The 124,807-nt window shown below is 36.7% G+C and overlaps 16 protein-coding genes and 1 non-coding gene across 28 annotated transcripts; 14 read left to right on the top strand and 3 right to left on the bottom strand.

The window, feature by feature from the left end:
* Window positions 1–8,879: 8,879 nt before the first annotated feature.
* LOC113763058 (DNA replication complex GINS protein PSF2-like) lies at window positions 8,880–12,056 on the bottom strand. The gene is made up of 8 exons (XM_027306746.1): window positions 11,801–12,056; window positions 11,620–11,694; window positions 11,395–11,509; window positions 10,961–11,057; window positions 10,824–10,854; window positions 10,647–10,742; window positions 9,562–9,714; window positions 8,880–9,366 (listed from the first exon to the last, which is right to left on the bottom strand). Exons 1-8 carry the CDS (start codon window positions 11,846–11,848, stop codon window positions 9,346–9,348), a joined length of 636 nt encoding a protein of 211 aa, XP_027162547.1. The 5' UTR covers window positions 11,849–12,056; the 3' UTR covers window positions 8,880–9,345.
* Window positions 12,057–13,862: 1,806 nt separating this feature from the next.
* LOC113761983 (triosephosphate isomerase, cytosolic-like) lies at window positions 13,863–18,938 on the top strand. Its single transcript, XM_027305202.1, has 9 exons — window positions 13,863–14,029; window positions 14,655–14,730; window positions 14,834–14,957; window positions 15,281–15,365; window positions 15,489–15,621; window positions 16,346–16,440; window positions 17,450–17,528; window positions 18,419–18,501; window positions 18,678–18,938. The coding sequence occupies exons 1-9, from the start codon at window positions 13,991–13,993 to the stop codon at window positions 18,726–18,728; spliced, it is 765 nt and encodes a 254-aa protein (XP_027161003.1). The 5' UTR covers window positions 13,863–13,990; the 3' UTR covers window positions 18,729–18,938.
* Window positions 18,939–25,597: 6,659 nt separating this feature from the next.
* On the top strand, window positions 25,598–29,671 carry LOC113763123 (receptor-like cytoplasmic kinase 176). 2 transcript variants are annotated; one of them, XM_027306853.1, is made up of 7 exons: window positions 25,598–25,794; window positions 25,894–26,078; window positions 26,918–27,234; window positions 27,394–27,529; window positions 27,626–27,768; window positions 27,881–28,004; window positions 28,825–29,671. In XM_027306853.1, exons 2-7 carry the CDS (start codon window positions 26,027–26,029, stop codon window positions 29,247–29,249), a joined length of 1,197 nt encoding a protein of 398 aa, XP_027162654.1. In that variant the 5' UTR covers window positions 25,598–25,794; window positions 25,894–26,026; the 3' UTR covers window positions 29,250–29,671. The 2 variants fall into 2 exon arrangements, with proteins under 2 accessions (XP_027162654.1, XP_027162653.1); XM_027306852.1 differs by having other exon boundaries at window positions 25,598–26,078.
* Window positions 29,672–30,347: 676 nt separating this feature from the next.
* Window positions 30,348–35,136, top strand: LOC113763603 (probable dual-specificity RNA methyltransferase RlmN). 5 transcript variants are annotated; one of them, XR_003467372.1, is made up of 11 exons: window positions 30,348–30,635; window positions 30,754–30,829; window positions 30,915–31,012; window positions 32,105–32,206; window positions 32,333–32,419; window positions 32,839–32,955; window positions 33,085–33,188; window positions 33,962–34,101; window positions 34,207–34,343; window positions 34,476–34,710; window positions 34,863–35,136. XR_003467372.1 is itself a non-coding variant. In XM_027307455.1 (10 exons), exons 1-10 carry the CDS (start codon window positions 30,429–30,431, stop codon window positions 34,650–34,652), a joined length of 1,245 nt encoding a protein of 414 aa, XP_027163256.1. In that variant the 5' UTR covers window positions 30,348–30,428; the 3' UTR covers window positions 34,653–35,136. The 5 variants fall into 5 exon arrangements, 1 of the variants encoding a protein (XP_027163256.1); XR_003467370.1 differs by having other exon boundaries at window positions 34,847–35,136; XR_003467371.1 differs by having other exon boundaries at window positions 34,476–34,725.
* Window positions 35,137–36,025: 889 nt separating this feature from the next.
* LOC113763604 (serine/arginine-rich SC35-like splicing factor SCL30) lies at window positions 36,026–44,302 on the top strand. 4 transcript variants are annotated; one of them, XM_027307456.1, is made up of 12 exons: window positions 36,026–36,208; window positions 36,403–36,440; window positions 36,721–36,763; window positions 37,762–37,794; window positions 37,974–38,098; window positions 40,665–40,832; window positions 40,934–41,011; window positions 42,127–42,291; window positions 42,377–42,417; window positions 42,989–43,061; window positions 43,137–43,316; window positions 43,917–44,302. In XM_027307456.1, the coding sequence occupies exons 6-12, from the start codon at window positions 40,675–40,677 to the stop codon at window positions 44,038–44,040; spliced, it is 819 nt and encodes a 272-aa protein (XP_027163257.1). In that variant the 5' UTR covers window positions 36,026–36,208; window positions 36,403–36,440; window positions 36,721–36,763; window positions 37,762–37,794; window positions 37,974–38,098; window positions 40,665–40,674; the 3' UTR covers window positions 44,041–44,302. The 4 variants fall into 4 exon arrangements, with proteins under 4 accessions (XP_027163257.1, XP_027163259.1, XP_027163258.1 ...); XM_027307458.1 differs by having other exon boundaries at window positions 37,762–37,811; XM_027307457.1 differs by lacking the exon at window positions 37,762–37,794.
* A 780-nt stretch (window positions 44,303–45,082) lies between these two features.
* LOC113762102 lies at window positions 45,083–47,607 on the top strand. Of its 2 annotated transcripts, none has more exons than XM_027305376.1 (4): window positions 45,083–45,262; window positions 45,431–45,568; window positions 46,767–46,954; window positions 47,194–47,607. In XM_027305376.1, the coding sequence occupies exons 1-4, from the start codon at window positions 45,183–45,185 to the stop codon at window positions 47,397–47,399; spliced, it is 612 nt and encodes a 203-aa protein (XP_027161177.1). In that variant the 5' UTR covers window positions 45,083–45,182; the 3' UTR covers window positions 47,400–47,607. The 2 variants fall into 2 exon arrangements, with proteins under 2 accessions (XP_027161177.1, XP_027161176.1); XM_027305375.1 differs by having other exon boundaries at window positions 45,425–45,568.
* Window positions 47,608–48,739: 1,132 nt separating this feature from the next.
* LOC113762005 (elicitor-responsive protein 1) lies at window positions 48,740–51,694 on the top strand. The gene is made up of 5 exons (XM_027305234.1): window positions 48,740–48,893; window positions 49,612–49,677; window positions 50,472–50,610; window positions 51,122–51,257; window positions 51,384–51,694. The coding sequence occupies exons 1-5, from the start codon at window positions 48,827–48,829 to the stop codon at window positions 51,435–51,437; spliced, it is 462 nt and encodes a 153-aa protein (XP_027161035.1). The 5' UTR covers window positions 48,740–48,826; the 3' UTR covers window positions 51,438–51,694.
* A 377-nt stretch (window positions 51,695–52,071) lies between these two features.
* Window positions 52,072–52,144, top strand: TRNAK-UUU. The gene has a single exon. It is a non-coding gene; the product is annotated as a tRNA-Lys (tRNA).
* A 674-nt stretch (window positions 52,145–52,818) lies between these two features.
* LOC113760957 lies at window positions 52,819–55,626 on the top strand. Its single transcript, XM_027303724.1, has 9 exons — window positions 52,819–52,965; window positions 53,055–53,171; window positions 53,372–53,672; window positions 53,799–54,228; window positions 54,317–54,416; window positions 54,491–54,550; window positions 54,751–54,834; window positions 55,030–55,137; window positions 55,242–55,626. Exons 1-9 carry the CDS (start codon window positions 52,897–52,899, stop codon window positions 55,554–55,556), a joined length of 1,584 nt encoding a protein of 527 aa, XP_027159525.1. The 5' UTR covers window positions 52,819–52,896; the 3' UTR covers window positions 55,557–55,626.
* Window positions 55,627–55,993: 367 nt separating this feature from the next.
* Window positions 55,994–64,185, bottom strand: LOC113760956 (AP3-complex subunit beta-A). 3 transcript variants are annotated; one of them, XM_027303721.1, is made up of 11 exons: window positions 63,802–64,185; window positions 63,581–63,657; window positions 63,199–63,448; window positions 62,221–62,880; window positions 61,184–61,357; window positions 60,895–61,021; window positions 60,706–60,815; window positions 60,130–60,330; window positions 58,447–59,462; window positions 57,069–57,332; window positions 55,994–56,455 (listed from the first exon to the last, which is right to left on the bottom strand). In XM_027303721.1, the coding sequence occupies exons 1-11, from the start codon at window positions 64,015–64,017 to the stop codon at window positions 56,098–56,100; spliced, it is 3,453 nt and encodes a 1,150-aa protein (XP_027159522.1). In that variant the 5' UTR covers window positions 64,018–64,185; the 3' UTR covers window positions 55,994–56,097. The 3 variants fall into 3 exon arrangements, with proteins under 3 accessions (XP_027159522.1, XP_027159523.1, XP_027159524.1); XM_027303722.1 differs by having other exon boundaries at window positions 60,706–60,791; XM_027303723.1 differs by lacking the exon at window positions 63,802–64,185 and having other exon boundaries at window positions 63,199–63,408; window positions 63,581–63,599.
* Window positions 64,186–68,609: 4,424 nt separating this feature from the next.
* On the top strand, window positions 68,610–69,605 carry LOC113755602 (monodehydroascorbate reductase 4, peroxisomal-like). Its single transcript, XM_027299573.1, has 2 exons — window positions 68,610–68,627; window positions 68,898–69,605. Exons 1-2 carry the CDS (start codon window positions 68,610–68,612, stop codon window positions 69,603–69,605), a joined length of 726 nt encoding a protein of 241 aa, XP_027155374.1.
* Window positions 69,606–70,825: 1,220 nt separating this feature from the next.
* LOC113755591 (protein INVOLVED IN DE NOVO 2-like) lies at window positions 70,826–82,399 on the top strand. Its single transcript, XM_027299564.1, has 14 exons — window positions 70,826–71,235; window positions 72,276–73,219; window positions 73,298–73,479; window positions 74,777–74,866; window positions 74,979–75,266; window positions 75,867–76,079; window positions 76,750–76,973; window positions 77,490–77,564; window positions 77,703–77,761; window positions 78,033–78,290; window positions 79,630–79,838; window positions 80,653–80,802; window positions 80,945–81,154; window positions 81,918–82,399. Exons 2-14 carry the CDS (start codon window positions 72,301–72,303, stop codon window positions 82,164–82,166), a joined length of 3,126 nt encoding a protein of 1,041 aa, XP_027155365.1. The 5' UTR covers window positions 70,826–71,235; window positions 72,276–72,300; the 3' UTR covers window positions 82,167–82,399.
* Window positions 82,400–83,840: 1,441 nt separating this feature from the next.
* LOC113762520 (factor of DNA methylation 1-like) lies at window positions 83,841–88,503 on the top strand. The gene is made up of 7 exons (XM_027306006.1): window positions 83,841–84,213; window positions 84,334–84,962; window positions 85,294–85,395; window positions 86,504–86,718; window positions 87,447–87,593; window positions 87,729–87,938; window positions 88,209–88,503. The coding sequence occupies exons 2-7, from the start codon at window positions 84,335–84,337 to the stop codon at window positions 88,443–88,445; spliced, it is 1,539 nt and encodes a 512-aa protein (XP_027161807.1). The 5' UTR covers window positions 83,841–84,213; window position 84,334; the 3' UTR covers window positions 88,446–88,503.
* Window positions 88,504–89,826: 1,323 nt separating this feature from the next.
* On the top strand, window positions 89,827–90,970 carry LOC113755585. The gene is made up of 4 exons (XM_027299557.1): window positions 89,827–89,965; window positions 90,331–90,438; window positions 90,625–90,788; window positions 90,857–90,970. Exons 1-4 carry the CDS (start codon window positions 89,827–89,829, stop codon window positions 90,968–90,970), a joined length of 525 nt encoding a protein of 174 aa, XP_027155358.1.
* A 258-nt stretch (window positions 90,971–91,228) lies between these two features.
* Window positions 91,229–92,334, top strand: LOC113759501 (factor of DNA methylation 2-like). The gene is made up of 3 exons (XM_027302077.1): window positions 91,229–91,305; window positions 91,420–91,635; window positions 91,968–92,334. Exons 1-3 carry the CDS (start codon window positions 91,261–91,263, stop codon window positions 92,202–92,204), a joined length of 498 nt encoding a protein of 165 aa, XP_027157878.1. The 5' UTR covers window positions 91,229–91,260; the 3' UTR covers window positions 92,205–92,334.
* A 5,669-nt stretch (window positions 92,335–98,003) lies between these two features.
* On the bottom strand, window positions 98,004–100,991 carry LOC113762307 (expansin-A6). The gene is made up of 3 exons (XM_027305696.1): window positions 100,665–100,991; window positions 100,094–100,412; window positions 98,004–98,788 (listed from the first exon to the last, which is right to left on the bottom strand). The coding sequence occupies exons 1-3, from the start codon at window positions 100,810–100,812 to the stop codon at window positions 98,479–98,481; spliced, it is 777 nt and encodes a 258-aa protein (XP_027161497.1). The 5' UTR covers window positions 100,813–100,991; the 3' UTR covers window positions 98,004–98,478.
* A 13,014-nt stretch (window positions 100,992–114,005) lies between these two features.
* On the top strand, window positions 114,006–119,470 carry LOC113761682 (telomere repeat-binding protein 2). The gene is made up of 10 exons (XM_027304769.1): window positions 114,006–114,319; window positions 115,263–115,402; window positions 115,493–116,321; window positions 116,447–116,647; window positions 116,727–116,780; window positions 116,893–116,972; window positions 117,531–117,766; window positions 117,880–118,212; window positions 118,336–118,399; window positions 118,991–119,470. Exons 2-10 carry the CDS (start codon window positions 115,322–115,324, stop codon window positions 119,186–119,188), a joined length of 2,076 nt encoding a protein of 691 aa, XP_027160570.1. The 5' UTR covers window positions 114,006–114,319; window positions 115,263–115,321; the 3' UTR covers window positions 119,189–119,470.
* Window positions 119,471–124,807: the final 5,337 nt, after the last annotated feature.

Raw genomic sequence — 124,807 nt, 5'->3', positions numbered from 1 at the left:
TTATAGTAAGCTGGTAAAGTTTTACACAAACACTTAAAAACGACACTATTTTAATGGACCCTAAGATGTATCATTCATAACAGGCAAAGGAAATTGAGTGAATGATTATTATTAGCTGAATGGTGATAAATACCACTAATCACAACCATTCAAATAAGTCCATTTGAGGCTTTATATGGCATTAAACCAACTCAGCTAGCTCTGGGGCCACAGTTGCAGAGGCCATATTTGCAAGCCAATACGGCCACTGTTTAGGAGTATTCACAAGAGAGGAGCAAGCTAGACACATTGTTGAGGCAAAACTAGGAGCAGGCTCAACAAAGAATGAAAATGTATGTTGATAGAAGGTGGAGTGAGAGAGAGTTTGTAGAGGGGGACTGAATGTATTTGAGATTGCAACCCTACATACAGAATTCAGTAGCAATAAGAGATACTCATAAACTTTCTACTAAGTATTATGGCCCATATCAGAATATGAGCATAGTAGACAATGAGGCTTCATAGACTGAAACTACTAGCTCAATCATTGATTTTTCGAGTTTTCCATGTTTCATTGTTGAAGAAAAAGGTAAGCAGACATGCTGTTCCCATTACTCAACTTATAGAGACTGATGAGAGGGTAGAGTTTGTGTAGAGCCTGTTGCAATGCTGAATAGGAGGATAGCCAATAGAAACAATGTAGTAGTAGTGAACATGGTTGGCAATAGTCGTAACTGGAATAGTCGAGACCAGTACGATATCGATTCCGAATCGTGGATATTATCATATCTGTAGAGACTCGCTCTGACTTGGCCAATATTGGCTAATTCGAAACTGTGATGCATAATATTAGCCGATATATATTTAAGTCAACTCGAAGTCAAGTCAGATATTTTTTCAGATTATACCTTGTTTAGTATTTTCTAATTTTAGTAATTTTTCACAATTTTTGAAAATTTTTATATGTATGCGTATCACTCAATATTCAACCGATATGCCATGACAGATATGGAATAACTGAGACCGTGACGTGACCACAAATAATGGTAGTGAAGGGATGGAATTCTCCAGTAGATGGTGCAACCTAGGAGGATGCTACATTGAAGTTGTTTTCCTAATTTCCAACATTGAGGACAAGATTGACCCACAGGCCCTCCCAGGGGGGAAGCTTCATGGCGCTATTGATGTTTTTCCGTGAGTTCTATAAATGGAGTAATGTCGAGTTGTAAAGGTGCGAAAATACTTTCAAAAGGCATGGGAATAAACTGAAGTAGCGAGATCACGCCTTCACTTTTGCAGATGAGAAGATATATCAGAAGCAGAAGATTAGTTGGCTTTTGTCTTTGGTCCATATATACTTTTATTCTTAGCAACAGATTAGTTAGTTACTAGCTTATTTTTTGAGTTTATTAGTGATTTTAAATTATTAGAGAATTGGTTTATCTCAAGTTGCATTGCCATCTTTAAATGCATCAATTGCTTCTCCTTAGACCTACTGTCACCAGGCATGACACTGTTGTACCTTCTTGAATAAATTTTCTAATATAGGCTTTTCTTTCTCTTATTCATTTTTTTTCTACAAACATGACCAACACTTTTGGTGCTTAGTTGTTGGAAAAAGAAATTATTCCATTTGTGGAAGTTGTACAAGAGTGCTGCTTTTCTTTAATAGAAATTGGAATTTCTAAAAAATTTCTCTCCTCAAAGTGTCGCAGACAATACCAATAAAACTGAATTAATAATTTTCTTACCATCTTCTTACATTTGAGTAACTGATCAATATGTCTCACATGTCTCCTAGTAACTACTTGAATATTTTTTATCTCTAGTTTTGGCTCTTCTTCTTTAATACTATTGTGAGATCAGAGTGAGACATTCAAAATTGGGATGGAGGTGATATAGGTTGTAAATCCTATTTTAGGTTGTTTGACATTGTTATATTCTTAGTCCAGCTCAATTGTGTTGAGATAGAAATGATTTGAATTTTTTATAAAAAAAATGCTATAATAATATTTTGTGAGGGGGTGCATTTGAGATGCAAAGATGAATAGAAAATGTGCAGTGGTACTAAGGACAAAAATGTACTTAAAATGGCAATATTACGTTAAGTTTATGAACATTTTTCTCACCCCTCCCCCTTGATTTACTTAAAAATGGAAGTGCTAAAGACAAAAATATCATAAACATTCAAAATTTTAGAAAAATAGAATTGTAAAACAAAAAATATGTGTGGCAAAACGGTAAAAAAAAACACACACACACACACACGAAAACATAGATAAGCCAAAATAGAATTAAATTTTTTGTACAGTTAGCAATAAAAATTACCTAAAACCCAGCCAAACCTAAAAAAGAGAGAAACTAAGAAATAGAAAAATAAAATAAAAAGCTGCTGAGTACTAAAATTCTGAAAGCTTCCAGCCTCCAGGTAATTACCCGATTGTGATCATTGAACATTGGCCCATAAACCATAATTGGCATTGGCATCAACTTGTCCTCTCTGCACTGGACTATTTAAATTCCTCTCCAGGTGGTTTTCTTCTTGCTGAGTTAGCAAGTGAAAGAACACTGTAGTTGACTTCTAACAGAAAAGTTTCTCAATCACCTCCCGCCCTACCTAGGCGCTGGGCCAGGACAGAGAGAATTTGAGGTAAAGAAAAGTCGAACTTTCAAAACCAATTTAGGTTTCTATGTCTAAAATGTGGAGTTTCTGAGCTTTTCCTTGTCCTAATAATGTTGGTTTCCTTTATCTTTTGTTTGTAGAAGGAAAAAAAGACTTATCGTTTGGTGGATTCAAGAAGAAAGTGGCATTTCTCAAAATAATGGGTAATTCTTCTTATTCCTGATTCATCCACATATTTCGACTTATTTGATTTGTTCATCTGTTCCAAATTGGCCCGGCTGCTGAATATTTTTTGGGGTTAGTCCAATCTTCAGATGGTATTAATGCTGATTTCTTGCTCTATTGGCTGTTCTGTTATGGGAAGATATGCTTGCAACATATGTGATGTGGATAATGCAGAAAAACCTTAATAGATGTTTGGAAACTTAGTGTTACTAGTTCTGCAAGGTTGCTTTTTGTGGTTTTACTGTTGGCAGAATCGAACCTATCACTAAACATTGCCATCACTGAGTAAAAAAAAAAAAAACTACTGGAATTGTGAATTTTTACACTGGCCTTACTAAATTTCTGTTTCTCTCAAGTATAGCCTTTTCTATTATAAGTTCTTCTGGTGGTCAACTTTTTTTCACCTAGTTACTTTGTTTAATTCAACCATGAGTGTACTTCCAGCCTACTGTTAGAGACCCATGATTTAACTCTAATGACTCTTAATTAGCAAGAAATTAACACGTAACAGACTAAGAATATCAAAGTCAAATTTGTCCCTTGATGTAAGAACTTAAATTAATCCAGTTGGTGTAACCTGCTGAAAAGAAATTGTCTTGAGGCACGGATGATTGCTGGGATTGGATAGCAATCATCAGTCCCAATGCTAATTTGGTCCCTTTTGAAAGTGTGAACATAAGTTTGAGGCCATTTTGAATATGTATCTCAAGAACATTAGCTAAAAATGTTTTCAGAGTCTTTGTAGGCTCCACACGCAAAATGTTAAAAGATCTCAAGTAATATTCAGAGTTTTATGAGAAACAGGACACTGGCACTCCAAAATTGCTTCATACCAAGGCACTACTCAGGTTGGACAAAATTTTTTCTTCTGGCATTTTGTTTTCTATACATTATTTATCTTCTCTAGATTGATTAACTTGTTTGTTTATAAAAAGTGTATTCTAGTCAATAATCCATTAAAATCTAGAGATGAGGCAAGATATGGTCAAGGTTTGTCATGTTGCATTTCTTACAAAATCTGATGTGCAGTCAAGTTGTTGTTTTAGTCATCAATTTTGTTCGCGTACACTGGCTCTTGATAGTGATGCAGCAAGTTGTATGATTGTATGCCAAAATTAGTAAGAAGTACATCAATGCTGTACCTGCCCCCAGCCCCCAGCCCCCAAATTCCATGGAAGAACTCTCTAGTTTATCATTCTAAATAGTACCAATGGTTAATAATAGCTTGCTGAACTCTAATAGTTCTTATGCTTTACAACTAGATATCTACATTGCCAGTGGAACGGTTTTAGAGTTGTGAAATTTTCAGCCGATTTATAAATTTTAGATGCTCTAAGCTCATTTAGTCCAAATGTGAATTTATTATAGCGTGTTTGATACTTCGAAAGCTTGATGCATTTAATTTTCTCAACTTTAGCTCTAGCTCATTTTTATCTTTTATGCATTTGACTCAGTTTCTAGGACAATGCTGCCATCCCATTGATGACTGAAATTGAAGATCCAAAAAAATACGGATGGAGATTGTGTACTCGGACAAAAGTAGAGAAGACAAAAATCATCCTTCTCGTGATTCCAATTTGGATCACCTTGGTCATTTGTCGTGTCATTAGTTCTATAGGAAACACTTACTTTCTATGGCAAGCAAACCACATGAATTACAAGATTGGAAAACTACAGTGGCCTGATTCAGTCATTCTGGTGTTTTATGAAATGTCAAAGCCACGGATTAAGTTAATCTGTGCCGCCATTGGAAGCTACTTAAGGGGAGCACGCAAAGAGAAGCATGCTCTGTCAATTGGCATTGCACTTGCTACAATCTTCTCAATGTTATGCTACATAACTGCTACCAGAATCAAAACTCGAAGAATACGTGTGATCAGAAGTCATGGATTGCTAGATAAACCAGATGATAAGATCCCTTTAAGTGTGCTTGTGCTTCTTCCACGGTATTTCCTTCTAGCAGGTCTAGACTCGTTCTATGAAAACAATGTTACCCCTTTCTTGCTGATCAGAGTCCTTTGTTGATAAAACACCTTGTCTACCTCAATCCTGGATTATCCAGGCTAGGAACCATTTGTTGGTTCTAGACCAAAATAAATCATATAAGTAACAATAATTTCTCTAATAAAATTTAACAAATAAATTGACAAAAATTCATACCTCAATATTGCATTAAAAATGCAAATAATTGTACCATAAAAATGTTAATTTGGCATGGGTTGAGGGGCGGACCAAGTCGCTCTCTTTAAGACGATTCACGCCCCTACAGAGTATCCTCCGGTGTAGTAGGTCTCAGCACGTCGCCTCCAGAATACAACAACCCAACCTTTTGCACACTGTAGTCTACTCCAATCTACACCATTGGAGTAAGATTGAAACCTCACACTAACACTGTTCTTTACCCTATAAACTCTTATAGTAGTGGAAGAAAAATAGAAGGTAGTATAGAGATAGCAAAAGTATGTATTAAGTTTGGTTGATAGATGCCTTATTTATAGGCTAAGAAATTAGGAATATTAAAATACCAACATTAATAGGAATTAACACCTCATATTTCAGTTACAAATTGAAAAGTCTAGATTCATTGTATAACGGTAAAAAATTACTAAAAGAATTCATAAAACCTAATCATTACTTAAGTTACAAATGCAAGACATAAATCTCATAAGTTACACATTTAAATGTTTCAATTTGTAACTAAAAATTTATTTAAAGAATTTGTAATTTATTTAATTTGAATTCAAAATAAATATGTGATATTTTTATTAAAATATCCAACAATCCCCCACTTATTTTAATAAAAAATATAATATTCAAAACTTAACACTTAATAGGGCAAAGATTAAAATTCATGCATAATGAAGGTGACAATGCCTTTAAACCTTCACTTAGTGCTCAACAATTCCCATGCTAGAGTCAAAGTGGGCTTAGCCTTTAAACGATGACTACTTGAGGGCACGTGAAATCGTATCACACGCATGAACCTTTTAGTGTTCTAAAATAGGTTTCATCAACCAGCACATTGATGGCCCTGTGCTTTATCCTGGTTTTCATGAGTGCTCTAGAGAACCAGCCCAAATTCTCATAGGAAGCGGCCCTACTTCCACACTCATATAGGTGAGTCTATCAAGGATGCTCCTATGACTTAGACATCCCACCCATAAGGGCTATAGAACTCATTAAGGGAATAAAAATCTCAACCTCACTTTTTGTCATAGGATCACAAATGCACTTACATCATAGGGATAAGCAATATAATCAAAGTAGTGCATATTAAACAACCAAATCACTCTATGATTCGTTTGTCTCCAACCTAGTTCTTGGGATCTCGAGTCCCTAGGTGATTGTATCCTCATAGGTGATTTTTAACATATATTGGACTTTGTCTTATCCCCCTCGATGTGTATCATATCCTTGACTCAGGCTTGAGATTTATTTTTTCAACACAAATAAAATAACAAAGATATGATATTCTCGAATTTTTTCAAATAATCTCTTAGTGGTCCAAATACATGGAACCAATCTTCGATGAGAAAATTTCTCATCCATATATTTTTCCCAAATAGTGTAGGCGTATATTTACTCCTATGTAATTTTTAAATTTTTTTCCATGTCCAATAGTCTAGTGGTGCACTAGAAGCCATTCTCAAAAAACTCCATGGTTATTTTTGCTTTTGCAAAAATATCAAAAAATATTTCAAGTACCTTCACATTAGGTCATACTTTTCAGTGAATGCTAGTATCAAGCAAAGCCACATTAATTTCCATCATTTCTGTAATCTTCTCAGTGGCTGGTAATCTAGTAACCCGCCACTCTCATAATCCTCAATGAATTTTCTTTTGCAAGAAACTTCATAAGTAATTCAACTTTATCCAAATCATGCCTCACTTTTTAATCTACACAACTCAAATTAGAGATTAAGAAAATTCAAAAAATATAATAGTCAATGCACTAGCATGCTTTAATTTCAAAATTCAACCTACAAGTAATGCAAGCCTTATAATGAAAAATCTCAAGGGTTTCAAAATTCATAGCTACCAGCTTAGTCAACATCCACTGTCCGCGTTTCGATCCAAGCATAGTCTCACTATAGTCATGCTTGGAAAGGAAATTAAGTATTCCAATTTGCATTAAACAAAGACAACCACATGGCAGACAACATGAAATAATTTAATATAAATCCAAAAGTTGTTGGTTGCCTGCAAATTGATGGCCTTTGACTCGAATACATATTTTTCAATGTACAACATCACATTTTCAACTCAAAAGTTCATATTCACAATTTTAACACAATACAAGTCAAGAGAATAGAGTTGTTGAGAATTATATGGCTAATAACTTTATATTTCACAACTTCAAGCCACCAAAGCTATTATCCATGTATATAATTTTTCCTTGGTGACAATGTAATCTTTTCTTCATGTCTTATCAATACCGTTTATTGCTTGTGAAAATGCATACCTCAAGCTTGACTAAGATCATATGAATTCAAGACAAAACTAGAGAATTTTAAACCCCCACTATTTAAATATAACTTAAACCCTCATAATTGAAATTTTTTTTTTATATACATCTTGATACCACTATTCTTCAACGTGTCATAATCATGCACTCAATTGAAGAATGCAATCATATAATTACATACCCCCACTATTTCTAACAATTATTCATTCAAGACAACTCATGGAGTTCATATGTTAAGATAGTGCAAAAATAGTGTTCTAGGTACTCAAAATGATATACACTCAAAGTAGTACATAAGCATAAGAGCCATCTTATTGGGTACAAATCACACATTAACATCAACAAGAAACTTGACTTTTTTAAAATCACACACATTCAACAACTAAATAGTTGCAAAGTCATTCATATATTTTGAGATCACCATTGTTTAAAATGAAGCTGTCTACAGACTTGGAAATTGAACTTGACTCCAAGTTATACATGCATTGTGTTTAGTGTATCTCGACTGCAGTTGAATTCAAGTTGATGGCCTACTGGTTACCATTGTTTGAACTATAATGTCATAAGACTTGTACTTTTGCACAACAATTTTTTTTTTAATCACGTTGAAAACTGAAACCAAGAAAATACTCATATACAAGTCTTTTAGGCATACTTCAAAACTATGAGATCGTACACATTAAAGTAATAAACTTTTAAATAGGAGCAATATCGTCTTAAAATTGTTGGTTCTAGACCAAAATAAATCATATAAGTAACAATAATTTCTCTAATAAAATTTAACAAATAAATTAACAAAAATTCATACCCAATATTGCATTAAAAATGCAAATAATTGTACCATAAAAATGTTAATTTGGCATGGGTTGAGGCACGGACCAAATCGCTCTCTTTAAGACGATTCGTGCCTCTACGGAGTATCCTCTGGTGTAATAGGTCTCAGCACGTCGCCTCCAGGATACACCAGTCCAGCCTTTTGCACATTGTAGTCTACTCCAATCTACACTATTGGAATAAAAGACAGAAACCTCTCACTAACACTGATCTTTGCCCTATAAACTCTTATAGTAGTGGAAGAAAAATAGAAGGTAGTATAGAGATAACAAAGTATATATTTGGTTTGGTTGATAGATGCCTTATATATAGGCTAAGAAATTAGGAATATTAGAATTCCAACATTAATAGGAATGAACACCTCATATTTCAGTTACAAAATTGAAAAGTCTAGATTCATTGTATAACGGTAAAAAATTACTAAATGAATTTATAAAACCTAATCATTACATAAGTTACAAAAACAAGACATAAATCTCATAAGTTACACATTTAAATGTTTCAATTTGTAACTGAAAATTTATTTAATGAATTTGTAATTTATTTAATTTGAATTCAAAATAAATATGTGATATTTTTTATTAAAATATCCAACATGTTGTACGTCATTCACATTAGTTCATAACTACGACAGTATTTAAGGGCTATGATCGAAATATACCAGCTTCTTCGATCTCCACATTTCATAGACAGTCTCGGCGAAGACTAGCCTTTGAAACACAGGCTTACTAAAGAAAAGAAAAAAAATTCCCATTCATAGAGTGTGCTGCAGCATCATAAGAAACAAGTACACTCCATCTCCTTATCATTTAAAACATAACACGTAAACTAAGTTATTTTTATTCAGGCTAATGGCCTTCAGCTGCTTACAATATGACCAACAAAACATCTGATCCATGCCATTCCTCATGTCGCAATAAACTAACAGCCATAAAAAGCAATGATGACCGCTAGTTAATTGAAAAAGAGAGAGCAGAAGCTTCAACGCTGAGTTTATCTATGTGTTCAGTTTTTATAGATAAGAAACCCAAACAAATGCCACATTCCTTTCAGTGAACTTCTCAATGCTTTTTCAACATGAAAAGGGATCGACAACAGCAACATTGGGTAGTTTACTCAACCACAGCAGTACCTCCAGCTAGCATTCTGAATGTAGTTACTTCAGCAACAAATGTTGAGGTGGTTGCTAAGCCAATTGAAAATACCACTGGGGGTACGATCATCTATCTTTCAATTGACGCTGAGTCAAAAAACACAAAAAGTTAGCATCACAACCTCATCATGAAGATTAACTATATTATTCGCTCACTCACAATTTGTCAAGTACTTTCAAGTGCTATAGCTATGTGTTGGCAAGTTCCATGCCATGCTGCATGCCTTAACGAAAATATTCTAAGGGCCAAAAGATACAGATATACGGGAATGGGAAGCTCACCCTTGGCCCACGGTTGGCCGTTTGAGGCTGTCTGTTTGACACGCTGTCTGAATCCTGAATCATATCAGGACTACTGAGCTTATAAAATGTCTGAAGAGCCCTTGTCACAAATGGCCGCACTATATTTGCTTCCATTGCTGACAGATTTTTCAGCTAAAAAATTGAAGGGTGATAATCAGGACTTACTACAAATGAAGTTCTCTTGCTGTTACAGAGCATCTATATGCATGAAATGGTTGTGGATCAACATTAACAAGCTAACAAATAATTTCCATAATACTGAATCAAATTCAAGTAGCAACACACTTGCCCACTTGAATTTTTGCTCCTTACCTTCCCTTTTAATCCAATAAAATATCAATTCTGAGATTGAAGAACATAACGATTATAATAAGCCCACTACCACCCTACCTTTAGACTGTAACAGGAAATATCATAACTCCGTTGTCTACATTTGCTTTCTATTAGATCTAGAAATCAAATAGAAAGATTGACACATAGAACAAACATAGACATTCTAATTCTAAAGCAGTTCAGGTACCAGAAAAGGACATTATATCCTTGGAGGAGGGATAAACCAATTCTGAGACAAAGAAGTGCATTTGGTTAAGGATGTAAAAGGATAACTTTAGTAAGAGACCAGGGGTTACTCTTCCATTAAGCCAAGTATGTTCAGAAAAGCACTGAGAAGAAAATCATTGCAGGAAGCACCAGTCAAACAGCAATCAAATCACAAACAGTCGCACTCATGTTAGAAGCAAATACTAGTAAGTTACTGATGGCATACGGTCCTAAGCCAATTTTGCAGTAGTCAGACACTGGAGCAAAATAAACAGTGGTTCTACACCTACATTTTCAACGTGACAACAATGATAATCTCATGTCTAACATAGACAGGAAATAAGACAAAAGATATGCAGGCACATAATCTCTTGTCATCTTCTCAGCTTTCTTTAACGTTTCACTTTTTGAGAAGAATCAAGAAAGGACATCTCCAAGCTCAAATGTCATAACCTCAAGATATAAATTGAAAGGTAAAACCTATCATTTCAACAATGAATTCACAAAAATAAGAATAAGTGTACCCTCAATGCATATGTTCGCTCCCTTGATATTATCTCTAAGCCAGTTCCAATTTTGTGAAACCGCACATCTTTGATGTCCTCAATCAATGACCTTACCTAAAAGCATTAAAATTGGCATTCTGTAAGCAAATATTACTTAAGTGTAACTAGAGAACATCAAGGGACCATTTAACTAACCATGTATATGTCAGGAATGTCATCACGTGCACTACACAACAAATGCCACCATCAACACAGGAAAACAACAAAACAAGCACTCATCATGAGAAAAAACCATAACTTTCGAATACAAAATAACATACAGAGCAACTTACTGATCAAAAAGAAGCCTTGAGATTTCTACATAATGGAATGGTAATGGCTGAAACTTTTCAGCATCTCTCTCTGCTTCCAAAACTTGTGTCAACTTTTCTAGTTGGCAAAGATGAATTGAAGACAATTAACAATCCGGTACGATCTCTTCTGTTACTCATTTCTCTTTCAAGTAACATTTAGTATCCTCTCTGAAAATCTACTCACAAACCCAAATAATTTCAAGCAATTTATGTTGCACCATTCGCATTTTCCTTCAAGTTTTCATTTTCAAAATTTCTTGCTAACCGTAGAACGAATTTAATGTAAAGCACTTCAATTTTTTCACCAAACGGGCCCGCCCCAAGTTGAATTCATATCCAGTTGTGCAGAACACGAACTGGGCATCAAAATACGAAAAGTGATTAGAGAAAATTCTTTAAAAAGCAAAACTCACCAACAGACATCCAGTCAGGAGGTCTAATTGTGCATTTCCCTCTCCTCTTCAAAGCCACAGCTAACCAAACAGGCACCTGAGTAGCTATTTGTGGTCTAAATGGGCCAAAATCTCCCTGGCAAGTTCAAAAAGCAAGAAAAAGAAAACGGTACTTTTCACATAAGCAGATTGCAAAAATTTTCTTCTGGGCATATATAAAGCTAAGTTGAAAGACTAGAATAGTACGCAGATGAGGTTGAGAGGATCCATCCTCATATTTGGTACAATCTCAATCAGCTCATCTTCCGCTAGAAACTCCAACTGCAAAACTCAAACAGATACAATATTTTTTTAAACAGACAAAAGGAAGCAAAATCCTACTTAATTAATCCTATAAAAATGAATTAACAATTTAACTTATTAGAACCTCGGCAGCAGAGAATGTGGCTGCATGAGCATCGGCTTGGCTGGCCATTTCAATAAGATAAAAGAAGATTTTGGGGTGAATTGTTTTCCAGTATAGAGTAGGGAAGGAAAATTTGACGATTTCTAAGAGAATGGCAGGTGAGGGTTGAGGACGATAATAAAATCAGCGTAGTGAAAGTGAGCCCTAATTTGGAGATGGCGGGAAACTGATTTAGGGACTAAAAGGGAATTTTCCTTTAGTGAAGTCGGTTTTTGCAATCCACTTTAAGGGCAAAAGCGTGATGTTGAGCGATTGACTTCATTGGGCACAGGCGAGCAGGCGAGATTCCTTCATGGGGAATTATTGATGCTTTATGTGCTTAAGTGCCAACGATTTAGTATTTACCAGCACAAATGACTTTATTTGGATTAGCTGGTTTTAAAAGTATTTTTGAAATATTTTATTGTAACAGTGTATATAAAAAATTTTACTATAGATATATTTTTTGTGATCTTTTTGGAGGGATTTTTTATATATATTTTGAGATAACTTTTTAAAATTAAAAAATTTTTTATGATACTTTTTAAAAATTAATACTACCATTACCACCATTGCCACTATCCCCACCATAGTTATAAAACCCGGCCCGTTATAAAACCCGGCCCGGCCCGGCGGTCGAACCGGTCAAACCGGCCATTGGGCCGGGCCGAGTCTTAAATTAGATCGTTTGGGCTACGGAACCGTTGACTAGTCAACGGCCCGGCGATCGGACCGGGCTAACCGGGAAACCCGGCCGGGTTTGTCCACGGACCGTTCCCGGCCCGTTTTTGGTGAAAAAATTTTATTGCCTTTGTCAAGGATCGAACCTTGGACCTCCACCAATCAATAATGCATGCTTACCACTAAGCTACTCCGAAATTTGTTAATAAAAGGTCTTTATTATAATATATATATGTTTTTTCAATTCTATCTTTCTTTCTCTAAAATAAATTTATTTGAAATCTTTTAATAAAAATTAGTACCCTCCAAACTCTATAATTTATAAAATTAATTTCAAAAATAACACATTACATAATTCATTTCAAAGATAAATATTAATTTAATAATTTTTTACACTTAAAATTCATAAATAAGCTACATTATTACACTAAATATAGATAAAATTTTACACTTGAAGTTTGGTGTATTACTAAATAACTTTATATTTAATTGATTCTTATATGAATTAATTATTTTATAGCAAATTAAATTAAATGAGCTTTTACTATGGCATTATTTATTACAATTTATATCATATATCTTATATAAAAAATTATGAAATATAATATTTAAATATATTTAGTGACCCACCGGTTCAACCACTCACCCACCGGTCGAACCAGTAACCCGTTGACCCACCCCCTTCGCCGGGTTCCTTCCCGGGTTGGGTTTAATAACTATGATCCCCACCCTCCATCCCTTCCCTCTCCTTCCCTCTTTCTCCTCCTCTCCCCTTCCAACCATCCCTTGATCGAGGCCTCTGGTCGCAACCAGAAGATCCCTTCTGGTTTTTGGTAGAAGCCAGAATAAGATATATGTAGATGTTGCTCAAAAAAGAAAGGAGGAGGGGGGAAAAAGAATAAGAAGAATAAAAACCCTTCACATCCCCCAGTGAACCAGCCTCTTCCCTGACATTGGAATTGGGATGGATTGAGTTGGGTCTAAGCCCATAACCTGTATACCCAAACTAAAGTTGGAGTACATTGGTCCTGAAATAAAGTTGGTCCCTAGGGCCTAAGCTTCCTGGGTATTAGAGCGGTCCACTCCATGGAAAACGAAGCCCAAAACTGTTAATTAGGCTGACGTCGATAATCACGGGGATGGAGGAGCAGTTACGAAGTTAGTGTGGCCTCTCAGACCATGCATTTAGATAGCAAGCAAGTTGACCAGATTACCCTTGCGAAGCTCCGAAGCTTAACGAGGAACAATTAACGAGGACCAGCAATACAACAACTGTGGATATTCCGTGAAAGGTCAAGCTAGTCATTTCAGACAGCAGTGATATACAATCCACTTAGATCCGCACATTTTCACAATTTCCTAAAATAAAAAATCAAAGCCCCGCAATATAATCCTCGATCACCCCTGAAAAACCCCAAAAAGCATTAGAGCGCCCGCAGTTTTCTTCCTTACACCACAATCCAGTTGAAATCCTTGCAATCGTCGTCCATCATGGGTAGAAAGTTCTTCGTCGGAGGCAACTGGAAATGCGTAAGTCTTTTTGTTCGTCAGTTGTTCGTAATTGGCTATTTCTACATATCTACTGTTTCTTTTTGTGTGCTTTGCGAATCGATTTTTTTTTTTTGTTTTGTTTGGAGATCGTTCTACATTTACATGGTGGTATTTTCAGCTGATCTAGCAAAGTGGATACGGTCCAGATCCTGATTCTGAATTTTTGACAACTGTGATTGGAAAATTCTGCTTTATTAGTAACTGGACAATTTTGGTAATCTAGTGACTTGAGCATCGATTTTATAACAGCGACTGGACTTCAAAGCTTGTTGCTCGTTGTTGTTTCGGACATTATTAATTGCTTGAAATAAAGCAAAAGGAGAAAATATTTACCTCAGATTTAAGCTCTCGTACATTTGATCTGGCAGAAAATTGATGTGGTTTCATTAATTAGAGTTGAGTGACTTTATTTCACTAAATAGCTAGTGTGGCTAGAATCATTGTTGATTCACGGAGCCAATGCTATGGACTTCAGTTCAAATTTAAGCAGTTAGAAGAAATTTTGTATGGTTTACCTAATCAGAGTTAACGATTTTTGTTGGTACTAATTAGCGAGTGTGGCTATAAAAGTTGATAATGAGAGGAAATTCTATTATTCGTGCAGAATGGGACCAATGAGGAGGTGAAGAAAATAATCTCAACACTTAATGCTGGTGATGTTCCGTCTCAGGATGTGGTGGGTGAGTAATCATGGTACTACCTTCGTTTGGGTAGCATTTTAGTTTGCATTTACTTTTTGTCTTCAAGTTTCCTGATGTTCCTGAGAGCTTGTTATTGCTGCAGAGGTTGTTGTGAGCCCTCCATTTGTGTTTCTTCCATTGACCAAGGGCACATTGCGATCGGATTTCCATGTTGCCGCCCAAAATTGTTGGGTTAAGAAAGGGGGTGCCTACACTGGTGAGATTAGGTACGTCTGGCAGATAATCTTTCTATTGTCTTAGGATGTTGGCTGCAGGGTATAATCTATTGGTCTTTTTAAAACTTGTTACTTTCTGCCATGGGAGACTCCGATGTGGAAATATTGGCTCTATAAGTTTGCAGTGCTCCTTTTGGCATGTGTTTAGTGACAACTAGTTTTGCATGAATACCAATTTGGTTTTATTTCTTGAAATATAAATTATCTGCCATTCTGTGATATCGCTAACATATTGTTAAAAAGTTATATCCAGTTTCAACCTTAGGTTATAACAGATGATGAAAACTTTTTTTTCTCACATAATTGTAATTTAGTGCTGAGATGCTTGTCAATTTGGACATTCCATGGGTCGTTCTTGGTCACTCAGAGAGGAGATTGATATTGGGTGAATCAAATGAGGTAACCTTTCTCTACTTCTGTAGCAAGTTTATGGACTTCAATTTTGTTCACTATTCATTTCAAGCAAACTCTTTATGCTTTTGCTGATTAACCTATCTTGACCGCTGTCTGTTTTCTTTCAAGTTTGTTGGAGATAAAGTTGCATATGCCCTTTCTCAAGGTTTGAAGGTAATTGCCTGTGTTGGAGAGACTCTTGAGCAGAGAGAATCAGGTTCAACTCTGGAAGTTGTTGCTGCACAAACTAAGGCAATTGCAGGTACTGATATCAGTAGTCTCTTTGGAGACACGGGTATGAAATGTGCGGCTGCTATTGCAGTCTGCTTCATGTCCCACACTTACCTTCGCTTCTGCAGAGTGTTTGTGTCTTAATGAAACTTGTTGCTCTGGAACATGATAAGCTTGGCCCCAAATACTTTGGGAAGTTAAAGCACCTCTTGGCCAACAACTAGTCCGGATGTCTTGACCATATGATTACTAGTCCTTGTGATGTTATGTTTAACTTAATTTGAAAATTCCCTCCTTAATGGGCTCAGTTTTCTGTCACCTGAGTGTTTTGACTTATGTGAGATCTGAGTTCAATGAATAAATCTCTGATGAATTTCTAGTTAAGGACTATGGCAGTTACTTGATCGTACGTTTCTGGTTGTTTTGGTTTCATCTCTATGTTTTACTGGGAAATGACTTTCCATACTCTACTAGAGTATAGCAGACACTCGGACATGCCCCACAACACTATCATACAAAGGTGAGAGGCGAGAGATAAAAAGCACTAGTTTTCTAAAGAGCTCTTTTGTTTCTTAATGTACTCAAGTATCAGAATAATATTTGTCCAGAACCTAATTGGTAGTATGTCCAGTTGCTTTTTCATTGGTCACTTTTAACTTGTATATGTTATGCGTATGTCATTATCAGGTTTTAGATTGGCCTCAACAGTCATTAGTTTTTTAGCTGACTGCTTTGGAATTCCATCCACATTGCAGACCGCGTATCAGATTGGACTAATGTGGTTGTAGCTTACGAGCCTGTTTGGGCTATTGGAACTGGGAAGGTTGCAACTCCTGCTCAGGCCCAAGAAGTAAGTCCTTAGCTAATTTTATACATACTCTACTCATTGTCTAAGTTCTGTATTGCTGATTATCAACCAAAAATATGGCTGATAACATGTGAATGTTCAAGGTGTAAGAACTGTATATACAGAACTTTGGTAATTGATTTCTTGTGGCGCTTGGAATTGTCTAGAATTACTTGGTCACTTGGTGGTAGAAGACAACACCAAAAATTTTGCTTAACGAATATAATGTTCTTGATGAAGTTTTTGCTAATGTGAAAATGTTGGTGAGTATGCAAGGTTGATAATGTCTTGAAAGATGAACTAAAATGACCTAGTTGCTTGCTTTCTGCACTATAAATTGCTTACTTGAGAGGAAAACATTACTTTAGCCTAGCTCTTATTCTTGGTCAGAATTGGAATTTCATTCGATGAATTTGTTGGTTTTTATTTTCCTGGGAGGGCCTGTGCTTTTATCGGGATAGCTTTGTTTGCCTCCCACAGACAAACTGTATAACACAAGTGACTACAGATAGGCTGTCTCTATCTATTTTGGGCAGCTTAGATGGGTTTGGAGAACATTTTTCAAAAGTAGAACTTTGGGTTTCCTGTGTGCTTATTTCATCGTGGGAAACTAAAGAGATCATGGATTTAGAATTTAGGGATCAGATATCCAAATTTTTGGATAATATTTGAACAATTGGTTAAGGTCCTTTTTTTGTGGGGGGGGGGGTTGGTTGTGTGGATCTATTGTTAGTCGTGTACTACAGTAATTTTCGTGGCAAAATAGTTGCCTAGAATCCAGGTCTATGAACCAAACTGGTTCTTCAGTAAACCCATTACTGGCGTCTTTTTATACTTTTTTCCTTCTTTGCATTATTCACTGATTACCAAAAAACAAATCTGCTAAGGGGTTAATTTTGCATGTTAAAATTTATCTTATTTTGGTATGTCCAGTTCTTATAGGAATGTGAAAGTTGGCTTAACTTTTTCAGTTTTTTACAATGTGTGTTTTTGTCATCATGGTGAATAATAGGTACATGCTGAACTGAGGAAATGGCTTCACGCTAATATAAGCCCTCAAGTGGCTGCCTCAACTAGAATTATCTATGGAGGTAATCCTGTCATTTACCAACTCCATGTTCAAAAAATTTCCCAGTGTTTGTTTTTAACATTTCTTCCCAATCCTTGTGTTAATTTCTAGGTTCAGATTTGGAACTGTAAGATGAGCAATTGATTAAAGTGTCATGTACTGATGCTTTGACCTGGCAACGAAAAAAATAATGTTAAACTTATTGTTCTGTTTGGCGTACTGTCAACTGGCAGTCTTACTCTGAAATAAAAGACATCTCAAGTTTTCAGCATCTACCAGACTTGGGTTCAAGTTTGAATTCTAAATAAATATTAACAAAAGAAGAATGGGTTTAAAATAGAAAATTCTGAACCATGCACTTGTCAGCTCTGATTTTAGAAATACATTATCTGCCATATTAGTTACTATTGATGTATGAAGGTATCCTTGAGAAGTGATGTTGTAGAATTTATTTCCTAACATCTCAATTACATTATGAAATTTAATGAACATAGATTACTGGATTTTGTTGATTATTGAATATACTAGAAGTGAAAAGTATGTCTTGGGAGGAAGTTTGGGAGGGTGGGATTATAACCGAAGGGTGAGCGTAGTTGTACATGGAAAGGAAGCTCCATTTCAATGTCATAATCAGATGTTTTATAACACCTTTATGGTGATAAGAACCTTGCGTATGCATACCTTCCATCAGGGGGAAGTCTGCTGCACTTTCTGCTATTGTTGCCTGGAAACATATAGACTTTGGTCGTTCGTTTTCTTTTGGGGTTTTAGTTTTGGTGGCATTAAACTTGGGTCCCACATATTTTAGCCCTCTTTGCTGGTGTCATATGGCCATACTACAACTATGTGAGATTAATAAATGGTGAGGCACTGTGTTCAAAATTGTCTATAATTATGCTTTGGACTCTGCAGGTTCGGTGAATGGTGCCAACTGCAAGGAATTAGCTGCACAAGCTGATGTTGATGGATTTCTTGTAGGTGGAGCTTCTCTCAAGGTAATGATCTCATTAGAGTTTTTGCTCCACTTCTTCTCTTAGACGGTTTATGACCTTGATGTTCTCAATTACTCAAAGAAGCAAGATTTGAAAGAAGAATAATAAAATGATAAATATGTAAAAATAAAGCAGAAGATGTATTTTCTGTCTTCTGATTCTCTTTTTTGTGTCGCTAGCCGGAGTTCATTGACATTATCAAGTCTGCAGAGGTGAAGAAGAGTGCTTAAGCTCTGTATCAGACATCAGTGGTGGTGAAAGTTTTGTTTATTCTACTTGAGATTTCGTACCTGGAGTAAATCATGCTTTTCACTTTTGCTACATGTACTTTTACAGCGTTTAATTTGATAACCAAGCTGAGCTCTTCATCCTATTTCAGCAAACATAACCACCCCGACTATTTACGAATAAAATTAGCTTGACATTGGTTAGTGTGCGCATATATTTGCTTCTTCTTTTTTTAATTTCTTTTCAGCAAGAGAAGGTGGGATTTAAGAAGCAGAAAGGTACGTGGCATTGGAGCATACATTTACTTCTAGTTGCTTGCGGCAGTGTTGGCTATTTAAGAAATAAGTTTGGTTGATAGTTTGGCTAACCGGCTAACTGCTAATAGAAAATGGTATTTGCATCTTGGTGTTTTGGCTGCACATTCGACGCATGAAAAATAAATTGTACATGGGAAACGAAGCAGGCAGTGGAAAGGGATACGAATCAAAGGCTAGGAAAACAGGGATAAGAGCATCAAATCATTCATAAGCAAAAAACAAAACAAGCATACGAATCTTTAAATCCCCACAATTTCTAACAAATTTTGAACTCATTTTTCTAATGCCCCTGTCTATGTAGTCTAACAGTAGAATCCATGAAACAGAAACCTAGAAACGTAACATGTGGCTCTGTTTCTTTTGGGAGAAATTCTGGCGAGTTGTTCACTCGACAGACACCACTATTTCAATTTTCAAGAAGGATGAATGGCACTTGCTTCCCTGAACCATGGTGTTAATTCCACTATACCCCCCTCCAACCAAAATAATACGCACTTTACTACACCCCCGCGGCGGGGGGCCAGGAGCGCACCCGTGTGTGTCAGACGAATTAAGAGTCTTGAAACATGCGAGTAATTTTCTTCCAGATTTCCCCCCTAAGCAGCTAACTAACGGCTAAAATTGGAGTTGCTGTAAAGCCAAACAACTATGAAGGTGTTAGTGTTGATAAATAATGGAAGCGCACAAAAAGAAATACAAAAATTTCAAAATATAAACGTCTAGCAAAATGCCTCGGGGTAACTAACTCAAACAACTCATCAATATGAAGATGCAACTACGAGTGTGGGAAATGACACCATTGTGCATCTTATTGGATGCTCCTACTACAAAAGTAAATGTGCATTTGGGTATCTTCCCGGATGGAGCCTGAAGCGTGCAAAAAATAAAAGGAGATTGCTGAGCGATATTCAAAAAAAAAAAAAAAAAAAAAAAATAGACGGAATGCAAGTGAGGCTGCTAGCGCTAGAAACAAAAAATGAAGGATCAAAAAACATGAAGAAAATATGTGGAGGACTAAGAGCATAGGTTTTTTAGGATATTTATTTGTGGACTTGCACACGCAAAAGTGGACAATTTAGTCACATTTCGTTAGCTTTTTCATTTTTGGCCCGCTGATTACGGCTGCCTCTTTGATCATCAGTGTGAACGAAGGCAAAATGTGTACTGTTTTGGTTCAGAGGGCAAAGTGCCATTCAACCTTTTAAGAACCATACGAATAAACAAATCTTACGTGCCCACACCCGCAACCGCAAATAGGAGTGGCAATTGGGCGGGATCCACTCCGCGGAGGGCTAATGGGACGGGAGTTGGGACGGAGAGGAATTTCCCCCCCCCCCCTCCCTTTAGATATGGGGCGGGGGGCGAGGTATACCTGTCCCACCATCCGTTAAAAAAATAATAAATAAATAAATGTATGTATATAATTATATATAATATTTAATTTAATTAGTTACAAATTTATAATAATGATATTATTAGTTATATGTATTATATAATGGATATTAGTATATGTAATACAATTGATATTATCAATTATATTAATAATTATACATGTCTACTAATAGAAATTATTAATTAGTTATATTAAATTAACTAATACATTTATACTAAATTCCTAATTATACATAACACAATAACACTTTTTCCCTCAGAAAAAAACATAATAATGATTTAATAATTATATTTGTGTCAAAAGTAAAAAATTGATCACTTTAGTTATATTTATTTAATGATGTTAGATTGTATTCAAACAACTTTCCCTCTCCCGGTTCAAACCCCGCCCCATTGCCATCCCACCACAAAGGCCCCCCAATAACGTCCTTAGTAGCAAAAACGACGCTGCTTTCAGGGAAAGGTGTCATCTGTTTTCTCGTTGCCTGCTTGCAAAATTCCATAAACGTGGTTAGTCCACCCCAGGAAAAAAGCAAAAAAATAAAAAGAAAAAAAGAAAATGCAAGCTACAACGGAGTTAAGTACATTTAGAAATATTAAGTTGGGTGAGACAAACACGTAAGATGCGTAGGAACGGCAATTATTCCATAGTCTTGAACTAAGTCGACAGCTCTCTCAAGGTCGACTTTCAATCTGCATATCCATTTTTATAACAATTCTGACGTACCTTGTCATCTTTATTTTAGGTTAACATTATGCTTATGATGCATACCTGCTTAGCTCACCAGAGATGCCGATGTTGACTTTCTTCTTCGAGTCATCTTTATTTTGAATTAGGGTAGCATCATGATTTGTTGCAAGTAACAATAATTGTTCCTGAAGGTTAAGCATCATGATTACATGATGTTCACAAAAAAATTATTTGAGGTGTACATTATATTTAAAGTGATTTATAAAACTGAACAAAAGATTTTCAAGAGTCGCCTGGATTGTTTTATACTATATAAGAATGAGTTTAGGTCAAAGATTTCAACCGCAAAGATGGGGCTATTTTGGGAATATGAGAGTATGTAAAGTGCAATTGGAGTATTGAATATGAATCATTATAGCTAATTTGGTGATTTAATAATTATTTAAATGTCCTCTTAGATATTTAAAGCTAGGGGTAAGTTTAACGTTTGACTGATATTTGATTGAACATTGGGTACAATTGAAATCAACTTGTGTTTTAGTAAAATTACATAAAAACCCTTCTAATCATTTAATTGTATTGATATCCAAGTCTCTTAATTTCTTAAAGCCTTTCTCATCAGTTATTTGCAAACTTATGATATATAGATGTTAAACACAATTAATGCTGATTAGTAGAGAAGTTTGGTTTCTTGGCCGTTGTCATAGTAATCCCCAACTATTCAAATTCATTTCATTTACTTATAACTTTGTTCCATTACAATCATATAGTCTATTGAATTCGGATGTTGCTATATTAGCTACCCCTCTTTCCCATTTTGCAGCATCTTTCTCAATAGGTATGTTTTCTTTAGCTAATCTACTTTTTTGGTTGTAAGAAATATGTGATCTTGCAAGTTGTATGTGCAATACTTCTTTTAGTGTTTTAATTCAATTGTCTATGTTAGATAGACTTGATAGGGAGGAGATCACATTTATTAATTGTTATTTTTGGTTTAAAATAATTTTATCATCATGAATTTTTTCATTTATAGATTGCATCTACTTCTTTTGTTGTTTTAACTATTAGTTACTTTAATTTTCAAATATTTTGCTACTTTATTGATGATTCCATTTAGGCATTTTTCACTTCATTTGATTTCCCAATATGTTTAACTATCTACTTAAAAGTATGTGCTTCATTACTTTTAATTCTTGAATTAAGTGGATTAAGATGTTTTTTGAGATAATTATTTGTCTAGATTAGTGTGTTAGTTATCGTATATTTTCGCAACTAGGTCAAAAATTGATGTTTTGTAATTGTAACCCCTATCGAGAAGGAGATGCTTTGCTATATGTCATAAATCATACAATAAATCATAAATGATTGATTCGTCAATGTGGAGGTTTCATGATGATATGTCATTGGAATCAATATAAATTCAAGAATTTGGCTTGCAAGAACTGAAATTCCACTGGCAATAATTTCTTCAAGTATGCTAACTGTTCAAATCTCACTTATATGACAAGATAATGTGGTGGATTGCCCTCATATCAAGATCAAATTCAAACTAAATAACAAATTTTAATATCCCTAAAGTGCATGAGCAGATACAAGTAGATCTTTTATTTTATCAAATTAAACGCAAAATGGTTGATCATATCTTATAATTATATTTCATTGCATATTATATTTTTTGACTCAATATGTAATTTATGATTTTTCTGTTTAATATCACGTAATAAAATTGTCATACTTCAATTCTTATACTACAAAATATCAAATAATAATTATTAACTATCTTTAATTACAGGTACTAAACTCCCGCGCGTGGCGCGGGCTTTTTCCCCTAGTATATATATATATATAAGGTAAAAAACGATTGAAAAATATGTAAAAAAAAAGTAAAAATTTTTCTACGAGGTTTAGAGATATGGAAGGATCAACAGATTTACAAGGTTAGGAGCTACTCTGGAGTTCGCACGCAGTTGCTGCAGCTAAATCAGACCAAGCAGGATGTGAATGCGTTTTGTCTTTTGTTTTGAGCAGTGAGAGGTGGTCAGCGTCAGTGGCCTTAATATATGGTGTGGAAGCTTTGTCACCAGTATATGTTGTTGCCAGGCCGTGGAAAGACAAAGTCAACCGTTGAATTTCAGTATCGAGAGAGTCAAGGAAAACCGAAGATAGAGGTGTTTCATTTTGTTTTCTATTGATTTGTACAAGAATCCGGTGACGACCAGTTACTAATTAAAGATATGTATGAACCATATAATCTTCTTATTTTTCAACTGTCCTTCCAGTCAAGTTCAATTTTGGATTAGAAAAGTCAGGTACTTCGAATTTGGATCTTCCTGTCCATTTATTTATTTTGTATATCCTTTTTTTTTTTCCCCTCTCGGATGGGTTGGTACTTTGTGTTTTCTGTTTCCTTTCTTCCCAACCCATGTGGGCACATCCCATAAACTAAAATAATTACCGCAATGGATGCTGATTGCTTTGACTTGTGCCATCATTTAAAAGATCTGTTCTTCATCTGCTTTTTTGAGTTAATTGGATTGCAACTAAAATTTTTGGGTCATTTTCTTTAAAAGATTGGTCGACAGAAATAACGACTGAAATAAACTGCAAGTGCAGGAATGCCAAACATTACATGATGGTCCATAAAGGGACTCCAAGTGGCTCAAATCTGGAAACTTTTGCTTTTAATGGTGTGAATTCCAAATTGGAGCACCGCAATGGACCCTTTTCTTTCTCCCTTTGGAGTACAAAATTGGTCCCCTACGATGCACATTGTCATGCTCTAGAACAGGCTGCCCAAATATCCCGTGGCGTGCTCTAGAAAAGAAAACACGTGCAAGAGGTAGAGTGAACTAATTAAGGAAACATTGGTCCAATTAACTCGTCGAGAGTAGAGGAGAAAGGAAACAAGTACCAAGAGGTAGAGTGAACTAATTAAGAAGATGACGATGATAATGGTGATAATAATAAAAATAACTGTAAAATAACATTGTTATGCTCGTCTGATTCGATAGTCATAAAAATTTTCTACCTTTTTAGAATTTTTTTACCACGCCATCATTGGATTTAGGATACGAATTTTGAATCTCGCCGTCTTAATTCATGATTCATAAGTGTCATTTCAAGCATAAATTGACTAAATTAATTTGCACAAATTTAATGCTAATTTAATGAATATAATGGTTTTTTTTTTTAAAAGGCCATGATGGCTCCAAAGAATCTAAGCCACGGTAACTAGAAGTGTAGGCACACTAACACAGAGCAACATGGTGGTGTTTGTCTTTGACTCTTGATCCGTTCGCATGAGCAATTCGGCATTCTTAGCAAGCTCTTACGTTATCTGCACATCATCAGCTGCCCTTTCCACTAAATAAAACCCAAGGCGCAAACGGACAAAAGCCACCCCCGCTTTATGCGTTAATAATAAATGTTGATTATTCCAGCAGTTTTAAAGACTTTTCAAATATTTGGATTAAAAGACATGCCACCTTCATTACCATCAGATTAGTGTTTAATCAACTTGGCGCAGCCAATTTCGAGGCCGGCGGTAGGAAAGGATACCGCATAAAATCCACTCCCATAATAAATTACGTACTTGTAATTAAGCTAATCTTTTACCAATCAACCCTTAATACGCAAAAATGAATCAGAACAGCACGACCGCAGTGTCATCCACCACTGGCTGTTATGCTGATCCAACGGCTGGTGCTCTTTGAATTAATGCACATTTGTCCTATTAATTGTACGAGAGACTAAAAGAATCCAACCGGCTGACCATCAACGGCAATTAAGAGATAGACACCGAAAGGCGCAAAAAGCTGGTGTTCTCGAAAGCTTTGCAGTTTTAGTCCCCTGAATTTTGAGGCAGTTTCGTCTTAGTCTCATATGTTTAAGCTTTAATCTTTGATCACCCCGTCCAAAATTGGCCAACAACTTCGCCCCTTTGAACCCTTTTGGTGCTATTACTCGTTATTGGAAACAATCTTAATTGTATTTAACCAGCGTTTAGTTAAGAGCTAAGGGACTAGAACAAATTTAAGAGGATGATTGAACTGTGATTAGGGTTGAGATTTCAAGAATTAAATGTTTTGGATTTAAATTCTCTTAATTCTTATCCCTCTTCTACTAAAAATAATTAAAATAAAATGGGATAGGGTACAAAATATTACGGGTGAAATATGTGAACGAATTTGTTACCTTAGATGAATTGATGATTTACTTAGCTCGTAATCAATTGATTCAAAGTTAAATCTCATTGAAATTTTAGCATTTTTTTTTCGTTGTTTAAATTTTTACATTTGTAATTGACATGCTTAGGCACCCATGCTATTAGTCTGCATCGGTGGTAACTTTGTAGCCGTGCAATGAGAAGGCTTCCTTATTATTATTAAAAAGAAAAATAAAAACCGTTACCAGTGAAACTTGAGTGGAATTAAATTGAGAACATTTATAGAGGGAGGACCAAAGGTGAAACTTTGCTGCTGGTCCTGTCTTCCACCGCGCTTCATCAGAGTTGAGTAGTCGAGTCCACTTCTCTTTAATGTGTGTACGTGTACAAGTTGCAGAGTAGTAGCTGACGATAACCCAAGGACTTGTAATACGAAAAGTCAACTATTTTGGCCTTCGGGAAGGTCTGGAAATAGCTTCTCGTGAAGCCAACCGAACAAAGATGTAAAATATTCAACAGTATTCTTCATCTGCTTTCATTGATAGTAGGAAAAATCTTTTGAGCATGTTCACACCTTTTTGTCTGATGAATTTCATTTTCAGTTTTCTGCGGTCACACCCATAAAGGGATTTTTGAAGATTCATCAGCGCAGAACTTTCTGCAAATTTTTCTGGGAGAAGAAGAAAAGGTTCGCAAGAAGGATCAGAGTTTTGGAAAGGTTGTTGTTAATAATTTATGGGCTCTTGCTTCAGTGCTCGGATTAAGGCCGAGAGTCCTCTGCATGCTGGTAATTCAATACATGCAACTGTTCTCATTTGTTATTTCAAGACTCAATTTTTGGAAATGTTTTCGGGAAATTTTAATTAGTTGTTCCACCTTGTTGCTTGGCCTTCTTTAGCAAACATATGCTGCTTGCTTTGGCACAGGTTGGAATATAATCTATGCATACTAGTTTCATAGGTCCTCCAAGTAGGATTGCTATACTGTCTTTGATCAATAGTTCTCTTTTTGGATAGACCCCTTTGGTTCCGTTCCTTTGCAAAGAAAAAGAGATAAACGTTCTAGAATGTCATGTTCTCTTTGTCTGGAAAACTTTACATGGAAACCACCATATGGGTGATAGGTAGTTTGATATCTCAACAATTCATTTGCAACTTATGATATTGTGGTCGTTCTGCTACTAAAATCAAAATCTGATAGACCAAATTGGATCGTCTCGGACCTTCCATAGTTATCTTTACAAATCACAGGTCTGAATCATGGCTTTGAAGTATGAAGATGATATAAGGCTGCTCAGTCAACACCCTTGGCTTATCACGAATAAACCAAACCAGATGAAAGAAGTGGCTAGACTACAACAGTAATGACCTGAAATTAAAGGGCACTTAATTAATGTTTCTGAGCATACATAGAAATCTTCAATTGTTTTATGAATGTTAACAGGAATCATATGCAAAGCAATATCAGGTCTTTTGCTTCAACGAAAAGCAAATCACCTAGACATGCATTTTTAATGCTGTTCCATCCTTTTTTTTTCCTTCGAGGATTAGACGCTCTTGATGTAAAGGAAATTAGGTAGTAGGATGTTCAGTTGAAGCCCAATAAATGAACTTAATTTGTTTGCAGGAGCAAACTCAAGATATGTCAGCAGTGATGGAAGAGACTCAAGCAGCAGGCTCTCATTTGCCTCAGTGCCACAGACCCCTCGCAGTGAGAGTGAAATTTTGGAATCATCAAATCTGAGGAGTTTTGGGTTTAATGATCTAAAAACAGCCACTAGGAACTTCCGCCCAGATAGCGTGTTGGGAGAAGGCGGATTTGGTTGTGTTTTTAAGGGGTGGGTTGATCAGCATAGCTGTAAGGCTGCTAAGCCAGGAACTGGATTGGTTATTGCTGTGAAGAGACTGAACCAAGAAGGTCTACAGGGCCACAAGGAATGGTTGGTGAGTATGACTTCACCTGTTATTTACAGAATTCATACCAGTGTTATTAAATAATGCAAAAAGTACTGACATATATCACACGTGGTCAAAACTTGTAATTGTCATATTCTGAAATCTCTTAGCTATGCTGATAATTTTGTTTCTTCACCTGAACCACAGACAGAAATCAATTATCTTGGACAGCTACATCATCCTAATCTTGTGAAATTGGTTGGATACTGCTTAGAAGACGAACACAGACTTTTGGTTTACGAATTCATGCCCAGGGGGAGCTTGGAAAATCATCTTTTCAGGAGTGAGTTCTTGAACTCTGTAGCAAGTCTACCATCTTCCGACACAATGCACTTCCGATTATCACAATGACATAATGTCTTGTGTATGTTTTGAACAGGGAGTTCTTACTTCCAACCACCATCTTGGAACCTTCGAATGAAGGTTGCTTATGGCGCTGCAAAGGGGCTAGCATATCTTCACAGCCCAGAAGCCAAAGTTATATACCGTGATTTTAAGTCCTCAAATATCTTGCTTGATTCGGTATGTATGTAACTCAAGTTTCCAATTGTTGAATGTCTTACTCTTTGGATTTCAGCTTTACTTGTGTCTCACTGTCACTTATGCATCTTGTTGATGAACTGAATCCTGACAGAATTATAATGCGAAGCTCTCTGATTTTGGGCTTGCAAAGGATGGGCCAATGGATGGTAAAAGCCATGTGTCTACGCGAGTCATGGGGACGTATGGTTATGCCGCTCCAGAGTATATGGTCACAGGTATTACATCTTGTTAAAGTGCTCATAATATTGGAAGCTTCTCTGGAATCTGCTGCCTGCTTTTCTTATTATATTATCTCTTTGGTGTCCGATGTTGTATACTGTTCAGCTTAGTCAGGTTGCACGTTTCTGATTGTTGCGATTTCTTACTCAGGCCAAGTTAAACTTAAAGTGACTGGAATGCTTCTTTTTCCATCACCCCCTCCTCCTCTTCTACTATTAAGAAAAGAACCCCTTAACTAAGAAATGGTCCCTTATTTTGTCCTGTAGTTTGCATCCCTTGGTGGAGGTGAGGTCAACTCTATTACTATTCCAAGTCCAAATGTAGTTTCCATTGGGTGGCTTTGCCTTAAAACATCTCCAGTGATGAAATTGTATAGCATTTCTTATTGTCTTGGGATTTGTTCAGGCTTCGTTATCACATATTTGTGATGGATTCACCATTTTGAGATGAGTGCAGGATGTTTGTGAATCAAAGCATCAAGTCTTGTGAAAAGCTCTGGTCTGTGTGTGGAACCGCCTAATATTTCCTTTAAATAATAAGTCCTTTTTGTATCCTAGTCTTGCTGAAAAGTCCCAAGCTTCATTCTTCTCCTGCTACTGCAACATTATCATCTCCCTTCTTCCAGTTTTCTCTCATTTTTCTATTTACTCGTGCCATTGCGTCTAGTTAGGAACGTCAACTGTCAAACTATATCACATTTTTCAGACTGTCAAATGTACACTCATTGAATCCTTGCTAAATTGACATGCAGCTTTTATAAGCTGTAAATCATTCTTCTATCTTTGTGCTAAGCCTGCATTTGTTCTGTTTCCGAAGGCCATCTGACTGCCAAGAGTGACGTGTATAGTTTTGGGGTTGTTCTCCTTGAAATGCTGACGGGCCGTAGGGTGATAGATAAGAACCGGCCTCCTGGAGAGCACAATCTTATCGAATGGGCCAAGCCTTACCTGGCCAGCAAACGCAGAATTTTCCAAGTTATAGATGCCAGAATAGAAGGGCAATATTCGTTAGGTGGAGCTATAAAAGCTGCAAACCTTGCAGTCAAATGCCTTGCAACAGAACCCAAGTACAGGCCAAACATGGACGAGGTGGTAAAAGCATTAGAGCAGCTTCAGGACTCGGACAGTGGCAGTGTTAAACATGAGGTGGTTCGCAAGCATCATAAAACATGTTCAAACGAGGCATCTAACAGAAAGGCTGCATCATGTCCAAGACGATCCCCTTCCCCCATGGTTGCTTGAATGTGGATTTTGTTTGTAAAATTTTCAATTTTACCAACTACTCTAAGCGAGAGATACGAAGAGCAGACGATGCAAGGAAGCCAGGCCTCCATGGAATCGGCCTTGTGCTGCCCCATCCCATCCTCTTGCATTGTACAGTTCATATCTCAATCTGCCCTGTGACTCTGCATCAATCCTATTCCGGCAAGATGCTAAATAGATTTTGTTGTATCTAGGCATGATTGTATGACAGCCAATGGGAAATGATTCCCATGTTTATATCATATTTATAGCCTTGTTATCCCATATGTTGTACGATGCATACTACTTTGATCTCATGCAAATTTTTCATTTTTGTGGTAGATTAGCATAAGAAGTTGGGTGTACAGCCATCGACATCATTAAAGGATTCATCTTCCTGACGTTCAGGATTTTTATTTTAATCTGCCTGAGCTTTTAGGATGTATTTGTAGGATTCTTGGTGTAGAACTTTTGAGGGTAAATACTAGAAAGCCAAGCAACGGAAGGAGAATCCTGGCCGCTGCTACTGTACTACCAGTCATATAGCCTACACGAAGCCACAAAACTTTTTTTGAGAGGAGGAACTTTAGTATGTATAAAACTTATGTGTATAACTTAAAATGCTAGTAATACTTTTTTTTTTTTTATGGAACAAAAGTTTATTTAAAAAAAATTATATATACATATTTTTTTAAATTTCAATATTTTTTTAAAGAAAAGACTAATTTTCTAGAATTTGAGGGACGGTAGCATTAGTGATTTGGCTATGTTGATATTACGGTGTCTGTCGACATAATCAAAAAATTATCATAATTTGGATGGATCTATTATTGATAAAAAAAAGTGCAAATCTTCCATACTGTTAAACTCCATGTTATTCTTTAAATATAAATGGGGAGATGCCAGAAGGGAAAAATAAATAAATAAAAAGGAGAAAGAGAAATAACCTTAAAAAAAATTCAAAATAAAAGTGTCCTCAAAATTCTCAAAATTCAACGGATAGTCAAACAGGGCTATTTTTGTCTTTTTAAAAAAACCGATGAGTCTTTTATTTCTTTTTGGTCTTTAATAAATCCAGAATGTGAGGCTTAAGGCGTAGCCTGGGTTTATAGTGTCATCTCGGCCCTGGTGTTCCTCCCTCGCAGCGTCTCTCGATCCATTCATCCAGTCTCTCGAAGCATGTCAATGGCGATATTTCAGCACGTGGTCACAGCACCCTTTGCACGCGCCGTAAGGTTCCGTACCCTGACTGTCGCCTGTAGCACCGTAACTTTACCTTCTCTCAAGAAGAAGGCCGAGGCATCATCAAAAGTGGACTTGCAGTCGCAGGTTCTCCTCGGCATGTCTGAGCAAGAACTTCAACAACTTGCCGTCGATTTCGGTCAGGTATAGTTTTAGTGGGTTTAGCCTAAAAGCATAAATGGACCAATCAATTTTCCATCTTCAGTTGCTTTTCTGGAAATATGAAATTCTTGTTGTAACTAGTAAGTACTTGTCATTTTAGGAACGCTACAGAGGTAAACAATTGCACCATTTACTGTATAAAAGAAAAGTTAAAGAAATTCAAGACTTTAGTCAAGGTGAGTAATTTTTTTTTTCAAATCTTGCCTAATTTTATTCAACTTTAATTGGTAATTTTTTTGGGGTAATTTTTTGGATGAAAAGTGCCATTGGCATTCAGGAATGAGTTGCAGGAAGCAGGATGGAGAGTTGGGAGGTCACCAGTATATAAGAATGTTACGGCATCTGATGGCACCATTAAGGTAGTTTCTTGACAAAACTGGCTTGGCTCTTGGTGTTGGTTGATCTAAACAAGATTCTAGTTTGAATGGACATATACATATACATATACGTATATATATATATATATAGATATATGTATATATGTATGTATGTATGTATATGTATATGTATATGTATGTCAGCATTGAGCATCCATGGAGGATTGTGTTAGATAAAGAGGAGGAAACCAAAGAGAAGATTATTTCTTATTTGGTAACAAACATGTATACATTGAGGACACTAGACTTCTAAAAGAACTAGTTAATTCACCTGAAACCTGAAGCTTTGGAGAGTTGGCGAATTAAAATTGAAGAATGATTTGAATGATTTCCTTTTACAATAGAAAGTCTGGAGCCGTAAAGTGAAGCAAGTTATTTCTTTTCTCAAGGAAATTTGGCAGGAAGCTTTTTTGGGATGTGGGAGCACTTATTGTCTAGATTCTATTTTGGTTTGTAAGTTTGCTTCGGGTGAAATTTGAATCACAGTTTGTAATTGGGATCGCTGTAGGGTAGTATCAATATGGAGAAAACGAGTAAGGTTCACTGAAATTGCCATCAAAAGTTTAATTATGTCTCAGAGCTTGTGCCTTCTCTCAGATGACCTAGAGATCTCTGGGTCTCAGGCTCTCGGCATTTGTGAATCCCGTTGGCAAAAGAAGCAATCAAGGAATATTTTTAATTGTTTTTAGACTCGCTTGAATTGGCACTAAGATTACATGATTCAGGAACTTGCTTTGCATAGAACTTGGGTTTCTATTATTCATAGTGCTAAGTTTGGTGATAAACATCATGGTTGTCCCATGCATAATAATGTCATGTCCTAAGACTACAGGAGTGCATGATAATGTCATGCATAAGTTGCCTTCGCCGTGACTATCTGTTGCTCATTATATGTATAAACATGAAGCAAGAACATGCGCATATCCAGATTTAGTCCATCTCAATTCTTTCCAAAGTGATAGATTTGGCTGTCTTTATATGTCTACTTTTTGATTATATCTTGTGATATCTTGTGACTTTATATGTCTACTGTCTCATTATATCTTGTGACTTTTTATTATTTCATCTTCCTAGTTACTGATAAAATTGGAGGACAACCGATTGGTTGAAACTGTTGGGATACCAGTGGAGGATGATAAAGGTTCAGTCAGGTTGACTGCATGTGTCTCATCCCAGGTTATATTCTACTGCAAAAATGTTTAAATGTGGTGGTTTATATATCCATTTTTGGGATATCTATTTTAACATTGAGTACACATTCCCTGTTGATTCCATTGTTAATCTTCTCCCTGTGTCAATTAGGTAGGCTGTCCATTGCGCTGTTCCTTTTGTGCCACTGGCAAGGGGGGATTTGCAAGAAACCTTAAGAGGCATGAAATTGTAGAGCAGGTATGTCTTACATCTGTTTGATGCTATTTTTGAAATTTACATCAGGTGACAGATGGGCTCTCTTTCACTTGGAGGTGCTGTGAGAAAAATTTCCCTGCCTCGTTACCTCCATCCTCAGGACTCATGGCATCTTTTTCTTATTAAATCAACCTAGGCTATTTATCCACTGCTTCGTCCCTTATTCCCTTAGTTAATCATCCTTAGGATTCTCGTGTACCCTTCTTTCCCAAAAAAGTCCAGTGAGTTTCCTTTGTCTACTTGCTTGCTGTTTGTTTGTGAACATAAGTTTATACACTTCTGAACTATTGAATATTGATGCTAAACTTTTGTCATTTTATTTAGTTGTGGATCCTGTTATGGTCTCTGGAAGCACTCAGTATGTGCTGCATTTAAGTAGTCCCATGATCATAAATGTGCAGGTGTTGGCAATAGAAGATGTTTTCAAGCACAGGGTTACAAATGTCGTGTTTATGGGAATGGGTGAGCCGATGTTGAACCTTAAAGAAGTTCTTGAAGCACACCGTTGCCTGAATAAGGTCCTCTATGCCTCTCCACTCTGAAAATTCAAATTGCTCCAAAATCTGACATAGGTGGTGTATTAAACTGTGTAGCTAGTTTTTTATTATGTGGATGTAAAGATTGTTCACATGCCATCCTTTGTTCAGGATATCCAAATTGGGCAGAGGATGATCACAATATCAACTGTTGGAGTTCCAAATACAATAAAAAAGCTGGCTTCTTACAAGCTTCAATCGACGTTGGCTATTAGGTAATGTCATTGCATATTCTGATTTCCGGACTGAAAAAGGATAGAAATGTTTCCTTGTGTGTTTGCACAATAGACCTTAAGACGTTGAACTGTTATATCACTGTTCAACACGTCCCTGATGGCTGTTCTATTCTGTTACAAGGAAAGGGGGAAAAAAAAGGGTGGAAGCCCTTTCTTTCTGCTTCTCTTAAAAGCAGTTTGACATAACTTCTAGATAAGTCCAACGAAGTTAGAAGATGTTGCTCTTTATGCTGTTCAATTCACTGGTCATCATGCTTAGGTATAAGGAAGTATATTTTGCTTCCTTGAGCTACAGTAGAAACCTGACATCAGATTGCACAAGTTTGTTTGAATTCATAGGTACAGGAATTATGGGCATTATTCCTGGTGGAGTTAATAATTCTGGTGATTGCCAAGCTTAGGCACGAACTCAAATAGTCTGAACTTTTGCTAATTTACCTTAATCTTCCCTGGTTTCCATCATTATCGTGGGCACGGGTCTAATATTTCACTAACTTCCTCTTCAATCTTTGTCTGATGAATGTCGGGAATTATCAGGGTGGTTAGTGTGATTTAAGAACTTAGTGGAGGTTCTCGTAGTTACCATAAAACTCAGGTAATATCATAATTTACCCGATGATTTTTCCAGATATCATTGCTGACCATCCTTAAAAACTAGTTGTTAAGCTGTGAAAGCCTAGAACATCTTTTCTTTAGCTAAGCTTACTTCAACTCTGATTCGTGACGTGTCATTTCCTTCACAATTTGTCCAGCTTACATGCTCCAAACCAGAAACTCCGCGAAAGTATAGTACCAAGTGCAAAGTCCTATCCTTTGGAAGCAATCATGAAGGATTGCAGGGACTATTTCCTTGAAACCAGTCGACGGGTGTCTTTTGAATACACACTTTTAGGTATTCCAGACTTCTGCGAGTAAAAGGTTTTCATGACTTCAATTGTTTGATAGGCATGCACAGAGGAAGTAACAATAGTTTTGGCTTTTATTTGTTCTTGTGAAGCTGGAGTCAATGACACCATTGAGCATGCGTTAGAGTTAGCAGAAATGCTTCAGGAATGGGGTCGTAGTTATCATGTCAACCTGATACCGTTTAATCCAGTTGAAGGATCTGATTACCAGCGTCCATATAAAAAATCAGTACGCATTTTATCTCCCTTCTTCTTTGGATGTTCAATTTGGACACTTTAGCTTTCCCAATTTAGTTCTTAATTAGTTTTTCCTAGCAAGAGCGGGGTCAACTGATATAGTATAATAAATTTGGTTATGCAGATTCTTGCATTTGCAGCCGCTCTGGAGTCCCGTAAAATAACAGTCAGTATCCGGCAGACTCGAGGTCTTGATGCTAGTGCTGCATGTGGACAGCTGAGAAATCAGTTCCAAAAGAGCCCTTTGCTTCCTGGTGCCGAGGACCAGCAATCAAACTCAGAGATTGCAGTTAGTTGTTGATCCAGGATTCACCTGTTGCTACCTTCTGCAAGTTAGGTGGAACAGCTGCTTCATGGGGGTAAAGTCCTACTAGGTTAGCATCACACTAAGCTCTCGTGGCAATCAATGGATAACATCCCACAGGAGCAGAAAAGATTTTCATCTTAACAAGAGGATTATTCAGTGAAATTGAAGAAAATTATGAAAAACTGCAGATTTTATCAAATGCAGGCGACAATACTCGAGAGCTGGGAGGAATTGCAAATGGGGATGGAGGTCTTAAAGTACAACATGGTGTATATTTTTTCTTCAGGAAATGGTGGTCTACGACGATTTTGTGAACTTGCTGAAGTTCATTTAAGCTACGGCTACAGTTTCAATATTGCTAGTAAGAGAGAGATCACTTTTGAGCTCTTTCTAAAATTCTCAGCCATATGTAAAAGGAAAAATGAAGAGACATTTTACACCGTATAGAGACTATATACATGTCTTCTAATTCGCCTAATACACTGACCGCAATATTCAGAGATGCCAAACTTCTGTGGCAAAAATTGAATTACATGAGACAGTCTCTCCACCCTGATTAAAGGCAGAAGGTAACTTCCGCAGTCCGCCAAAGGCTAGTCGCCTAAGAAAATCCCCCCGAGTCAAACTAATTGCCATGGAACAGGACTGAAAGTCTGAAACATCAGCCATATGCCTTTCTAGCAAATAAACTTCCATTCGTACTGTACAGCGGTCCTTCAAATAGGAGAGTACTTGAAGAGCAGAGGCATCGTCAGACTACTGCATTCTGCATGATGTAGAGGTGTCATTGTTTAGTATAATCGATTACTTCATCAGTAGTTAAATATTTCACAGACAAGCCCCTCGAAATGCAATCCCTGAAAGAAAGTCAACGAGTTATCTCTTTTCTTTGAAACCTTATTATAAGCGGTACCTACCATCTTAAACTTTTTACCTCAATCCTGTTGAACTGATTTTGTTTGGCACTACTTCGTCACCAATTTTGATGTAATTCTGTGCAAAATATAGGCAACTGATAAATTGAGAGTACATCAGTCAACAATGATTCTTCAGCTCACTACTACTACTAGTATTATTTGAAGGTTCAGTTTGCTAAACAAATGCTGAATTGATAAAGCAATGTTCAGGAAGAGAATAGCATCGTACACAAGAACAGGAACTAATCATTCAGGGGTGAGGCCAGAGACGGTGAGTGGTGACATAGGAAATGAAGAGAGAAGGAAGGATAGATAAAGAAAGCCAGAGCCGTCTGGAAGAGTCCAAGTGCGAACCTCATTTAACTCAATGTTCACGCGCATCTTTCCACTTCTTTGACGTTTTTACAACACTGCCCTTCAAATCCTTGCATTATGGGATTAGGTTTTCAGCACTAGTGACTGTTCAGTTTTCACGCGCCTCTTTCCACTTCTTTGACGTTTCCGAGCGCCCCCCCTCAGTACTAGTAGTAGAGTCCACACTCCACAGGTTTCCGGCGCTCTTGTCGAATTTCACTTTCCGTTCATCGTCGCTTCAAAGAATCGAAAATATCAAAGTCATTGCAATTATTCTTGGTACTTTCTCTCTCATTGAAATTCTCTCAAACCAAAACATCTTCCTTAACCTCTCTTCTTCTCATTTTTTTCCTTTTTTTTTTGGTTCATCTTTAATGTGTAAAAGTTTTGATCATTAACTCTGATGCTTTTAGTATGCTTTTAGTTAACTTATCTGATTTTCTTACTATGTGTTTGCCGCTGATTCTCTCCAGATTTTTTCTTCCACTTCGGTTCTCTGTAATTTCTTCAGGTAAGGCTTCTTTTTTCCTTTTTTTTAATCTTTGTATTTGTGTTGTTAACATGAATAGCCGAATATTTAATTTTGTTAGTATCAACACTTATTATTGTGCTCTGGAGAGTTTTTTTCCCGTTACTTATTGTAGTGTTTATGATTTTCCTGCTATTGTAGACATGTGTTCTTTCTTTTGGTGCTTTTCTTTTAGTTGTTTCTATTTTCACTTTCTTGTAAATGATTAATTGTCATTGCTTATATTTTCTTTGATCAAAGTTGTTTTTGCAATCTATTGTAGGGAGCATTTGAAGTCCTTATATCGTCAAAGAAGTTGTTGCCAGGTAAAGCTCGGTTCTTTGTGTCGTAAATTTTCACTTTTCCAAAGTTATTCTAATTCTTGGTAGATTTAGTTAAGATATGTGCTCTACTTTGGGTTCTTATCCAATCTATTCTTCTAGTTTTCACGATTTGAAGAAATTTTTATTTGTTATGCCTGATAAAATCTTTACTCCTCTGCTTCATGGTTGCAATTTTTTTGCTCCAAACAATGTGATTTTGTATCTTGATTAGAAGATTATGATACTATAACGGTTCTTTACATTTCAGCTGCTGTTGTTTCATCATGTTGCTTTTGCTTGCTTTTCTTTCCAACTTGCATGGGGTAGCAGAGGCTATAGTTGATCTCGCGAGCAGGGGAACCACTTTGAGAGAAGGAAAAATTAATGAAATTGAAGGTGGGGTTACTTTGGAAGTTAGTTTATCGTATACATGATGAAAGGTTCACAACTCAATAAAGCTGTAGAAATACATGGAGAGGAGCTTTTAAACATATTTGTTGTTAATATTTGATTTTAGGTTAATGCTTTAAGCTGTTCTTTTATCTAAGAAAGTCATTGGTTCAGACAAAAGGTGTGCTTGATATAACTCATGACATGCTTCAAAGATTGGAGGCAAACTTCGGGGTTCATAAATTCATGACAGTTTGTTGTTATTTGTATGTGCTTATGTGGTTTAGCACATACGAAACTGCCTGTATGATGTGAAGTGGTGCACAGGAAGTGGCTGGGTCTGATTTGCAGGTGAAACAAATTGGTCCTGTGCCAACAGACTCAACACAAAAGAAAGACAAAGAACTTACTCAAAATTATTTAAGAACTATGAAATCTTGTTTATCTTGTTTGCAAGAGGTTTGTTTTGAACTCTTTGTATGTTTATCATGCAGGGACCTAACACAAAAGAAAGACAAAGAACTTACTCAAAATTATTTAAGAACTATGAAATCTTGTTTATCTTGTTCGCAAGAGGTTTGTTTTGAACTCTTTGTATGTTTTTCATGCAGGGGCCTACTTTAACCCAGATTTTAGCAACAGTGGTACGGCTTGCTGAAGGGTAGTGCTTGATTGTTATGCCATGTTACAACACGTGTAGCAAATAAACCACTATACAAAAGAAAGACAAAGAACTTACTCAAAATTATTTAAGAACTATGAAATCTTGTTTATCTTGTTCACAGGAGGTTTGTTTTAAACTCTTTGTATGTTTGTCATGCAGGGACCTGCTGTAACTCAGATTTCAGCAACGGCGGTAGGGCTTGCTGAGGGGTAGTGCTTGATTATTGTGCCATGTTACAACACGTGTAGCAAAGAAACCACTATACAAGTTTTTCAATAGCTGAGGTATGTGATACTCAAGATTTTGAGTTTGTTACAATTCTAGCTAAATTTCCATGTAGTAATCTTGCCAAGTATGCTTTTCATTAGTGTTAGATTTTTAGCCTGAAACTTGTGAATAAGTTGTTTTCTCATTTCTCCCATGGAATAGTTAGAAATTTGAAAGATTGAAACTATTAATATATTGTTAATGATGAACTGTCATAGATGTTAAAATTGGTGGTTCAGACCATTGATGATAAAATACTTTACAGGTTTTCTTTCTTTTGAAAATTTAGATAGCATTGTGGCTACCTGAAAAGTCTCATTGATTACTTAAAATGTTTACAAGTCTTAGACTTTTGCATTTTTTTCCAATTAAAAAATAATCTGACAAAGATGGAGCTGACTTTGTTGGTAGCTGTTTAAAGCAACTTAGTTGAAGATTATGTTTTTGTAATAGTTAGTGTATGCACTACTAAGTCCTAATGGCTTTATGCTTAAATGATCAAATAAGTTTTCTATAGACTGTTTTATGTAAATTTAATAAAGTAGGAGAAGTGCAGCAACACTATCACTGTAATGGTACTAGATGGGAGGGGACAGGGATTTTAGAATAGGCAGATAAATAAAAATCTTACTCATTTCAAGTAAGATCATTATGCTTTAATTTCCATTTTATGCAGTTAAACTTTTTTGAACAGTTGAATTTTGGCAGGAGAAATAACTGAAATACAAGTTCATTGTAAAACTAGACCAAAAAATTTGATGCCCAGCAAATTTACTAGCTAAATTTCTCACAATTGTTACAGTGAACATCAATCTAATTTTCTATTAGAGAAACCTTTGTCACACCTAGTACTAAAACACAATCACTTTTAACAAAAACTGTTTACTGTTTTTGTTTGTAGAATTTTATGAACATAAACATAAAAAAGGAAACATAAACGTTACCAAGCGACCCCTCAGTGATTGGCAGCAGCGAAATGTTGCTACTTCTGGCTCCCACCTCCCTCTTCTTTTTGGTTTTAGTCCGCAATCTGCAGTGCAGTAATGAGCTCCAAGAGAAACCCCAGGATTGAGATTGAAGTTTAGAGGTCTAATTAAGGATCAATTTAGAGGGGAATCTGAGTTTCTTATTGGGACGGGACATTTGGAGGAGAGTTAGAGTTTCTTAAAACCACGGCTGCCTTCAATATCCGGTTCAAACATTATTAGACTTCTAAACCCGAGTGTTGCTCACTGGACCGAAGCGGCCTGACTTATAAGTCATAACATGCTCCCTCAGCAGTCAGCACTCACACTATAAAGTTTAGGGCTTGGTTTATCACAGCAGAAGCAGGCAGATTCCTTGCTCTAGTTTTCGTTCAATCATCTTTCAAGAATCGTCGTTTTAACAGGTCAATTTAATTGTTATTCTCATTCAATTGGTTTCTGAAATTCCGGATTTCTGTTTTACTTATTCTTTTTGCTCTTGTAAAACTCCTGGTTGAATAATGACTGAGAGGTTTCGGGTTTCTATCTGAGACCAAGACTTGTAAAGCTCAGATCTTCCTACTAATCACAAGTTTTTTTGCGCCACCTGCCCTTTTATGATGTTGAATTTAATTTTTCTAAACATAAATATCATAAATTTTCCTCATCTGTTTTTACTTTTTCTTTTTCTTGGTCATAAATTGGCCCCCCAAATTGATTTTTGGCTGGTTTACAATTTCTTAAAAAATCATTAGCTCTAAGAAAAGCAATATTAGTTGACAGTATATATCTCTTTCTCTCTTTTTTTTCCCCTTTTTGGGTTGTGAAGCATAAAAAAGGGACCCTTCTTTATAGGTGATATGACATAAAATTCATAATATTGATGCATTTTGATTCTCAATTACTTTTTTTCCCAAAAAAGATGAAAATTTTCTTCATCTTTAATACTGCCTTTCAGCCTTTGGTGTTGCAATGTGCTAAATGTGCATAATGTAATGTGTAAGTAATAAATTTTTTTTTTTTTTTAAAAAAAGAGTTCCTCTTACTAAGCTTTCGAGTTTTGGCTGTTCTAGCATGAGTTTCAGAGCCGTATACGCTATACAGATAGGTGTATTATGGGATGATGTGAAATTTTAGAACTTGTCTTTACCATCGCTTGTTTAAACTGTCTGTTATGCTATGATAAAACTTTACTGAATATTTGTCGCTGAAAAGAAAAGTTTTTTATATGCTATACATTTTCCCTTGTTGTCATACTGAAATTTCAAACAAGTGTTTTACTTCTGAAAGAAGTTGGCATGTTTTGGCTTTTTTTCAATTTATTTTGACACAATAAAGCTTGTTCTCCACCCATTTTGTACGTTGACTGGGTTTTGTCATTGTATTTGCATACCACAATTAGACTTTTTGCAATGAATGGTATTACACGCAATGGCATAAAGTGGATGCTGGCAATATCTCAGCAAATTGCATCCTACCCATTGCGGTATACCTATACAAGAAAGATTATTCTCTTATGTTTTCATCCTGCTTTGTTTGTTGGAATATGTGCCTCATATTTTTCGTTAAAAGTGATTCAACTGGTTCCGTGATGATGTTGGATTGGTAACTGCTTTAGGGCCCTAATCATGAGGAGGTATAGTTCACCATATTACAGTCCTCCAAGGAGAGGATATGGAGGTCGACCTAGAAGCCCTCTAAGAAGGGGCTATGGTGGAGAGCGTGGTAGGCGTAAAGAGCAAAATCATGGAAGTCTTTTGGTTCGAAACATTCCTTTGGATTGCAGGTACTCAGTAGTGATCCTTACAGTCATGACATTGTCTTCTATTCTGTAGGAACCTGGAAGCTGTTTTGTTCTTTTAACAAAATTTGCATAATTGCAAACAGGCCAGAAGAACTTCGAGTTCCCTTTGAAAGATTTGGATTAGTCAGGGATGTCTACCTTCCAAAGGACTATTATACAGGGTAAGCTATATTCCTAATTTAATACATTCTTCTTAGTATGCATATAAAGATTTGTATACACTTGAACACAATGTGATTTTACATTTGATTTCTTATACTCCCTTGCACTTGTGTCCCTATTCTGCACAGCTCGGTATAACATTTAGAAGAATGGAAGAAATGTCACACTAGTGTCATGATTATGCTACTTATCGAAGCATTACTATCAGTAATTCTAGTTAAGACAACTTTTTCTTTCTGAGTGATGACATGGATAAGTATTGAAGAAGTTAACAAATAAAATATGTGAGGTGGATGGCCTGCAAGGTTTTTCTTATTGATTTCTTTTGAATGTCTCTGTTGCTTCCATGTGTATCTGAAATCTTGATGTCAATAAGGAATCTCTCTGGTGTCAATTGCTTCTTTCTAGCTGCATTCTGGGTGCAAAAATCAGAAAAATGGCTGGTTTTCAGATTTTTAGTGGGCGAAACTTGCTAATAGATTTGCAGAATGTGATGGGCTGCATTTTGAAACTATTTGAAGGCTTGTCATTATCTTATTCTTTCTTTTCAAGGGGAGTTATGCTTTTAAATGGTTTGTACGGGGGCCTGTTTGTTTGAAGTTAAAAACAAGCCCAAGCCCCACAATTGTTGAAGCCCTGTTCTTTATCATAGCATATAATTATTTTCCTCCCAAGGCTGTTAATGTTCCAAATAAAGAGTGGTCCTTCATGAAGACAATCTATGAATTACACCGATCAATAGAAGTTTGATGACGAAGAAGAATGATAGTTGAGAAGTGAAGACAACATGAGAAGAGTTTAATCCTGGAAGAAAGCTGATTTCAAATGTGTTATATGTTTACGAGCATGTCAAGAAATTTCGAGTAATTTGCATCTTTTGAAGTTGCTTGCTTACTTGAATGTAAAGAAAAGGTGAGCCATTTGGATACTTTCTTCTTTCACATAATGAAGTTTTTGCTTTTAAGTGAAATGATAGGTATATTAAGCAGGATATTAATAACACTAAATTTGTTTGCTAACTTTGACTAGTAAGTATTAGTTTTGTTTTCTTAGTGACTTATTTTTGCATTGCCAGTTTCAAACTTCTGATGATGCTCTCTGCTTCTTCTGGCAGGGAACCTCGTGGCTTTGCTTTTGTGCAGTTCGTTGATCCCTATGAAGCTGCAGAGGCTCAATATCAAATGAATGGACAGATTTTTGCTGGTAGGGAGATATCTGTAGTTGTTGCTGCTGAGACTAGAAAAAGGCCTGAAGAGATGCGCAGAAAAGCTAGGACTGGGTAAAAATATGCCATTTTCTTCTTTCCTGGTGACTCCCCAAGTTACAGAGTTTTTGACATATTTTGCACGTTGGCCTTTTTGTAGTGGACCTGTAGGCTATGGGGGACGACGGTCATCTTACTATGGTAAGTTGTGGATCAAGATTGGATCAACATTGACGTATTTCTCTTCTACTAACAAGATTTTCTCCCTTTGATTATATATCTGTAGATTCTTGTAACGGGAGTAAGGCTAGAAATTTAAGAAATGCATAGTGCTTTTGTTTTTTAGGTGTACTTGTTCGATTTTGAGTTGAAATCTAGATTTCTGTAACTTTATTTGCATGTCTGCTGGATCTGCATTTGATTTCTTATGAAAGTAGTATGCTGCATTATAATTAATAAAAAAATTCTCAAAAGTTCAAATCCTGAAGTGATACAAGTTTGTCTTGCTTGCTTTGTTTGAGTGGAGACTTAAAAGGAGTGTCTAGATAGTATTTGTCTTCCTCACTGTTCAATGAGTCAGATTTCTGGTTAGTCTCTGAAGGGGTTGCTTATATATATATATATATAATTTTTTGTTTTGTAATTTTTTACTCAAGTTTGGTATATAGTCGCCAAACTTGAGCTAAACTTGGATTAAGCATGATCACTTTATCTTCTGATGATAATCTTCTATTATCTTTTCCTTTGTAAATTTATTGCATTCTATGCACAGGGCATTCTAGGTCTCGCTCTCGTTCACGCTCCCCTCGATATGCTTCAGGTTCTAGAGGTCGATATAGATCAAGGTGAGTTGTTAAGGTTGAACAGTTTCAGCATCTCCCTTCTCTTAATTGAATGTGTCTCATTGCAATAATTTTCAGGTCGTACTCTCCTGCAGCAAGGGGCCGTAATGATTATTCTATTTCTCCACCGAGAAGGTATGATGATCGCCCTAGATCTCCAAGAGATCATCTGCAAGACCGAGACCGCGTTCATATTCACAGGTCATATTCTCCTGGTTACCATGATGTGGCTGACCGAAATGGCAGCAGCTATGCCAAGTAAGTAGAAACACGCATTACGAAGGTCACATGACACATGCTGTTAAATACTAGTGTGGTGAAGTTATGCTCTAAGTAATAGTTGCTGATGTCGGATTAAAAGCAAGAAGTTGGAGTCTTTTCTAATTGTGCCATCGAGGGGTTTGGGAGCCGGGCATCATTTTCTTTGTTGCATCAAAAGGACAGGAAGAAGGTTCAAGGGGCTGGGGAAGGTCCTGATATATTATTGTGTTGGTTTGTGTATTTCCAGCATTATGATGAAGCTAATCGCTAATATTCTGAAAGACCTCTGCCTTTGATAGTATTCTGAGAAGTGAAATGTTTGCTTTTCAGCCTCCTCGTCTGAAACAACTTTGGGTCTTCCCGGTAGCCTGGTAGTGTTGTGGCCTAAATCATTTGGAAGTCATTTAGACTTGCTCAACGTTGTTTTTTGTATCTCAAGACGTGCGAATGTTCAGCAGTTTTCAAGCTGATATTCGGATGGCTATTTCCCCTGCCCCCCCCCCCCCCTCCTCCTTCCCCCCAAAAAACCTCCTTCCCTTTTCCTCTCAAGGCTTTTTCCATTTACAGTTGCATGTGCATTAATGTGGTGTGTTGCAGGAAAACTGAGCTTGAATCTGGGGAAGCAGTGGCTCACTGGAGACCATCCCCTGGTCAGGCATCAAGGTCACCCTCTGGATCCAGATCTAGGTCAGCTGATATTTCTCCCAGGCATGGCAGATAAAGACAAACACCACAAGGAGGAGAATTTGAAATGTTTTCCCTCATCATTTTGTACATCAGCGTGTTACCTTCTGTCTATCAACATTTGGAAGCTGCTCGTGGATACTAGATCTATGTTGAAGAACTTGTTACATCTTATCGTTGTTCACACAGTTTTTTTCCCCTTTTTCCTTGGATCAAAAGACAAAAGACTTGTATGGGATTTTCTAGGAGTTTGATAAAAAGTAATTTTTAGTAGCTGAATCAAGCACTGGGTTGCCATTTGGAGACTAGCTTTCCTTGAATCCTCCTTTGAGACTCGAAAAGTGCCAAAGTTCAGAAACCGCCGGACGCATGGTCCAGATGGCATACGATAATGCAATGCAGTTGCAACTGTGCGATATGGAGTCTTGCGAGTCTCTGTGAAGTCCAGCCCGGTTGCTAGATTTGGTACAAAATATTTATTCCTCAACAATTTCCATTTGGAAACTTTTCAAGTAATCATAATCGTCTCTCATGCGAGTCCAAATTTTTAGTCCTCAACAACTTCAATTTCGGAAAGTTGAAAACAATGATAACTTAATCCGACGGGGTCAGAAAAGAAAAAGATTTGATTCATTAAGAGGGGGTTTGGATATTGATTTTTTGTTTTAAAATTAAATTAAATTGAGAAAATACCTAAATCCTATTCGGTGAGAAGAGTTTCAGGTATTAATTTTTTTCGTAAAAATGATACATTAAAGTAAAATCCCAAATAAAATACAAAGAACTCAAATTGGCAGGCTGAGCCCTCTATTCGCCAAACTTGTTCAATAATGATCGAGTACTGAGACAAACGAGCCATTACTCCTACATTCAACAAGTAAAAGTTTTGGAAAGGGCCTATCCTTCAAAAAATGGGCCCAGGTTTGGATTTACTGTGTATGAAAGAAGTAGAGTCCTCAGATGTAGGCCTGATTTGCTTTTCTGCTCTGGTCTGTTTTTTAGGAGCTCGTTCGTTAGCCATGAAGGACCTAGTAGGTCCAGAAAATGCAAAACTGAAACCGACAAACAATTTACTTTGCAGCCCAATCTTCCATTTCGTCTTGAGCAGCCGATCAGCTGTCGGCTCTATTCATCTTCCACGGCGGCCGAAGCAGCAGCATAACAACTCGCAAAAGGGGAATGCTGGGACGAAGGCTCCTCTCTCTCCTGAAGACAAGGACCCCATCAACCTCATCTTCATCACAGGCCTCCGCCACTGCGTAAGCCTAATTTCCCACATACTACTAGTAGTCATTGTTTTTGTCAATTTGTTTCTGCTTTCTATCTTATCTTGCTTCCGATTCTCTATATTTGTTTGTCTTTTGGTCTATGGGATGTTGTTTGTATTTTTAATTAATATCAGTGGATGGGTATTCCCGAAGGAGCAGTTTGGTAGAGGAAGAGAGTGGAAGATCAAGCGGCAAAAGATGGGGCAGGAGGGCTGTGTCGGGGGCATTGATATGCTTAACTGGAGGTGTTGCTTTGAGCGCTCTTGATGATCTTGCTATTTATCATAGTTGTAGCAGGTATGTTGAGTTTTACTTTTCTAATCCCTCTTCTTTGCCAAAAGCTTCTCCCTTGCTTGAATAACTTGATTGTCCAATACTGGGTTCGCATGGAATTGGAAATTTCATGATGCTCCATTTTGCTGGTTCCCATAAAAAAAGGAATATTGTTGCACTTGCATTCAGTTTTTTTTTTTCTTTATAATTGGGAGTTTCATTTCTGGGTGTTATGAACATTACTCGGAGGTATGAGTTGCAGGGTTTTATGAAGTGAGTCTGACATGACAGTAGGGGGAACAGTTGAAAACTTTTAATGGGATCAAATTTGGTGACGTTTAAGTAAATATACATGGTTTTTTTTTTCATTTCTTTTTTCTTTTAAAGCTTCCTTCAGCAGATCAGCCATTGATTCTTACAGTTTTGCGTGAAAGTTGAGACTTTTATAGCATCTAAGTAACAGGTGAAGAAATTGACTTCCTGCCCTCCTTTATCATTTAAATCCAATCAATTTGTTGGTATGATGCAGAAAACATAATCAGCTATGTATCATGTTTTTCTGAACAAGAAGAATATAAACTAATTAACTAACTACCCTGCTCTGTAGAATTTGGAGTTTAATATATTGCAGTGAAACACCATCAAAATCTACATTAGCAAGAGGGAATAACCTCTTAGAATTCTTCTAGCCCAGCATACGATACTTATTATTGTTAAAATAGTCTAAAGTTATTCAATTAAAAGTTTATGTATTTAAGTAAGGTGGAAATTGTTCAAGTAAAATGCTCTAGTGTACTTAAATTGTAGCTGAATGTGGATTTATGGGCAGCATTTAGATGTATTCCTCTTCAGATTGCAACATTCTGAAAACATTGATAGTCGAATTGCAGTTCTTTTTGTAACATCCTTAAAGCTTGTAAATCTATGTCTTAGGGACAATCTTAAGTCCTGGCTTAGGCGTCTGAGAATTATGGTTCCTTAGTGAGTGTCTATACTTAATTAATTTAGCCTTTTGGTTTAAGTTTATGCCTCCAATCGCGTATGTCTGAAAGCAAAAAGAAGCTGCTCGTGGAAATCATGTCTGATTTCCCAGCTTCTAATATTATTGAGGGGGAAAATGAATGTTTTCATCTTTGTGTTTTGATTTTCTCTGATATGCTGGTAATGCATTTGCTGTAGCTGTTCTGGTAGCATTTCTGAATATTGTCTTGATTCCAAGCAGCAAGGCCATGGAGAAAGCTAGTAAGAGCCAAGCAATTATTGATGCCATTGGAGAGCCCATAGTAAGAGGTCCTTGGTATAATGCCTCGCTTGCAGTAGCTCATAAGAGGCATTCTGTTTCGTGCACATTTCCTGTTTCTGGACCACAAGGCACTGGAATCCTACAGTTGAAGGCTGTTCGTAATGGAGGTTGGCGTCAGTTACCATCATGGTCAATTTTTATCTGGTTTATTCATATTACATCATTCCGAATGCAGCTTTCTCTATCTGATTTGGGAGTTAGGATGTAGGGGGAGGGGAATGCAACAGAACAAAAGGGAGGGGGGGGGGGCGAGGGGAGGAAGTTTACATTATTTTGTTGTAGCTCCTTAACATTAGTTTCAACAGACCTAACTTGTTTTTTCATGCTGTAACAATGCGTGGAACAGATGACAGCTGGTTTTCATTTTTGCGACCTCGTGACTGGGAGATACTACTTATGGAAGCTCTCCTCCATGTACCTGGTAACGATGAGAAGCAGCAAACATTTCGTATTAGCGTATCAGATTACTTACCACCTCCACCTTCTCCTGTTCCTGCCTGCAAGGCATGCACTGTCTCACCTCAACAACCAGAGAGTTTAGATAAGAGTTGATTGTTAGGCTAGATTAGTTTTCAAAGTTTTTGCTTCCTCTTCTTCAATTTTTTTTTTTTTTTGTTGTTTACTTATTACGCCCAATTGCATACAAAATTTTGGTATTGCCAACATTGTAGTCGACTATAATGGAGAAAGATAATAAAGGTTGGCGGAGTCTATATCATCCCAAAGTTGTGGAATTTGAGTTAGGCTCTGTGCTACTTTAGAGCTTTTCCAATTAAGATGGATCCCTTGTGGTGTGTATTCAACCGCTGATGGAATTTTTAGGCAGTCAAACTGGGTATGGATTTTCATTGGTGAGGCTTCGTGCGGGGAAAATGTGTCAATTCTCACCCGTTTGATGGGTTACGCTACCATTAAGTTTCTACCTCTTTTCTTGTTGTTGTGTGTACATGTTTTCCTGTGGGAGCACGGACGCAAAATGGAAGGTGACACAAAAGTCTGTAATATTTGGTTTAACTATCCTCGTGCTTTGTCCGCTATTAGCGGCATAAGTGGTAAAGGCAAAACAGTAGTGCGTGTGTTTGGATTGAAATGATATGAGAAAAAATAATTTGTTTTACAAATTTTAATTATTTTTTATTTTTTTAATTATTTTTTATTTCATATATATCGAATCACAAAAAATATTATAGTAATTATTTTAAATAAATTATCTGAATAAATTCCTATCCAAACAAACCAACCTACGTCACCCCGACACATTTCTGACTGGATAGAACCAGCCCGATACAGAAGTTCAAATGTACAATGGTCACATTTCTGACTGGATAGAACCAGCCCGATACAGAAGTTCATAGAGAGTGTCAACAAGATAATAAATTCTGTATTACGTCACCCTTTTGTGATAGAATGATAAATTCCTCAGTGTGAAATTCAAGTAAGGTACTTAATCCAAGCATTTCTAGTGTGCTTAAATGCATGAAAAAATGGCTTCATGATTTCTGATATTTTTCTTTTTGTGGGAAATAAAAATGTCCTTGCAGTTACAGTCGGACTAGGTTTTCTTTGTTTTCCAGCTTGAACGCAAATATGTTTTGATTGGATGGACAAACAGTGGATTAGCTAGGCGCTGATCGCTATTAAATTTTTTACTTTCTTTGGAGTGATGTTATCATCAGACGAGCATGGTAGATTGGTAGTATACAAGTTCTTTCACGATTTTGAAAATTTTGAATCATACGTGTACGCTAACCTGTTGAGTGGGGCATTGCCACGAAAGTTTTACTGGAAGACAGGCTGTCACTCGCTCCGCTGAGAATGAGAAGTCACAGGTGTGCGTAAAACCTTGGATATATAATGAAAACGTGAGATGATGAATCCTGACTGAGCATTAAATAACGCACTAGGAAGGAAGCCTCCGTTGAATTTGACTATTGATTCTCTTCAGTCTTCTCTCTCTTCTCTGCGAGGAACGGTGAGAAATGACGATCGGAATAATGGAGGTGACTTTAGTTGGCGCTCGAGGTCTCAAAGACACTGAATTTTTTGGTAAGTAAAATTGAGAACCTCCACACTCATCTCATGTTACTACTACCATTACACAACTCATGATCTCACATGCATGATGCAACGAAGATGAAGAAACTCAATAATGTTTAATGTGTTGCCTGTGATTTTTGTGTGCATGGTTTCATCTTTTGTCTTCCGGGTCTCTCTCCTTCATATGTTGCTGCTCTTGTTGGCGGTTTGTGGATAGACATTTGCCGTGGACGCTTGAGCGTCTTCGGAGTTTTATCTCCCTCTTTATCTTTATGTTAGTTTGATGATCAGATGAATACTAAAACCCCATCTCTATTCTCTTCTTCATCACCACCAATTGGTCTCTTAATTACTGCTGAAGCCAAAAGTATATCTCGAGATTTTGCCTCTCATCATAATCATAAATCATGACGGCCTCCTCCCTCCGGCACCCACCACAATTTGTTCCTGAGTTACATCTTTTTCTCTTTTTTTGATTAGTTTCATTCAATTAGAAAAGGACAGAGACAATTCAAAAGGTGTAGATGTGAAAATGTTACGCCCACTTCGTCCTTGTGCGATTATTCCGATCCACATGCCACGACGGAGAATTTCATTTGAGAATTAGTAGAATAAGTCAAATTAGTCGCCAAGTTGTATTACTCGTTTCTTGTTCTACTTCATCAAGACTGGACTCCGGAGATGCATGGTGGTTAACTAGGGTGGTTTTTTTTTGCGTGCCGTGCAGGCGGAATTGATCCATATGTTTTGATTCAGTACAAAGGCCAAGAGCGCAAAAGTAGCATTGCTCGAGGTACGTATTTAACATTTACTATTACTTTTTAAAAGCGTATCAACAGAATAGTAAGCAAACTTGCCTCCCTGACCCAGTCCAAATGTGAGCGTCTTTGCCGGAAAGAAAGAAAAGCACAAATTTTGGCCCAATCTTCTTGCAGGATTCCAGTGTATTCACGTTTCAGAAAATGAAAAATAATAAGTTTCTTATTTATGTGATTTTTAGAAAAAAAAATATATTGTAAGGTTGAACTTTCAATGCCTCCCAAGCTTTACGGTCTGTGTCAGTTTGGTCCTTGAGATATTGAATGCAACTGATATAAACCTTAAAGAAATTCTTTTTTCTGACTTAGTCCAAATTGAATGCTACCATCAACATGATTCCCAAATCCGCCTCCTACCCATGTTCATGATTACGACACTACAACTTGTCCTTTTGATGGTCAGAAAATAGTAACAACTGCCCAAGATGTGTATTGTATTTGTTCCAAGAGGGACTTCCTTTTTGCAATTTTTTCTTCTTTAATATGATTTTTTCTTTCTCTGTAGTTTCCTGGAAGCTGTCTAGGTAGGAGACACATAGTTGTCTTCTTGACTTTGTAATGACATTATTTATGGCTCATTCAATGTCTAATCTACGCTTTACAATTTGATTGTCACATTATATAATCAAACATCTGTAAGACAAAAAGTAGTAGTAAACTAGTAATGTAAATTCAAATAAAAGAATATGACCTGTAAGTTGTAACAACTCGAGTGTATATGCAATCAATCTTCTGTTCCAACGATTTGACAGACTGTGTTTCTATGCAGGGCAAGGTAGCAACCCAGCGTGGAATGAGAAGTTCACCTTCAGAGCAGAGTATCCAGGCGGTGATGACCAGTACAAGCTCATTCTCAAGATAATGGACCACGATACTTTTTCGTCTGATGACTACCTCGGCCAGTCCACGTGAGGCATTTAGAATTTATTGCAAAAAAACAAGAAGATAATTTAGCATATTCTGTTCCTTTCCCGATCGTTTCCTATGTTACTAGACTTGATAATTATTTCCTATTCGGTTGTTCAAAATTTTGTTACTGCAAAGCACCTGCTGAAATGATCTAGTTTAGCTAGTAAGCTTAATAGACCAACAACCTCAAGTTAAACACCAGCAATTTTAGCATCGAAAACGCACTACTATCATCGGTTAAGAAACTACGTCGGGAATAGAGAACCAAAGACAATCCTTTGAAAGTTCTCACTTCAGCCCATGGATATTTTCTGTGAAAACTTAGAAACTGAAAGAAGAATGTTCATCCCCTACCCGCAGAAGCGGTTTCTATCCTTACCGGTCATGATTCTCAAGTGTATAGAGCATTCGCCATTCACAGAAATGAAATGTCCTTATTGTCTTTATCCTATTTCCCCAAGTATCTTATTAATTTCAGTTACACTACACTAATAAAATGTCTGCCTGCAGCATCTACCTGAAAGAGCTTCTAGAACTGGGTGTGGAGAATGGAAAAGCTGAAATACATCCTCAAAAGTATAGCATTGTTGCCAGTGACCAAACATTCAGTGGAGAAATTCAAGTTGGGATTACTTTTACTCCAAAGGTATTCATCTGTGAGCTCATTAACGCCAAATAAACTGCTGTCAGATATGCTTCTTGGCAACATACACGTTTGGCATTATTAGGAGATATTATTATGATCTGTCATTTGATGCATCTTTTGAAACAGGAGGACGCTAATGCCGAAGAAGAATTTGGTGGATGGAAGGAAAGCGACTACTAGTTTCTCTGACAGATGAGCGTGCTCAATATGTAATATGCGATTCTTGTAATATAGTCCGGAATGAATCTTCAGCTGCACCAGAAGTTCTTTTCATCTCGCTTAAGTTGCGATATTAGGATTAAAATGTCGTTCAAAGTTGCATCTGTAACATTTCGTGTTAGAAAGAACGCCTTGTTTAGTATGCGTGTTTTGTTGAGTTCACAAACTGATCTTTTGACTTTTGAGTGGCCTCCAAGTTTGCTGAGCAATTACTGGTATTCCGGCAACCAGAATATGGTGTGTTTGCTGTAGTTTGCGGCCATGGCGGGGATTGCTCAAGTTGGAAAAGGGAAATGATCCCCCAAAACTATCATATAGCATCTGCTAAAAGCAAATGCAAGACAGTAGCCATTACGCTCTCATGAGGTCCTTTCAACGCCTCTTGTATGAAAAAAAAACAATTAGAGAAATCAAAGGTAGAGATGGCAAATACAGGAAAGAACCCTCCGGGGTATGAGCTGGCCATTTGCAGAGAAGTCCTGGTAATGTTTCTGGTTGATACCGAAAACAAGAATGAATTAAGGGTACTCCAAAATCTATGCCTTATCAGAATTAGAGAAGAATTAATTATTAGATAATTTAACAGTTATCCATGGCCGTCTTAGCTCAGCCGGTAGAGCGCATGGCTTTTAACCATGTGGTCGTGGGTTCGATTCCCACAGACGGCGTATTTGTACCATGTTTATCGGTAATTAACTAACTTCCCTTGGGTTTTTTTTCATTTGGAAGTTTCAAGTGATGAACCGATGATTTTTCTACTTGCATTGATTCTACGGTTCCAAAGAAAAGTTGGTCAGTAACTGTCTATAGGCTTTTTAAGATTCTCATGTTTCAAGTGATGATTTTTCACTTGCATCGGTTCCAACTGGAAATCTGAATGTGTTGTACAAACACAAAGTTCATCCTTCATTTTTGGGACCCTAAGGAACTCTGATCATATTCCTTTTTGCTTTTGTTTGAGGTTTCCTAAATCCTAAGCAACTCAGTTACAACTAACTGAATAAGAAAGGTAAAAACGCATTTGAAAGGGAACCCGTGCTCTAAAATCATTCAACCAACAGAACTCGTGAATTGATACAAAGTCATGCGTTGACTGAAAGCCATCCCACAACTAAAGTTGGAAGTTGAACCAATGCGATTCTCGTAGACTCCTGGCGGCGGTTGAATGTTTAAACCTGTTCATGGGCTTCACGTCTGTCACCTCATTGTTGAATTTATACTTGTAGGTGGACTCACGTTCTCGTAAATGACCAATGGCCATGCACATATATTCAGATGCCCCAACACTTTCTCCGCATTCAACAGGACTTTTAGTCTTCCAACTCAAATTATCATACATTCACATTCATTTCTTGCTCCTTGTCTACTTTATGGTTTCTATGTTTTGGTATCCATTGCCAATTTATGAGGCTTCTGAATTATGAAATTTGAAGACTTACTAATGCAGCCAAGTGAAGACAAGCAAAAAATACAAGACCTCGAAGACGAGGTGGGAACTAAAAGACCCTTTTTTTTGTTTTTTTTTTTGGCATCGACTAAATGTGTGATTGCCATCTATAACCATTATTTTTATGGCAGGTAGAGAAACTGCAGCAAGAGCTGGACGGGGAACTACAACTGCAGAGAGTTCTGCAATGCGCCTTGCAACAACCAATTCATTCCTGCCAATGTCTTTCTTCCTTGCTTCCGCCAAAGGTAAAATACAGAGATGAAGTTCCTCATTGTTTGATCGTACGTTTTAAGGCTTTTTCGTCTTTGTTAAATTGTTGACTTCTCATAACTATGCTTCAACTTAAACGGATTATTTAAACATTACGAATAGCCATAGCTGAATCCACAAGGGCGACAAATCCAGGGAAAGAATTGAGTGTGTTTAGTGACTCGAATCGGTGCAGGTTCACGTGCTGCTCAAAGAACTGGCAATGATTGAAGAAGAAATTATTTGGCTGGAGAGAAAGGTTGATGAGCTTAAGCTAAACCTGTACCAAGAAAAGAAGCAGACCCAGGAATGGGAAATGCTGCGATTCAAAGAACTGCCGCCTCGATGTGCTCCGTCGAATAATAAGGAATTGATTTCCAAGCAGAAAAGTCGAACAGATTATCCGCAAAATAGAAAACCTAGAATCCTTCAGGAAAGAAGAACCTCCGTCGGTTCTTCCATTGACTTCCGAAGCTCATCTTTCTTCGGGTCTAGTGGTAAATTAAACTTTTTTGCTTTATAAAGCTGATTTACTTCTTTTAACAGATCCTCTCTTGCCTTGACCCTCCTTCGCCTTTTGCTCTCAAAATTATTGATAACCAATTATGAAACCATTTGCACAGAAATATTAGATCAGAAGTCAAGATGTTCAAGTTCAAGAAGTTGGGAAAGTCACATCCCATTAGATATAGAAATAGAAATCGACTTTGAGAAGCCAAACAAGCTGTCTGAAGAACTGATCAAGTGCATGATAGGCATATATCTCGAGATGAAACAGGCATCATTTGAGATGAAAGGATCAGCCATTGTTCCAAAGTGTAGCTTATCCTCCATGAAACCAAGAGGCCTCATGTCAAAAACATCATTCAGTTGCACTGTATCCCCATTTTCCTGGGATTCTGACAAATCAAATATTGATCCATACCGCATCCTGCAAGACTTAGATGGCAGCATCCGAGACATTGGACCTTACAAGGATTTTGTCCAGATTACACGAAATTCAGTTGACAAAAGCTATTTATCCGAATGTCATCCAGCAATGAGAAAATTGCGGTTAGACTTGGAGATACTACAAACATACAAGCATTTTTTGCAGGGTTTCTGATTTGAAACTCAAACTAATTACTTTAATTTCTTGCAGGGTTTTGATGCATAAACTCAGTAATGTGGACCTGTCATACTTGACCTACAAACAGAAGCTAGCTTTCTGGATAAACGTTTACAATGCGTGCATCATGCATGTATAGTAAGACATCTTTATGCATTCTTTGACAAAAATACAGACACATATAAATGGATGAATCTTCAATTTCAGGCATTTCTGCAACTCGGTTTTCCTTCTAGCCAGGACAAATTACTCACAGCCATGAACGAGGTATGCACTGAACATAAGACTCAGTATTGCACTCATTAATTAAGGTGTCGTAGCATTTTGAAAGGAAAGACTTGCAGTTGGCAACTAACGCAAGAAAAATAATGAAAAAGGAGCTTGAGATACCTGACCAGACAGAGTGAAATAACCACGAATAGAAGAAGTGATTTTCAAAATTGACGTGTGTATGTCTTCTGCCCCAGGCTGTGATAATAGTTGGAGGAATCGTATTGAATGCCCTTGCTATCGAGCACTTCATCCTTCGTCATCCTACGGAGCAAAAACAAGTGAGTGTATTTTTCTGGTGTAGTGCAATACATGCTCGTAATTGGTGATTCCAAAAGCAATATGAAGCAAGAAACATATTCTGCTTACAATTGCTCAAAAGACAGTAGATGCTAACTTAATACAGTAACAGCACATATTATACGAGAATGAATCTTACCTAAAGCTTGGTTAAAATATGCATGACGAATTATCAGGGGCTGACACGTGAGAAAGAAATGCTCCTCAGACATGCATATGGTCTTGGATATCCAGAACCCAACGTTACATTTGCTCTTTGCCGAGGCTGCTGGTCTTCCCCGGCGGTGAGTGCACTGTTTTGTTCATCAATACTATAAAATCCGGTCACCAGCCCTTTTAGCCTGGTAAGCTTGAAGAACGATAACGTCGTGGTTTTTGCAATTTGCAGTTAAGGGTTTATACACCAGACGAGGTAGTGAATGAACTAGAGAGGGCAAAAGTCGAGTATTTGGAAGCAGCTGTGGGAGTTACAGGCAAGAAAAGAATTATCGTGCCCAAACTAATGCAGTGGCACATGAGAGACTTTGCGGACAACATGGAATCGCTACTGGAGTGGATATACAGCCAATTGCCACAATCAGGGTCACTCAAAAGGTTGATAATGGAGTGCCTAAACAGTGATAAAAAATCTCCCATCGCAAAAATAATGGATAGTCAACCTTACAATTTCGAATTCCGTTATATCCTCTCTCCTTATGAGTGAAAGCTGAAGAGGTACAGATGTAAAGCAGCAATACAAACAGAACAAAAGGAAGCCCATTTTTCATCCTCAATTAACGATGAGAAGTTGTAGCCGTGACTTCTAGCCACATTACTGTTCTATCACTATTTATGGAACCGTAAAATGAGATCCATATTCCATCGGAAATAATTCCAAGGGACAAAGAATCACCGTTTCATTGCCGGGGACTTTCATTCCAATCTAATCTGGTGTCTCTCCCAAGTCCCAAGTTTAGATATGATGAAAAGTGGAAGGCTGGTTAGCAACATAAAGCAACAGCCGAAGAAACGTCATTGGCAGGCATTATCATGTAAGAACGCATTATATGCTTTCACCTCTCCTTTGTTTAGTGCAAAGATATTTCATGGAGGACTTGTGTAATTTGACAGCAATAAATTCTGGTTCATCCAATCCTATCAAATATTCATGCAAAAAACTTTCCACTGAATAGACCAAGGTGAGATTGAGCACCATGATACGAAATCATATGGCTCACTTCTCATGGATTCAAATAATACATTTTTTATTCTCGAGCAGGCTCAGCCAAGAGGTTCACAATTCTATTTAACAAATTCAAACCAAATACAGTTTCTTCACAGTTGACTTTCACTGAAATATTCAGTGGTTCAAAACACGTGCCCTCCAGGACAAGCGTAACTAAGCAGGGAACTGAATTACTCAAAAGCTCACCACTAAATCTTAGACGTAAACCAGATGCATCATCAAGATTGGCAGAAACAGGCATGTCAACAGACACAAGGAAAAAGTTTGCATTACTCAGCACCTTTACTGCCAAACACTCGCAGATGACAAGAAATTGATCATTTGTCCCTGGTTTATCACCCTTCTTCAGCTCTCCAATATGGTCCGTGAAGATACACCTATTGTAAATTGTACAAAATACTCAAATGTCTAATTCCATGATAAAGATAAACTTAGCAAATCATCATTGCAAGAAATACACACATGTTTGAGGAAAATAATGACAAGAAGAGAATGCATGGACCGCTCTCTCCAAAAAAAAAAAAATGCTTTAAATCTCTGCCAAGCTTGTGTCCCTCATTTTTCTTCCCTCCTTGCCTATGCTAAAAGCAAGTTTTTTCTTCTTTTTTTTTTGCCCTTTTTTTTTACAACAAAGAAATTTTTGAGCGCTGCCAGTTGGGGGGAGTGGGAGGTTTCTCACATCTGCACCATGGATGTGCTCCTACACTTGCACACATGTGAACTTGCTCAATGCATTACGGGACTAAATTACAACCATTTGCTATTTAGATATCCAATACCATGTAGCATTTGGTCCACAAGTTGCTCACTCCACAAATTTTGCATCAATCCAAAACTAGGCAGACAGAGAAATTGTAATTTCTAGAACTTGGCTATCAAAGTTTCTTCAAGTAAATTATGCATGATGAAAGCAAAGAAAAGAAAGAGGAGCCGAATGTTAAGCTATACAAATAACTACAGAGAAATTCTTACTAGATGTTAACAACTCACCTCCTTGTGTACTCGAACATCCCAGGCAGCTGAGCTTCCTTGGCAGAAAACACTCCAATATCCATTGGAAGAGGTCTTACGAAATATCCAATGTCAGGTCGCAACTTAACTGGATAAGTCTTGCCATTACACCATAATACCAGCTTTAGAGGTAAAAGATGATGGCGGAAACGAACTTGAAGCATTATTTTGATAGTCTCACTAGGACCCAAGTTAGCAATTTCTTCCATAGGAACCAGACTTGGCACATCACCATGAGAGGAACTGTGGGCCAAATTGACACAAACAAAGAAACTAATTACCAATGGAAACATTAGGATGATGGTGAATTGATAGATGTTCTACACGCATCAAATAATAGGAAAGCAGAAATTCATGAATTCTCAAGCAAGCTTGCTTATTAGATACATTTTGGCCACAAGATGAACAAAAATGACATGTAACCTTTTAAGAATTCCCATACTTGTTTCTCTGTGAGTCTTTACATTTTTTATTTCTGAAGGCAGAATCAGAATTATGAACCTAAAAAGGTTTCAAAAAGATTTATCTCTTCTCATACAACTGTAAAACATCACTCCTAAAATAGAAAAAACACCAGTATGTAGTGTAAACAAACAAACAAACTATCAATAAATGGCAGAACCTAAAGGTAACCTAATGTATGAAGACTATAATCAATTATGTCTTTCTTTTGTAACTCTTCGTTGGATCTTTTTACAAATAAAACAAAGCTCCAACTAATGCTGACATTATTGGTTTAACAGTTAAATTTCATATTTCTTTCCTGCCTGGCAGTATGTCCAAGCAATCTGGCTAGTGCTATATTCCATTTATGTTCACTCATACAACTCAGGTTCCCCACCTTTTAGGAGAAGAATTCTCCCAGAACCTTGGCTCCCAATCCTCAATCCAACAAAGCAACAAAAGAAAACAACTAATCGTGCAAGAAGACCAACACACTTTCCACCAATCAACTTCCTTGCAAGCCTTCAGCCCCCATAAAATATGTTTAAAAGGCATGACTAACTAGTTCAATCTATTCAAATACCAATCAAAAATTAAATAACAAAAAAAAAAGAGGAAGAAGAAGTCAGATTCAAGTAGTTCTTCATCTACAAGCACAAAATCAAAATAAAAATTATAATAAACCAGAATATTTACTGCTCAAAACAAGTCAAAGTCATGGACCAAAGGTCTGAACATATTCAACAACTGACCTATTACCATTTCAACTGGAAAACATGACACCAGTTGTATAAATTGATCTACATTCATTCCCAAATTTTGAGAAGAGAAATGCAATTTAGGATAAGGTTGTCTGACCAAACAATAGATAACTGAAGTGCGCAAGCCAAGGAGAACTGGAGCTTAATATCACCTCTCAGTCATTGCTGATGCATGATCTGATGAATCTTGGCTTTTGTCATCTTCTACCAATTGTATATTTAACATCGGCTCTGTAGAACAGTTCTTGAAGGAAACTTGTAAACATACAAGCAAGGGAGAAAGACTTGACGGCTCAGATGAGAATGCATAATCCACACTCAAGCCATTTCCATTTGCAGGATCCAGCAGTGCATATATTTTAGGTTCAACTCTGTCATGAATATGCCCGATTGAGATTCTTGCTGATGATTTCCTAATACAACTTGGTTCAGACAAATTATGGCCTGAATTTGGGTTCTCGTCCAACCATGATTCAAGCGATCTTGCAGATATTAGTTCCCCAAGATTATTGGAGCCAGAATACGGATTATCCACATGTGAGCCCCCATCTGGATTTGCATTGGGATAGCCAACCTCAGATAGATGTATCAGTGGTTCCTTATGGACATCAACTTCACTAAGAGAACTACTAACATTGCTGCCACCAGGACCATCTGAACCACCAATCGAATCTGCATAGCTATAATCTGAGGTACTTTCTTCATTCAAAGATCCAGATACAGAATCCGGATCATCCGTATAAGACTCACTTTGAGTAGCACCATCGCCTGGTCTCTTTGCTCCCTCTACAATATTAGAGTTTATACTAGGATCCTCAAAATTTAGACTGCAAGGTCTTGGAAGAGGTTCGTAGCCAGGAGCTGCATGAAGAACCACATGTGAAAGCGAACCAGGAAGATAGAAGCGAGCACTAAACTGTTCAGATGATGGTGCTTTAATTTGTTCCCCAAATATTCTTCCTGCAAGGACACGTGAAACATCCCTGCTCTCTTGTTGGGCTTTTCCTTCTTCAGTATCAGAAGAACCTATATAGCACGACAGAAGTTCCTTTATAAAACGAGCACGGTCACGGATATCATAGTTCAAGTCACATCTAGCAAGATCAAGCATGTAACTTAAAACTTTTCTGTATGCCCATAATTCTTCCTCTTTTGAATGCAATAGGACCTGTAAAGAAATAAAACAAAGAGTTGATGAAGTGAAACAAGACCGTAAATTTCTTCTCTTCCATTGAGATTAAATGAAGCACATAGACGGGAAAAAAAAAAGGAGAAGACATCATGCAAATAAGAAGGTAGACCAGTGAAACCAATAACAAATGCCTATGTTGGTAGAAAACCAAATAGGAGTATATCACCACCCAGAAAGAGTGGCTCTTCCCACTACTGGGATGCTGTAGAACAATTTTTGCATCCACAAGAAAGGTAGATACTTTTCTTGGAATACCATAGTATCTATCAAGTTGATCAAATTTAAATCTGGAAGCACCAAATGCCATTGGACTGTACTACTACTTCACTAAATCCTCAATCTTTTGAAAACTATCCACACAATTTTGTCTTGTATTGATGATCATAGGGCAGTAGAGATTTATATGGTCCTAAAACAGTACATCAAGCCACTCAGAAATTGGTGAATTTCATCTCAGCCAGTTAGAAAATAATACTAACCATTTAAATTACTGGTGCAATCATGAAGCAAATTCAATTGGTCGATGCAAAACTAAGCATGTCAGCTAACAGACCAGAAGAGCAGCATAATTTCTTGCCCACCATCATGCATGAACAAAAATATTAAAGGCAAATAAAGAATTAAATTTTTTTTAGTTAAATACCTTGCCACAAGCATTAAGAATCTGAAGCTTTGTTTCAACTTCTTCCACAGTAAAGCATCTTGCTAGATACTTAAGTACAACAGGTAAAACCTTTGGGATTACATTCCCAATGTCACTGTACTCACCCACCATCCAGATAATCATTCCACGTGCTGCAGGCACCCGGATGGATTCCAAACTTCGAATTAAATGGACAATTACCTTCATCCATATAAGAAGAGAAAAATAAACAAGTGAGCTTTACAAATATTGTAGTACTGGGATTTTCTCCAATTAAGTAATTTTCCATCTTAAAAGTTGTCATACAAATTCCTCTCCATACCACATGGAACTGACTAATATACCAATTTTGCATATTCTATCCTGAGTTGAAAGTTCTATAATAAGATCTATATGCATAGACTAAATAAAAGTGTGTATTATGTGATATGAGTACCTTCAAATAAGCACAAACTCATGTAGTAGGGGCTGACATTTAATCATTTGGTCAACAAAAGATGGGATATGCGAGCAGCAATAGACAAAAACAAGTACAATTCAGACCAAGCACAGAAGCAAAATTTGCCAGATAATTACCTTTTCGTTACTGGAAGGATCTTTTCCCATTATTGCTTTGATTGAATATATTGCCTGAACTAAAACTATAGCTTCTCCATCTGTAGCTGCATTATCACCATATGTGGATTCTGTGATGAAAGCCATTATTTCAGGAGAATAATAATAATCACCCCTCATTTCCAAACAAATAGATGCTTTGATGTTTACCATGTGATGCAAGGGCCAATAACCCTTCCAAACATGTATTTGCTACCTTTGGAAATTGTTGAGCACATAAACCAATTGCAGCTACTGTATCTGCAGCAAATTTCCTGTCTGGATCTTTCACATAGTCCTAGCAATACACTAGAAGATAAGCATCAATTGCAAGATGATGGTGCCCGTAGACACCTAAGACCACCATGTATTATCATGCAGTTTAAAAACTGGCTTCCAAGGACAAAGATCCGAATTGAAACAATAATGATGCTGTGGTGGACAATTATGCAGCAATTACCTGGAACTCTTGAAAAATAGAAGAAATTGATGAGTCCGAAGCAATTGTGGAAAGTATCTCAAGTTTCAATGCCTTTACTTGGTATGAGTCTGACGGGCTAATGAAGAAGTCTTCAAAATGTGGAGCAAAGACAGAAGGCATTGCTTTAGAAAATACTTGGATGTTGCAGAGAACCTATTCCGGAAAAGGGGAAAGACATAATCAGGGCAAATTTTATCAGCAATAAGGTTCCGAGGCAGCATCAATCCCGGCAAACTGAAAAAGGAGGTCAAGCAAAAACCACAAATACTGATCACAAATAACATGCAGAGCCTATTCTAGCAATTACTAATTCTCTGGTATAATATGTACAATCTATCAAATTCACCACATTCTCATGACCAACTATATACATAAACAGCAATTGCAGGTCAAAGGAAACATGCTTGGCTCCAACACTACTCCCAAAAGCATAAGGCAGTTAAGGTTCACCAATCTCCATCCTAATGCATGTATTTAAAACCACTGAGTTCAATTCATAGCTACATCTATCACTGTCTATACAAATTTCATATCAGATACCTTGGTACATGGATGTGGTGCTGCCATAAGAAATATGAATCAGTTTTTCTATAAACTTTTGCTGGGTTTTATTATCCTTTTTTATGTAGGACAGGAACTAATGAACCTAACAAATATTGTCAGCAAGTCATGTAGCACATAAAAGTACCAACAGAAAAGAGAGGCGAATCACATACAAAGCTGCCTCATAGTGCCATTCCAGTCGAAGATTTTCACTGTTTCTAGTCCAGCATGTCTCTAATTAGTATATAAACTAATTATAATTCAATTTTCTAGTAAATATCCAGTACCTATCACTCAATGTTCCTATTTAGGCAATTAACTCAGTGATAAGCTTATTTTAAAAGAAAGGCTTACCTTTGACACAAATATTGAATATGGAAAGAACCTATGATTTAAAACCAAACAAATATGCAACTAGTCAATCAGAAAATTTCAGGCTATCAAACAAATATAGTAAATAACAAACTACATACCACATATTTTGACGAGTTTGAGGATCTCATAAGAAATAAAAGTGGTTTCACAATTTTCTGGATATCTTCTTTTGGTGCCATTATCCATTGCACTCCAGCAGCTGCAAGTACCACAGCACTATTATGACTCCACAGCAAAGGTGAAGTGCACAGCAACAGGATCTTAATGTCCTCATTATCTTTTGCAGATGTGAAATGCAAACCCTCTAACTCAGACGAAAGCACATCTGCACATCTATGCTTGGATAAGTATTTATCTGGCCCTTCAAGGTAACTCCTGGAGACTATATCTACTACCTCAGATTTACATACCCCATTAGTCAAGTCAGCGTTGCTTTCTTTAAGTCCAAAGTAGGCATTAGAATCCTCGTTTCCTTTTTGATAGGTGTCAGAGGCACCATTTTCAGAAGCAATATTCTCCAAATCACGAGAAGATAACATAATTGATTCTTTAACTAGCCCATGCCTTGCAATTGCATACCGTAAAAGAATACCAATCAACACAATTTGACCCCATTCTTCGACATCAGGAAGAGTCTCACATAACCTTCTATAGTTTCTTCCAATCAGAGATAAATTAGTTGGACAAACAGAAGCAAATGCAGCTGCAGCAGCTCCAATAACTCCGGGAGAATTATCATTAAGCAAAAACCCAACAAGCTGCACATTACAGTATGATAATCCAATTAAAAGACAATAAGATTCTGAATTCTACTTCATATTCTCCTTTTTTACTTTCTATGGCATGTAAAAGTACAACTTCAGTAGACACAGATATCAGCAAACGTAGTAGAAATAACATACCAAGCACTAAAAAGATATGCTTGTGCTGAAGACAAATGACTGTATTTCCTACAGTTTCTAAATTTAATTAGTTATATAAATACTTATAGATCAATAGCAGTAATTGGAAATCAAAAAATGCAAACACAAAAAGGGAGAAGTGAATCCATCAACATTATCTCAAGCTGCACCAACCTCTTCAATGGCAGCAGTGTTTTCCTCCAAACGTAAATCATGCACCTTTGGAAGTGCATTGGCAGCACATTTTCTAACATATACCGATGGATCCCTCGCGCATTTACTAACTGCTACCAGAACAAGCGGTGCAATCACATGTAAACGAATACCTGCCATAGTCCGAAGTGCCCACGCCCTCACCAATGGGTTTGTATCCCCCAGATCCTTCTGAAAATAGTTTATTGAAAGCAATGCCTCATTCGGCCGCCTATATTGCATCAACAGATATTAAAAATTAAAAATCATTTGAGAGGGGAGGGGTGGGGGGGGAGGTCGCCGAACTGCAATTAACTTTTCTTTTTTCCGATAAAGAGACTGGAATTAGCAGTAAATAACGCACTTTTCAGCATAGTGCAGAAGGTACAAGTATACGAGCTTCTTCACCTCGATTGACTGTGAGGCGACGTTTTTCACCACCTACAAATTCATCAAAGCGCTTATAGAAGCTTACATAACAAGCTTGTACCCACAGTACTGAGAAATATATTTAATTTAGGCACGGATTTATGAAGATTTCAGCATAATTATAAGAAATAGTAATGGAAGCAAGTAGTAATTTACTTGAGGAAAGAAATTGGAGACGTCGAAGCCTTGGGCGATAAGAGCGAGCAATCGCTTGAGAGCTTCGCATTTCTCTGAATCGAATTTGCTGTCGAGGAGTGGCGCAATGTTGACGTCATCGGGGTCGTCGTAAAGATGAGCGTCAGTACCGATCCGGAATACCATCGTTGAGGCTTTGCTCAAAGACTCCGCCGTGGCCCCGAATTGGGTGAACATCTTCTTTAATTCCTATCTATTGTTTCAGCTAAGTGATAATATGCCAAATTTGATTGGATAGCGTTTTACCGGCCGGAATTTTGCGTCGGAGAGTTTGGAGACTGTTTACCGGTTGGCGATGCAAGATGGGAGTTAATTGTTTTATCTTTTCCCGCATTGCAAAGTGTATCGTGCTTAACCTTTTCCTTGTTACTTTAAAAAATAGTACTTTATAGTTTATAGTAGGGATAATTGCAGAAACCTCTCCTGAGGTTTCTGACATTTGCACTGACCTCCCCTGTGGTTTGAAAAATTACACTGACCTCCCCTGAGGTTACTAATCCTTTGTAAATTTAATCCAAACGATTAAAATATTATTTTAGGGAGTGAAATTAAAATTTTATACCAGATTTGCCCTTTGTGCTACATATCCAATGAATGACAAAGTACTATAAATCAATTAACAATTAATAAATTTTAAGGAGTATAATTTATGGGCAAACACGCATTACTCATTTAAAGTATCAGCTCTTTACGAGTATTTTACTTTCAAATATTTAATTTATGATAAATATATCAATATTTGTAAGTAAAATTCAAAAATTGTTATAGTAATATTCTTGCAAAAAGGAAATCGATAGGTTATTTATTTAATATAAATTAAATATTTTTAAAAAAAAAATTAAATGGCTCATAAAGTATTAATTTTTTATGGCTTTCATCCATTACACGAGTAAAGTATTCACTCTTTATATGCATTTTATTCTGAATCATTTAATTTATGTTAAATACATAAATGTTTGTAACTAAAATTGAAAAAGTGTTATATTAATATTTTTATGGAAGAGAGATTGGTAGATTTTGTATTTAACAAAAATTAAATATTTGAAAGTAAATACAAATCTGTATTTGAGCGTAAATATTTGTATTAAATTAAATGTTTGAAAATAAAATACCCTTAAAGAACCAGTACTTTAAATAGTTACCGGCTCTTTATAGGCAAACACACATTACTCATTTAAAGTACCGGCTTTTTACAGATATTTTACTTTCAAACATTTAATTTACGATAAATATATCAATGTTTGTTAGTAAAATTCAAAAAGTGTTACAGTAATATTCTTGCAAAAAAGAAATCGGTAGGTTATCTATTTAATATAAATTAAATATTTTTAAAAAATGACTTATAAAGTATTAATTCTTTATAGCTTTCATCCATTACATGAGTAAAGTATTGGCTCTTTATGGGTATTTTATTTTGAATCATTTAATTTATGTTAAATACATAAATGGCCTCGTTTGGAACCTGAGTTTTTTAGAAGTTTGTCTAAAACTTTACTGTAATGCACTGTAGAAGTTTTTGAAAAAAAATTTTAAGATGAAAAACTTTTTTTTTTCTTTCTTTCCTTTTTTTTTTCTTTCCTCTTCTTCTTCTTTTTCTTCTTTCTTCCCCCTGCCCCTTCCCTCCCCCGTTAACCTTTGCCTCCGACAAACCAGCAACCATGGTCCTACCATTTTTTTTTCTCTTTCTCTTTCTTTTTCTTTCTTTCCTTTTTCTTTTCTTTCCTCTTCTTCTTCTTCTTTTTCTTCTTCCTTCCCCCTGGCCCTTCCCTCCCCCATTACCTCTGCCTCCAACGAACCAGCAGCCTTGTTCAAATTTTTTTTTATTTTTCTCTTCCCCTCTTCTCCCTCTTCTCCCTTTCTACTCCCCTCTCCCCCTCTACCCCCCTTCCCCTTCCCCCTCTCCCTCTCGAAGTCAGAGAACCAGCAGCCATGACGTGCACATTTTTTTTTTTTTTGCTTTTTCTCTCCCCATTTTCTCCATCTCCCTCTCCCCCTCTTCTTCATCTCCCTTTTTGTGCAATGGGTTATTAGATTGGGTTCGGGATTGTCGGCGAAAGTTAGTTGCTGTGGGTTGCGTCGGCGGTAGGTGGCTGCCGCGGGTTGCGTCGGCAGTCGTGGATGCTGTGGGTTGCGAGGGAGAGAGAATGGAGGAAGCGGCGGGTGGCACGCGGTGAGGGTTGGACAGCGAGTGTTGGTGGCCGAGGGTTGGCGGTGACTGTTCAACGTTGGTGGGGAGGGTGGCCAGGGAGAGGAATGGGAGAAGAGGGGGAGATGGGAGGGAAGGAGATGAAGAGGGGGAGAGCGAGAGCGAGAAAGGAAGGAAAAAAAAAAGAGGAATGCCGACACCGGAATAGGTGGCAGCGGCGATGGCCGGCGGCGGAGGTGGTGGCCGGCAATGATGGTGTGGTGGATTGGGGTGAGGGAGAAAGAAGAAGAAAAGAGGAAGTTTTTTGTGTATTAGATATTTTGAAGTGTGTAGGTTAAAAACTTTGATAAGTTTTTTTGGGTTCCTGTAACAAAAGTTGTTAAAAAACTAGTAGCTAAAAAAATTGGTAAAAAACTAGACTTCCAAACAGGCCCAATGTTTGTAACTAAAATTGAAAAAGTGTTATATTAATATTTTTACGGAAGAGAGATTGATAGTTTTTGTATTTAACAAAAATTAAATATTTGAAAGTAAATATAAATATGTATTTGAGCAGAAATATTTGTATTAAATTAAATGTTTGAAAGTAAAATACCCATAAAGAGCCGGTACTTTAAATAGGTAATACATATTTGTTTATAAACTATACAAATATTTGGTGATTGTATTTGTATCAAAAGTGAAAACTTGAATATTTGAGTTATATTTGTTTTATCATATTAGATTATATTCATATAACGTTTGTTTAATTATTTTTATAAGTTTCAACTGTGAAGTTACAATGAATAATAATTTGGTGATGTATTGATATTTTAGTACTTGATTATTTGCTCAAATTTAATTATAATGAAATTATATAATAAAATTTTTTTAATCCCACGGATGCCCCTGTGGGGGAAGCGGGGCAAGGCGGGGGTGTGGCGGGGGGAAATTGGGGGTGGGGCGGCCACCCCTACTTGACTCGGTGATCAGAAAAATCCGATGATTCGATCCGAATCCAATCCGAATTAGCAAACATCCGATTTGGCGGATTATATATGCGGATTGGGTCACATCTGAATCAAGGAGTAATGCGGAGCAAATTTAGAATCAAGGGTCACATATGATTTTTTTTAGATTTTTAAATATATTAAATCTACTATTTTATAATAATTTTATATATTGTTTCTTATTTTTATTTTTACACCATCTTACAAAATAGGCTTTCTTTGTATATGGTGTTAAATTTTTAAACATATTGTCATATAATTTGTGGATAAAAATTTGTAGATGAAATATTTAATCTTTATTTGTTTGAATCAAAAAAAGCAACAAAAAAATATTTTCGACTAAAAACTCTTTTATTTTATGATTAAAAACTTATATGCAAGTACAACATATCACTTGTATGGTATTTTTGAAACTCTGATACATTTAAAATTCACTTTGTCTGTATGATTTATACTTTTTTAAAGAAATTTTAAAAATCAAATAAGAATTGAATATTCAATTGATCCGATATGCATAATACCACATTAGTGGATTTGGATACACGTCATAAAATGACTGACCCAATTTTTTCGCATCAACTCAATATTTTGATTTTCCTAAACCGTGAACACCCTAATGGCGGGACATTTATTCAAGTCCTCTTACGTTTCCTCAAGAGTCGAGATTGAGAGTCTACTTTGAATCAAATAAAATAATAATTGTAAAACATTTTATACACATCACAACTTAAAGTTTTATTGGGGTAAAGATATGGATTTAAAAAGGTGATGATTTCTTGTACATCGTACTTTTTTTAGAGTTGTGGGAGTAAAAGTATATGGATTGATCTATTAGGAATTGTTTGCTACTTCACTATGAGTACGAATATTTGTCATTTCCTCTTGGTTGTTGAGTTTAACATTGGAATAAGTTTTTATTATGATTATTGATGGTGGCCGCGAGCGCATTGAATACGTTCATGAGTATACAAGGGATAATTGCAAAAACCTCTTCTAAGGTTTCTTACAGTTGCACTCATTTGTTCTGAAGTTTTGAAAATAGTACTAACTTTCTCTAATGTGATTTTGGGGCTTATAATTGATGTAAGATAGGCTGAATTTACTTATATACCCATAGATTTTAAGGTTGTTAGTATACAAATTTAGGACAAAAAAAATTAGAGCATTTAACAAGTTCAATAAAACTAAATAAACAAAATTAATGATTATTTCTTGCCTGACTAGACACTGTAAGTGCACATAGAAAATGACACCCACTGATACTCCAATATGATCTTATTTTGTAATCGACAGCAGTTTAAAGTATAATCCAAGTTTATTTTTTTTCAATACAGGGAGTATCCCAACTTTGTCAGACTAATCTCCCTACGCCTATGCACTCCGCCCCTCAAGGATACACACGCGGTAGATAAGTGACTCGAACACACGACAGCGAGACCTAACTAGACTACCCCGAAACCATCCGAGCCAACTCCAAGGAGCAATCCAAGTTGTATATTATCTACATAAAAGAGAAAAAGAAGCAAGAAAAATATAGGAGAAAGAAACTTCAAAGACTCCATAAGAAAAATGTAGGAGAAATAAACCTCCAAAATTTGATGGTTTTGGTTGAACTCACTTTATTCTAAACATTCATGAAACAGAAGGAGAAAGTAAGTAGAAATCAAGGCAAGGTCTAAGGATTTTTTTGTTAAAAATTTGTAGCAATCAAGAGACTACAGATAAGTAGGGGTGAGCAATTACGGTAAATACCGATTTACCGACCGAAATCGATTTCAATTTGGTAAATCGAATTTGGTAATTCGGTAATTCGGTCGGTAAATCGGGAATATAGTACTAGTTAAAATCGAATTAGGTTCGAAAACGGTTTTATAGTTTTTGAATTCGGATATACCGAATTCGAATTAATTTCGGAATTCGAGAAAGGTGGGATTAAGGTGAATGGGAAGATGCAATCTAGCAACACTTCAGTCTATGCAGTTGGGGATGTTGCCGCTTTTCCAGTAAAAATGTTTGCTGAAACACGCAGACTTGAGCATGTAGATTCTGCGAGGAAGTCAGCAAGGCGTGCTGTTGCTGCTATCATGGAGCCAGAAAAGACGGGTGAATTCGACTACCTGCCATTCTTCTACTCCCGCGTCTTCACATTGTCTTGGCAGTTTTATGGAGACAACGCAGGGGAAGTAATTCATTTTGGGGATTTCTCGGGAAAGACTTTTGGGGCTTATTGGATTAATAAGGGTCATCTTGTTGGTTCTTTTCTGGAGGGTGGAACCAAAGAGCAGTACGAAGCTATAGCCAAGGCCACGAGGCTTAAACCGGCAATTGAAGACCTGGGTGAGCTTGAGAGGCAGGGACTGGGATTTGCTTTGACAGCAAGCCAGAAACCATCATCATCATCACCTCCTCTTGTTGCTGGCAGTTCTAATCTCGTTATCGAGAAACCATTACACGCTTGGTACGCAACTGCGGGTGTGATTGTGGCTGCATCAGTAGCAACCTTTGCATACTGGTATGGCAGGAGGCGACGAAGCAAAACAGGCTGCGATTGCTTCAGGAATTCGGACAATTCGGTCAATTTGTGTTTACCGAATTCAATCCGAATTGAATTCGAATTCGAAATTTGGTAATTCGAATACGAATTAGGTCGAAATATCTCAACACCATTTACCGAAAATTACCGATTTCAACCTACCGAATTACCGAATTCGAATTCGATGCTCACCCCTACAGATAAGCAAGCATTTGTCATCTCAACTTAATACAAAAAGTTTCTTTGATACAGGAGAGTTTTTGAAATTGACTGTACACTTTATATGCTTTAGAATATCAAATTTCTGAATGTTATGTACGTTGCATATTCTCAACTTTATGTGTACATACGTTCCATTCCCTACCTTGAAAAAATAAATATGTGGTACTATCATTTGTTCACCAAGATAAGCTAATACAATACATATATTCTGAACATCATCATCTCCACTTGAATTTCTATTTTTGAGCATTTTTATAAAAAATATACTAACAATTTAATGTGTAAATGAGATAAAGATGTGATTGAAAATTGTAGCAAATAATATTGTCAAAATTAGAAACTAGGAAATCAAACATCACGAACAGAAGTTTAAAATTCATATATTCAGTTCAATTTATCCTTAAGAAGCACTACATGTTATGTTATTTTCTTGGAAATAATAAAAATGGAAAAAGATTGAAAACTTATTAGTTCTTATTATAGGAAATTCCACCGTTCCTTTTGGATATCGTATCCATGACAGTAATCCAATCAATTCTCGCCACATCATTCAATATCTCTTTTTTATACATTTAATGGTGAATTGGTACGGTATTATAAGGACACTTGCCCTTTTATATTGTGACCAATCAAATAAGATCAACAAATTTATTTAAATGCCTTGTTTGGATTGCCGTTTTCCGTTGAAAAATTACGTCGTTTTCCGTGATCACATTTTTCTATTATCTTTCTTCCTCACATACATCAAATCGCTACAGTAATTTTCCATGAAAAATAACGAAAAATGCAATCCAAACGCGTTTTCGTGTTTTGAGTTTCTTTTTGTTATCTTCTTCGTCAAGATTTTACAATAATCTCATCACCATCAGTAGCTAGTTGTACATTGCTCAGGGCAGCAGCATGACTTTCAAAACTAACAAGGATGTGTGTAATTAACTTTGACTAGGTAAAATTGGAGTTAATAAGAGTTGAATTTAATAGGGCAAGGAGCAAGAGCAAGACCTGCAAAAGCAAAAGCAAGTAGGCAGTACGAGACTGACGCACTGAAATCAGAACGATAAAAGTGATGAGTATTGTGGCACGTGAATACGACCTCTCTTTTACCTGTATCCGTTTTTCATTTACTACCCCTTTTACCGTCGTTGCCTCTCTTGTTATTGTCGTTCCCTTCCACCAACTACTACACTGATGATGATCAGCTGAAGTCTTCTAATTCATGAACCCAAGATAACTACTCCTGGTCTGGCCCCTAGTAATGCGAGTTTAATTGAATGAATCGCATTGAAAACGCAAGATTTTCACTCTTTTTTAACCATTCTTGGTTTCTGTCCCTGCTCATCAAACCCAAAGCCACCTTAAGTTTCTTTTCAGGTCTCACTCCGCTCAACTCTTCCTATTTGTTTTGCATCTGAACTCTGAACCCCCAATCCAGGAACCCTAACTCCCTTTTCGTCCACTGTGCAAAATTAAGGCAAGAAAATTTAGGAAGCCCAAGTGCTAGTAAGGTAATCCAAATCATCCATTTTTTGTATGGATTATGTTTGTTTTGCATTATCTTACATGTGTTTTCGTCTGGGTTTTGTGCATTTGGACATATGTTTAAATTTTAGCTCCTGTGGTTGTCTGATCAATTGCATGCATTCCTTTTTGTATGAATGTATAATAAGTTTGAATCGACTGAAGATTTAGGTTCAGTTCAACTAGGATACAATGTAATTGGTTGCTATTGAAACTGGGGAATGTTTAGAAAATTAGTCCGTTCAAAGTTGATGTCTTTAACTTAAAAAGTGGCTGAAATTTTCTATGCTGCTAGTTTTTGTTGTTCACTATTCTGGATTCTTGTACTTACCATAACCGAATGAACAGTTTCTAGTGGCTTGTGGGTGCTCATTAGGCTCTACATTGCATATTTGTAAGACAGAGTCTGTCTTTTCCTTTTAGTACTCGATTTTGTAGTTCTCTAGGACAAATTTTAGATTGCAGAGATTTCTTTGTTTGGATTTCATTGTGATCCAGTAAAAGAACTTTTGAATTGTAATCTCCTACCCTGCCAAACGTTGTTGATAAAAGATCCACTATCTAGCCATTCATCTTCCATGTGATTGATTGACGGATTGTTGGTTGATGTTTATATTAGTTACAACATAATACTTATTATTCTTCCTTATCATTTTTTCTTTTGTTGTAACCCATGTAAACTTCAGAGTACCCCGGCCCCCGCCCCCGCCCCCGGAAAAAAAAAACACCGAAGAAAAAAGAAAATAAAAAACACTCCATATCCCCCGTCAAGCATGATATTCAAATGTTTTTATTTATGGTTTTAATGATGAAATTGTCTCTTGTACATGCAAATAGTCAGTTCTTGTTTCAGAAGTCATTTGTGCCTTTGTCTGTCAGTGATCTTTCTTGTTTGGATTGTCATCATGCTGATAAGATGAATCTGCCTGCTAAGCCTTTTTTCCCCCCCTTCTCCTTTCTGCGCTTGTAAACTGTTTTATAATTCTTTTTGGCTGACAAGTAAAGGTCCTACATTTTCATGCACCAGGTTCATTTTTGTATCTTTGAATGTGATGGGAGGCTCGGTAGACCATAGTTCAGGAGAAGATACTGATATAAGTGAATCTGAAATTGAAGAGTATGAAGACAAATCATATCAAGCATTAAAGAGTGGAAAAAAGGAAGTTAAGGTATCTGATGGGGCTTTCACTTGCCCTTACTGCCCAAAGAAAAGAAAAGCAGATTTCCTTTACAAGGACATATTGCAACACGCGAGTGGGGTTGGGAGTTCTACTTCAAAGAAGCGAAGTGCACGAGACAAAGCAAATCATCTTGCGTTGGCAAAATACTTGGAGAAGGATATGTCAGTCACTGCTGGTCCATCACAGGCTACAGTCGAGGTGGATCCCCTAGCAGATCATGATCGTGATGAGATGTTTGTGTGGCCCTGGATTGGCATTGTTGTTAATCTTGCTACTGACTTCAAGGATGGGCGCTATGTGGGTAAAAGTGGTTCCAATCTTAGGGATGAGTTGACAAGCAGGGGTTTCAATCCTACTAGAGTGCGCCCTTTGTGGAATTACCAGGGCCATTCAGGCACTGCTCTTGTGGAATTTACCAAAGATTGGTTTGGATTTAAAAATGCCATGTCATTTGAGAAAGCATACGAGGCTGATCGTCATGGAAAGAGAGATTGGATGGCTAATAATACTCAAAAGTCTGATCTTTATGCTTGGGTTGCTCGTGTGGATGACTACAAGTCTGATGGCATCATTGGAGAGAACCTTCGTAAGATTGGAGACATTAGAACCATCTCAGATATCATTGAAGAGGAAGTTAGGAAGACAAGTAAACTGGTGAATAATCTGACAAATGTTATTGAGGTGAAGAACATGCAAGTAAAAGAGATGGAAAACAAGTTCCAGGAGACTGAGAGTTCTCTAGGCATTTTAATTGAAGAAAAGAATAAGCTTCATCAAGCCTACAATGAAGGTATCACAGTTGCACTTATTTGACAGAGAAGAGTTTTATAGGCTTTAAAATTGTTAAATCCTTTTTTGTTTTCTCTAGAATTAAAGAAGCTTCAATCTATTGCTCGGGAGCATTTCCAAAAGATTCTCAGTGACCATGAAAAGATGAAGTCACAACTGGAAAACCAGAAAAAGGAACTTGAACTCAGGGGTAAACAACTGGAGCAACGAGAAGCTCAAAATGAAAGTGATAGGAAAAAGCTGTTAGAAGAGCTAGAAGAGGTGAACATAATTGCTTTAGTTCTCTTCTTCTCTTTTTCCTTTACATAACATGTTTCAAGACCTCAATATGCAATCAGTTCCTTTCCTTGTCACATTCGAAACCAGGTTACACTTCATGTGAGTAGTGCCATCATAACAGGCGATAAGAGTTAATATACGGGCTTAGAATAATTCCATGACACAATATGCTAGTTCATATACAGCACTAATTGGTATCTAGGAAGTGAACTTAGTTCAAATATCCCAGCAATTGGTATCTATGAACTTAGTTTGCATTCCTACTTGACAGACTCTTCCACCAACCTTTATCTTTATTTGCATGATACTTTTTGTGCTCATGGAGGGAAATAGTTTATAGCCTTTATGGTCAAGAGGGTTGATGATTATATAGGAGCAGAATTTAGTGGCAGAGCAGCGACAGTCATGGTGGGCAATTCCTTTACTTGATATGCCTTAAGATGGTAATGCTGGCATGAATTCGCATTTAATGATTAGAGACAAACTTGGTGAAATTATAAGAAAATAATATAAGTTAATGTTCTATATCTGAGACACTGTTATAACATCTTCAATCTCTGTTTTAGGAAATAACAAATGAAAATAGAAAATAGTTGAACTAAGGAATGGCACAAAAGCTGGACTTTCTTTTGGCCCTTGCTGCTCCCCCAAATAAAACGACCGAAGGACTGCAATGCCCATTCCTTCCCTTCCCGCTCCTTTGCAATTTGCCTTCTTTTTGTTCTGTTGAGTCTTGAACAGCATCAGTTAAGATGTCTTCCTTATTCTTTTGGGATAAAAACAAAAAAGCCCCATGTGGTATACCTAATACACAGAAAAGCCCTCTGTGGTTTCAAAACATACAAAATGACACCTTATGTTTTGAATTAAATTATAAACTAACAGAATTCGTTAAACTTAACGAAAATGATGGTCTCGGCCGTTAAACTTACCGGATTCCGTTAAGTTTACCGTTAAATTTACCGGATTCTGTTAAGTTTTCCGTTAAATTTACCGGATTCCGTTAAGTTTAACGAATTCTGTTAGTTTACAATTTAGTTCAAAACATGAGGTGTCGTTTTGTATTTTTTGAAACCACGGGGGGCTTTTCTGCGTATTAGGCATACCATAGGGGGCTTTTTTGTTTTTAACCCTATTCTTTTTTATCATATTAATGGAATTTGTTGGAAGCAGTTTATTATTCGCTGATTGATCGGAGTCAAGATATACAACTTTTTGTGCTGATTTTCAGTAGTTACTACGATAAATCATTGAAGAATGCTCATCTTCTTCTCTCCAGAATGCTGCCCAAAATAGTTTAATTGATGCTGCATCTGAGGAGCAAAGGAAAGTTGATGCCAAAGTATTGAAATTGGCTGAAGAACAGAGGGTATACTTTTAAATCATTTTAAGTATCTCTTTTCTTGCTAATTAGAATTTATTTATTCTAAAATGTTCAACAATTAATAAGAGATCATATGAGTGTGTTTTTGTTTTTTCAGAAGCAAAAGGAAGAATTGCTCAATCGAATTATTCAACTGGAAAAAGATCTGGATACAAAACAAGCATTGCAGCTAGAAATTGAACGTTTGAAAGGTACAATAAATGTTATGAAGCACATGGGAGACGAAGGTGATCTGGAAGTCTTGCAAAAGGCTGACTCGCTGAACAAGTTGTTGAGAGAAAAGGAAGGAGAACTTGAGGATTTTGACAGGTTGAATCAGACGCTGATAGTTAAGGAACGGAAGAGCAATGAAGAGCTGCAGGATGCTCGAAAAGAATTGATTAATGTAATTCTTTGTCATTTTGATGTCTTATTATTCTGATTACTATTCTAGATTCAAATTATTCGGGGGGGGGGGGGGGGGGGGCATCTATAATAGCAGGATCTCTTTCAGGTTAGCAAGAGAGATAATGGAAACTTGAGAATGATGTGAAATAGTTTTTCCCCCCTAAAAACAGACAAAGAAAAAGGAAATTAGTCTTTATGCATGTGAAATAAGGTGGTTGGTAATTTTTGCTGTCTGATATAACTGATGCAAGACACTTGGTGACTAGTGAGTTTTTAAATTATAAACTTTTGGCTCTTACATTCTTCTCTCTATCTGTCATAAGAGTAAAGGTGAACTCAGCAATTTTTGTCTTCTCCCTTTTTTTTTTTTTGGATTTTCCGTAGCATTTCTTTTCTTTCGTTTTGCTGTGGATGGGAGGCTGTGGTTATAGACTGTAGAATGTTAATCATTTCAGCTCTGTATACATGTTAAGGCTGATGATTTTGACTACTTCTGTTGGTAGTGCCTGGAATTTGATTCTACATTATTGTAGAGAGTTTGGTTGGTTTATTCATCAGATCCGAGGCTTTGCAGTCTGATTATTTAGATGCGTTTCAGGGCTTGAAAGAATATCCTAATTCAGCACATATTGGTATAAAGAGAATGGGTGAACTCGACAATAAACCATTTTATGAAGCCATGAAGCTAAAATATAAACATGAAGCAGATGCCGAGGAAAGGGCTTCTGAACTGTGCTCATTGTGGGATGAGTACCTTAAAGATCCTGAATGGCATCCTACAAAAGTCATACTTGTTAATGGGAAACATGAGGTACGCAATTTATCAAATATGCATTTCTTTTGTACTTATTTTTTTGCTTTCTTATTTTCTTTTGTACCCGTGTAGCTTCCTATTGTCCTGGTGGTAACCAGAGCCAAAATCACCCAAACTTTTTTATTACCAAAAAAAAAAAAAAATCCATGGTAGACATCCCACCAGAGAATTTGTATGCGGTTGGGATGCTTCATCAGTGGAAGGGTGGTAGTTGTAGTTGCTATTTTTCAGCTTTTACTTATACGTGCCTTGACCTTACCGGATCCAAATCAAAATGACACTGCAAACTGGGAAATATTCTTTAGCTTAGTCCAGATGATGGAATTCCTCAGGCATGGTGCAAAGGTCTTGTTGAAGATCTGAATTTTCTCTTAGTACACCTTTCTCAACCGAATCATATCTACATTGTTTTGATAATAGTAACCTTTTTTACAGTGTAGATTTATCTAAAGAAACAGTCATTTGTTAGTACAGTCTCTGAAAGAGGGAAAAGAAAAGGCATATGATGCTGATAACTTCTGCTCGGATAACTGTTGATGCATCTTCAAGCTTATTACATGCACTTGTTCTTTTAATCGACTTTTCGTTCATGAAACAAATTTAATGTACTTGCTTCACTTTTTCTTCCTAATGGTTGCGATATTCTAAATGCTGATTACTGGTGTAGGAATTAATAGATGAAGATGATGAAAAGCTGAACGACCTGAAAGAAAAGTACGGCCATGAAGTTTACAAAGCCGTGACAACAGCTTTCAACGAGATAAATGAGTACAACGCAAGTGGGAGGTACATTACTTCGGAATTGTGGAACTACGCTGAAGGTAGGAAAGCTACTTTGAAGGAAGGAGTTGCGTTTCTGCTGAAGAAATGGAAGCTGCACATGGAAAAAATGCAGAGATAGACCCGACCGATTGAAAGTTGTGATTTGTCTGACAATTGGGAAACTGTTGTGCCTTAATTCATTCAGAGTCTTCTTGACCATGTAAAACCCCAACTTCTAATGACCAAATAATTGAACTTTCATGCACGGTTGCGTGCAGTCTGCTCATCATCTGTTACTTCTTGTTTTATCGTGCAAGATGATTTATGAAGAGCAATTCAAGGACCACATTCAAAATAGTTGCTGGGATGTGGTTCTTGTTGCAAATTACAAGGGACTGGGAAAGTCCTACTTTTTGCAAATGATCTTGCGAGATGTCTGGGAATCAATACCTTGAAATTGACAGCCATTGAAGTAAATTGCGACGAATCCAAAATGTGCAGAGTTAAAAAGAGAATTACATTCCAGAAACTGGGAACGAGATGCAACGCGTTGAAAACAAGAAGCAGATGAGACGGGTTCAAATCGTTGAACAATCTGATTTAAGACGAAGTGTTCAGTTAAAGTCAGTCAATGTGCAATGTTAGGAGAACCCACTTTGTTAGAGGCTTAAAAGAGGTTCGACATTTGCCAAACTGCGCCATGAATACAGGTGGTGGGAGGTGACACGAGTGAATGTATGGGCCCACCATTGATGACGTGGCAATTTGAGTTATTTTCCACGTCACTGGACCTCCGAACGACTGCGGACTGTTCGCTACTTCGCTTTTGATGGACTCTTAGCAAAAATTTGCGTACAGGTACTACGTCAATTTTGCAGTACAGATTTGTCTTTTTGACAGCATGTGCATGTTTCCTAGTATTTTAAAATTCCCCGGTTAAAACTACAGTCTTATATGCTAATAAAAAACCTTCTTGGCTTGAAAAGATTTTGTAATTGTTTTCTTAACTAAATAAATGAATAAATAATAATGCAACGTAGCTTATACCAACCCTCGCCCTGTCATCCGGGGAAGGATTCAGGAAGTACGGGAGCCCGTGATGAATTTCTTGAAAGTTCATTTCGGCTCCCGTACATCGATGAGTTTTCACATCTTGGGATTTTGTGGCGAAGGGGAAGAAAGCATAAGGGACGCTGGGGAATTGGCCGAAAAAGAAAAAAGAGAGAGAAAATCAAATGGAGAAAGGCAATGGTACTAGTGTTACTGGTAATCCCATGATTGTTGAAGAACTCAAGAACGCGCGACGTTTTGCAGTGAGCCTGGCCCGAGAAGTTGATGCCAAGAACCAAATGTTGCTTGAAATTCGGCGCCAGAATGACGAGGCTTCTGCTGCTCTCTCCAGGGTCGTTGCCGAAAAACAAAAACTTCAGCAATCTTATGATCAAGGTAACTAAATAATTACCCCACCCTTTCTCCAGTGAATATACTGGCTGCTGTCGAGATATCTTTTTTCTCTTTTATGTTAAATGGGATTTTTGAAATGTTTGTCGAGACATTGATGAATCTACTATTGTTTATAAGAGTCTTTGGGTTCGTCTTATGCTTGCTAATGCCAAGGGCTGCCCTTTTCTTTGTGTTTATGGCTTTACGCTTCGTATCACCTTTTGTAACTGGTATCATGACCTATAGTTAGTACCACCTTTTTTGACTGGTATCTTAATTATGCGCATTCTCAGTTGACAACTAAAAATTGCTATCTCGGTTGACGTTTTAGATATTGTCCGTCCATTTTTTACTAATATCATACTATTAATTCACTTACAGGACTAGATAATTGCTTTAGGTTGGTAAATAATATTGTGAACTGCCCTCGTATTCTAAGTATCCGAAATATATGTTGTTGTAGTTCAGGATTTCAAACAAAGCTGTCAAGATTTGCTAATTGATATTTTTGTTTTCATAAAATACATAATTTGTCGAGCAAATGCAGCAAAAGAGTTTAGGAGGAAATGAATTAAATCAGATTTACACTGGCCCATGTAAAATGCATCTGGAAGCTATTGAATGATTAGAACAAGATACTTGTGCAGAATTGTCTTTGCTATTAGGGTATACAGAAGGCTAGAGGAGCTTGCTATCAGACTATTGAGCATCTCAGCTTAATTTATAGAATCCAGAGGAGCAACTGTTTTTTGCTGCAGACCTCTATTTTTCCTTTTTCTATGAATGCAATGTGTGGATCCTTTCTATCAAGAAACTATTTTCCTGTGTTGTTTCGCTGGTCGTACAAACTTGTGTGTAAACTCTGCTATGTGTAAAACTAGTATTTGGAGTTTGACAAAAAAAAGAAAAAAAAAGTTAAAAAGTATTCAGAAATGCAAAAAGCTGCCTGACTCTCTATCCAACCTCTTATTTTGGCAACTAGTCTTTGATGTGATACATTGTTACTCAACTTCACTACTGAGATTTCTTTGCTATTTGTAAATTTGATTCATGTAGTTTCGCACTAAAATCATTCAGTATCATGTCCTTTTTTATAGCCAGCAGTTAATTCTTTTTGGGACTGCACAGTACTGGAAACATGTTCTAGCTCATGTTGATCGTCTTAGCAAAGCATATTTTGTGTTTCTTAGTTCTGTTCCCCACATCCTCACCTTTGTCATTGATGAAAAACAGAGAAGTGACAGTTGACTTGATCTGTATACATGTCTAAACGGCGTCTTGCAATGTTAGTTGGTGTACTTTGCAACATCACTCCCTACAATGTTTCTTATGTACTTTGTAGTGATGAGGAAGTTGCATCTGAATGAATCAGAAATGGCAAAGATGAGGTGCAGCTTGAACTTGCAACTGAGAAATTTTGGGATGCAAAACACAAGTCTGAGGCAAGAATTGGCAAGCATGCAGGAAGAACTAGCAACTCTAGCAAAGCAGGACAAAAAACAGAGCCAAGATGACCTTGAACGCATAAATTTACTTGTGGAGAAGGACAAGGTACAGCTGTTCAGTTTCAGATTCTGTTCATAGTTTGTGTCTAATGAGCATCTCGTGTGGGGATGGAGGTCAGGCAAATAGGTAGCATAGTGTCACATAAAGGAAACAAAGAAAGTGAGAAACTAACTATTAAAATGTGGTAGACAAACCGGTTGCATGGTCTCCATGTTCAATTCTTCTACCAGATATCTTTCTTGTCTTTTTTGGCCTTATCCTTGAGAGATTGGGGTCCCCGGGCAGTATAAGAAACTTAACGCATAAAGAAATGAGGAATAGAACTAATCAGGTTTTGATCATCATTGATTGTAAATGATCTGAAATATACAGAATGATGTCATCTGAGGCTTGAGTAGACACTCAGTTTTATTACATTCCTATTTGGGTAACAAATGCACTACAAGTTGTTTGTTACTGTGACGTTGTAAGCATTCTTTCCATCATTATCTTGTACCAACATTTAAGTTGGCCCTTTTAAGAGGCAGAAGCCTTCATGATACAGCCCTTTCTGAACTCTTGAGCTCTAATATACTTTATCTTAGATATGATGTTCAAACTTGTATGTCCATTTGGAATGCTAACACATTTTGGGTTCTTTATTCTAATCTTTATATTTAAACTTCATTCATTATTTGATTATTGTTAGCATTTCTTGAATGCTTGAAAAACTTCTGCTGCTATTGCATGAGTAGGTTAACATTGTGATGCCTACGTGCATAAAAGCCAATTCTTACTTGAAACCTGTCATCTTAGTGGCTAAGTTTTTATAAGACATGATTGTACATCGATTACTGGTATTTTTGCTCGATTGTTGCAGCTGAAAAATCAAGAAATTGAAGAACTAAGCAGCAAATTGGCTGAAAAAATTGATGAAGTTCAAGACATGGAAGCTCTGAACCAAGCACTTATTGTGAGGGAGCACATAAGTAATGAAGAGCTACAGGACGCTCGCAAGGAATTAATTAGTGTAAGAATTTGATGTCTTTTTAATCAGAAGATTTAGTTAGACAACATTAAAGTTGATAAAGTTCTTTAGTTGAATTTAGTTCTCTGGATTCCTTGTGTAATTTGAGGTTTTGACAGAAACACATCTGGCATTAGTCATACAGGTCTTGCCTACTCTTCTAGATGGAGAAAGTATTGGGGTTAAAAGGATGGGAGAAATAGATGTTGATCCATTCAAAGTTGCTTGCTTACGTAAATTCTCTGGGACAGAATGGAAGGTGAAGTCACTGGAACTCACCTCAGCGTGGCAAGCAAGGGTTAATGATCCAAACTGGCAACCTTTTAAGAAGATGCTCAAAAATGGAAAATGCCAGGTCTGTTTCCTTTTCTTCACAAACTCCTGCTGACCTTCTTGCTTTCTCTCCCACACCAATTTGCTGATGAGCGCCACTTTGATCTAGCCTCCTTTATTGCTGCTAGATGATAAGCCTGTACATACTGGACATATATCAATCAAGCTGTAGTTGATGTTAACACAATCTTATTCTTCTGTCTTGGATTAGTTGAAATTGGTATGCTATATTATTGCTTGAATGGTAAGCGACTGTCCATATGGAGGGAGAGCGAAGGCAATAATCAAATAAATTGTTGTATGGATGAAACTATACTTGCTTTAACACTATTTTATTTTTCTGTCTAAATTATTTGAGATTTGGCCATTATTATTGCTTGGGTAATAGTCTGTGTTCATAGTGGGTTGAGAGTTAGGATATAGTCAAAAGCATTGCTCTAGTGGACTCATTTTGTGTTCAAGAAATGAATTCTGCCTCTAATTTCTTTAGACCCTGCTGAGGAACATATTATGTACTTCATTTAAATGTTCTTCTTTCCTGGTCAAGTTATTACCCAAGTTTGGATACTAGACTTTGATTAGGGTGGAAAAGTCATGAGACTGCTTCTTGGATTGGAATGCAACCAAAAATTTGTTTCTGTGACTGACTCTTATGTGGGAGAGAGCGAGATCGCATGCTAACGAGCAATAACAAATACATATTTGATTCTTCTAGTGTCTCCATTACCTTTATCTTACTGTGAATGTGGAAGGCGCCATTGCAAGTTTATGTCTTGGCGATGCAGGAAGTGATTGATGAACAAGACAGCAAGTTGAAAGAACTGAGAAGCCAGTGGGGTGATGGTGTATACAATGCAGTCGCAAATGCATTGTTAGAACTGAACGAGTACAATCCAAGCGGGCGGTATGCAGTTTCAGAGCTTTGGAACTTCAAGGAGGGCAGAAAAGCTAGTCTAAAAGAGGTGATCCAATGCTTAGCTCAACTGTTGAAGACTCTCAACTCCGCGAAACGGCGGAGGCGAGTGTCAACATGATTACCAAATACTACATGATTATGTAGGAGCTGAGAACAGGATCCAGTAATGTCTTCTTTTTAAGTAATTTTCCGCTGATCCATTTGGACTTTGCGAATCGCTTTTCTTAGAGGTGCAGAACTGCTGCTGACGCCTGTCTGAGCATACAAAAAAGGATGTCCATTACTAGTATAATTTATAAGGTAGAACCAGAACCAATCTGTTGGTCATGGAAGTGCATGTCTCTGTTTATATGAAATTGGTGTTTCAGCATTAAAACTCTTTTGTCATTCCTGGCAATTTGTAGAGAGTGGGTGCATATATTTTACTTCTTGCTGGGGATACACCATAGAGCAAGTGAACTTTAACTTCTAGAATACAAGTAAACTTTGGCCATCATATTAACAATTTATCTTGAGCCACTTAAAACGTAACATACCTCCGATGAAACTTTACCCAAGCGTCAGCCAAACCTGTAAAAGCCACCACAATCAAAGTGCCTTAATGTCCTCGAGGCAAAAAAAGAGAAGGATTTTAATGCTAAATTCTTCTGGTTTTTTGGGAGGAATAATTATCAGTTTTAATTGTTTCAAACAATGTACTACTAAGTATTGGATACATTGTGAGCATCAACTAACCAAACAAAAATACATTTCTTTTTAAGTTTGTTCACGAACAGTAAATCAAAATTCAAAGCCATACACTTCTACAAAAATTCATTTTTAGTCCATTGCCTATATAAATCACAACGGTTTGATTCTGATGATTCCTGCCCATCCTCTAAATGCCCTCCTGCTTAACTGGGGGTGTAAAAAATGGGTCTCAAAATCAAACGGGGCCCAAATCCCATTTGACTCTAGACCTTCCTTCCTGTTGGTCCGTTACTCCTTGCCCAATTTGAGATCATCGGGTCAGCACTTTTGGACCTGGAGGAAGGAGTCTAACATGTAAATGGGCTGCCCGATTCCAAAATTTTAGAGGCTTCATCCGTCACTTTTCGGCATACACACGGAATTTCAATAACGCCGCGTATCGGCCGTCATGAACATGATTCGTGACTCGGACGAGAACGCTTTTCGTAAGCTATCGGTACTGCCACCGAGAACTTTGCAAGTAAAGCAACTTTACTAATGCTGGTCAAGTTTCAACTTCTCTCTCGAGGGTTGGTACCTCAGCTCAGCATCATTTTCAGAAGCTCCTCCGCATTTTTTCTGTATTTCTTCTTACATTTGCTCCAAGCTCGTTTTTAAACTAAGTGCAGCACGATATAATATATAAGCTGCTCCGCACAAAGGTACAGCTTCTTGGCAATTATGTAGCAGTATTATGTTAAATTACATGGAAGTTGCAATTTCACAAAGTAGCTCTGAGCTATGGTCGCTGTGCAGTTCTGGTTGAGAATAATCGGTTAATTCTAGTTTTATGCTTTCATATTAAGACTTCTTAAGTAGGGAAAATGTGGGACAAGTACAGGGCTTGTTAGTATGTTGATTAATGTCTAAAGCTTTGTTCTGGTTTTAGCTTACTGAACTCATCTGATTCATGAAACCAATGATGGTTCAGAATCATGCAGTATTACATATTTATCTAAGAGGTTTAAGATGAACACATAATTTTGGATGGATTAGTATACTTTTAGAGGCTATTCCTGCTTTTCCACTTTGAATATGTGAATAACAGATTTCGGGGTCGTATTATTCTTTAGAAGTTATGAGCAAATGTTGTTAAAATATCTTTGATTGGATATGAAATAAGACCTACTGAGATCAGTGAGAAAAAAGTATCATATACCTTTCTAGATTCTAAGTTGTCTTACGTACCTGCAATTCTTATGGAGAAGAAACAACTTGTGTTATTATAACATGTATCAGGGTCTGTAATGATATAGCTGTTTCACTTGTCCGTTTGGAAGTTATAGGCTTCATGACAAGATCTTGGCTCTGCTTGGTAAAAGTAAAACTGCGCATACCAAGTATCTCTTGATTCTTCAATACCAGAGTGCTAGAGTCCCATCCATGTTTCCAGCTCTACTTCAGTGCCCCAAGATGTTAACTACATGTGGAGCATGGTAAGTTTGAGCAAATGATGCCAAATTGCCAATTCCCGTGTTCAAAAAAAAGAAACCTAAGTTTAGAATAATGTATACAAGTGTGACTTTTATTAATCTCAATTTCTTGCAAATTCTCAGAATGGCACCAAAAAGAGATATTGGTTGGGAGCACGCTGAGCCAGTTGGGGGGGATAAGAAAATTGTCCAATGCCGTTACTGTGGGAAGATTATACATGGGGGAATAACTAGATTGAAACAGCACATTGCTCACATTGCTGGACAAGTGGGAGCTTGTCCTAGATCTCCTCCAGATGTGACATTGGAATTGAAGAAGCATCTAAATGATGGGAAAAGCGAAAGGGCAACAATGAAAAAGAGAAAGGCAGCAGCTCTCAATGCTTTCTACAATAGAAGTTTGTGTGGGTTCATGCATGCTACTGATGATGAGAATGATGATGAAAGTGAATGTGATACTCTTGAAGATGAATTGTTATCTTTGGAAAAAATGCAACTTATGTTAGCCATGGAAGAGAGTCGTCAAACGGCTCTAATTGAGGAATTACACCGCAAGAGTCATGTTTCTAGATCCCGCCCTGTTACAGTAGGTTGCGGTCGAAGTTTGTCTACTGAGGCGAATGTTATTAACTGCAATGACGATGATGATGGGCAGGATATTGATCAGAAGGGTTTGTCAGATATGGAAGTAAAGCAACTTAAGCAGGCCTTGAAAGAGAGCCGCTACACGGCTTTTCTGGAGGAAGAACAACGTAAGAGATCTGTTTTTGGAGCATGTTGGGCTGGAATTTCCTCTTTTTCCATAAATAAGAAAAAAAATCAGTAATTTACAATTGCAAGTTCACTTCTATTACAGTCTACCTATATATATTTCCAAAATCCGTGAAGCAAGGCTCAGCCTATTCATAAGCCACCCCTTATTCAGACTCATAGATCTGACTGGAGCTTAAGAACCTCCTAGCTATCTTAAGTTAGTTACTTTTCCTTCCCAGTGTGACTATACCATGTTGACATTTTGAATGGTGCCCCTTGTATCTTAGAGCATAAATTCAAATGCTTTTCTACTGTCTTTTTTTTTTTCAGGAAACTGCAGCACTTCTTCCAGCTTTAGTGGCAAGGATGGTGAAAAGCCTGGAACAGATAGCACCTCTTGTATATTTCCGGCAGAGGAAAAATCTATAAAGAGTATTTTTCTAAACTCAAATATTTAAACCAATTTGGTGAGGGAATGGCAAATGTTGTTATCTTCACACAAATGCACACAGCATGTTTTACTTTGTCCTTTTTTTTTGGCTGAGGCCACATTATCTTGAGAGAAGGCGTTACTATGACTTAGTTGGAAGAAAGTCAGCCCAATTAAATTACTATTGTCACAGATCATATTGTCAGAAGGCCCTTAAGGCTGTCAACTCTGTGTATTTCAACGATGTGGAAGTGGGAAAAATTAGCTGCAGGTACAATGATTGATATATAAAAAAAAAAATCATCAGTATGGTTTAGTCTAGACTAACAACAAGAGAAGGATATAAAGTTCCAGCAATACAATAGCAAAGCTAAACACCTAATCATCAATTTTATAATGTCTTGCAAGAAGCATGGTAGATTTCATACACCTCCATATTTTACAGTTCTCCATATCTTGTAAAAAAGGTGTGGGTGATGGAGTTCAGTACTTGAAGGCTAAAAGGTTTATGCTTTGTGAAAGCTTAAAAATTAAATGCATGAAGAAGCAATGAATCTTTCACTTAAGCCAAACAGTACTGTTCCCCACAGCTAACATGGACTATAGGAGATGTGTTGGTACTTTTGTGCTTCTTTGACAAACAGGATAACTGAATAGCTTATAGCAATCTCCTGGATATCACTAAGATAGCAGTAAATTTACACAATAACTCTGCATATTACGTTTTTCCTTGATTTGAGAGATTCACTGCAAGTTCATCATTTTAACAAAGTAACATTCTCAGAATTTCATTGACAAACTGTTGCAAAAGTTTTGACAAGTTTCTGTATGATCTGAACTGCATTTTATCCAAACGACTGATTTCTTAACATTTTATTTCAGAAGTCTCCAAGCGTTAAAATGAATTCAAGAGTTCATCTGCTCCAAGGTTATTATATTCTATAAATATATGTTCTGCAGAGTGAAACCTAATAAAAAGAATGATGAAGAGATACATTTTAAAACTTGGTAGATTGTGGCTGCTGATATTGTCTTTCTGTTGGTAAAATCTATTATACAGCTTCCAGAAGTGCTCAGTAGTTAATCATTTCATGTAGTGCACTTTTTCAGAAATGAGGAAGATGCAACAGATTAGTCTACAAATTAAAATCTTGAGGCGTGAATTGGACCATCAAAGAAGGAAGATGCATCTTGCAGAGCAAGGAAATGAAAGGCTGATGGGAGACTTGGTGCACATACAGAAAGAATTGAATCATCAAATAAAGGATAGAGAAAAGAGCCAAGCTGAGCTTGAACACAAAACTTTACGCATTGAGAAGGAACAAGTAAGCATCTTGAACACACAGACATACACACCTACAAAAAAGTGTGTTTGTGTGATTTTTTTCCTTTTTTGTGCACATGTCTCTATGTGTAGTATAATTCCTTTTTTCCTTCTGTGACTTTTAAATTATACTGTACTATTGTAACTTATGAAATCCATTGCAATAATTCCTTGTGTGACTTTTAAATCCTACTCTTGAAATCCATTTGCAAGTTGTTGGAAGGAGGTGAGGGAAGATCACTGTAAAGTTGCATGTCACTATGAGGAGCCTTTATTCTTTGTCCATATGGGCAACTCTAATTTGTGAAGAAATGGTTTTCATAACTGTTCTCTGATTTCAATAGATTGGTTACATGCAGCTTTAAGTAGCTAATAACACGTGTCTTTCGAAACTGTCTACAATCTTTTGACTGCTTCTTATTCGGCATTCTCTTAGTTTGGCTATGTCCTATTAGCCCAGAATTGCTAGGATGGGAATGTATAAAATCTTCTGCTTGCTTTAGGTACTGGTAGCTCTGTTTACATGCAAGCTCATGATATCTTATGCAGGGCCTTTCAAATTATTTCAATGCCAAAACTTGTTCTCTTGGCATTTACATGATATAACTGAGACTAAAACCAGCCATTGTTGAAGAGTTTTTTTTGTTGGGTCCCAGATATAACTTTATTTTTTAATTCCAGTTTTTTTATTTTTCATTAAACTAGAATCCCACTATTTTTTTGACACAGCTGATAGCTCAGATTGACGTACTGAAAAAGACATTGGCTGAAAAGGATGATGAGCTTCAGGATATGGAAGCTCTAAACCAGACACTAATACTTAAAGAGCGATCAAGTAACCTTGAGTTACAGGATGCACGAAAAGAATTGACAAGTGTGAGAATTAGTAGTTCAACACATTCATGGCTGTCCTTGCTTATCTAATTAGATTTTATTACTCTTACAGCTTTCCAATACCATCCTTTGGGTTCAGAATACTAAATATAAGATTGTTCTGGTCGTATTGTACAGGTTTTGTCAAATTTAGTGGATAGAACCACAATTGGAGTTAAAAGGATGGGAGAGGTTGACCAAAAACCATTTCAAGACGTTTGTGCAAAGAAGTTTTCTCGCTCAGACTGGGAGGTTAGATCAGTGGAATCAATCTCATTGTGGCAAGAAAAAGTAAGCAACCCAAGCTGGCAACCACTCAAGCACACCTTAAAAGATGGAAAGTGGCAGGTAGAGTCTTTTCAAAAAATATTGTCTGTTCGCGAAAACAAAGGTAGCGCCACAATAATTCTGTGTACTTGCTGTAGCTAGTCTTCTCTATGGAAGTCACAGTTTCATCAACAATATAATGCTTTTCTCGTGCTAAAATATGATACCTCTTTTTATTACAAGTGATCCGCTTGCCTCAAAATGGCAATACTCTTTGGTATGAGGAAGTTGTTTTCTTGTAAAATTGACTTGTATGTGATCTGGGTTATTCAATGTTTAAACATGATACAGGAAATTATTGATGAAGATGATGGGGAGTTAAAACGACTGAGACATGATTGGGGCGAGGATGCATACGCCGCCGTTGTCAATGCATTGCTGGAACTAAACGAGTACAACCCCAGTGGGCGGTATGTAGTTCAAGAACTTTGGAACTTTAAGGAGGGAAGAAAGGCCAGTTTGCAGGAGGTGATACAGTGCATGGCTCAGGAGTTGAAGAATACTGAGGCTTACAAGCGTAGGATGTGATTGAACGTCGATAGATTCCTGCACTTGGTTTTGCTTTGGCATGTAAATTATTGTCTGCTTTTCAAATTTTCAACAATGTACTTTATTGCTCTCATTATGGAATGGTTTGATAAGATTTCGAAATGGGATCCAACCTCGACTCTTTCTACACGTAAATTTGCTTGAAATGGGAAGGGGAGGTCCTGAGAGTTGAATAATTGATGTTCCTATCACTTGACTAATATTCTTAGCCAAAAGAGTGGAACTAATGATTTCACAAGCACCTACCAACATTCCTATGGATTAAGTTAGCTCTTAGATACTCGTGGAGATGTAAATGAGTTTAAATAAGTTGCACGCTCGTACTCAATTTTAATTATTTTGACGGGTTCGAAATTTTGGTCAAATTTGACTCATTTACTTGTCAAATGAACTTCAAACAAGTTTTATAAAGATAAAATTGAATAGTTTGAATTTTTTACATATAAATTTCGTTTTTGTGCTAATCAAATTAAGATCAAGTCAAATTTGAAAATTTATTAAACACAAAATGCTGTTCAAATTTGGTGTAATCAATTAGTGAACCAATTTTAAATAAAATTTGATTGTAGTATCAAGGAGTTGATTCATATTTCAATCTTAAATACTCCATATTCGTCAATCAAGATGAGTGTCATCAAATGGGTGCACCACACACCCGTATGGATTTAAGACAAATCTCATATTGAGGCACATCGATGAGAGGCAAGATTTGAACTCTCAACCTCCCAACCCACAATTAATGTGATGGCCAACTCCTTTAGAGAGAGTTGGTTCAGACATCTTTCATTTGCTATAACACATTTTACTTCAGGACAGCAAGAATTGCAAGTATAAAAAGCACCAAAAGCCAAGTAAGCTTTAAAAAAGAGCATCAAAAAAAGACTTTGAATTGTCAAGACTCATGACATGAGATGAGAGTGGGAATAAGAAAGGTACAGCAGTTGGCCTTGGCCCTTTGGAACCTGGTACAAGTTTTACAGCACTCATCAACACCATTAATCTTAGGATCCCCACTTCAGTTTTAAGAAAAGTTTAACATGTATCACTTCAAAAAGGAATCTTGCTCCTCATTTATCAAATATGAATGGATTAATTGTTGGACTATTATATTAACACCCAACCAAAAAATAAAATAAAAAATTCAGAACTCCATGTCCGGGCAATTGAACGAACAATTTCTGAATGTCGAAGAACTAAGGTAACTAATGCTGCTTTTCTTCGTTGGCCTCTGCTGACGAGTTCTACAATTTAGTTAATCGTCCGCTTTGATCACCGTTCTTTTCAGCTTAGAATTTTGTGTTTTCTATATACTTCATGTTTCTTGGTTGATTGGCGTTAGCAAAAGCAGATCAACGTTCAAATGGATTGCATTGGTGAGGAGGTGTTCAAAAAACGGCGAAGACTCTGCATTGCTCTGGCAAGGGAGATTGACAACAAGAATGAAAAGTTGCTGGAGATGGAGCGTACAATGAAAGAGAAGGACATCCTGCTTAAAGAAGGTGTGTCTACCACAACATCCTTGCTGCATTATACTACTAGTAGTCTTCACTGCACTGCGCTAGAGCTGGACTTCAACGAGCTAACTTGAGGGACAACTTCTGTTTGATGGTTTGAATGTTCTAAGATGTAAATTATCCATATACCCAAAAAAAAAAAAAAAACCCGGCATCATCCTGAACTAAGAAATTAGTTGGTTAACAATTAAATGACCATTGAGAAATGTCAAACTGCTCTAAGGGTGAAACTTAACTGGTGCATAGTACTTTTTCTTTTCTTTCTTAGCAAGTGCATACTGCCTAGTTCTGATTGCTTGGTATGCTGATTGCTGAATTTTAAATTTCGATTCAAAATGGCGATTTCACAGCTCTTGAAGCAAAGCAAAGCTTCAAGCTAGAACTTGAAAAGCTGAAGAGCAGGATGGAATTCCAAAAGAAAGAACTTGAGCAGCAAGGCAAGGAAGAATTCAATCACTGTGAGTAAAAAGTTTAACTGCAGCCAGAGTGTAATATATGCTCTTAGCTTATTTCTACAACCATGTTTCTTGTGATTCAGAACAGAATTTTCTTAGCTATATCTTGCAACATATGTCTCTTTAAGAATTTTCTTAGCTAAGATATTTAAGAATTCTTTTACATGTCTACTTGTGTGCTGTAACTAGGGCAAGCAACGGTAGTTGCACAAGGCAGAAAGCAAGAGAACAGTGATATGGGATGTGTAGTGGAATCTCAGAAGATGAACTTAGAGCAAGCAATCAATGAAATCGAGAAATTTGACTCCAAAACTGACCTCAATGGACAGCATACCATGGGTAACAAGGATGAGGTACTGTTTCCGTGTCTCATCTATGCGAATGCACCTGTTTTTCTGTCTTTCTGTCAAATTACCTTAAGGTGGCGACTAGTACAGTCCTCTCTGATACTAAACAATTTTTCATGAGCTGTTGTGAGAATCCAAATGAAAGTAAAGCACACAATGCTGTTGATTATAGACGTCTTAAGGTGTGATTGTGTGAGGAAGAATGTTCATCCATTTTTAAGTTCTTTGACATTTGAAAATGATTATCTGTCATTAAAAAGCATTCTCTTTGATGCTCCCAGTCAAATATATTTAGGACCAGTTCATTCGCAATTTATCAGTGCTATTCTTGAATCTTGAGTGTGTCATGCCTTTAGTCCATCTCTCCCTAATCGTTGGATTTCTATAGCTTATGCAATTGAAGGTATATTTGAAAGCCTTGGAAGATAAAGTTTCTGACATGGAAGATGAACATCAAGCTCTCATCACTAAAGAGCGCATGATGAATGATGAACTTCAAGATGCTCGCAAAGAAGCTATAGGAGTATGATCAAGCATCCTTTTCTTGAACTTTAGTATTTTCTTGTGTTCAATTGTTCTGTTTATAAGATCTAAAATATAAGACCTTCCCTTCAACTTCTACAATCTTCCCCACCAGGCTTTGCAGGGCTTGTCCACTCACCACCTCAGAAAGTTCCAAATCAAAAGAATGGGACAGATTGATACAAAACCATTTGAAGCTTTGTTCTCAAATAAGTGCTCTAGTGAAGACTGGAACGCAGAAGCTATAAAACTATGTTCACTGTGGGAAGAAAATGTGCGAAGTGCAAACTGGCATCCTTTTAAGAGAGTTGAAAACCGTGGAAGATTGATTGTAAGCCTCTCTGAACACTTTTTAACTTGCACAAAAAGTATCTGATTCCAAAAGTTTTATCGTTCATACGTTTATGAAATGCAATCAACCATGTCATACTTCCAAAATGGATAATGGATGGTCTTTTTGCGATATCGCAGTTTCTGATTGCTGGGGGGCGGGGGCCATAGGTAATTTGACTATTCGTCATAGTGGAAGCTACTTATATTTGTCGAAAGGAGGAAAACACGAGCAGATTTAATTTGAGATTACGCATCATAATTTAGCAAATACCCAAGTAAAACACATGCTGTTGGATCTGTTCCCTGAATTTGAGTTTCTAATGAGTGCAGGAAATTATAGATGACAATGATGAAAAGCTGAAAGAGCTAAGGAGTGAATATGGGGAAGATGTCTTCAAGGCCGTAGCAAATGCACTGATGGAATTGAACGAGTACAATCCCAGTGGAAGATATCCAGTTTCTGAATTGTGGGACTGTCAGAAAGGAAGAAAAGCTAGCTTGAAGGAGATCATTGAGTACATTTCGAACAAACTGAAGACACTACAACCCAAAAGGAAGAGATCGTGACTTTTCCATGATCCACCGTCCCGTTCCAAGCAGTAATCTCCTTTAGTTTACTAATCCTATAACGTCCATCGTTTATGTTCCCATAACGTCCAGCATCATAGTTTACGTGCCAAAGATCATGACAGTTAAATTTGCCTTACATGTTGTGTTTTCGTCTTATTCCTTTGGATTGATTTCCTCTGTTTTCAATTATAATTAACAGCAAAAGATGTGATGGGTAGTAAAAGATTTCAACTCATCTTTCACCCAAAGAACTGTCTGGTACAAATCATGTCAATTGTACCCCGCTTCTCGTATGGAGACAAACAGAGTGCTTCAGTAGATTTAGTCTAATGTAACCTAAATATCAAACTTGATTCATTGTACTACCATAGGATATATTTGCAGAAAGAACGTAGGATCACATCTTACATGCCAATGATTAGCGTAGTCGCATCACTTGTTCTCGATTCATTATTTTTCACTGATTATAGATTCCGATTTTGAATGATCACTTTTTTGTGATATTCGGGATTTTTTTATTATATTTTTTTAATGACAAGAAAAAACTAAAATATATAATCAATCAAAAAAAAGCTCTTTTTAATTTTAATTACTCTCCATAATCAATTTATATAATCAGATTTTGTAAAATTTAAAGCTATCGAAAACAAGGTCGTAATCACACTATGATTAGGTTCTATTATTAGGCATGTCAACGGGTTGGGTTTGGACCTAGACCCTGACCCCAACCTGGATCTGATAATTTTTTCAAGTTTGGGTTGAAAAATAATTCCAATATTCAGATCCGGACTTGTTTACTCTTACAAAGAAATGGGTCGGATATGAAATATAAAATTTTGACCCTGCATCCGACCCAGACTCGAATAATATATTAATAATTATAAAATATAAATATTTCTAAATATATTCTTTTACCAAATTAACAATTTAGTAACGATTTTGTGGATTGATTTGTGATTAATTTTGGATTGATTATTGAGAATTATTTGTGATTTAGTTTTGTAATTTGATTTGTTTAAATTTAGAGATTGGATATGTGATTGATTTTAGATTTAATTTTGAAATGTTTAATTTGAACATTTTCTTTTTGGGTAGATCCGGATCCGACTTGAAACTCGTCGAATCCGATTTCAGAACTCTAAAGTCAAGACCCGTCGGATATACGAGTCGGGTCTGGATCTATTACATAAAAACGGGTCTGGATCAGGAATTTTCAATTCTGGCCTAAGCCCCGACCCATTGGCATCCCTAGGCTCTATTCAGAAGCACAACTGTTGTGTTAACCTCTCCGTTTTTTGCTTATTTGGGCCTGGTTTAGTTTTAGAATTGGGCCTTATCAAAGGGAGTCGAACTTGCAAATGCCTCCATAAAGCATGTCTAAATAGAGCAAGTCTAGAAAGAGTTAGAATTCTTGGGTTTAAACTCGAACCAAGGAACCCTAATGTCCCCAATATAAATATCTGAATCAGCACAAATTTTCGTGCTACCGTCTATTTTTCTGGGGCTTGAACTCGCGACCTTCTGGAATCCTTCTCGCGTGTAGAGGAAAAATCGAGAAAAACAGGGGTTTCGATTTTGATTAAACATAATTGGTTCTGATGTATTCTTGAAATTTGGGATGGATTGGTGGGCTATGATTGAAAAGAGAGAGGCCTAGAGTGTGGGGATTTTTCTCTACTACGGCAGAGAAAAGCTCGAATTGGCCGGGAGAATGTTGTTGAGGAGAAGAGGAGGAAAGGGATTAAAGACTTGTGGGAAGGGTGAAGTTGCCGCCTAATGATGGCTTTGGCAGCTTAAAATCACTCAAACTCAAGTTGATAATATTGTGTTTTGATTTCTTCTTCTCTCTTGCTTACATCTCCTGTCAATTTGAGAATTTTCCCCCACGAAGACAGACCTGCTAAAATTTACACTTGGTATGAGCCTACCAACATCAGCAGAATAAGTGGTGTTTCTTCTTCTTCTTCTTCATTTGATCCTTTGATTTGTTCTTTTGTTTCTGATATTGGGGTTGGGTGGTGGTGTTCCACACATTCAATTGCATTTCGCTTAAAAGCGGAAAACAAAAGCAATTAAATACAGTAGGAATTTTAATCTAAACAATTTGCCGCTTTTAGCAGCAATAAGTTGCAGAGGCGGAGCTAAGATCTTAGAATTCTTAGCCATTACTTCTTGTTGCCAATGCGGACGTTCAATGGTGGGTGCTTCACTGCAAGAATGCTGCACTCCAAAGTTTTTTTTATTTGATAAGATTATTTGGATGAATCAATGGACCATAGTTGGTGGATTATGAACTTTTATTGTTGTTTCTTCTTTAAAAAAAAATAAGCAAAAAATAAAACAATTAAGCATGAGAATTTTTTGTAACGATAAAAGCATTTCGTTAATGGAATAGAAAGTAGAAATTACATAATACAAGCAACTGCTCCCAGGTCTTCCTTGCCTGACTAGGTAGCCGAAGTGGGAAGGAATTATGAATCTTTCCATGGGTCCGTTTGGATTGGTGTTTTTGCGCTTGTTTTTGAAAAACTGTTTTTCACATTCCAAATGCTACAGTAAATGTGTATTTCAAAAACAACTTAAAAAACACCACCATATCCAAACAATATATCAAAAACAATTCCAAATATATTTCAATTATGCATATTTAATTTGTATATTTTAATAAGTATATTTCAAATTGTATATTTTAATTATGTATTTTAATATGTATATTTCAATTATATTTTAATATATTTTAATATGTATATTTCAATTATGTATTTTAATATGTATATTCAATTATGTATATTATATATATATATTATATTAATATAAATATATTTATTTCAATTATGTATAATATTATATATATTATGTCAATTGAAATAAATATTATATATTTATATAAATACATTTATTTATATATAAATTTATAAATATATTTATGCAATTTTGTTTTATAATATATATTAATATGTATATTTCAATTATGTATATTATATATAAATTATATTAATATTAATGTATATTATATATATTATACATTTCTAATATTATATATTTATACATACATATTATAAATATTTTATTTTATTTAAAATATATTTTTATATATTTATAATATATTTACATAAATATTATATGTTATATAAATTATATATAATATAATATATAATATATTATACATTTATATAAATGTACATTTATACATAATATATAAATATTTATGTATATTTATAATATACATTTATATTATATATTATATATAATATAATACATTTATAATACATTTATACATTTATATTAATATACATAATATTAATTTTACATTTATACATAATATTAATACATGTATACATTTATATTAATTATATTAATACATTTCAACATAATATTAAAACATATTTATAATATATTAATTTATACATTTATATAATATTCATTTATAATTTATACATTTTTAATAATATACACTTATACATTTAAATATACATTTATATTATGTATTATATATAATATAATACATTTATACATTTATATTAATATACATAATATTAATTTTACATTTATACATAATATTAATACATATATACATTTATATTAATTATATAAATACATTTCTACATAATATTAATATATATGTATAATATATTAATTTATCCATTTATAATATTGATTTATAATTTATAAATTTATAATAATATACACTTATAATTTATAATATATTTATAATATTCATTTATAATAATATACACTTATACATTTATAAATATATTTATATTATGTATTATATATAATATAATACATTTATATATGAATATATAAATATATTTATTTATAAATATCTATAAATGTATTATAAATGCATAAATGTATATTTATATAAAAATTATAATTTATACATTTATACATTTATATAATATTCATTTATAATTTATACATTTATAATAATATACATTTATACATTTGTAAATATAAATGTATTATAAATGCATAAATGTATATTTATATAAAAATATAAAAATTATAATATTCTAAAAATACTCAAAAATATGTTTCAAAAATACCTCTAAAAATAATCCAAAAAAATCTACAGTAAAAGTTTTTCATATAGTTTTTGAAAAACAACCCCAAAAACAACTAATCCAAACGGACTTGTTTTTCAGATTCGAAATGCTACAGTGGTGTTTTTGAAAAACAACCCCAAAAACAGCTAATCCAAACGGAGCCCATAAAATTTCTTTACACATGTTGCTGGCAAATTTCACCAAATTGGGACGCACACAGTTGTCCTTTTCCCCGGAAAAGTTTGGATAGTAAATTATTTGAAATAATTTTATGTAAAAATATTGTATCATTTTTTTGATGTAATGAATGTAAGATAAAATATGATGTATGTAAGATAAAAAAGATCCCACTTCAGGGCATCCACCAGAGTTCGACCCTTGCAACAAAGATGGGGAATAACACAACAATCCAAATAAGAGTTGGAGTCTGAAGTGGGATCAGGTCCTTTTTTTTTATAAAAAAAATGTAAAATAAAAAAAATGATTGAAAAATATATTGACGATACAAATGTGTAATCCAAACACACTACAACCAGCATCTCATCTGTTTGATGTGTTGTGATGTGGTTTCAATCCGGGCATTGGTAGTGCTATTTGAACAATTTTGGTCAATAACACCTATGCAATCCGACTGGATTCCAATTCTTCTCCAGTTTTGCCCCTTGGCCTTGACAAGTGCTTAATCTGATTGCCATTGCTTCCTCAACTTTTGAATCACTACATCTGGTTTCAGGGTCTGACTAGGTTGCAATCAATTTCCCATCATGTCCTCTAGCCAAAATGCCTCATCATCCCACCTTCTTGTTCGTTCCTGTGCTCTAGAGCAGCATCAGCGTTCAGCAGAATGGTAACTTCCACTGGTGGATGTTCTGATTAGAGTCGATACCAGGTTCTCCTGGTTTTTTGTTTTTCATTGCGAACGCTGTTTTACGTTTTTTTCCTGCAGGACATGAGCGTAAACTGAGTAAGAAGCGCACTTGGGTCGTTCGAAAATTTCATTAATCCTCCGCTTTCCACGGACTAAACTAAAGTCCCCATCGCACCAAATTTGTTTTTATCTTATAGTCAAAGGGGTTTAGTTCTATTTGAACCGTTCTAAACTGAGAAAGAAGCCCTTTGACAACACAAGGTTGCAATTGGATCGTTATAATACATTTTTTCTACAAAAAAAATTTCCAAAACTCCAATTTTAATCGGACTCTAAATGTTTTAGGTTAATTTCAATTAAATTACTTCCACCATACGAAAATATGTAAATGATGCTAAGGAGTAGCAATTGAGGCTGTCAACTAAAAGCTTCTATATTTCTGCCTGATTCCAATTCTTTTTGAAAAAATTTTTGGCTCCAAAATTTATACTCCCTCCGTCCCACTTTAATAGTCATGTTTTCCTTTTTCGTCTGTCCCAAGAATGTGATTGTATTTTAATTTTCCTAAAATGCCCTTATTCAATGTAAGTTGTTGTTACTGTAAACCTACCCCATTTAATGAGAGTTGATTCTTTTTTTACCATCAATTAAAATTCCCATAAAGTTATACTCTATTTAATGTGAAGATATTTTAAAAAAACAGCAATCTAAATTTACTTTTCCAACAAAATTAACTACTTTTTCTTAAATGATGCGAAAAAATAAACAGGACTATCAAAATGGAACGAGAAAGTATATTCTTTGTTCAGAACGACAATGCGCGTGCAGCGTATTGATCATAAATTTGCAGTTCCCAATACACAACATATTGCAAATGCGTAATTGTAACACACCATGATTGCATTACCAACATCAAAATAAGCTAGTAGTATTTCTTGTATAGATACTAGTAACAAGCTGCGGGCTGCATTATTTTGCTTGCAGCCACTTCAAGCTCTTACAATTGCCTGGCCACTTACCTTTTGTCACTCAAAATTTCCCCCTTTTAGGATCAAAACATGACCTCTGTCCCCCCCTCCGGCCCTTCTCTTAGATAGTCAAAAAGGTATAGACAAAGCAGACAGACACACTCCTAAATTTTCTCCAATTACCCCCTCTCTTTTCCCTTTTCCCACTCAACACTCAAAATGACTACTCAATTCTACATTTTTTTTTCTTTTTCATATTTCCAAACCCAAATTTAAAAAAAAAAAATATATATATATATATATATATAACAAGAAATAAAGCCCATAAAAACTCAAAACAGGCCGGAATTAATTTTTTTTGTTGTTCATATAAAATAACTTCAGCTTCAAACTCGGAAATTTTTTCCGGTGAAGGTTTGACCAAATTGCCAATTAGCGGGTGCAATGTTCCATGAAGTGGAAGAGCGACGGTCACTTGCTCTGACCCTGAAAGAGAGCGATTGACCCGCCAACACCGCGTTGGTCTGCCAGTTCTGGCCCCAATTCCGGCTCAGGGTTATCCAACCGGTCTTGGATCCTTTGACCGATGCCTGCACGATATCTCCTGACCCCGCGACGTTGGTGATCAAAACCAAGTTGAAGTAACGGAAACCGTTAATTTGGAACCGGATGCCTCCTTGCTTGCGGCACGGCACCCTGCGGCAATTGGCAAATCAGTATTTGAATATACAGAGCAAGGGCAATCCAGGAAAGGCAGAAAAAGTTGGGGTGCATGTAAGTCTACGCTGTTATCATGATCTCGATTCGCATGTACATACGCGGTTTCTTAGTTTGGGGTCCACACTGTAGCTAACTTTTGTGATTAGAAGCCTGTGGTGTAGGGCGCAGACGGGGATGAGGTAACATGCAATTGGGGGCGATCTCAAAAGTCTATTATGATTCTCTGATTATTTCCATGAACGGCCGTGATGCGCAAGTACATACAAAGACGGTGGATATCGTTCTTTTAAAGGTTTGGACAAAACTGCATACATAGCCACACGAAGACAAATAAACCACGTCGTTTTGTAGAAAACCATAGAATCATTCCAGAGCACCCTATTCGTAGATCTGATATCGTTCTCTCTCCGAAAAAAAATTGGTGGTACTATTGTTGTTTGTCTTTTTAGATTTCCCTTCATTTTCCACCCATTATTACTATTACCAGGTGAACTAAAACAAATTCGATAGATCCCATTTTGTAGATCTAAATTTTGTTATATTATCAATTCTTGACCTCTCGAGATAGTGCGACACAAATGGGGAATTACTTTAAATGGGCTCTATCCAATTTGATAAGCTTGACCTATCCATTTGCATACATTAAAGAAAAGATTCCTTCAAAAGTCTAGCATCCTTGGATAGAGCAAATCATCCAATTGGATTCCAGTCTTTTCTTTAATGCATGCAAATGGGGAATTACTTTAAGAGCAAATCATCAACTTTAAGAGCAATTATTTCTTACTTTAAGAGCAAATCATCAACTTTTTAAGGTAAATGAAATCTCTTTGATATCCTAGTAAATAAGGGATTAATCTCATAATTTGCATTTATTTCGTATTTCACACCTGACCTCCTCTCACGGCATTTGATTGGTCAATTGTTGGCCAAAGAAAGTGTACCGTGAGACTGACACACTTGACAGCAGCACAGATTAAGGGGTAAAATGTCTATTACTTCAAAAAAGAAAAGGGCAAAATGTGTGGAGAGGACTATAATGGATGGCTACGTGGACTTGTAGCGCCGTCCGTAAAAGCACTTTTCAGGGTCTTTTCCTTTTTAGATTCTTTACTTTCGGTTATCATTTTCTTTTTACTAGTACTACCGTTAACTGCCCAGTCTAGCAATCACCATAATAGTAATAATAAACAGAGAGTAACCGGTGTCAAACGACAGGTGCAGGTGTTTATCCCGCTCAGAACTTAAACAGGAACAAACTCAACAAAGAAAAGGAGAGCTCACCGGCGGTAAGAGACGGGAACAATTCCGGCGCGGTACTCGGCAATCCTGAGGAACATTGGCATTGCAAGGTCGAAATGAGGGCGAGGAGGGTTGCACCAACCGCCGTTGTCATTTGGCAGAGCATAGTTAGGAGGGCAGAAATTGGTGGCAGTAATCAAAATGGAAGGGCTGCCAGGGTGACACCATTGCGGATCATCAGCACATTTTAGCTCAAAACAAGATCCGCAACTGAACCCATTGTTGAACAGAGCTGTGCTTAACGCTGCAGTATTCACTCCGTATCCCTGGCTGTATAAATTCCCGTACCCACAAGCACCACCTACAAATTCAACAAATATACAAAATTATCAACACCAGGTTATGCAGTCAGTCACCCTTGTTACTGGAAATTTGTTTGTTTGTTTGTTTGAACTCATCGAAAGTTACTACTCCATACAGAAACTTTGGAAATTTTGAAAGAGTAAGGTTGTATAGGGGGATAGTTTACATATGTCGGGAAGAAAACAGGGGAATGCTAAGCAGGGATGATGGTTTAAAGTCAATTGCACGGTTGAAAAATGATTTACCCTACCCATAGTTCCGGAGGCGTCGCTGCCTCCATAGAATGTAGCATGAGCACTTTCCCATGAATCACCGGTATAAACACCAGGGATTCTGGCTTCAGTCAGTGTCAGCAGCAAAGACAGAGCAACAATGCACGTGAGGCCCATGGCAGCCATTGCTGCTGAGGGGGGGGTGCCTGAGGGGCGAGAGAAAGAGGGGGAAACGATAAGAGTGAAGAGGGAAAGGAATTGAGAGTAGGAGTGGGATGAGAAAATGTGGAATGCGAACGGCTACTTATTGAGGAAGGGAAGGAGAGAGAGAGGGAGAGAGATTTGGGGGGAAATCATGACTCATGAGTCGGCCTGGACAATTTCAATGCTGTATGCCAAGTCCTTAATTAAAGCGCATATTGGCGGAAACCCAAATTTCAATGCCTTTATTTTCTAGTCTTTCCCCATGCAATTGCCCATTGGGATTTTACCCATTTCACTCTAGAACGGGGTGGGATTTTTGGAAAATGAAAGGTCCAAGATTGCATTGTAATAGTCATACCACTGTGTATTTGATTGGAAAAAAGCTAAAACGGGTTCAGGGCTCCACGGCTTCACATGGTTTGATATGAAACCGTTTTGCCGCTTTGCTTGAAATACAAGTTGGGGCATCAACTTGTTCGATAGGGAGGGCTCTTTTTCAAAGTGCCCTTACAATAGAATTTTTTTCCCCTTTTTCCCTTTTCTCCTTGTTTTATTGAGTTTAAGGGTACACCTTTTGCCTCCTCACCTTGGATTCTCGTGATTGAGAATTGGAAGTCTCAGTCACTTAGTGTTTTACTAATTTGGATTGCACTTTCGAAGGATAATAGGAAATCATACATTTGGATATTTAGCAGTAAAAAAAAAAGAGCATCAAATCAAGAAATACACCAATAACTGACATGGCATGCATTTGTATGATGCATGAAGCATGTAAGACAAATAATAGTAAATAAACAAAGACTCGAGGTCATCACTATACATAAAATGTAAGAGCACAAATTCAAACCGCCATTATGCGTCCTAGGATTCTTTTTCCATCACCTTTTTTTTTTCTCTCTTTTTCCATCACCTATTCGAAGTTTGGGAAGGATGGATGGGCTGAATGAAGCTTGTTGGAATTCCTTGCACGCCGAATTCTTTTCCCTTTTAGCTGCATTGACAGATGATATACTGGTTTAAAACTATACTCCTATCATACTTTCTTTATATATAACCCTTTTTTCACAACCAAATAAGGTAAGTGCAGGTTATCAAAAACCTCAAGCAAGTTTCGCAGCCTGCCTTTTTTGTTTCCAAAAACTAGTGCATTTCCAAAGGCATGGCCTCCACTTCCTATATCAAGATGAAGTAGTAGGCGTTTTTAAGTTTCATATCGAGCCTTGTCCTAATCCAAATTTTCCTTGTCTAATGCTGCAAGTAATGGATGGATAAATAGTAGTAGTATTTAAGATGAAGTAGTACTATTTAATAGGAAAAAAAAATTTGTTTTGCAAGAATGAATGAATGATAAGTTGCCTGGATTCGAGGTCTTCTTTAGTCGATCACTTTCGACCAAATAGATTGCCATTTGTCTTCCTTTTGAATGCAATTCGTAGGACTTTTTGTAATCTCAATGTAGCCGCCAAAGAATTTCCAGTTCCGAATAAAATAACCAAAGCACATTAATCTACGTATACTCAAATCATGCATCAGAAGTCTGGCAAGTCTCCATTAGCCATAGCCACTTTACGTAGTTTTAACCGTCCCAATATTAATTTGCTTCTCTAATGCTCATCACCTTTTTCTTTCTTCTTCCTCCTCCTCCTCTTTTTCTTTTTTTTTTTTAAAAAAATACTTTCAATACTCGGAATTAGAGGGAGGGAGAGCCACAGGAAAACTAAAAAGTAAAAAGGCTAAAGTCATCTAAAGGCATGCAGGAAGAACAAATACAATTTACCCGCCAAATTGATGGGGCCCATTTGTCCGCATTCTCCGCTCCTCCCGTTGCGCCGTGCATTAGCCGTACCCCCAAATACCCCGTCTTTGACTTTGGTCAAAAGATATGGATTTTTGACTTTTCTTTTCTTTTCCTTAGAGGGAAACACAATAATGCATTTCTTCGGCAGTAGACAATCCGTATACTTTTTTTTTCAGTAGAAAAAGAACATACTTACTAAGTACTAGTATAACAAATTAGTTCGAAGTTTCCTGCCTAATTCATCTGGAACTATATAGAACTTGTTCCTAAAGTCAATGGTGGACTTTGAAATTTAATCTGTCGACTCATATGCAGAAAACATAGTGCATGGGACCAAGATAAAAATTTTAGTTATTTTTGTGAGGGCAGACCGCTATTTAATTTACAAGACTTCAATTTTATAACCAAAAGAAAATTGAAAGGAAAAAAAAAACCAGTTACGTAGCGTATAGGTCTAAAACTTTTAGTTGTAGTCTAGGAAGGTCCCTACCCTTGTTCGCCTGACAGCAAACTCTTTAATTCCTTCGAAGCCACAACTGTCATTTGCTGTTACTATGCTATACATCGTGTGAAATTAAATCCTCAAGAAGTGTTCGAAATAGCCACAAAAACAATGTTAATTAAAACTAATAAAATATAGATTGAGTCGTGCTTAATAGCAATGTCCTAATAAACTATTTCAAGAGTTAGAAATGTTTCCCCAAAATTAAATAAATCTTCTTTTTGGTGTAAACAAGAAAGATCAAAACTAGCAAATATTACGTAAATCCAACGGAGAGTGCAGAAGAAGAAGAAGAAGAAGAAGTAATAGTAGTAGAAGGAAGCTGTTAGGAAGGTCTCTAATATCAGCTTTGGTATCCTTCTAAAGTGGAAACAACTGCTATTTATAGGAGCATCAGAAAGTGTATGTTGGAGAGGATAACATCTGATAACATAAAAGAAATGTGCCTAATTTTTTGTGTAACATAAAATAACGTTATAAGAGAACGTTGTGAACATGCCCTCGCTTTCGTAACCAATGAGATAAAAATTTATCTTGTTGGGAAAGAGTCAAACTTTGATTTATAAGATGTAAAAGGAAAATTTATTCTTCTCGTGTTTAACCCACCAACAAGGGGGGAGGCAAATCCGCCAGTTTGTACTGAAACTAGCCTAACTTAACGTCTCTCACATGCGCGTGAACCCACACTAGTTATCGATTTAACACAAGTTTAATAAAAAAGTAAGTATTATAAATGATGAAAAGTTCTTTTAGTTTTTCAATGTAGGATAAAGACTTTTGAAATACCCCTACATTTACAACAAGAAGTATGGCTAGCTAATACTAAACTTGGATGAGACCATGAAAGGGGAAAAAAAGTAGTGTGGTAGGAATGCTTGAGTTTTAGTGTATTTGGCAGATCCCATGACTGGTTGAACCAAATAACTTGCATGATTATACATCAAAAAAATTCAAGTTCGAATACAAGTCAAACTTTAATCGTAAGCCTCAAGTCCGTTCTATTGTGTAACATTGAAGCAAACAAGAGAAGATCTAAGCATATTTATTTCTGCAGGTTTTCTCTGCACTATGTAATTAACAGCATAAAACATGAAGTCGTGTATGAAATAAATATTGTCCTCGCAGTTTCAGCCTTTCTGTTCATTAAGGAACGTACTTTCTCCTTCATGACTAGTGTCCAAGAAGGGGGTCTGAGACTAATTAATCATTGAGGTCAAGTTTTTCTTTAATTTTTTTCTGCAACACGCAAAAAGAAAATGAAAAGGTGGTATTAATCCACCCCACTCCATTTAGGTTTACGGTGGGAGAAGACAGCACTAATCTCAGTTTCTTGTTGGACTCTCTAAAGTAAGGGGTTCTCAGTCAAATTTATCAGTCTACTTCAGTTAATTTTCCATTATCCACGTGATAAAAGTAAGTAGCACTGCTTGCGTCCTTGTGCTTTTCTTGCTCTTAGAGTACGAACTGATAATGTATACCAACTAATCTTCCTACTATGATATACAGATGTTGAGTATTTCTTTTTCTCTGTATTATAATTTCTTGTCGAATTATAGTGTCTTTATTTCTTCTGAATCATTTACGTTTTGTACTTTTATCCGCATTAAGCATTATCTTGCCTAAAAACGTTCTCAATTTTATTAATTTTTTGCACCAACTCAAACGTTGTATTTAGCTTAATTTATATGGGAGGAGAACTAAATTGATATCCGCCGTGAGTGCTTTCTTCAAGACCACATGAACTCTAGCGTTTTATAATCTCGTGCGGATTTCACTTGATAAACACGTCCTTCACAAACTTGTGGAGTTTTGGCTTGTCAGAACGTTCCTATATTCACGATTAGGAAGTAACTCTCGCAGTTTCTTGTAACCACAATCCACACAACAATTACTAACTTGTTTTCTATTGGATTATACTCACCACGCTTTTGGTACTTCGTAATGATGATGATGAAGAAGTTGGTGGATGGTTTTGTTTCTAATTAAACTTAGTGCATTACCTTTCTTGATTAGCATAATGATGTTGCCGATTGCATAACCATCCACCATTTAATTTTTCACTTGTGAGCTTAAATGTTCTCTAATTAGTTGTGTGCTAATTACGTGTGAGTTATTTATAAATTTAGGACATAAACAGTTGTCACGATGCTTGTTCCACACGTCATCAGTTGGGGGTACAAATGATATGCAGCGACCTTTGTTTTAACAGGGAAAAACAGAGGGAAAATAAAAATCTTCTTAAACTATATAATAAATTACACGGAAGTACTCCAAGAAACTGTGAGAAGTTTTTTAGTTTAAGCTTATTGGTTTCACCGTACCGTTTCTTTAGTTCGAAATGAATCACTACATTTCTATAACTGATTAACTTCACATATCAAATATAATCATAGTGTTACTTCTGTCTGAAGATCTGCTCTTTCCTGCTCCCAGGACTAGGGCACATAAAAGCAGGAGGAGACTGTTCGTGTGCCACCAAGAAGGCAACACTTTGCTTTCCCAGTCATCCACTTTTTGCTCTCTCCAGCCATTGTTTCCTGCATTTGTGTATATCCCGTTACCTATAGCTGTGTTGCCCTACACGAAATACAACAAGAAAAAGACAACCAATTATGAAATTGCAGGCGAAAAACGTCAAGAAACAAGGAGTAAACGGTATGAGCTGAGTACAAAGAGTGCAGTGACATTCATCAGTTAGTAAATGTGTCCAAGCATGAAGAAATTCGTATTGCTTGCATTCTTACCCGGAATCATTTGGTTGTAACTTACAACGCACTCATAATAGCATGAATGTATATAATATCCCCGACCACAATTTGTGCTAATAGACAAGCAAAAGGTAATTAAGCAGCTCGTTCTGATAGTTTATGTGCTTTGATTGTGTCTGTTCGTGAAGGATTACTCTACAGGTTAATATACAATGTTTATTTGTCGGCTTGGCTAACAAGTATCTCGGAACACTTGTTAAGAGGGATCTCAGATGTTAATGTTTTGATAAAAGTGCATTGAATTAGCTTCTCGTTCTCAAGCATGGTTTCTTGTAATCAACATGAGCTACTTCTTCCATCAGTGGCCTAGCAAGTGGGCAGGGCAACCTTTTACAAAGTCTTGTCTTCTCTTAATTCCCAAAAAAAAAAAAAAATCTTGTCTTCTCTTTAACTAAAGTTGTGAGTCTTGAATTGGTTCGTTGTGGCTTTACGCAATTCGACCAGAGAAACTTTTAGGTTATAACCAACCAAGTAGAATCATATCTTAAAATCTTCATTTGTTCTCACATGCAAAGTTAATAATCTTACAAATTAGCAGGTCCACCGCCAGAACAGTCCTCTCTACTGTGCCAATTGGCCCCCAATTTTTGGTGCCGGGCCAAAAGCTCAAAAAAAAAACAAAAAAATTGGGGAGAATGATTCCAGTGATCGACCACAATTTATGCTGCCTCTCAAAAAAAAAAACAAAAAAATTGGGGCGAATGATTCCAGTGATCGACCACAATTTATGCTGCCTCACACTGATAGCTACTTTCTAACGCATTTTAGTTGTCCCTTGCTTAACTAACTTAACTACCTTCAAGAATTCTCTTGCGACACTGTGATTGGTTGGGCCCTTCCCTCTCTGGTTTAGGTGACAGTTCTGCTGCCTTCATAGTTTTCTACTTAAATTTTATATCCCAGAAGGTGCAAGTTGCTTCTCAAGCATTAGAAGGAAACATTTTTTTTTAAAAAAAAAAAAACTTTTTTTTGGGGCCCCCGCTCGAGGAGGGGTGTGGTGTGACAAAACTCTTTAGTCTCTGAATACGCCAACTACACCGAGCCTACCCCTTCTTGGTGGTGGATCAAGCATCGAAACACCTTCATCTTTTATTCCTATCATTTGTTTGTGTGTGGACCATCAACTGCAGGTACTTTGTCCATCTACAGGTTTTATATTTCCAAACCAACTACTTCTAGAGTAGTTGGTCACAAGAGAGAGTTTTAAATATCTCGAATTTGTTGACCTGCATTTTTGTTCAGGATTTTCTGAAAATTTCATCTGCGGGTGCAAAGGCACCCATTTGATCCAATAGTTGTTCAATTCCCTTCGAATTCTCTATTGACCCCCTTGAATCCACCCCTTTCCCTTAATGTAGAATAGAATTTATAATGTCCGGAAAAAAATATAAGTTGTATATTTCCAAGTTTTGCTTGGCTAAGTGTGAGATGGAATTGAATCAGTGAGTTCGATGCAGCAGTCAAAAAAGAGTTGTTAGAATCTTTCCCGTCTATAGATGTTATATTTTCAAGTTTTGATTGGCCATGTGTAAGATGGAATTGAATCATTGAGGTCAATCTAGTTGTAAAAAATGAGCTATTAGAATCTTTCTATTATCAGATTTAGTATTTGAATCCTGTGTATCACAACTGAAGGTGGAAAGAGCGTAAGGTTGGACTCCTATATCAGTATATCTGACACACGGATGTGAGGGGGAAAAAAAAAAGTGTCCGACGGGATTTTCCTTTTTCATTATCCTTTGCCTTCAGTATAATTTTTCTCTCCCACGTCACATGTCAATCAACATGACTATCAAAGGGGCTGTCTAATGGGCTACATCTTGTAAAGTCCGATGCCAGCAAATTCTTGGAAGAGTATAACAAATGACCCAGTTGTTTTGGGAAAGGCCGAAGTGATCCTAACTATAAAGTTGGACTGCGTTCCCGCCGGCGACGCTCCATATATTGGACCGTTTGTGAACTTCAATTCCTTCAAGCAACATGCTCGAACGAACGGTTTCCTTTTGGATTGCGAGTTTCCTAAGGAAAAATTTTAAAATATTTACATGATAAATATTTAATTATCTTTTCATTTCACATATATTACATCACTACATATATTATTCCACGGAAACTCCATTTCGATCAGGCTCCGTAACCTTGGTGTACTTTAAAGGTTTCACAATGGAACCGGCACAAAAACATTGAAGAATGATAGGTGTGCATGAGATTGCGAGCCCATATCAATTGCGGAATGCAGTGATACTGGAATTGCAATCGGACCAACGACACAACCCATCACGGTGAGTCCCATTTAAAACACCAAACCCAAATGACGAGTGAAATGGACGAGCACGTTTGAAGAGAGTAATTACTTGAAAACCTTTTTCATAAAACATATATATATTTAATCTTATATATACTGTCAATATATATACTATCATCATAGCAGCGGGGCACCCTGTGGGATTTTCTATCCCACATCAATATTGGGGGGGTTGGGGTTGGGGTTTGGGTAGATAAGTCCCTCACAGGACTTCAAAAGTTGCCGGCTTTTGAAGTTCCTGCGGGAATTAGTTTTATTTGCGTAAATTCTTACTTCTGTAAGAAAATGTCAGAAAAAAATATATACTATCATCATTAAATATATTATTTAAATTTGAAACTTATTATCAATGGTTAAAGTCTTATATGGAACGCAGCCGCTCAAGTAAAAGGAACTAATTAGTTCTTTGATGTGTTCATTAGTCGTCACCTCTGCTAGAATCCTGCATGACATGCGCTTTATTGCCCGGGTCGTGAACACCTTGCTGAATTTATGTTTGGGCTAAATGTTGTTGCAAACGGATTCAAGAGACAATTCTGGTGAATAGACAGAGCATCGAAAGATTAGGAATTGATCAAAAAATCAACCACAGTGGTAAGAGTCGGACCGCTGGCGCCAAGTATCATGTTATTGTATTGTTAGCATTTGCTATAGTCGAAGTGGTTAAACCATTTGTCTTTAAAAATAATGGCAAAATATGATTAGGTGATAAGGAAAAAATTAATCTTTTTATAAGGGTATTAAAGTTAAAAATTCAAAAGATGGTCAAAAAATTGTTTACATCAGTGCCATCTCTCTAACTTTTTTATATATCCATAGGACCACATGGTGCAATCCCCTAAAAAAATTAAATAAAAATTCCTAATTCTAGACCAAAATTGAGATCCTTCCGTCCTCATTGGATGGATAAACATCTGGTAAATGTCAAATTATATGGGCAGAAAAAAGGTGTTTATGCTTTTGAATTTTGATCATTAGGTAGACAGGTTTTACCAAACAATTTTCCTTCTCGACGAAAAAAAAAATGTGATAAATTAATTAGACCTTCGTCCTCCCAAGATTGTCCACTGCCTGCATACGGGGTAGTTGGGCATATTGACCCAATGAATTAGGTGGCTCCCAAATCCCAATGTCGCAAGCCCATCTTTTCCATTAAAGACATCCCCTCTGGCTCTGGGATTGAATTAAAATGTCTGCCCAGTTGCCACCGGAAGCACCGGTGTCGGGTTCCTAGAGTAACGTCGACACCCGACACCTTTTTTATGGCAAACAGATAACAATGCACGAACGTGTTGAGGCCACTCATATTTCGGTGGCTTCATGCGGATGGGCTCCATTAGTCCTTCTGTAACTGACGCCGTCAAAATCTCTTGGCTCCTCAGCCAGCCTCCATCATCCATCATCCATCATCCCGATAGATGACGTCATTCGAATCCTGAGAGTTAGGAGAACATGGACAGTCATATTTCCACCTGTCCAAATTTCCTCATTCCACCCAATTTGCAAGCAAGCTGTTAAGGGAATATACTAATGTCCTGATCCTCCTCTCCTGGAACGAAACGAAAGCCTTGTCATATTCCTTCGTCACTGTTTAAGGCGGTATCCTTTTTTTTTTTTGTCATTTTTCTTTTGTGTGCGATCCCAAATCCGATTCCAATAAATAAACTGTGCTACGAAATTCTTTGTTCATTTGTTAATGATAATACCTACCTAGGAAAAGAGCTGAAGCATTGATTTTGATCGTTATCCGATGGTACACGATAGTATTAAGATAATGGAAATAGAAATGGGACACTGCCAAAAAAAAATGAAAAAACACACAAGGGTGACAATTGCTAATTCAGGAAAAGGGAAAAAGGAAACTATAATGTATTTTACGAGTAAATTTTATATATATTGATGGTGTATATATCATCATGGTCCGATTTACGACACATATGTGAAATTTGAGTTTCAAATTTAAGTTTAAATTACGTATCATGCATCTAATAGTGAAAATATATATACCATTAGTATATAGAAGATTAATCGGTATTGTATTTTATATGATTTAATTATTTGCTAATGCATTTTTTTTTAGAGGTCTTAATATAGTCCTAAGTTTGAAGTCATCGCCAACCAACCGTCTGGTCCGGTCATGCCATAACAATTCAACACTGTTCCATTCCATGAACTTCACACTTCATTTTTGGGTACGCGTCTTGACTTGTTACTTTCCTCATTCGGCTTCTCCTCCTAAAAAAATATATAGTTTTTATTATTATTTTTTTTAAAGTCCTTTACTCACTTTAGCTTCTCCTCCTACATTACTGTTTCGGTCACGACAAGTAACTCTTTTGACCGCTGGTTTCAATTCAGTATCCATTCCTCGTGAAGTGAAGGGTGGCTTAGGCAGTTAGGCTGCTGACTTCTCTCCCTCCCTTACCAGTTACCAGTTACCAGTTACCAACTTACCATACCAAACCTAACGAAGAGAAGCGTTAATGGAATGGACCGATTTTTTACCTGACTCTTTCTTTCTTTATTACTTTTTGCCTGCAGCCTGCAGCATGATATTATTGCTTTGACTGCCCCCCACGGGCAGCTCAGCTGGCTTGTGTAGCTTCTTCAGGTGAGACAGGTCTGGGGTTCGACCCCAAAGCTGAGCGTTCGGGGTGATACTCTCGGGGATCGGTGGGGCTCGTTCTTCCCGGGCGATGGGAATAGTGGCACAGACGGTATTACCAGTCCGGAGTGACCGATACCCAGCGATCAAAAAAAAAAAAATGATATTATTGCTTTGACTGCTTCTTTCTAATATGTTAAACGTTCTGCAAGAAGTTGCTGCACGTTGTTAACGCTTGAATATCTTTATTGGTTTGTACCTATATTCAATGCACATGTACGTGTCGTACATATATATCTAAACGGTGCAGTAAGTAACCTCAAAACCTTTTTCGTTTTGATCTAGAACGACTGTAGTAACTTTTATCCTTTCAGTGCATCCTTCCTCCTGCGCCCTTCTACTTCACCTCTCTTTTGTGAATTATAATAGCGTAATTATCGATCTCTGCATCTTTTGCCATTATTTTTTAGGTGTTGTGGAGTAGCAAAATTTCTTAGGCTTCATTCGCTAGCAACGAAGCCCAACAAGTTTCTTAGGCTTCCTTCTTCTTTGCTGCTCCACGACGCCTCGAGATAAGAGCAAACAAGGGATAGTGAGGGTCAAAGAAAAAATTAATGAGGGCCTATCAATCATGTTTTTGAAGCAATTTCTACAATTGTCTTTTACTAAATAACTGCCTTTCGCTAAACAATTATCTTTTGCTAATTGACCCCTGCATGGGGTGGCAGGGACTATTGTGCAAAAAGGGGCCCTGCGTTTTATGAAACGAGGGGGCTTTCGATTTTTTTTTTTTTTAATCCAAACCTCCATGTTCTGAAAACACAAGGACCATGCATTCAAAAAAAGCTCCTTGACCAGCCAGACTTTCCCTACTTTTCTCGTTAGGAAAGATTACTACATATTAAAATTTGCTCCTTTAAAATATATATATTTTTGGTTCCGCGTACGTTGATGAGTACGTTTTCTCGTTAGTTATCCATCCTTGGCAAAATGTAAGCGACGTGTTTTTCCCCCCCTTGCTCGTATGTTTCGTTTTGACATATCCAAAGAGAACGGGAGATCAATCATGGTCAAAAGCACATACGCCGCCTTGAAATAAGCTTGACCCTGAAATGCAATCTTCAATTATTAAATCTGCAAGTAATCCATTTTTTGACATCTACTACCGCTGTGGAATTTGCCCATTTCATAATAGCCGAACCCCTATCCAATGCAAAAAGGCCCATCGTCTTCTCGGCCCACTGAAAAACATAATATGGATGGTTATCCATCCAGTCGTCCTTGGAGTTGACATTCGAATTTTTCAAATACTTGCCGTGTTTTGTAACCTCTTAAAAAACCAAGGATAATTAGATGCCAAGCCAAGGTACATCTCAACCCCTTGCAAATTAATTGACGTAACCGAGAACCGTGGTGCTATGCAGCTCCTCTCCTGTCCATTTAGATGATGACTTGTCTTTCCCTTATTTGGATGCCATCTAAAACATTTTTTGAAGATTTATAATAAGAATCTTTTTTTGCCCTGAAGCTAATAGTTACCAAAAAAAAATTTTTTTTTTTTTGGGGAAGGTTAAAGCCACATAGAAGAAGCTGATCCAAGTCCAATGCTTTGTTGGATGTCATTATTCGTACGTAGATCAATCTAGGGAAAAGAGTGGCAATTTGATTGCTCATTATGAAAGAAGCTTTTCCAATGTAGTACGATTTCGTGCAGGATGTAGGGGTGCAGAAACATTTGAGGTGAAAAAAAAAAAAGTTATTCGCTCAAAGAATTAATCATGGTAACATAAACATATGCACCTTGTTAGTTTTTATGGAAGTAAATCAGGTAATGTAGCTCTGAAAGCGTAAAGCAACATTTTGGTTTCCGAATAAATCAAAGGAAAACTGCTCAAAGAAAGAATAAATGCGCAACGGACAAAAAGCAATTCATTTGACTTAACGGAAATTTAACAAGAAGAAGTATGCCTTTGTTTTGGACTTCTTGTTACACTAATAATTGACATGTGGCTTCTAAGAGTTAGCACTATTTCCAACATTTTAAGCATCAATCAATTAAGAGTCCATTTAAATTGTTATTTTAAAAAAATTTTATAGACTAATATACCGTAACAATCTGATATGTATAATAAAGTAAAAAAAATAATTAGAAAATGCATTAATGAAAAATATAAAAAATTTTATATTAAAAAAAAGCTATGAACCGAACAAGGTGTGACGTGAGCACAAAAGCAAATAAACCCTTCGGGTGACATCACCATTACTAAGTTTTTAATTTTGTGTTTCGACTTTTCTTTACTTCTGAGTTGAATTGTATTACCACACATAGAACTTCGCTTCTTTTTATCCATTCTGCTGAAACCCAAAACTTAGGCTTCGTTTGTCAAGTGAATTTTTTGGGTGTTTATCTAAAATTTTACTGTAGAAGTTTTTTAAAAAATTTACGAAGTGTGTAAATATTTGAATATTTTGAAGTGTATAGTTTAAAATTTTCGAGAAACTTTTTGAGATTATTGTAACTAATGTTTTTAAAAAACTTGTAGCAGACAAATTTGGCAAAAAACTCAAATGCCAAACAGGGCCTTATTTCCTTTAGAAAAGTCTGAGAATTAAAACTTTTCCTTGATCAAACATAAAACACACTACACTGTTATTTGTGCTCTTTTTTAAATTCTGCTATTATCAAATTATATGAAGCTCTTATATTATATGATATATGATCGCATTCTCAAATCCCAATGCCAATAATGCTAATTGATTCCTGACGGCAAATATCATACTGGAATCGAATTATTTTATGGCCAATATAATTAGCTAATCGCTAGTTACTAGTACTAAGCTTCACCACAATCATAATCACCGATCAGGGGGGGGGGGGGAAATGACAAACCGCGGTTTATTTTAATTAAATTATTTCGGAGACAGAAAGAAACGATGCCACGTGCCACGTGGCGAAAGCTATCTTGTGGATGGATAAAATAGTTATGGTGGTAAAATATTTGAAAGACGGAGAGAGGAGTTAGGAAGTGGTCCGCCCAACCGTCCCAACCCATGCCAACCGGTGACCTTCAAATACCGGTAAAACGCATCCCATTGGAACCGGCTAGCCCGGTTGTGTGGTCAATAAGTGTATTTATCTTTGTGGGGATAGAGAGATTTATGGTTTATTAAGTGTTAGTGATAGAGAGAGAGAGAGAGAGAGGTTTTAGCACTCTGTTAAAAAACTCTTGGTTGGTTGGCTGATTGGTTGGTTTTTCCTTTCTTCTCTACTTCATTACCCCCAAACCCAGAGAGGTTTTTCCATTTCCATCCAAACAATTCTCCCCTCTATTCTCCTGACATGACACAACAGTTTCTCAATTTCGCTATTGTGTCTCCTTACATTATTTGAGCTCAAAAAAAAAACACCACCAGAAAACGGAAGTACGATCTTATTTATTTTTCCCGCTGTTTTTTTTTTGTACAGAATAACGTAGGGAGGTTGCTGATTGATTTGCGTCGGATCACACAGGTAATTGTTTGAATTGTTGCTTGGATTTGAAGTTTTGGTGGTTGAATTGAGGTTGATCGTGGGGAGATCTGGTGAGATTTGAAGGAATTGTTTGATTTTGATCTTGCGTGATCGCGGTGAATTTAGAGGGTTTTTGCATGATGTGTCTCGGAATGATTTAGGATGAAGCATCGGAGTTTACGTAATTAGATCGCGGAGGGTTTTAGCAATTAATGTTTTCTTTTTGGGGAAATTCTCCTGAATTTTGGTTTATTGATTGAGGTTGTTGAATTTAGATGGAATTTGAATCTGATCTGGTGTTTATTTAATCTGAGGAATATAAATGGAATTCAATCATATTAACTTTACTCATTTCTTCTTCTGCTTCTTGAAATTCCCATTTCTTATCTCTGTGCACGAATTAGGAACTTCCTTTTCTCAAGAGTTTTTTGGGTATATTCCAGAGAGAAAGAGAAATTGTTGTGTTTGAGAAATTCTCCTTTTCTTTAGTTTCTTTTGAAAAAAATCTGGGTGCGGATCGAGGAGGAGGAATTTGGAATCTGGTGCTAATTTCAACGTCTTTAACTCCCCAGTGATGGCTGAATTTTGAGTTGTCCTAGTCTTTATCTTGCTTTTAAGGCCTTCTTTGTTTTGTTCTTAACGTTTTCTTTCTCTCTTTCTTTCTATTTTTTTGATTAATTTTTATAAAGAAAAGGCTTTTGAATGAACGTCCCGGATCAAGTTGTCAGCTACAGAGGCTTGGTTTCTGGTACTTACGAAAACATATTCTTGGATTTTGTTGAAATTGGACTTTTGTTTTGGGTGTGAAGTTGAATTACTTGCTCATATAATCCTCTGGTGTTATAAATTGTCGAGATGTTGGGCATTGCTGGTTGGTGTTGGGTCAGAAAGCACGTTTCTGCATATTCACATGCCTGACTGATTAACTGTATTCTGAATACAGGTTTGCTTTAAAGTACTCGTGCATTGCGTTTCATGACTTTCTGGCATGCTTCTTGAGATATGGTGTTGAAGAAGAGGTTGGATTATGGATTCCATGGCTATCAAATCCCTGTCATCCCTAGGGCTCCTCGATCAGTTAGAGTAAGCATCTGCTTATAAAAGTCAAACGGTTACTTGTAGTATTTTTAGTGTTTTTTGCGGTCTCAAGCATCTCTTGGTTCATCTTATCAGAGGAGGGGTCCGCATAAAAAGTCAGTGGAAGATCACCAAATTTGTGCATTTGAATTGCTGGCTGCTGTGGCTGGGAAACTGTTGCAGGAGAGTGAAAGCTCTGCTTCTAGTAATGCATCAGAAGCTAAGGTTCAACCCTGTCACATGGATGGCATAAAAAAGGAACGGAGTGAAGAAACTAAAGCTTTCAGGACAGAGTGCCTTGATCAGGGGAGCTGTGTGGAAAGTGCATTTATACCTGAACGTGTGGCAGGAGAACAAAATTTTAAGTCTTCTGTGGAGGATCATCACAATTTAGAAAACGATTCCATTATCACAAGTTCTGATTTTTCAAAGAAAGTTGATTGTGATTTGAAGTTGGGAATCTGCAATAACAAAACTGCAGATGAGGATAACCACTTTAAAGTAGCGGGTGGCTCCCATCCCTCACAAAATATATGCAATGGTAAAACAGAGACTGCAGCTAAAAGACAAGTAGGGGATGAAACCAAATGGAGTCAAGAACTAACTGTGGCTAACTCTCCCAATGTAAAGCATCAAGTCGGGAAGTGTATGAATAGTAAAACAGTGATTAACTCAGATAGTAGTGTACAGTTGTCCTTGTACAGGGACCCTGTTTCTAGTGCTTCTTTTCCCAAGCACAGGAATAATGTAAATTTAGGAATTAGAGATGATGACGATAATTCTTTTGGGTTCAATAAGTTAAGCACCAAGTTTAGGGCCTTCAGGCCTCAAGCACGCAATGGCTACCGAAGGATTAGGAAGATGCTGCAATCGAAATACTGGAGAGTTGCACCCAAGTTGAGAGATTATGAAGTTTCAAATACCAGTAAGTGGAGGCTCTTCATTATGTCCTTAGAGAATGCCTTTTTTTTTTAAAACTAATTTATCTAGGTTGTTTATAGAGTTATTTTATTGCCATAAATATTTACAACTAACATTTTGGCATTGCAGATGAAGGAATGAGGTCATTTTACCGAAACAGAAAATTTATTCACACAAGGGATAGATGTCAACATGAAGCACCGTCCAAACGAAGGAAATTGAGTGGTCGTAGATTTGTAGTTGCATATGACCAGGAAGCTAGTAGTGAAAGTATTTCTAATTCTCCTGAGAAGGGAGAATATAGGAGATCAGATGGTGTCTTAGATAAAGGTTCTTTTTGTAATGTTGTCTCTGTTTTGAGTTCCTATGGCTGTGTCCTGTTTCTAAATCATTTCCTTTTTTCTCGCAGCAAATGGGTCATCAACAGCTGTGAAAGTTCATAAAAAATCTAAGGATTCTAGTGGTATCGTCGTTTTACTCTTGTTTTTCCCTTATTCTCCATAGAGTGATAATTGTTTGCTTTTGGAACTTGAGCATGATAGATAGTCGCTGACGTGTTTTATTTCATTTTACAGTGAAATTTAGCATAAAGTCCTTCAAGGTGCCAGAGCTCTATATTGAGGTTCCTGAAACTGCTACAGTTGGTTCGCTGAAGGTATCTATTTATGGTTCTGTGATTGAAATGCATGTATCCTGATATCAGCATATCAAGTTTTGGGATTTGGCCATTATTATTCTATTCTTTGCTATTGCTATCACAGGGGTGATATGTATAGGTCTTAGTTCAGCTCTTTCTATCTGATTTTAAGCTGTCTTATGGTTCTCATAGAAGCATAATTCTTGTTGACTGGTGGTCATCATGGTAACATGCCATGGTTGCCAGTGGAACAAGTTAAGGAACCATAATGTGGTTATTAAGGTGTATATTTTGACAGAAATTTTGTCAAACTCGTTTGACACTTAGCAATTGATTGGCTAATTGTCTATTCTAAGCTTTAGTAATCATTGGTGATGACATGATACTGGCATCAGATACTTTTTAAATTGGTAGATAATTTGTTATGACATGCAATTTGTTTTAACAGTCCAACCACTTTTGTTACGGGAATATTGTATTAATGAAAGAGAAGTATATCTTGTGTTACAGCTGCTTAATTGCTGTTGAAAATTGCTGCAGTCATTGTATGATATCTGATGTTTATGTTTCCCACAGACAACAGTGTTGGAGACCGTGACCGCAATACTTGGAGGTGGAGTGCGGGTTGGGGTTGTCCTGCAAGGAAAGAAAGTCAGGGATGATAATAGAACTCTGCAACAGGCCGGAATTTCTCATGGTGGCAACCTTGATTCTTTGGGATTCATTTTGGAGCCTAATTTTACTCAAGTAATTGAGCCTTCTAAAGATTCTCCTCAGCGGTTGCAACATGATACCGATGAAAAATTCGTCAGGTAATGTAACTGTTCTATACTTGAGGATTTTACGTGTAACATCATACATGCAGGTGTAAAATTTTTATTTCTGGTTTTGATGTAAGATGTATTAACACAGCCTACATTTTCAGGCCTCCAGCCAGTCCCCTTCAAAATTCTGGACCATCCAATGCTGCGATTGACCCTCTTCCTGCGACTAAGATGGAAAAGCAGAACGTATCTAACCATGAAATCATTCTCTCTCCTAAGACCCCTGTAATGGACTCCAAAGCAGTAGATGGGGCTGGGACAGAGTCTAAAGCATTGGTTCCAGTTGCCCCAGTGGGTGCAGAGGCACTAGCAATGGTTCCCGTGAGCCAGAAAATGAAACGCTCTGAAGTTTCACAGCGTAGAACTAGGAGGCCATTTTCTGTTGGTGAAGTGGAAGCGCTGGTTGAAGCTGTAGAGATACTTGGAACTGGGAGGTACTCTGATATTTGCCTAACTATTCTCCGCATACTCTTCTTGTCAATGTACAAATTTACTCTTCATAAGAAAGAGAATGATATGTTCCATATAAGATGATTAACATCTCTCACTCTGTTTAGGTGGCGTGATGTTAAAATGCGTGCTTTTGACAATGCAGATCATCGAACCTATGTTGACTTGAAGGTGAGAACCACCCCCCCTTTTTTTTTGTCCAAGTAGATGTTAGAAAGAAAGACATTTGGATGAATTTGTTGTCTCTGGAAATTGCAGTTTTGTTTAACTAGGTGGCTATTATTTGACGTTCTTGAGTATAGATTTGTTAATGAGTTGAAATTGGGCAGTGAGGGAAAAAAAAATGTTGGTTTGGTGCTGATGCTCTTGGTTATGGTATTTATGTTAACTAAATGAAAATAGAGAAATAATTGATGATCACTATTGTAATAATATTCTCTATACTGCATTTGCTTCTGCTGTCCTGAAGCTTGCTGAAGTGTGTTTGTACTTGTGAACTGACTTGGGACCCTTTTTAACTAGTGTATACCATATTAAGTTCTGTTTTTGGAAGAAGACCTGTATCTAATTGAGTATAGGATGAGATGCAGAAAATCATCTGATTTTCACTTTTCATAGGTTAAAAAATATCTATCAGCGAAATTGCTAAAAAGATGCTTGTATATCATGATTGTTTGATGATATTGAAAAGTGAGAGGGACACTTGGGCCGCTTTGTGATAGTAGACTTGGCCTTTGTAATATGGATCTCCTCTGCATACAGGATAAATGGAAAACTTTGGTCCATACAGCGAGCATTTCTCCACAGCAAAGAAGAGGAGAGCCTGTGCCTCAGGAGCTTCTGGACCGAGTTTTGTCTGCCCACTCATATTGGTCTCAACATCAGTCTAAGCAACATGGGAAGCATCAAATTGACCCCCTGCAGATAATGGATGCACAAGCAGAAAAGTATGAGGCTTGAAGTTTCAACCTGTGAGCATGTAAAAATTTGTGGTAGGAAATGAAAACCCCAAAATGTAAAAAGATTGTGAAATTTTATTGTAGCATTGTCACACTCACTGTCACTGATTTATTGCCAGCCTAATTTCTTTGAGTAGGGGTGGGCTGGCACATGTAAATGATGAAATAAAGGTTGCACTTACAAGAATTTAGCAGCGACTCCTGATTCATTATTCTATTCTTTGAACATAGTTGTAGAACAAAGGTGATTGGCACGAAGAGAATGAAAGTGCACGTTGTAACAGCTGTTTTTTTTTTTTTTGTTGAAACATCTTCTTGGTTATTCGTTATAAAGAAATCCTCCTATTCTTAGCTGTAAAATGAAGAGAGTTTTAGCTGCTTGTTCCATCTGTTCTCACGTGGATGTGGGGAGTGAGTTGAGAAGACAAACTCAAAACTTACGAATATCTTCTGTAATTTGATTACGTTGTGGTGGGCAAAAATAGATTCTCATATAAAATAAGAACATGATAGTGAATTTGAGGATTCTCAGCAGACTTATTATGCAGGCAGGTTCCGCCAGCCATGTTCTTATTTGGTGTTGGATTAGAAGATTTTTAGGTAGGTAGGCAAACGGATGCTAGCTAGGAGAATGTAAAGTGGGTGAAAAGTGCTGCGGTGTATCAATTGGAATCTCCCCGTTAAAGCCTTTCAACATTAATAATTTAGAATTCAGATTTTAATCCTTGGGTGAGGAAGCAAAGTTTTAGCGGAAAGAAACGTGGGTGGTTCCAGTTCTGGTAGTGTTTTCGTTTGTGTGGCGGCAAAGGGAAGTTGTCCCCATTCCCCGTTGGTTGTGTGTCGTAAGTACGGCGAAGTAAAAAAATTACTCCCGATATGTAAGAGGTAGTAGTAGTGCAGTGTAGTCGGAGAAACTTGGAAGAAAAACCCTTACCCTTACCCTTACCCTTACCCTTGGGGTGTTTGGAGCATAAAGTACGCGGTGAGATTGACCATTAATTAATAATAATAATAATTGACACTTGACTGAAGCAGTTTTTTTTTTTTTTTTCAGCAACGATACATTTATATAACCTACTCTATCCTAATCTAGGGGGAGGGGGAGCCTAAGGAGGCTGTGATAGGGGCTAGTGGGTATACAGACCCAACTTGACTGAAGCAGTTAGCATTGTAAATACTACTAATTGCCTGTTTTTGCCAGATCATAACACAGGATAGGAACAGGGAACAAGTCGGGAAAAGGTTTAAAACTCGATAAAAAAAAAATCGGAAAGACAAGACCGGAAACCCAAGAAATGAAAAGTTCTTCTACTTTTTTTTTTCCCCGTTTTCATAAATTTTATTTTCGGAAAACAAAATAGATTGGTCCAGGGAATATGGCTGTTGGGGGGTGCTTGTTAAGCAGCAAAGCACGTTGGGGCATGTGAAAGCTGAGTAGAAGTGTTGGTTGCGTGGAAAGATGGGCATATATATATATATATATAGACACACACATATATACGTGATTGATTGAGATTGCGGTTTTGTGGGAGTTTCAGTCTGTCTCAATATTGGTATTTGTTTGAAAGTATAGTACTTATCCAATAGAAATAGTGGCTGTAGCAGTACATAAATGATAAATCTGGTGTGGTTGGGAACCGGGGCTCGACGATCAGATCAGGCGGTGCATTTGTATGGATTACGTTTGGATGAAGCAAAGGTCGAACGAACATGGACCAGACCAACATAGCACGCTACGTATCTGGGTTTTACTCTAGTTTTTAAGTTTTGGGGACAATAAATAAATCAATAAATAAATGAGAGGCACATTAGCCAATTCCCTATTGACTACTAGTACCCAACCCAGGCTGCCAACAACAATTACAGCTCTTTCCTCATCTGATTCAGATCTGAATCCCCCCACTAAATCACTTTTTTTTTTTTTCGCGTTGCTTCCTTAATCACTAGATTATGGATTTGGGCTCCTTAACCAACTTTGCTAATGTATTGCAGATCTTAAAAACCTAGTAATTACTTTGAAAAGCGTGTTGAAAAATGAATGAGTTCATCTATGAGACTGACTCGACTGCATTAGCTTCCTTGCTCGTGCCACAACCGGATTGTGCCCAAGAAGGTTCTGTTGGTTGATTATATTATTGCAGCATATCATTTGAACCCCTCAAAAGTATTTACAACTTGCCATCTCAATTAGGCTTTAAGTCCAAGCGTTCCACATTAGATATTTATAATTCGTTTTTCTCTTCTTTAAGAATACGATTACAAGTAACTCCCACAATCGCCCCTCAGGGTTGGTTTGGCTGATGCCAGGGTTACCTATTTAGGTCCTGGCACCGTGTGATCGGGTTCGACTTCTTCTGCCATCTTGTCTTGTATATCCTTGGGAGGTGGGATGCATAAGCACAGGAGATTAGTCGGACTGAAGGCCCGGACACCCCTGTGTTGACAAAAAAATAAAAAATAACTCCCACGATCAACTATATCAATACTTCTTGATCGCAATTCAAGAATGCTCTATAGTTAATAGCTCACGAATAACGAGATGAACACCAACAAAAGGTTCAGAATAAATTCCACTTATTTAAGTTTCTAAAAACATGGTAGGCAATTGCACGATCTTTTGGTCCATGATTAAAATGGTGCTAATTATAACATCCTAGTTTTTATCGATAGCTATGAAAGTTAGGAGCTATAGATTGCAGCCAATAGCCAGGGGTCGGTATTGACTATAAATTCCTAATTAACCGAAAAAGAATAAAGATTTGGACATTTCTCGACTACATGGGTTATGCCCATTCCTGTGGGTTGCATGAGTTTGTCATTTTCCTTCCTAAAGGAAAATCCTATTCCAAACAAAATACGACACAAATTAATGATAGCTCATCTTCTTGATTATAGGAATTCTTATATTGGTATCCATCATTTAGACATGCTTTGATTTTTTGTTATTAAAAAAAAAAAAAAAGGCGAATCACGCTTTTGTCGTTTTCGATAGCCCAAATTTGTACAAGACCAATTCCAGTGGGGCGATGCTATAGCACGTACATGGCCTAGAAAAACAAGACTGTTGGTATTGGTATCGTGATTATTGGATGAAGACCTTTGAAAAGGTGAAGTGATGGGCCTGGTTGATTTGCGGAAACCGTGCACTCTCAAAGAAATTTTGGACCCATTTGGGCTGCCTAAACCACCACGTACCGTGCACTAGGCTCGAAACTTTACATGTCTGCACTACAACTTTCCTGGCGTCTCAGTGTACTGCTGAGAAGACTGCCGAAAGTTGTTTTTGTTTTTTTGAAGGAAAAGACTGCCGAAAGTTGGATGCAACATATGGAAGTTTGATTTTCTGTGAATTTTATTGAAGGGTAGGTATTTTTCTTCTCTCTTTTTCATTTGAAATGATAAGATTTCACTGATTGAAAGCCATATCAGCCATATCAGCCATATGGGGTTTAGGTTTGTAAAAACTCACGTAGGTCCTTTGGGCTTTGAAAGAAAAAAAAAAGCCATATCAGCCAGTAGAATAGGCTGCACAAAAAAGATGCTCTGCCTCTGCAACCAAACAGTTCCATGAAGACAAATTTATCTAATTTGATAAAGAACCTCAAGATACAGCTAAAAAAACAATTAGGTGAAGTGACTGAATATCTTATCAATGCACCCAAAAATTCTTAAGAAATTAATTTTGGACATTTGGTCTCTTGACATAATTGAACAAGAATTCTTAGAATTATTATAGCCATTAAAGGATCTGTTTATGAAGGTAAATTAGCTAATAGTACTTACCATGTGCTCGGGAGTAAAAAAAAATTAAATTAGGAATTGAAAACTTTATTACATTGTTATCGAACATGTTTACTTTAAGATCAAGGGAAGTGCTTTTTTTTTTTTTTTTTTTGGATTAACCCTTCTAACAATATGAGAAAATAAAATCCAAATCACATGGGATATTCCAACTCAAATGCAAAAGATTGGAGTAGGGAGTGTAAGTGATAGATCCTAAGTTAGAACACTCTTACTTATACTATAATAATAATAATAATGATAAAAACTCAAATGCAGAAGATCAAATACAGTAAAGCCCAGTAAAGACAATAGCCGGACGCAACCAACTTCCGAGCTAGATGTGGGCCCTAAAAATTCAGGACTCTTGCTTTGGACGGAAAAAGATGATATGGACCGGAAAAGGATGCTCGTAGACTCGTAGTCATGCTTGTCTCCTCGGTAGCCGGTTTCAATTTCACCTTGGCAAGCGGAAAAGAATTTGTTAACCAATTACCTCTAGAGTAGTTGGTCACCGTGTCTTTATAGGATGGAAGATTAAAAGTTCAAACATTACCTACCATCAAAAGTTGCTACTTAATGTGATTTCTCTTAAATCTATATGAGTGTCTCTTGCACCTGGATGGTTTGATGGTAGTTCAATCTCCATCGGTTCTCCGTGACTTTGGTGGGTCACCTCCTTAGTAGGAGTAGTAGTTCCCGTCGATTAGACACCCGTATGATCCGATAGTATTTATCGGTTCCCCATGACCCCGTTGGATCACCGTCTTAACAGGAGTAGTAGTCCCCGTCGACTCCTCGCGAGTAGTTTCCTTATATTCATCGTGATCCTGTTGGATCACCTCCTTAGTAGGAGTAAGTGTAAATGGTGATAATAGAAAAAAAAAAAAGTAAAAAAGTTTGTTGTTTTATTATTTGACTTGGTGTCACATACGTCTATTAATTGGGTAACTTGAGTTAGGTTTTAACATATTCAAACTTAATTCATATAAAATATCATTATTTAAGTCTGAGCTCATTTCGGTCTTATTCACATTTTATAATTCATGCTCGATTCACAAAAAAAGTAGAGTAGCAGGCCTAATATAAGTAAATCCGAACTCACTTTATGTCTATTTCAAGTTATTCAATTTAACGGAACAACTAACTACTCATAGATGTTATACAACACCTAATAAAGTCGCAACGTCAGTAAAAAGTTTGAATTCCATAATAAAAAATAATATAGTTTACAATAACATCCACAAACTTATAAACAAAAGATTGAAAAAGAACATTTTGTTATAAATCAGTAATCTAAAATTCAGTCATTTGATTGGATTAATTAAACACGTTTTCTCAATTTACACATAACTGGTCAAATACATGGAAAAATTTTTAGAAAATGAAGTTGATATTTTCTTCTTGTTAAGATCGGAGAATATTAAGTAACTAGGGTTGTATAAACAATGACAAATGTGTTAAAAAGAATAGAAAAAGTGATCTTTGATGTTGCTGGGTTAGTAGAGTAGCAGAGGAAGAGATAACAAACTGCGTTGAAAAAGTTCTAATATTTTAATAATACAAACTTCGGAGGATACCCAAAACAAAAAAAGAAAAAAGAAAGGGATTGAAAGTCGAAGAAGAAATCTTACAATTAAGGATGGCAACGGGGTGGGGTTGGAGCGGGAACCCGTCCCCCACTCCCCCCGCCCCGTCCAGCTTTATCCGCGGGTGTTTCCATGGGACTAGTAAAAATTTGTTATATAATTTTATTATAGTTAAAGTTTAGCAAATAATCAAGTACTAAAATATCAACACATCACCAAATTATTCATTGTAATTTCACAATTGAAACTTA

Source organism: Coffea eugenioides, chromosome 2 (assembly GCF_003713205.1).
Source record: "Coffea eugenioides isolate CCC68of chromosome 2, Ceug_1.0, whole genome shotgun sequence".
Classification (NCBI taxonomy): domain Eukaryota; kingdom Viridiplantae; phylum Streptophyta; class Magnoliopsida; order Gentianales; family Rubiaceae; genus Coffea; species Coffea eugenioides.
The sequence above is the reverse complement of the archived record's forward strand: the minus strand, read 5'-3'. Positions and strand labels throughout refer to the sequence as shown.

Bases quoted from the DNA above. Each gene is read 5' to 3' on its own strand.
- LOC113763058 (XM_027306746.1), bottom strand. From the start codon at position 11,848: ATGGCCAGCCAAGCCGATGCTCATGCAGCCACATTCTCTGCTGCCGAG. The intron at 11,510-11,619 runs GTACTATTCTAG...TGAACTTGCCAG, and splicing joins ATCCTCTCAACCTCATCTGC to GGAGATTTTGGCCCATTTAG. The intron at 10,743-10,823 runs GTTAGTTAAATG...TAATGCTTTTAG, and splicing joins ACATTCCTGACATATACATG to GTAAGGTCATTGATTGAGGA.
- LOC113761983 (XM_027305202.1), top strand. From the start codon at position 13,991: ATGGGTAGAAAGTTCTTCGTCGGAGGCAACTGGAAATGC. The intron at 14,731-14,833 runs GTGAGTAATCAT...TTATTGCTGCAG, and splicing joins TCCGTCTCAGGATGTGGTGG to AGGTTGTTGTGAGCCCTCCA. The intron at 16,441-17,449 runs GTAAGTCCTTAG...GGTGAATAATAG, and splicing joins CTCCTGCTCAGGCCCAAGAA to GTACATGCTGAACTGAGGAA.
- LOC113763123 (XM_027306853.1), top strand. From the start codon at position 26,027: ATGGGCTCTTGCTTCAGTGCTCGGATTAAGGCCGAGAGTCCTCTGCAT. The intron at 27,530-27,625 runs GTGAGTTCTTGA...TGTTTTGAACAG, and splicing joins GGAAAATCATCTTTTCAGGA to GGAGTTCTTACTTCCAACCA. The intron at 27,769-27,880 runs GTATGTATGTAA...GAATCCTGACAG, and splicing joins CAAATATCTTGCTTGATTCG to AATTATAATGCGAAGCTCTC.
- LOC113763603 (XM_027307455.1), top strand. From the start codon at position 30,429: ATGTCAATGGCGATATTTCAGCACGTGGTCACAGCACCCTTTGCACGC. The intron at 33,189-33,961 runs GTAATGTCATTG...CAATTTGTCCAG, and splicing joins CAATCGACGTTGGCTATTAG to CTTACATGCTCCAAACCAGA. The intron at 34,102-34,206 runs GTATTCCAGACT...GTTCTTGTGAAG, and splicing joins TTTTGAATACACACTTTTAG to CTGGAGTCAATGACACCATT.
- LOC113763604 (XM_027307457.1), top strand. From the start codon at position 40,675: ATGAGGAGGTATAGTTCACCATATTACAGTCCTCCAAGGAGAGGATAT. The intron at 42,418-42,988 runs GTAAGTTGTGGA...TTCTATGCACAG, and splicing joins ACGACGGTCATCTTACTATG to GGCATTCTAGGTCTCGCTCT. The intron at 43,317-43,916 runs GTAAGTAGAAAC...GGTGTGTTGCAG, and splicing joins AATGGCAGCAGCTATGCCAA to GAAAACTGAGCTTGAATCTG.
- LOC113762102 (XM_027305375.1), top strand. From the start codon at position 45,183: ATGCTGGGACGAAGGCTCCTCTCTCTCCTGAAGACAAGGACCCCATCA. The intron at 45,263-45,424 runs GTAAGCCTAATT...GTATTCCCGAAG, and splicing joins TCACAGGCCTCCGCCACTGC to GAGCAGTTTGGTAGAGGAAG. The intron at 45,569-46,766 runs GTATGTTGAGTT...GATTCCAAGCAG, and splicing joins ATTTATCATAGTTGTAGCAG to CAAGGCCATGGAGAAAGCTA.
- LOC113762005 (XM_027305234.1), top strand. From the start codon at position 48,827: ATGACGATCGGAATAATGGAGGTGACTTTAGTTGGCGCTCGAGGTCTC. The intron at 50,611-51,121 runs GTGAGGCATTTA...GTCTGCCTGCAG, and splicing joins GACTACCTCGGCCAGTCCAC to CATCTACCTGAAAGAGCTTC. The intron at 51,258-51,383 runs GTATTCATCTGT...CTTTTGAAACAG, and splicing joins GGATTACTTTTACTCCAAAG to GAGGACGCTAATGCCGAAGA.
- LOC113760957 (XM_027303724.1), top strand. From the start codon at position 52,897: ATGAAATTTGAAGACTTACTAATGCAGCCAAGTGAAGACAAGCAAAAA. The intron at 54,551-54,750 runs GTATGCACTGAA...CTTCTGCCCCAG, and splicing joins TACTCACAGCCATGAACGAG to GCTGTGATAATAGTTGGAGG. The intron at 55,138-55,241 runs GTGAGTGCACTG...TGCAATTTGCAG, and splicing joins GCTGCTGGTCTTCCCCGGCG to TTAAGGGTTTATACACCAGA.
- LOC113760956 (XM_027303721.1), bottom strand. From the start codon at position 64,017: ATGTTCACCCAATTCGGGGCCACGGCGGAGTCTTTGAGCAAAGCCTCA. The intron at 59,463-60,129 runs GTATTTAACTAA...ATTTCTTTACAG, and splicing joins TTCTTAATGCTTGTGGCAAG to GTCCTATTGCATTCAAAAGA. The intron at 56,456-57,068 runs GTGAGTTGTTAA...AATTTACAATAG, and splicing joins ATGTTCGAGTACACAAGGAG to GTGTATCTTCACGGACCATA.
- LOC113755591 (XM_027299564.1), top strand. From the start codon at position 72,301: ATGGGAGGCTCGGTAGACCATAGTTCAGGAGAAGATACTGATATAAGT. The intron at 75,267-75,866 runs GTAATTCTTTGT...GATGCGTTTCAG, and splicing joins CTCGAAAAGAATTGATTAAT to GGCTTGAAAGAATATCCTAA. The intron at 77,762-78,032 runs GTATTTTAAAAT...AGAAAGCATAAG, and splicing joins CAGCATGTGCATGTTTCCTA to GGACGCTGGGGAATTGGCCG.
- LOC113762520 (XM_027306006.1), top strand. From the start codon at position 84,335: ATGGCACCAAAAAGAGATATTGGTTGGGAGCACGCTGAGCCAGTTGGG. The intron at 84,963-85,293 runs GTAAGAGATCTG...TTTTTTTTTCAG, and splicing joins TTTTCTGGAGGAAGAACAAC to GAAACTGCAGCACTTCTTCC. The intron at 87,594-87,728 runs GTGAGAATTAGT...CGTATTGTACAG, and splicing joins CACGAAAAGAATTGACAAGT to GTTTTGTCAAATTTAGTGGA.
- LOC113755585 (XM_027299557.1), top strand. From the start codon at position 89,827: ATGGATTGCATTGGTGAGGAGGTGTTCAAAAAACGGCGAAGACTCTGC. The intron at 89,966-90,330 runs GTGTGTCTACCA...GCGATTTCACAG, and splicing joins GGACATCCTGCTTAAAGAAG to CTCTTGAAGCAAAGCAAAGC. The intron at 90,789-90,856 runs GTACTGTTTCCG...AATTACCTTAAG, and splicing joins CCATGGGTAACAAGGATGAG to GTGGCGACTAGTACAGTCCT.
- LOC113759501 (XM_027302077.1), top strand. From the start codon at position 91,261: ATGATGAATGATGAACTTCAAGATGCTCGCAAAGAAGCTATAGGA. The intron at 91,306-91,419 runs GTATGATCAAGC...CTTCCCCACCAG, and splicing joins CTCGCAAAGAAGCTATAGGA to GCTTTGCAGGGCTTGTCCAC. The intron at 91,636-91,967 runs GTAAGCCTCTCT...TAATGAGTGCAG, and splicing joins AAAACCGTGGAAGATTGATT to GAAATTATAGATGACAATGA.
- LOC113762307 (XM_027305696.1), bottom strand. From the start codon at position 100,812: ATGGCTGCCATGGGCCTCACGTGCATTGTTGCTCTGTCTTTGCTGCTG. The intron at 100,413-100,664 runs GTAGGGTAAATC...TTGAATTTGTAG, and splicing joins CGACGCCTCCGGAACTATGG to GTGGTGCTTGTGGGTACGGG. The intron at 98,789-100,093 runs GTGAGCTCTCCT...CAATTGCCGCAG, and splicing joins GTTCCCGTCTCTTACCGCCG to GGTGCCGTGCCGCAAGCAAG.
- LOC113761682 (XM_027304769.1), top strand. From the start codon at position 115,322: ATGGTGTTGAAGAAGAGGTTGGATTATGGATTCCATGGCTATCAAATC. The intron at 117,767-117,879 runs GTAATGTAACTG...CTACATTTTCAG, and splicing joins ACCGATGAAAAATTCGTCAG to GCCTCCAGCCAGTCCCCTTC. The intron at 118,400-118,990 runs GTGAGAACCACC...CTCTGCATACAG, and splicing joins GAACCTATGTTGACTTGAAG to GATAAATGGAAAACTTTGGT.